We start from the raw sequence: 144,179 nt of genomic DNA, 5'->3' as shown, positions 1-144,179 counted from the left end.
CCCTCCCCTCGCTGTTTCTTCAAATCCGTTCCACAGTTTAGCCTCTAATTTCTCCACATCGAGATGCCCAATAAATCCATACCTCTTCTCTCAAATGGATCCATAAAACATATTTCTTCGATCCCTTCCTAACATATAACTTTCATCCCCCGTTTAATTCTCGGACCTCTTTAGAATATTTATTTCCCATGGTGGAAAAATAAGAAATCCCCAGTTTAGTAATAATTCAATCCAGAATTATTTTCCTGGGACATATTATCTGGTGCGACTCTTGAGCCATTGTTTATGATCTGTTTTGTAATTAAGCATTTAAATTATCCAACCCGTAACCCAGAGTTTTTTTTTTAAACCCCAGTTTCATGAAAGGGATGGGACAACCATTTTTTCTCACGCGACCTATTTTAGTCCCTTCCTTGAAACAATTATCACGTATTTCGATGGATCATTAGGTCTCACACGTCTTGACTTCTTTAATGTATCTATCTCACACAATGATAATTATCTCCCTTCCTGTTTATATTGTAAAACACTGTACCCCGTACAATCTCAATATTAACTAGTTTCTTTTGGTAATGGCCCTTTACCTTGAGTCATTTCAGACCCCCTTCCTCCCTTTTAATTATCTTATGAGATTTTGGTAACTATTCTCTGCCCTCCACAAGAATTACTATTCTCATACAAGTTCAAATAATTACACCACAATCCATGAATAAAAATTACTGACCTTCTCCTTGCAGTTCGGATTTAAATGCTTTTTCAAATCTCGTTAACGTCTTTATCGTTCATAAGATTCATCACCGGCCTGTTTATAACCTTAACGTCGAAGGCCAGGTCTATTCTATACGGATGCTATCATCCGCCCGTGCACGGTTTTCGGTGTCCTCAGAACGATAAAGACATATTTTGATATCCGGCTCAAAGGACCATTTGTCACGAGAATTTCTATCTCTAATTAATCAAACTTAATGCTCTGAATAATTCCCAGAGGGTGTAAATTCTCTGGTTTAATCATGAATTAAACAAAGGTCCGCAACCAGCAAGAATGATCTGTATTTTTAATCATGGAGAGCTCTGGTGCCAAAAAACATACATACAGCTTTTATATCCCTTGACACACAAAGGCACTTTGCTCCGCCCACCTTTAAACCGTTTCTTAGTCCCCTTCACCCTGGAATGCTTTCTCAACAGTTTCTAACTTCCCCCCTCTGTTAGTGGGTTGACACTACATTATAACTCTAACATCGTTCACACATTTATACTGTATTTGGGGTGAAATCCTTTAGTCATTATTCTTAAAATACAAATTAATCTATCAGTCACTCACCACCTTCCGGAAACCCCACCTCTTTAAGGAATACCTGGGATAGGATAAAGTAATCCTTCTAACCCCCCTTACCCCTCCCCAAAGAAAAAAAAAGAAAAAAAATTGTAAAGTGGTTGTCCCACTGGCTATCATAAGGTGAATGCAACAATTTGTAAGTCGCTCTGGATAAGAGCGTCTGCTAAATGACGAAAATGTAATGTAATATGTGTTGGTTCCATGTTTTATGAGCTGAAATAAAAGATCTCAGAAATGTCCCATATGCACAAAATATTCTCTCTAATTTTGTGCACATCCCTGTTAGTGAGCATTTCTCCTTTGCCAAGATAATCCATCCACCTGACAGGTGTGGCATATCAAGAAGCTGATTAAACAGCATGATCATTACACAGGTGCACCTTGTGCTGGGGACAATAAAAGGCCACTTTAAAATGTACAGGTTTGTCACACAACACAATGCCACAGATGTCTCAAGTTTTGAGGGAGCGTGCAATTGGCAGGCTGACTGGAGGAATATCCACCAGAGTTTTTGCTAGAGAATTGAATGTTAATTTCTCTACCATAAGCCGCATCCAACGTCATTATAGAGAATTTGGTAGTAGGTCCAACCTGCATCACAACCGCAGACCACGTGTAACCACGCCAGCCCAGGACTTTTGTTGGGGAAAATCTCATTCTGATTGGCTGGGTCTGGCTCCCCAGTAGGTGGGCCTGGCTCCCAAGTGGGTGAACCTACGCCCTTCCAGGCCCACCCTTGCCTGAGCCCCTGCCCAGTCATGTGAAATCCATAGATTAGGGCCTAATGAATTTATTTCAATTGACTAATTTCCTTATATGAACTGTAACTCAGTAAAATCTTTGGAATTGTTGCATGTTGCGTTTATATTTTTGTACCAGTACCAGTCAAAAGTTTTAGAACACCTACACATTCAAGGGTTTTTCTTTATTTTTACTATTTTCTACATTGTAGAATAAAAGTGAAGACATCAAAACTATGAAATAACACATATGGAATCATGTAGTAACCAAAAAAGTGTTAAACAAATCAAAATATTTTTTATATTTGAGATTCTTCAAATAGCCACCCTTTGCCTTGATGACAGCTTTGCACACGGTAAAAGACGGTAAAAGACTGGAATAATAATATATTTAATGCATTAACAGAAATTACCATAACCAAACAAATATTGTAGATTAGTAATTAAAGGTAAATGTAGGCTACTACTCGTGATGTATGTAATGGGGAATTGATAGACACTAACAATCAAATGCAAACAATTCACACAATTAATTTATGAAACAATGTATGTGCACATAAATAATATATATAGGCCTATATTTGCTACTGCTCAACAAAAACAAATATTGGTCAACCAACAGGCTATTGACCAAACAATCAACCTGTTGACTAATTGGGGTCAGCACTACTAAAAACATTGTATTTTTGGCTGTTTGAAGTTGGTGTGCAAAACCGAAAGTAGAAGAGCTAAAATGAAACTTAAGAACAGGAAGCATAGAAATATAGCACATAGAACATATCCACGCTTCTTAGACTTGCTTTCAATGAGAATGACAGATCTATAACTCATATTTCTATGTGAATTTCGTCGGGTCACCCAAAAAGTTACATATTGCAGCTTTATTAAAGTAATCTCTACTCAGGCAGTAGCAGTCAGCCAGTCAGTTACAGTGGGGGAAAAAAGTATTTAGTCAGCCACCAATTGTGCAAGTTCTCCCACTTAAAAAGATGAGAGAGGCCTGTAATTTTCATCATAGGTACACGTCAACTATGACAGACAAATTGAGGAAAAAAAATCCAGAAAATCCCATTGTAGGATTTTTTATGAATTTATTTGCAAATTATGGTGGAAAATAAGTATTTGGTCACCTACAAACAAGCAAGATTTCTGGCTCTCACAGACCTGTAACTTCTTCTTTCAGAGGCTCCTCTGTCCTCCACTCGTTACCTGTATTAATGGCACCTGTTTGAACTTGTTATCAGTATAAAATACACCTGTCCACAACCTCAAACAGTCACACTCCAAACTTCACAATGGCCAAGACCAAAGAGCTGTCAAAGGACACCAAAAACAAAATTGTAGACCTGCACCAGGCTGGGAAGACTGAATCTGCAATAGGTAAGCAGCTTGGTTTGAAGAAATCAACTGTGGGAGCAATTATTAGGAAATGGAAGACATACAAGACCACTGATAATCTCCCTCGATCTGGGGCTCCACGCAAGATCTCACCCCGTGGGGTCAAAATGATCACAAGAACGGTGAGCAAAAATCCCAGAACCACACGGGGGGACCTAGTGAATGACCTGCAGAGAGCTGGGACCAAAGTAACAAAGCCAACCATCAGTAACACACTACGCCGCCAGGGACTCAAATCCTGCAGTGCGAGACGTGTCCCCCTGCTTAAGCCAGTACATGTCCAGGCCCGTCTGAAGTGCATTTGGATGATCCAGAAGAGGATTGGGAGAATGTCATATGGTCAGATGAAACCAAAATATAACTTTTTGGTAAAAACTCAACTCGTCATGTTTGGAGGACAAAGAATGCTGAGTTGCATCCAAAGAACACCATACCTACTGTGAAGCATGGGGTTGGAAACATCATGCTTTGGGGCTGTTTTTCTGCAAAGGGACCAGGACGACTGATCCGTGTAAAGGAAAGAATGAATGGGGCCATGTATCGTGAGATTTTGAGTGAAACCCTCCTTCCATCAGCAAGGGCATTGAAGATGAAACGTGGCTGGGTCTTTCAGCATGACAATGATCCCAAACACACCGCCCGGGCAACGAAGGAGTGGCTTCGTAAGAAGCATTTCAAGGTCCTGGAGTGGCCTAGCCAGTCTCCAGATCTCAACCCCATAGAACATCTTTGGAGGGAGTTGAAAGTCTGTGTTGCCCAGCGACAGCCCCAAAACATCACTGCTCTAGAGGAGATCTGCATGGAGGAATGGGCCAAAATACCAGCAACAGTGTGTGAAAACCTTGTGAAGACTTACAGAGAACGTTTGACCTGTGTCATTGCCAACAAAGGGTATATAACAAAGTATTGAGAAACTTTTGTTATTGACCAAATACTTATTTTCCACCATCATATGCCAATAAATTCATTAAAAATCCTACAATGTGATTTTCTGGATTTTTTTTTCTCATTTTGTCTCATCTTTTTAAGTGGGAGAACTTGCACAATTGGTGGCTGACTAAATACTCTTTTTTCCCCACTGTATATAGAGTATGTGCTCCCCATTCTGTACTGTCTTTAGTCATCCTTAGCTAGCCTGCCTAAGTTTGCTGCAATGCACTGGCCACAAAATAATTTGACTAGTTCTTCAAAGTATACTGAACAAAAAATATATAAACGCAACATGCAACAATTACAGTTCATAGAAGGAAATCAGTCAATTTAAATAAATAAATGATGCCCAAATCTATGGATTTCACAACTTGGCAGGGGTGCAGCCATGGGTGGGCCTGGGAGGGCATAGGCCCACCCACTGGGGAGCCAGGCCCAGCCAATCAGAATGGGTTTCACCCCACAAAAAGGCTTTATTACAGACAGAAATACTCCTCAGCCTTATCTCTCGGATGGCCTTTTAGATGTAAGGCTCAGATTGTCCACAAGAGGTCACAATGTCCTTCTTCTTAGTTGTCTGTTTACTTTCACTCGTTCTGGAAGTGGTCTTCTGAGGACGGCTAATCAGCCGTGTCGATGATCCCCTGTGGGGTGATGAGAGCAGTGTAGTAGATGATGGTTTGAAGAGAGTAACAGGATGGTCCCACTTAAATTCACCTTCTTAGATACAGTACTTAGAACAGCTACTCAGCTGTAACATTGATTGTTAGTGGAGGCAACTTTGTCGTCTTCACCTCGTGTTGATTTTCAGGGTCGGGACCAATATGGAGAAAAGCTGCAGCTTGAGGTCCGTCTAGTCTGATCTGATAATTCTTATCTCAGTCTTTTATGCACTCTGGTAAAGAGGGGCATTTCCGTCATACTGACATGCTCTCTGAGCTCCCTTGGGCATGGCTAGTTAGATTTTGTTAGAAAGCTAAAATCACATTCCTATCTTCACGAAAACATTGTCTTCCTCCTTGATATTTTCTACACAAGGTAAAGGATGTAACCCTGATATACACAGTGTAAAAGCTCTTCAAGTCACAATGTTTTCGTTATAACGCCTTTATACAATTTTTAATGACATCACAAAATATACATTAATTTTTCCATATTCCATTTCTCATCATTCCCAACGTTTGGATGTTAAAATATATTGTTCCAATGTTCATTGTTGGATGTTGAAGTTTTTGGGCGGCAAAGTCTCTGAAACAAAGGACATTCCTTTCACCATACTAGAAGGTCAGAGATAGATTCTCCTATCTCTAATTTATGGCAGTATTAAGGTGTCAAGAACAGGTCAAATCATGACGTCCATGGTCTTCAGGTCGGAAAGTTGAAGCTCTAGATTGATGCCCGAGTTCCCAACTTGAAACTCCGAGTTAGATGACCCCCCCAGGACTGACAATAAAGGCTTACAGAAGTTAAATTACAGAAGTTGTAGTTAAGAGGCTCTGGCAGTTCTTACGTTTTATATAGATGCATGCTTTATTACTTCACTTTGACTTATTGACTATGCACATTTGAGAAAATAAATCACATTGACTATTTTGTTTGACTATAAATGCATGGTTTGTAACTTAACCATTGACATGGTGATTAGTGTTTGTTTGTTCCCCTTTTGTTATTAATGCTTTTTGCAGAAGTGTTTCCCTATACAAACTCCGCATGTAGGCTGTTAATGTATGTTCCTGACGCCCTACTGCAGAGAGATTAAGATATTCTCACATTATTGCACATAATTACATCTATTTAAGATGCTCATTACGCTGACTGTGTAAAGTTGATTTAGCCTCAATGGATCATGCTTGGATCCTTTAGTGATTTAATTTTATATAATTGGATTTTGGCCTGTAAAAAAATAAAATAATGTGAGGTAATGTTCTGTCCCCATGAACGTTTAAAGGTCTACTAATTTGCATGTTGTGGTGCAACAGAAAGAGAACTGAAGGAGTGAAATGGAAGGGGCATTTAAGCAGATTTGATTTAAATTGGACTGGATGTACTGTTCATAAAGACTAGCTACTGCAAGCGTCATCACTGTCAATGTCCATTGAGTTTGTATCAGAGCCACAGGTCTGCCCTCCCAGACGCATCTCAGCTGGCTCATTTAATCCAGTGTGGCATTTGAGCACACCAGCTCCCTATATTCTTGATGTTGTTTGCCTTTGGTGGAAAATGCATCTACGTTTTATTTTTGGTCGTCATGGGGTAGCAACATTCCGTTAAGATGGTTCAGTCTTGCGCTTGTTGTGGCTGCTTCCTGAAAATATGATTAAAAAGGTGCAATGCTGGTAATGTTGTCTTATTTGCATTTTACAGCAAAGCTTTAGCTGTGTGTATGGCTAAACCACAGGGTATCAACTCTCAAAGAAAGTGACTAGGAGTTATGCACTGTGCGTACACACATTTTAGTATGGTCTTTATGTTTCTGTCATAAGTGTCCAAGTGGATATTTTTTCTTGCTGTCAATCACCTTTTTAGTGGACTGAACAAAATGGAAACAGATACGGGGACGGGGGTGGGGAGGACTCCCTAGACTCCCTTGTCGCTTCCTATTCATAACGCATGACTGAAGTGCCGGGACGCTCTGCCCTTGTTGTGATGTGAAGGTATTGCTGCTGTTTTCACTGATGATGATGATGATGATGATGATGATGATGATGATGATGACGATGAGCTCAAGGTTGAAGCTCAAGGAGTCGGACAGACAGTTCTACTGGAAATATAGGGGACGAGTTCCTCTGGCAGTCTGATCCTAAAGACACTAGCCTAATAGCGATCGGTCAGAGCAACTAAATACGCATAATCAAATCACCAAAGGTGAATGGTCTGACATTGCGTTTGGCAAGTAGCAGTGCATTAGACAGGAAATAATGATTTAATTGTGCTATCTTCGTGAATAAATCATCAATAGACTGGAAATTACTGTTGTTTATCTACTGAAGATTAATGTATAGAGATCCCTTCCATAATCAGAGGTTGCATGGGTGCATTGCTGTGGTTTAGTACACCTCTCATAGTCCCTTTGAATTGAACTCTATTTGTTTGTGAGTGGAAAAACTGTAGGTTGTGAGTGGAAAACCTGTAGGCTATGCATAAAAGCCTCGAGTACAACCATACATTGCATAACTCCAAAACAAGATGGATTAACCAGGTTGTGGTTGATCGTGATCTCCTAAACCAAGATAGTCTAGTAAAACAGGACGCTTGTGATACATGACTGCTAAAAGGTATAGTACTAAAAAGGCTATAGTAAGACTTGAGAGCTATAGGATGCGGAGGGGGCAGGTGGATTTTTTTTATAGTATGGCATTTTAATCCCTTATTTAGATTATGGTCTTTCCACTAGCTTCCATTACGTGTTCGCCGTCTGCTTTGGTCAACCTCCTGATAAGTGGATGGCCATCAGCAGCATGTTTATAAGAAGTCACATGCCTTACCTTTGCCATGAGCTATTTGCGTTCAACAACATAATGTAATTTGTTTTTAAACATGCACAAAAGAAGAAGCAAAAGAGGTTTACTGATATCCCACAGATTTTTATTGGTATTCCTACAAGGATGGGAAACATTATCTAGGGTAGGTATAGGCTGTAAAAAGAAAACAAACCCAATTTTGACAATTCAACTTTTAAAGGGTTCACTTTCAACAAAAAGGTGATAAGAATAGTGAATAATAATATTCAAGAGACATGCTGGAAACTTTACGATTTCAAAATAAAAATAAAGATGTTTAAAAAATGTGCATTACTTTAAAAACAAGTAGTCCTACAATCCTATGAGGCAACCATGATCATATCATTGTCCGTAGACGGTCTCCGGTCTTCTACAAAAAGATTGATCATAGTTTCTGTTTTAATTAGAAGATTGCAGCCAAGGAAAAATATGCCAAAAATTACAGTGAGCGACAATACGCACAGCACGGCGATCTGCACCAAACGCATTATGAAGAGGTCATTTTCCTCTGCATGAGACGCACCGAATCCATTGTCGATGATAACTGATGCTGCTGCTGAAAAGTTGCAGCACCCACGCACAGTGTCAAATCCAGAGTGCTCTTCTTCGGACACTGTCCTATTCAGTATTTTCCGGGCGACATCCATGTTGTTGAAATCGTGTTTTTTTCTGCAAGAAGTTGCCTGCTTTCTTTTTTCTTCAATTAAATAGGATTTATCCAACTCTATGCAGTTATTCAATCGTCTTATGTAGGCTAGAAGCGAAGAATGGCAAATGTTTCATTATTCTCAGAAAATGTGATTCCTGGGTGAAATGATTCTCAAATTCCCAGTGAAATAGGCTACTCCCCGAACTATGATATTTCAATAACTAAATAAAGCATGACAAGAGGGTCAATATTCAAGTCAGAAGAAGGTTAATAAAAGCTTCAGGATTTATTGAATAAAAAGTTGAACGCAAAGACTTCCATTCTTTTTGGTGTAACGACACTCCGCTCTCTGAAGCTTCTTTGCCAAGCTATGTTTCTGACATGAGGCTTTTAAAGTAGGCTTGTGTGTGCGCGCGCGCTTCTCTCTTTCTTGGGATGCCTTTGCATCTCTTCTCATGTCCACCTGATGGCAGTGTTAATACATTTGTAGCTGAGTATTCAATTAGGCAGAAAATGCACTGTATAGAGAGTTATAGATTTATAGGCCACTTGACTTTGTATGCGCACAAAAAAAACCAAATACAATAACATTTTGAAGACCATCGTTTATGCATATGTTCCTATACATCTAGGCCTATTATTGATATTTTCCTCTTTCCACTGACTACTCATATAATTAATTTCCACAATTGAACGGATTATATGGATTAGAATTAGGAAAAACCTGTCGAGTCTGCTTCTCATAGGAACTTGGTGATACTGTGTTATCTCTCATGGGCACTTTTATTTCATATCTCCAAAATGTCCTTCTTCCAATTGATGGGAATTTGACGTTTCTCAAGCCCCAGGTAAGGAAGCGGTACCAGTTACGTTTACAGAGCCCCAAATCCTCAAGTGATGCGTTAATCCTAGAATTGGGATTTGCCCTGCCGACACAAACTGAGTCTCGTCCAAGTGACATTATATACTTTTTTAGATGTTCAGATGACAGGCTGCCTCCTTCCCTGTTGCCATCTGGGCTGAGATAATTTGAATCCCCCTAAAAACATGGCGTAGGCCTACACTCAGGGGAATCTAAACAAGGCATGACTGGCACTTACTTCAACTAGTTTAATTTATTTTTAATCCCTTTTACAGTTGGAACCATTGAATATGTGTGATTCTCGTAATGAAATACCCTTTCGTTGCATTGATTTAGCTGCTAAAATGATATTGTTATATGTAGGCCTAAATCCTAAAATATGTGGACAACATCAGAAACACTCAAATAGGTTCCTTCTGGCCTAAAAACTACTTGAGATAGTAATTGGTTTAGGCACATGGCTTGGGATTCCCTTGGCCTACACAAAGATATCTCTGTATTTCAATAGGGGTAGGAATTTTCAGCAAAGTGGGGTTTTATTCAGAGCTCAAGGTTTTTGGTTGTTGTGCTTTTTATGTCAAATTTGTCACAAGCGCCGAATACAACAGGTGCAGACCTTACAGTGAAATGCTTACTTACAAGCCCTTAACCAACAATGCAGTTTTAAGAAAAATAAGTGTTAAGTAAAAAATTTATAAGTAAAAATAAAAAATAAGAAAAATAGAAAAATAACAAATAATTAAAGAGCAGCAGTAAAATAACAGTAGCGAGGCTATATACATGGGGTACCGGTACAGAGTCAATGTGCGGGGGCACAGGTTAGTCGAGGTAATTGAGGTAATATGTACATGTAGGTATAGGTAAAGTGACTATGTATAGATAATAAACAGAGAGTAGCAGCAGGGGGGGCAAAGCAAATAGTCCGGGTAGCCATTTGATTAGCTGTTCAGGAATCTTATGGCTTGGGGGTAGAAGCTGTTAAGAAGCCTTTTGGACCTAGACTTGGCGCTCTGGTACCGCTTGCCGTGCAGTAGCAGAGAGAACAGTCTATGACTAGGGTGGCTGGAGTCTTTGGCAATTATTAGGGCCTTCCTCTGACACCACCTGGTATAGAGGTCCTGGATGGCAGGAAGCTTGGCCCCAGTGATGTACTGGGCGGTAAGCACTACCCTCTGTAGTGCCTTGCGGTCGGAGGCCGAGCAGTTGCCATAGCAGGCGGTGATGCAACCAGTCAGGATGCTCTCGATGGTGCAGCTGTATAACTTTTTGAGGATCTGAGGACCCATGCCAAATCTTTTCAGTCTCCTGAGGGGGAATAGGCTTTGTCGTGCCCTCTTCACGACTGTCTTGGTGTCCACAAGAGCGGATCTGTGATTCTCAACCAACCATTCTAGAACAATGGGGCCCATCCTCCTACTGGTCCTGCTTTTGTTTTTGACTCATAGCTGGCCTCGCTGCCAGGTTGAGTGTTAACTCCGCCCAAGTTCTCAGGGAGGACTGTTGGCCACCCCTAGTTTAGAATAACTATTGATCAGGTGCTCTAACTGATCACCCACCAGTGGTCTGACTGGGAGGTTCCTCGATCTATCTGCCAGCCCATACAGTGTCTCCAGAAGTATTCATACCCGTTGACTTACTCCACATTTTGTTGTGTTACAGCCTGAATTCAAAATGTATTAAATAAATAAAAATAATTCTCACCTATCTACACACAATACCCCATAATGACAATGTGAAAACATGTTTTTAGAAATGTTTGCAAATGTATTGAAAATGAAATACAGAAATAGCTAATTTACATAAGTATTCACACCCCTGAGCCAATACATGTTAGAATCACATTTGGCAGTGATTACAGCTGTGAGTCTTTCTGGGTAAGACTCTAAGAGCTTTGCACACCTGGATTGTACAATATTTGCCCATTATTCCTTTAAAAATTATTCAAGCTCTGTCAAGTTGGTTGTTGATCATTGCTAGACAGCCATTTTCAAGTCTTGCCATAGATTTTCAAGCTGATTTAAGTCAAAACTGTAACTAGGCCACTCAGGAACATTCAATATTGTCTTGGTAAGCAATTCCAGAGTATATTTGGCCATGTATTTTAGGTTATTGTCCTGCAGAAAGGTGCATTTGTCTCCCAATGTCGGTTGGAAAGCTAACTGAACCAGGTTTTCCTCTGCGACTTTGCCTGCACTTAGCTCTATTCCGTTTTATTTTTATCCTGAAAAACTCTATAGTCTTCGCCGATGACAGGCATACGCATAACATGATGCAGACATCACCATGCTGGAAAGTATGAAGAGTGATAGTCATTCATGTGCTGGGCTGGATTTGCCCCAAACATAACGCTTTTTATTCAGGACATAAAGTTAATTTCTTTGCCACATTTTTTGCAGTTTTACTTTAGTGCCTTATGCAAACAGGATGCATGTTTTGGAATATTTTTATTCTGTACATGCTTCTTTCTTTTCACTTTGTCATTTAGGTTAATATTGTGGAGTAACTACAATGTTGTTGATCCATCCTCAGTTTTCTCCTATCACAGCCATTAAACTCTGTAACTGTTTTAAAGTCACCATTGGCCTCATGGTGAAATCACTGAGCGGTTTCCTTCTCTCCGGCAACTGATTTAGGAAGGATACCTGTATCTTTGTAGTGACTGGGTGTATTGACACACCAGCCAAAGTGTAATTAATAACAACACCATGTTCAAAGGGATATTCAATGTCTGCTTTTTTTGTCATCTACCAATAGGTGCCCTTCCTTGCGAGTCATTGGAAAACCTCCCTTGTCTTTGTGGTTGAATCTGTGTTTGAAATTCACTGCTCGACTGAGGGACCTTACAGATAATTGTATGTGTGGGGTACAGAGATGAGGTAGTCATTCAAAAATCATGTTAAACACTATTAATACACACAAAGTGAGTCCATGCAACTTATTATGTGACTTGTTAAGCACATTTTAACTACTGAACTTATTTAGGCTTGCCATAACAAAGGGGTTGAATACTTATTAACTCAAGACATTTCAGCTTTTCATTTTTAATACATTTGTAAACATTTCTAAAAACATAATTTCACTTTGACATTATGGGGCATTGTGTGCAGGCCTGTGACACAAAATCTCAATTTAATCCATTTTAACTTCAGGCTGTAAAACAACAAAATGTGGAAAAAGTCAAGGGTTCTGAGTACTTTCCGTAAGCACTGTATCTACACTTCTGCTGAATCTGAACATGCAGTGTCTGTTAACAGCTTAGGTAGGCCTACTCCTTGTCCCAACATGAGAGACTGCAGTCTATGGTGCCACCAGTGGAGAAGAATGCAATGGGTGCATTTGATCAAATGCCAATGCCTCCAATCTCTCATCACATTACATTTACAGTCACCTCCAAAATTATTGGCAAAAAATACTGTATAATATCAAATTAAATTAAATTACATTTTATTGCGGGTGTAGCAAAATGATTGTGTTCCTAGCTCCAACAGTGCAGTAGTATCTAACAATTCACAACAATACACACAAATCTCAAAGTAAAATAATGGAATTCAGAAATATATAAATATTAGGACGAGCAATGTCGTAGTGGCATTGATTAGAATACAGTATATACATATGAAATTAGTAAAACAGTATGTAAACATTATTAAAGTGACCGGTGTTCCATTATTAAAGTGACCAGTGATTCCATGTCTATGTACATAGGGCAGCAGCCTCTAAGGTGCAGGGTTGAGTAACCGGGTGGTAGCCGGCTAGTGACTGTGACTATGTTCAGGGCAGGGTACTGGGTGGAGGCCGGCTATTGATGGCTATTTAACAGTCTGATGGCCTTGAGATAGAAGCTGTTTTTCAGTCTCTCAATCCCATCTTTGATGCACCTATACTGACCTCGCCTTCTGGTTGATAGCAGGGTGAACAGGCTGTGGCTCGGATGGTTGATGTCCTTGATTATCTTTTTGGACTTCCTGTGACATCGGGTGCTGTACGTGTCCCGGAGGGCAGGCACTGTCCCCCTGGTGATGCGTTGGGCAGACCGCACCACCCTCTGGAGAGCCCTGCGGTTGCGGGCAGTGCAGTTGCCGTACCAGGCGGTGATACAGCCCGACAGGATTCTCTCAATGGTGCATCTGTAAGTAAAAGTGTGTGAGGGTCTTAGGGGCCAAGCCAAATTTATTTAGCCTCCTGAGGTTGAAGAGGCGCTGTTGTGCCATCTTCACCACACTGTCTGTGTGGGTGGACGATTTCAGATTGTCAGTGATGTGTATGCCAAGGAACTTGAAGCTTTTGACCTTCTCCAATGCGGTCCTGTCGATGTGGATGGGGGCGTGCTCCCTCTGCTGTCTCCTGAAGTCCACGATCATCTCCTTCGTTTTGTTGACGTTGAGGGAGAGGTTATTTTCCTGGCACCATTCCGCCAGGGCCCTCATCTCCTCCCTGTAGGCTGTCTCATCATTGTTGGTAATCAGGCCTACTACTGTTGTGTCGTCTAAAAACTTGATGATTGAGATGGAGGCGTGCTTGGCCACGCAGTCATGGGTGAACAGGGAGCACGCACCTTTGTGGGGCCCCTGTGTTGAGGATCAGCGTAGTGAAAGTGTTGTTTCCTACCTTCACCACCTGGGGGTGGCCCGTCAGGAAGTCCAGGAACCAGTTTCACATGGCGGGGTTCAGAACCAGGGCCCCGAGCTTAATGATGTGCTTGGAGGGTACTATGGTGTTGAAAGCTGAGCTGTAGTCAATGAACAGCATTCTTACATAGGTATTCCTCTTGTCCAGATGGGATAGGGCAGTGTGCAGTGCGATGGAGATTGCGTCGTCTGTGGATCTATCAGGGCGGTATGCAAATTGAAGTGGGTCTAGGGTGTCAGGTAAGGTGGAGGTGATATGATCCTTAACTAGCCTCTCAAAGCACTTCATGATGACAGAAGTGAGTGCTACGGGGCGATAGTCATTTAGTTCAGTTACCTTTGCTTTCTTGGTTAAAGGAACAATGGTGGACATAAATAATGCAAATACTGAGCAATACTGTATACTCAAAAAAAATTGAAAAGTATATTATTTTATACTCAGAGAAAAAAGTCAGATAGGTGTCGACATTATTGGCACCTCTATTTTTTATACTTTGCGCACCCTCCCCTTGTGACGATAATGACACTTAGTATTTTTCTGTAATGTCTAATGAGATTGGAGAACACATTGGGAGCGATCTTAGACCATTGTTCCATACAGAATCTTTCCAGATCCTTGATATCCTTCGGTCTGCTGCGCTTATGGACTGCCCTATTCAATTCAAACCACAGGTTTTCAATGGGGTTCAAGTCCGTAGACTGAACATTGTCTTGCTGGAAGATCCACTTGTGGCCAAGTTTCAGCCTCCTGGCAGACGCAACCACCTTTTTGCCTAAAATGTCCTCGTACTTATTGAGTTCATGATGCTGTTGACCTAAAAAAGGCCCCAGTACCAGTGGAAGCAAAACAGCCCCATAACATCAAATATCCACCGTCATATTTTACATGCATATGCATCCTTCTTTCGAGGCCAAATTCACCACTGGTTATTTTTACTTGTTAAACAAAGTCAATTTTTTCTAAGAAATGGAATTAGTATAACATTATTTAATATTTCCATATAAAATAATATTTCCAGACTCTTGCATTTGCCTCTGACTGCTCTGGGCCTTAGCTTTATTTTATTTCACGTGGCTGCTTGTGTCCGGCATGTGATACCCCTGACCTCCTCATGCCTGGGCTGGCTGTCTGGGGGATGTGCCTGCCGCAAACAAGTTTCAGGCATGAGTCCAAGAAAAGTGGAACCCAAGCCAACATTCTCATGTTCTCACAGCCACCCCATTTCCAATACAGTGCATGGTTGGTAGACAGTCGGTGGCGGGGGTCTGGGCTGGAGAGGCCCTGTAATCTTATCCTTCTGAAGATTGTAAATCCATGACTTTTCAGTTCTCTTCATGTGCTTTTTAAGAAACGTGTTTTATCACACCTGTTTTATCCTTCCATTTTTTCCCTTCTTTATCAAAGGGTGGTGGTGTACTTGGGGAAGACTCTCATACGCACAACGGCATGCCATCACCCACATACAGTGAGGGAAAAAAGTATTTGATCCCCTGCTGATTTTGTACGTTTGCCCACTGACAAAGAAATGAGTTGCCAAACGTCAGGCTCAAAATCTTAATGACTTGGAGAAGATCTGCAAAGAGGAGTGGGACAAAATCCCTCCTGAGATGTGTGCAAACCTGGTGGCCAACTACAAGAAACATCTGACCTCTGTGATTGCCAACAAGGGTTTTGCCACCATGTACTAAGTCATGTTTTGCAGAGGGGTCAAATACTTATTTCCCTCATTAAAATGCAAATCAATTTATAACATTTTTGACATGCGTTTTTCTGGATTTTTTTGTTGTTATTCTGTCTCTCACTGTTCAAATAAAACTACCATTAAATTATAGACTGATAATTTCTTTGTCAGTGGGCAAACGTACAAAATCAGCAGGGGATCAAATACTTTTTTCCCTCACTGTAACTGCTGTAATCAGAGTGATAGTGACTCTATCCAGTTACTCTTGCTGGATGAGTCTTGGTATGTTTTATTATAAGGTTGCCATGACCTTTACAGGTTCATATTGGGTTTCCATACCAGACAGTGAATTTCATAATCTGCACATCAATCGAAAAACATTCCCTCCCTGCTCAGCACGCACTCCTTCCCAGCACTGTCCTTTGGGTATCTTGTCCTTCCCTAATAGTAAGAGGCATATTAAACCAGAATCTGGTCAGGTTTATGAGTTTTTCAATATCAAACAATGGGAAACTAAAACACCTGCACATATACAGTTTCACTACCACCTGTCTCTTAATTGAAGCCCCATGTAAAGGCTTAGATGGGACACACGCATGCAGTAGGAGTAGCTTAATGGGACAAGGTGAAATAATATGTGAAAGAATGTGACCCTTATATCTCTATAGTCATTTGAACAAGGCAGTAGTCATACACAGACAAAGTATACATTCTATAGTCTGGCACAGTGGACAAGTCATAATAGCCATAAAACCTAACGGTTTTAGAACTACTTCATATAAGGTCTGTGTTTTGTGTAGTCTTACCCTGGCGTGACGTTTTCATAACCGTTTAATTATCTCACGGACAAGGTGAGTTTTATCAATATATTCTCCTCAATTTACTCTCAAAAATTCGAAATGCTAATTAGCAACAGAGAAGGCCTCAGCAAGACTACAAATTCCTGCAGGAAGCTCCTGCACATCATCTCTAGCTGACACTGTCAGCTACCATTCACCAGTGCGATCAGAGACCTTCTGTGTTCAATCAATTAACTTCTTATGTCACCTTTCTCTGTCTTAGCAAGCCACTGACTACACTTTAGCTAGCTAGTTAGCAGAGCAGTAGATCTTAGCCTAGATAATTTTGTACAGTATGTCGACTTTGGTGTCTATTTCAGACCTTATGACATTTTGCAAGGATGAGCTTAAGAGCATTAAAAGGGGACAAGACCACTGTAAGTCTGGCCATGGGGAGAAGTGCAGCTATTGAGGGGCATCCTACCGGTTTGGTCAGGGCCAGCATGACGGATAAAGTTTTTCCTGTGTCTGTAAGTGTAGCTATTAAGTTAAGTTTAAGTATCTTAGCAATACAATGTGTTCTATACAGCTGTCAACATTCTACAAGGAAAGAGCCACTTAATCAATTATATAATCATTAACCAGATTACCCTGGATACCAGACTTCGATGAGTGATAACTCAGTTCTAGAATGTGAGAATGTGTGATGAGAATTAATCCAAAAATCTATTGACATTCAGAATTGACTTTGTTTAGACATCCAGCCTGTATTGTAGTTTCATGACCAGAGACAAATCTTCAAATGCACAGTATTTATTTATTTGGAGTGGTACATGCATTCACCCAGTCTTGATTTATAGGATCCTTCCCACTATATAATTGATATGTCAAGTGATAAAATCCCAAGTTATCAATTAAAAGTTTATGGAAAAACTGCACTTGTCCTTGTGAAAATGTGTTTATTAAATATTCTAGAGCTGTAATGTCATCAATCAGATCAAACTTTATTTATATAGCACATTTCTCACAATGAATGCATTTCAATGTGTTCAAAGTCATGCATTGAAACGCATGTGGTACTTAACATCCTTCCTCTTGGGAGGTCTCTATAGGTGACCAGGAGATTCTCTCTACTACATTCAAATTCCTCTGTGGAGTCTAGTCATAAGTCTAGCCATGCAGCCTATTTTGGCGGTTCACAATATCAGGCGTATGGATGTGGAATGCGAGTGGAGGAAGCCAGCTGTGTCCAACCAGGTGCAATCAGTGGAGGACCTGTACCTGGCTGAAGACTACAACCCTCTGTCCCGAGAGCCCACAGAGGAGGATCTTCAGTGGCTAAGGAACAGTCTCCGTGGCAGGTTCAGTGGAGCCATAACAACCACTACCCTCGCACCAACCCCAACTGGCACACCATCAGGTGAAGGAGGTTGACGGCCAGCAATTATGGAGCAGTGGTTAGGGCCAAGCGCGTTACTCAGTCGCTGCTAAAAAGGGTCCTCAGATCAGTCGTTGGATGGGGAGTTCTGTAAAGTGGGGCACAGATAACAAAGAGGAGGGCATCAAGGCATTCAAATGGCTACAGGCATGGATGTGAGGAGTCAGGGCTTTGTGGTCACCATAGCAGTGGTGGAGGTCAAGTGTCCCTATGGTGCAAGGGACCTTACCATTGAAGAGGCAGTCAAAAGGATTTCAATATCAAGGATGGAAGGAGGGTCTTTACAGCCTCCGTGAAGACCATCCTTAATGGCACCAGGTCCAAGGTCAGCTTCACATCACTGGAAGGGACACCTGCTTCTTCGTTGTGTGGACCACCAAAGCCTCAATCACCATCACCATCCAGCGTGACGAGCTCTTACAGACTCATATTGCTCCTCCTGTCAGTACCTGTTTTCAGGGAAGCCAATGGTCCAAACATTTTTCACTGTTCATACACACACACACACACACTAGGCTCCCAGAATATAATACGTTTTGCTCAAAGCAGCCAACTAAAGTAATGTAGTTAACGTAAGTTCAATCACAAAGGCAGGTCTGAGTGCATCTCTTCAGTTTCATTTAGTAGTACAACAAAATTCACATTGCATTTTATCATGGGCACAGTGGGAATTTACAGTACCTTCGGAAAGTATTCAGACCCCTTTACTTTTTCCACATTTTGTTAAGTTACAGCCTTATTCTAAAATGTATTTTAAAAAATGTGTTCCCCTCATCTACACACAATACCACATAATAACAAAGCAAAAACGGGTTTGTAGAAAATGTTGCTAATTTAATAAAAATTAAAAACGGAAATATTACATTTACATAAGTATTCAGACCCTTTACTCAGTACTTTGTTGAAGCACCTTTGGGAGCGATTACAGCCTCGTGTGTTCTTGGGTATGACTCTACAAGCTTGGCACACCTGTATTTGGGGAGTTTCTCCCATTCTTCTCTGCAGACCCTCTCAAGCTCTGTCAGGTTGGATGGGGAGTGTTGCTGCACAGCTATTTTCAGGTCTCTCCAGAGATGTTCGATCGGGTTCAAGTCCGGGCTCTGGCTGGGCCACTCAAGGACATTTAGAAACTTGTCCTGAAGCCACTCCTGCGTTGTCTTGGCTGTGTGCTTAGGGTCGTTTTCCTGTTGGAAGGTGAACCTTCACCCCAGTCTGTGGTCCTGAGCGCTCTGGAACAGGTTTTCATCAAGGATCTCTCTGTACTTTGTTCCGTTCATCTTTCCCTCGATCCTGACTAGTCTCTCAGTCCCTGCCACTGAAAAACATCCCCACAGCATGATGCTGCCACCACCATGCTTCACCGTCGGGATGGTTCCAGGTTTCCTCCAGACGTGACGCTTGGCATTCAGGCCAAAGAGTTCAATCTTGGTTTCATCAGACAAGTGAATCTTGTTTCTCATGGTCTGAAAGTCTTTAGGTGCCTTTTGGCAAACTCCAAGCGGGCTGTCATGTGCCTTGTACTGAGGAATGGCTTCCGTCTGGCCACTCTACCATAAAGGCCTAATTGGTGGAGTGCTGCAGAGATGGTTGTCCTTCTGGAAGGTTCTCCCATCTCCACAGAGAAACTCTGGAGCTATGTCAGAGTGACCATCGGGTTCTTGGTCACCTCCCTGACCAAGGCCCTTCTCCCCGATTGCTCGGTTTGGCCGAGTGGCCAGCTCTAGGAAAAGTTCCAAACTTCTTCCATTTAAGAATGATGGAGGCCACTGCAAAAATGTTTTGGTACCCTTCCCCAGATCTGTGCCTTGACACAATCCTGTCTCGGATTTATTCGACCTCATGGCTTGGTTATTGCTCTGACATGCACTGTCAACTGTGGGACCTTATATAGATAGGTGTGTGCCTTTCCAAATCATATACAATCAATTTAATTTACCACAGGTGGACTCCAATCAAGTTGTATAAACATCTCAAGGATGATAAATGGAAACAGGATGCACCTGAGCTCAATTTCGAGTCTCATAGCAAAGGGTCTGAATACTTATGTAAATAAGGTATTTCTGTTTTTTATTTTTAATACATTTGCAAAAATGTCTAAAAACCTGTTTACACTTTGTCATTATGGGGTATTATGTGTAGTTTGCTGAGGAAATTGTTTTATTTAATACATTTTAGAATAAGGCTGTAACGTAACATAATGTGGAAAAAGTCAAGGGGTCTGAATATTTTCCAAAGGAAATTTGTGATGTTTAAATTATGTCTTACCCCCAGAGTGAGAGAGTACATCACTTCCAGAAGATCTCCTTGCTGAGGGTGGCGTTGAACATGCACTGCTTCTAGTGGGGTGAGCCTGATGTTCCGCATGTCACGCTTCATGTCTAAAACATAAAGTCAAAATGTCGATGCATCTACAAATTCAATGTTTTACACAATATTGTATCATATTTGATGAGTAACTGACCTGTCAGTCTACAGGCTCGATCCGCTGTAGTCTCTACAACTGCACGCGTGCTTTCAGATCACACTGGCACAGGATGTCCATGCACCGGATGGTCTGAGGGATACAATCCTGTTGGACTGGAAAACAAAGATACATTTGGTCAGTGGTGGGTCTTTTTCAATGCCATATCAACATCTTTATCTGGAAGGAAAATGCATTATTATAACACAAACCCACCTCGGACAATGTGACAAGTGGTCCCTCATGCCCTGGTGGATGAGCGACCTTTTCTGGTAAATACAGGGCCATTTTTCTCTCACCGGAAAATGGCAGCTACAGACCAGAGTGTTGTCACTGGGTTTCCGGTCCGCCCATCTGAAAAACAATAACAAAAAAGTTACTTTTACTAGCTAAGTTGATTACTAATGTAGCTAACTAGCCCACCAGGCGATATTTAGATAGCTAGCTAACATTAGCTTACCGTTCGTGTAGTCAGACTTTTCTAAGTGGTGACATGCTAGCTAACCAACTATCCTTGCCATGGTGCCGGCCTACTAACGTTAGCTAGCAAGTCTGACTACACGAACGGTGAGTTAACATTAACTAGCTAACTAAATATCCCTTCCCTGGTGAACTAACGCTAGCTAGCATGTCACCACGTGAAAAAGTAGTTGGCTAGCTCACTAAAGACTTGTCAATAAAAAGATCACAACAGTCATTATGCTAGCTTTCTTTTTACTTGTAAGGAAGGTAACGTGCGTTGTACACGTAACTACAGTCGGTTGGTATCTAGCTAAACTGAACTAAAATATAAATGCAACATGTAAAGTGTTGGTTTCATGAGCTGAAATAAAAGATCGCTCCCAAGTGGGTGTGCATAACTGCCCCTGCCCAGTCATGTGAAATCCATAAATTAGGGCCTAATTTATTTATTTCAATTGACTGATTTCCTTCTATGAACTGTAACTCAGTAAAATCTTTAAAATTGTTGCATTTATATTTTTGCTCAGTATAATTTTCATAAGCACCTAGCTAACCACAGATCTTTGACCTAACCAAAATAGCTTGTTAGCAGCTAGCAAACAGGGCTTACCTTATCACACATGGGGTGGTTGTTGTCTTATCGGGTGGTTCCAGTGCCGCCTGTGGTTTAGCCAGTGTTGCCAACTCCTCAGTAAGGAAAGTAGCTATTGGCTGTCCTAAAAGTCGCTAAATGACGTCATCACCTAATTTGCATACTTGGCCATGTGCATGTAATTGTGAGGGACGCTGTAGGAGAGAGGAATAATGTTGTGGGAGAGACAAAAAGTGAGTAAAAAACACCCTACGTTTACATCCCACCCTGAATGTAAACCAGGGCGGGATCAGCCAGCAGCGGCTTCCCGCATGCGCGATTCATTTGCAGTCTGGACGCAGAGGGGTGAACGTCTCCTGCTCTGACTGCAGCTGGGAGGGACTACTGCGCGAGGACTGGGCCGCCTGTGAGTGCTTTGGGACGGGGGTGGGGCCCACGGCAGCACCCGCTGCTTGTTGAGAAGAGTATGAACGATACGTGCTTTCACGTCAGAGTCTCCAAAAGTCTCCAATAACAAGAAAATGTCGCTAGATTTGTCGCTAGTCGCTTTTTTGAAAATGTGTCGCTAGAGGGGTCTGAATACTCGCTAAATATAGCGACAAAGTCGCTAAATTGGCAACACTGTGGTTTACAGAGGTTGGAAAACTATAAATTGCATGTGTGCTTATCGGAGTAGTGGGTACAATCCGGTACATAGTACAGAACCAGCCTTGCATCTGATCGACCGAGGGACCTAAGCCGGTTAGCTAACTAGTTCGTTACAAAGGCCAGAGCCTGGGTAATTAAAACTATTTGAGTAATTACAAAATGCTAAGGTAGCTAGCTAGGTAATTAGAAAAATGCTAAACAAGAATACACACGACATCTATGATTTACACGAGAAACTAAAAAGGCTATGATATCTACTTGCTAGGTTGTTACTTGTTGATGAGACATGCATTTGCATTGAGAAATGTGCCTTGAGGGATGATGTCAAAGCTTGCGACAAGATGAGTAGTTCTGTATGATAGCCACATTAGCAGCTAATTAGCATTTTGTTTTTGGAGGGTAATTACAGGCGAATATATTGATAAAAGTTACCTTGTCAAGAGATATTTCCGGGGTTATCTAAACATCACGCCAGGGGAAGCCTCCACGAAACAAAGAGTTTATATGAAGTAGTTATAAAATCCCGATTTAAAAATCCCCGACCATTTCCGGGTTTTACCACCAGGTTTTATGGTATTATGAATCATACTGTGGTTCTCAACTGTGTATGACCAATACAGCTTTACTCACATTTTGTTTGAATATTACATTCAGGGTTGTAACAACTCCTAGCTGATATGTAATTGCTTTGCCATTATCACTTAATAATAATAAGAAGAATGGTTATTGGATTGAAAGAAACTAGCTAAGTGACTGGCAGGTAACCAAGCCAATTGAGCATTGTGGATGATCTGTATAAAACTTAATCTATTTTTCTCAACTCCCCTTGGATGCATATCACATCCCAAAAATGTGTTCAGAGGTTTCCTCAGAGATTGCATTTGCTACATGCTCTGGGTCTGACTGCAGCCAATGTCTCACACACATTTATGTGCATGCACTATGGTTGGTGCAAATCATGGTGACAAAATCAGGTCATGGCAGTTTATGTTCCCACAAGACCATTTGACACCCCAGTCATCCCCCATGGAGTTGTCGGTCTTCAGTCTAGCGTGACTGGCTTAGTAACTTAGATCTTAGCAGTTGCAGCATGTTGCTGCCCCCAGTGCTTATTGCCTGTTTTGGGCAATTCATAACTTATCAATAATAATAAAATGGAGGAGACAGATCTGGGTTGGCCATACATAGAATCCAGAAACCTATACACTCTTAGAAAAAAAGGTGCTATCTAGAACCAAAAAGGGTTCTTCAGCTGTCCCCATATTATAACCCTTTGAAGAACCCATTTTGGTTCCAGGTAGAACCCTTTTGGGTTCCATTTATAACCCTTTCCACAGAGGGTTCTACATGGAACACAAAATAGTTCTACTTGGAACCAAAAAGGGTTCTATCTGGAACCAAAAAGGGTTCTCCTATGGGGACAACCACAGAACCCTTTTGCAAGATCACTAGATGGACCCTGAAGTGGAATCCCCAAGGGAAACAGACCCCAATCTACTATCCAGGCGCCCAAGGGCTTAGATTTTTTAAAATAGATAATCCTGGCTATGGTGGCTGTGTCTTGTTGATTTCATCACCTGATATTTTGTTGGCACACTGTGCCTTGCAAAGCCCCATTGGATGCATAAGATGGATGGACTGATGGCCCATATACTGTATGTGCCAATATGAACACTTTGTACAACCAGCTTGATCACACCTTTAGCAAGTAACTGCCAGCAGACTCCTCTGGACCATCTCCAGTGCAATCTCTAGAAGTAGGCCTAGGCCTAATGCCTAGACAGCTTTTTCATCAATGCTTAAAGTGGACTAAAATAGGTGCTGGTACTTATTTCATCAGACCTAAATTCACACTACTGGACTTTCAGGCTGGGAAAAATTGAGCAAGAAAAAGAGAGAACAAAAATTATATTAGAGAGAACAATTCTGTTACAGAACTCTTTTTAAAAAGTGTATATGGAGCTGCGGCATTAAAGATGAACAATTCTGTCTATGTAAAAAAACGTAATGCCCAAAACTAAATTAGATTGTGTCACAATACATATGAAATGTTAAAGGCACAGACTGTAACATTTCCAGCAATTTCAAATAAGGAAATACTGTAATCCTCTTGATTTGGAAAAATATGAGTCATCATATGACTCACGTTATCATAACTAAGAACCTATTACTAAATGTTGTATGTTTTTGCAGGCAAAGGAAACTGAACAAATGATGTACAATAGCTTTAAATCATGTTTATCATACCTTGAGTACTATAGTCAAAGAATTTAAGTGCTATTTGCATCTGGAAATGTAATGGACTGCACTCTTAGCTCTTAGGTGGTATGCCCATCTTGCAGATTGTGGCTTTAAGTAACCCATGCTAATTTAAAGACATTCATAGTCATGTATTACACAGAAATAGTCACAATGGACACAATAAGCTATGTATAATATCTGTTCAATCATAGCTGCCATATTTCAGTGATATTTACACATCACTGACAAATATAACATAATCTTCATGATAATCAACACTATCCGCAATTGGTAGGTCAGGGAACCTTCTCAAATTTCCTTATGATTGTAACATGTTTCAGTCACAATGCTGCAGTCAATTAATTGTGGATATTCTATAACACCATTATAATACAAGCACAATCTTGAACCTGAATCTTAAAAAGACCATAGCTAAGGCATAATGTACAAACGTTGATGTTATAGTAAGATGATGCAGTCATTGGGCCTGTGTAAATGTAATGAAAGTGCCTTTATGTTGATCTGAATCTACTGTATAGACTCTCAATTATAGCACAGCATGGTGGTATTTAAGTTGTTAACAGTCTGCTTTTGGTCCATGGTCTGTTTGTTTGTTTTCTAAATTGACATCAAAATATAATTATATATGTATAAAAAAGCAATTCTGGAGCTATTCCCTCTCCATTCCACTACTGAAGCTGTGTGTAAATAAACCATGTCCACCTCATCTCCCACAGTTGACCACTGTCAACCATTTTGGTTGTTGATCATTGACGGCACACTCTAAATCTGAAATACTGCACTAAAACAAGGAAAACTGTTTAAATGATAACGAACTTTCAGCACCATACTACAGCCATTGCTAATAAATGAGAGAGGTCCATTTTTCCTCAAGTATGATAGTGCTTGAATAGCTTAACATTTTTTTAAGACTTACAGTATAATTCAGTACTTTCATGAGAAATCTTTGGGAGCATAGTTTCCTTAATTTGTCCTTAGTCAACACTGAGATCGCTTGATCGTTTGATGTCCCTTTATCGTCCCTTTAGCAGCACAAGTGCACAATCGGTATTGTCTTTTCTCGCTCTCATAAAGGCAAAATGTCCATGATCATTCTGTCAACTATGGGGGGTGGTGGGACCAAGTCCTCAAGCTTGAGATAGAAGATGCGTTGCAGACCTTGGGTGCAGAGAGTCCGTAGCTCGGGCAGTTTTCCCAGAAGGCGGGACAGGTAGTTGGGCCCAGTGGAGTCGGGGGCGCAGCTGGAGACGTGATCTCTGAGACAGGTGATGAGCTGGTTCTGGAACTCCTCCACCCGCTTTGGATCCTTCAGGCCATGGCGGTCTGTGGAGAATCAGGAGACAGAAAGGGCATGAGTGTGTGACCAGGTAAAGCAGAGTGAACACGAAAAAGAGATGTCATTTATCATTATTCTGTAACACGATAACATTATGTAGGCCTATGTGTCAAGATTCATGCATATCCAGCTTGTTCAGGCAGCTCAGGTCAGGGTGAGCATAAAGATTGACTGCAGGCTCTATGTTGCAACCTCATACTGTACTGGTTTATGGTGTGATATCTCTGTTAACACAGCCTGACAGGCTGGCATGTAAGCGTAGGTGGGTTGAGCTCTCACCAGTGATTATGACCAGAGTTGTGAGGCAGGAGAAGGACGACACGTCCAGGTTCATGCGGTGGAGGCTCTGGGAGAAGTCCATGATGGAGTCTATCCAGTCACCGAAGCCCCGTACACACTGCATACGGTGAAGCACCATGCCATTGCAGAAGATCAGCTTGTCCGTCTCAGGGTTGGACCTTGGAAAGAGAATATAAATAGGATAATCCATTACATTTAGATTTTAGTCATTTAGCAGACGCTCTTATCCAGAGCGCCTTACAGGAGCAATTAGGGTTAAGTGCCTTGCTCAAGGGCACAGTGACAGATTTTTCACCTAGTCGGCTCAGGGATTAGAACCAGCGACCTTTCGGGTACTGGCACAACACTCTTAACCACTACGCTACATTCCGCCCATGTTTGCTATAGCTAAAATATCTGCACAATGTTTGTTTGTGGGTGCAATCAATCCAGTCATATCCATAATGTATGTACTGTATAATCCTAGCAATACAGCGAGTAATGTCAAAACAACAAAGCCATGGCTCTGTATATGCAAGGTGGTCTTTTTGGAGCATTTATTATAATTTGATTTACAGTGATATCATTTGCTTCATCTTTTCACCTGTATGCTAGTCGCAAGATGAACAGTTCCACGAAGGCTGACTCCAGTAGCAGCTCCTGGTCCTCGGAGCAGAAGGCGGTGAACCCAGGGATGCTCTCAGCCCACTTTCTTATCACGTCCATGGACTCCGTGAGGAGGTCGTAGAACTGTTTGATGTCACAAGCGTCCTCTTTCTCTGACAGACTGGCCACAGTCTCCTGGTACTGAATTAGAAAGGAAGGAGAGGAGTTAGTTCTGTTAGTTCCATTAGGGGAATGCCCTGCATTCTCTTGGGTCTATTTATGATCTATCCTTAGAAAAAGTACCAACAGCGACCTAATAACCCCCAAAAACAATAACAGTCATAATAGATAGACCACAATGGAGAATTTACATTTGTCCTTACCTTGGAGTAGTCCAGTTTCCCAACACCAGGGTTTGATTCAATGTGTTCTCTCACAAGAGAGGCAATGATGTCGACTCGAGGCACAGCAGACGATAGGTCCTGGACTGCTTTTGGCTTGGAGGGCAGACGACCTCTTCGACCTTTTAAGCTATCTGTTCTCACAACTTTGAGAGAGAGAGAAATGTCTTAGCAACTAAGAACTGAGAGAGAATAGTGGTTATGGTGTGATGAGGTGATTTTGAAGGATTCAGGCGCAGGAGGGTACATCACAGAATAACAGGATCCCTGGTGATACAAAATACACGGCGCTCCACCGAGCTACTCTCTCCTCCACAATAAACAATCACACACAAAGACAAGGGGGCAGAGGAAACACTTATACAGGTACTGATGAGGGGATATTAACCAGGTGTGTGTGTAATAAACAAGACAAAACAAATGGAATGATGAGATGAGGAGCGGCAGTGGCTAGAAGGCCGGTGACGACGAACGCCGAAGCCTGCCCGAACAAGGAGAGGAGGCAGCTTTGATGGAAGTCGTGACATATGGTGAGAGATGTGGTAATAAAATCGATATGAAGGGCTCACCTTCTTTCACCATGCCTACTGCCAGGCACTTCTGGAAACGACAGAATTGACAGCGGTTCCGTCGCCGCTTGTCAACTGGACAATCCTTGTTGGCAAGGCACACGTATTTAGATTTTTTCTGTACCGTACGCTGCAAAGCACACAGAAAAAAAGCTTAGCTATGTAAGCTCATTCTCTATACCAGTCCAGCAATGGCGATGCATGTATAAAATGTGTTTTGCATTGCATGAAAAATGTATTACACACAGTGCTTGACTTGGACAGGAGCTCACCAGAGCTGAGTACCGGAGCTCCTGCACCTCTTATAGAGATTAGCTCAAAAGTATTGTGGAGCTCATGCACCTAAATATAAACAGTACCGGTACCCAAAATGAGTACCAGCACCTATTTCAGTCCAAGTCAAGCACTGATTAGACACCCAGTTATGGAAAGAAATTGACTGAAGAGAGAGGAAAAAGCTGCTCACCTTGAAAAAACCTTTGCAGCCCTCACAGGTGCGAACCCCATAGTGCTGGCAGGAGGCGTTGTCCCAACAAACAGCACAGCGACCCTCGTTTCCAGTAGGGCTGTGCGGTTTCGGCGACATTCTCCCTTCAATGAGGCCTGTGCCATCTAGGGTGCCTGGCTCCTGGGTTAGAGAGGAGAAGGACAGTGGGGAGGGGTGCTGCTGCTGGCCCAGAGAGAAGGGGTCTTGCTCAGTGAGCTGGGGCTGGGGCTGGCCCAGAGGAGACAGATCATCCACTGACCCGGGACAGAAGGTAAAGAAAGAGGATGGCTGTGTTAAAGCAGGCTTATCAGCCACCCAGCAGCCCGGGCTGGGAGAGTTGGGACCGAAGGCCGAGTCCCAAGCTGACGCAGGCTGGGTCTGGAAGCCTTGAGTAGAGGGAGACTGGGCTGACACAGGGCTGCCGAAAAAGTCAGAGCCACCAGAAGACAGGGCTTCGTCGAAGTAGCTCAGGGCCAAGGTGCCAGGGTAGCAGCCGTAAATCTGGAAGTCATCCAGCTTGAAGGGCGACTCAGGGCCCGAGGTGGTGCTAGCGGTGGTAGGAGCTGTGGCAATCTGACAGGAGTAGGCATCAAACGCACCAGCGTAAGTGCCCACCAGGGAGTTGATGCTAGGCAGGGAGGTGGCAGAGAGCTGGTCCCGATGGCTACTCATATCCATGGCTAACCTGGAGGTAAGGTCCAGGCTCAGAGACTCTGAGTTGTAGAGGCTGTTCTCATAAGGCTGAGCTCCATGTGGGGGGACATTATTCATTTCTGTGGATTCAAGGTGCAGACAACTATCTGTGAGAAAATTGACTATGACTGTAAGAGATCCTAAAATCTTCTAGAAGCTACAGTCATGAGTTTGGAGTGGACATCCTGTACCCCTGAGTTGCCAATCCCTGCATACGTTATGGAGGACTGTCAAATCTGTGTCATCTAAAGGCTTGAAATAAATTCATTTCAGGTTCCAGGGTAAGTTGGTCAAATAAATGTACTTCAGGTGCCAGATTTCCTCTCCCCTCCCCTGCAGGACAAGCCACATAACTTTTATAACTGTCGTCCTCCTCCTAGCGTGTTGTAGGTGCTCCCACCCATCTAGGACATTGAGGAATCCCACAGCATCATCAAGGACCCAACACATCCCAGCCACGAGCTGTTACTCCCTTACCGTCGGGCAGACGATATTGGAGCATGAAGTCTGATACCAACAGGCTCAGAGACAGTTTCTATCTAAAAGCCATCAGACTGCTGAACACTTGAACTGAACTGACCACCTGCTCTGATTCTCCTCACCTTAGCACACATGCACTCACTCATGCACACACCCACACAGACATACACACATCCACACACACACACATCACAACTGCTGCTACCAGACTCTTATTATGATTGCTAAATACTGCACAATTTAAACACTTGCCCTCCAATCCCCCCTTCCCAAAAAACATGTAAATATTGGACTATAATTTGTGCCTTCCTGTATTAAATTTATGCTAACTGTTTTCTATTCTACTGAGCTATTTACTTTATGTTCGTATTCTTATCTTTTATTACGTATTTCTTATTGTTGCATTGTCGAGAAGGAACCTGCAAGTAAGCATTTAGTTGGACGGTGTATACGACTAATACAACTTTAAACTTGAAAAAGGCAATCTGAGCCTCCCTGACCACCCATAGATTCTGAGAAAGCATAGAAAGCCGTCTATCCCTGGCCCTGGTTTCAGTTAAGTATTTTCCTGAACTACATCTCCATTACCAGGAAATCCTTGAAATTTAAAAACACACCAAACGACATGTCTGACACATCTGAAGGGGTTGGCTTTCAGAGCAGGGACTCAAATGAAGGAAGAGGAGTGTAGACCCCCAACTGAATGTAACAGACTGATTTGAATGTCTGTCAGTACAACTAAAGTCGGGAAGACTGTCTGTGTCCTTGTAGCCACACTAGTATGCTTTTATCTGACTAGTACATTGCTTTATAAATAGTGTAGCTGGCAGTGCATTAGATTAGGACACAGAAGGTGCACAACAGAGGAACTATGTGGGAACACCTGTAGTACCTCATACCGGTCTTAACAACTAAGCCACTACGTGCTGACAGGTGCATGCAGCATGCTTATAACTGAATAACAGTATAAACATACAGTATGATTGTATAATGATAATTTGTTGTTATTTTGACTTCTCTTGCAGCAATTGACTGTCAAATATATTTTCTGCCTAACTTTTATTTGCCCTTCCATCAACTGTGGATGGCATGCCTCTCCAATTCTAAGGTATTTTGCATTTAGATTTATGCATCTCAGGATAAAATGGTTCTAATGTCAATAATAAAGTAAATAGCAAGGATAATTCATTACCTAAATAAATGTACTTAAAGAATGCACTGTACTGTCATATTGAAAGCAATACCTGAAAGCTGAGAGCTTGCTTACCTGTTATATCCCACTAGTATTTTAAGCAATGTCCGTAATTACCTTGCCTCTGAAGTTGCTCTGCAGTTCCAATGTTATTGAGATCTTGGGAACACATTTATACAATCAATTTTATTGTACCATTACGTCAGAGGGACGCCCCGTTTAATGGTGCTTTCAAGACAACTGGGAACTCGGAAGAATACGAGGTGAAATCATGACGTCAGTTATCTTTAGGACGGAAACCCGGAGCTTTAGAAAGAGGCCGGAGTTCCCGAGTTGGAATTCCGAGTTGGATGACCGTTCAAAACGATTTTTCCCAGTCGGAGCTCGTTTCTTTCCGAGTTGCCAGTTGTCATGAACGCACTAAAGTCGGAGAGATTTCCGAGTTCCCAGTTGTTTTGAGCGCGGTATAAAGCAGGGGCGGGGATCTGAAGCCAATCAGCACGCATTCAGTCAGACGTCCTTTCAAGTGACGACCTTGCGGCTTTCCATGATGTAAACGTCCTCAGAGTCACATAATCCACATTTGGTACAAACACAGTGAAACAGGGGGAAAAAAGTCATAGAAAAACAGATAACTTTACGCAGAGCAAAACAAAACAGAAACTTTCGATGACACAAAACAACTTTGAGTCGCACTTTGGGCAATTATAACAAACATAATCAGGGCATGCTCTCTTAAACAAAATGAGGAAGTAGCAACAAACGAAAAACATTTAGTGCATTTTACCCCAATTTCAAAGATAAACGGTAAAAACAAGTGTTAAACAAATCAAAATATATTTAATATTTGAAATTCTTCAAATAGCCACCCTTTGCCGTGATGTAGTCCCGTGTAACTCAGTTGGTAGAGCATGGCGTTTGCAACGCCAGGGTTGTGGGTTCGTTTCCCACAGGGGACCAGTATGAATAAATAAGAATAATAATAATGTATGCACTCACTAACTGTAAGTCGCTCTGGATAAGAGTGTCTGCTAAATGACTAAAATGTAAATGACAGCTTTGCATTCTCTCAACCAGCTTCATGAGTTAGTCACCTGGAATGCATTTCAATTAACAGGTGCACCTTCTTAAAAGTTAATTTGGGGAATTTCTTTCCTTCTTAATGCATTTGAGCCAATCAGTTGTGTTGTGACAAGGTGGTAGGTGGTAGGTGGGGGGGTGTATACAGAAGATAGCCCTATTTGGTAAAAGACCAAGTCCATATTATGGCAAGAATAGCTCAAATAGGCAAAGAGAAATGACAGTCCATCATTACTTTAAGACATGAAGGTCAGTCAATACGGACATTTTTTTCAAGTTTCTTCAAGTGCAGTCGCAAAACCATCAAGAGCTATGATGAAACTGGCTCTCATGAGTTATCTCTGCTGCAGAGAATAAGTTCATTAGAGTTACCAGCCTCAGAAATTGCAGGCCAAATAAATCCTTCACAGAGTTCAAGTCACAGACACATCTCAACATCAACTGTTCAGAGGGGACTGTGTGAATCAGGCCTTCATGGTTGAATTGCTGCAAAGAAACCACTACTAAAGGACACCAATGAGAAGAAGAGACCTTCTTGGGCCAAGAAACACAAGCAATGGACATAAGACCGGTGGAAATTTGTCCTTTGGTCTGGAGTCCAAATTTGAGTTTTTTGGTTCCAACCACCGTGTCGTTGTGAGACGCAGTGTGGGTGAACGGATGATCTCCGCATGTGTAGTTCCCACCGTAAAGCATGGAGGAGGAGGTGTTATGGTGTGGGGGTGCTTTGCTGGTGACACTGTCTGTGATTTATTTAGAATTCAAGGCACACTTAACCAGCATGGCTACCACAGCATTCTGCAGCGATACGCCATCCCATCTGGTTTGGGCTTAGTGGGACTATCATTTGTTTTTCAACAGGACAATGACCCAACGCACGTCCAGGCTGTGTAAGGGCTATTTGACCAAAAAGGAGAGTAATGGAGTGCTTCATCAGATGATCTGGCCTCCACAATCCCCCGACCTCAACCCAATTGAGATGGTTTGGGATGAGTCGGATAGCAGAGTGAAGGAAAAGCAGTGCTAAGCATATGTGGGAACTCCTTTAAGACTGTTGGAAAAGCCTTCCAGGTGAAGCTGGTTGAGAGAATGCCAAGAGTGTGCAAAGCTGTCATCAAGGCAAAGGGTGTGCTATTTGAAGAATCTCAAATATAAAATATATTTTGATTTGTTTAACACCTTTTTGGTTACTACATGATTCCATATGTGTTATTTCATAGGTTAGATGTCTTCACTATTATTCTACAATGTAGAAAATAGTAAAAATAAAGAAAAACCCTTGAATGAGTAGGTGTGTCCAAACTTTGTCATGTCAGTATTTCCTTTCCCTTGACACGGTTTGCTTCTAAAGTTACTTTATTTTTGGCCATTACATGCTGATAAAGGTAAATTATATTGTGTATATATATATATTACTGTCATTCATAATTTCACGTGTACCATATAGTACATGTGCAGGAGAGGCAGTCGAAGAGGATGTGATAAACTAAAACCTGTAATGGAGAGGCTACTCAAAGCTTGATGTTGAATGTCCATTACATAGCAGAACTATGTACTGTACCTCCATGCAGGCAGACGTTATGTACATAGTGTCTCATTGTCAGTCTGGGGCCTAGTCTCAGACATTATGAACATACTGTAGTCTCGGTGATGAGCTCAAATCACACAATCCAGGCAGGCTGTTACTATCTCCAGCAAAACAGGCGCACTGGAAACAACAAGGCACACAGGGAAATATCCCGGCGATACAAAATACAAGGAGCTCCACCGAGCTTCTCTAACCTCCACAATAAACAATCACACACAAAGACAAAGGGGCAGAGGGAACACTTATACATGTACTGATGAGGGGATATGAACCAGGTGTGTGTAATAAACAAGACAAAACAAATGGAATGATGAGATGAAGAGCGGCAGTGGCTAGAAGGCCGGTGACGACGAACGGCGAAGCCTGCCTGAACAAGGAGAGGAGGCAGCTTCGGAGGAAGTCGTGACTGTACCCCCCCCCCCCCTCGATGACCAGAGGGGGTGTAGGAATCTCCCGCACCTCAGACTCCTGGAGCGGACCAGCCACCCACCGGCCTGAGGAGAGACACATGGAACGAGGGGTTAATACAGTATATGTAACCTCGTTTATCCTCCTCAGGACTTTGAACGGCCCCACAAACCGCGGGCTCAGCTTCTGCAGGGCAGGCGGAGGGGAAGATTCTGTGTCGAGACCCAGACCCGATCACCCGGTACCAAGACCAGGGCCTCAATGCGGTGGCGGTCAGCATTGGCCTTCAGGCGACGCACGAAGCGCTGGAGGTGGACGTGAGCCGCGTTCCACATCTCATCCGCGCGCTGAAACCAGTCATCCACCGCAGGAGCTTCGGTCTGGCTCTGATGCCACAGTGCCAGAACCGGCTAATAACCTAAAACACATTGAAATGGCGATAAGTTAGTGGAGGAGTGGCGGAGAGAGTTCTGGGCATATTCTGCCCATGGCAAGAACACCCCGGCCGGTCCTGGCAGTAGGACCTCAGGAACCTACCTTCATCCTGATTCACCCGTTCCACCTGCCCATTACTCTCGGGGTGAAACCCAGAGGTCAGGCTGACCGAGACCCCCAGACGTTCCATGAATGCCTTCCAGACCCTGGATGTAAACTGGGGACCCCGGTCAGCCACTATGTCCTCTGGCACCCTGTAGTGCCGGAAGACGTGAGTAAACAGGGCCTCCGCAGTCTGCAGGGCCGTGGGGAGACCGGGCAGAGGAAGGAGGCGGCAGGCTTTTGAAAAGTGGTCCACAACGACCAGGATGGTGGTGTTACCCTGAGAGAGTGGAAGATCAGTGAGAAGGTCAATACACAGGTGGGACCATGGCCATTGTGGAACTGGTAAGGGCTGTAACTTACCCGCTGGGAGGTGCCTATGTGCCTTACTCTGGGGACACACCGAGCAGGAGGAGACATACACCCTCACGTCCTTAGCCAAGGTAGGCCACCAGTACTTTCCGGTCAGGCAGCGCACTCTACGGCCGATACCTGGGTGACCAGAGGAGGGGGATGTGTGTTCCCAATAGATCAGACGGTCACGGACAAGAGACGGCACGTACTGCAGCCCAGCTGGGCACTGAGGTGGAGATGGCTCTGTGTGTAACGCCCGCTCTATGTCCGCGTCCATCGCCCACTCTACCGGCGCCACAATGCAGGAGGCCGGGAGTATGGGGGGGGTTGTCTATGGGCCTCTCCTCTGTGTCGTACAGCCGTGATAGTGCGTGTGCCTTCAGGTTCTTCGTACCCGGGATGTAAGACAGTGTAAAATCAAACCGGGTGAAGAATAGGGCCCACCTGGCCTGGCGAGGGTTCAGCCTCCTCGCTGCCCGGATGTACTCCAGGTTACGGTGGTCTGTCCAGACGAGGAAAGGGTGTTTCGCCCCCTCGAGCCAGTGCCTCCACACGGTCAGGGCTCGGACAACAGCCAACAGCTCCCGATCACCAACGTCGTAGTTCTGCTCTGCCGGGCTGAGCTTCTTGGAGAAGAAGGCACAGGGGCGGAGCTTGGGTGGCGTGCCCAAGCATTGAGATAGGACAGCGCCTATCCCTACCTCGGACGCATCCACCTCCACTACGAACGGTAGTGATGGATCGGGATGGGCCAGTACCGGGGCCGAGGTGAACAGAACCCTCAGGTTACTGAAGGCCCTGTCAGCCTCAGCAGACCAGTGGAGCTTGGATAGCCTACCCTTTAACAGAGCGGTGATGGGAGCTGCGACCTTGCCAAAGCCTTGGATAAACCTCAGAGAGTAGTTGGCTAAGCCAATAAAGCGCTGCACCTCCTTTACCATTGTTGGAGTCGGCCAATTACGCACGGCTGAAATGCGATCTCCCTCCATCTCCACTCCTGAGGTGGTAATGCGGTATCAGAGGAAGGAGACGGACTGTTGGAAAAACAGACACTTTTCTGCCTTGGCATAAAGGTCATGTTCCAACAGTCGGCCCAACACTTTGCGATCCAGGGACACATGCTTGGCGCGCATAGCGGAATACATCAGAATGTCATCGATGTAGACCACAACACCGCGACCAAGCATGCCCCGAAACACCTCGTTCACAAAGGACTGGAAGACGGATGGAGCATTCATCAAACCGTACGGCATCACCAGGTATTCGTAATGCCCCATGGTTGTGCTGAATGCTGTCTTCCACTCGTCCCCCTCTCGGACACGCACCAGGTTGTACGCACTCCAGAGATCTAATTTTGTGAAGAAGCGCGCCCCATGCATTGACTCGATCACAGATGGAATGAGGGGTAGAGGATAACTATAAAGTATTGTCCCCTTGTTCAGTGCTCGGTAATCAATGCAAGGGCGCAGACCTCTGTCTTTCTTCTTCACAAAAAAGAAACTTGAGGAGGTGGGCGATGTAGAGGGACGTATGAACCCCTGGCGCAGGGACTCAGAGACGTATGTCTCCATCGCCTCCGTTTCAGCCTGCAACAGGGGATACTCATGACTTCTGGGGGCACAGCGTCTACCCGGAGGTTTATCGCGCAATCCCCCGCCCGATGAGGTGGTAATTTGTTCGTTTGCATTTTGGAAAACGTGTGCGCCAAATCAAGGTATCCGGGGGGAATGCGCACGGTGGAGGTAGTGTCTGGACTTTCCACGTGGTTGTACCAACGGAAACAGCTAGACACCTACCATGACACTCTCGCGACCACCCCGTGAGAACCCTCTGCGGCCATGAAAAGGTGGGGTTGTGTAGTGCTAACCAGGGACGACCCAACACAACAGGGAAATCAGGAGACTCAATAATAAAAAAGGTGACTTGCTCTCTATGGGTCTCATGCGTAACCATAGTGACTGGTGCGGTAACTTCCCTAACGAACCCGGACCCTAATGGTCGACTGTCAAGTGCTCTGATGGGGAGTGGAATGGTGGGGAACCAATGTAATACCTAGACTATGTGCTAATGACCTGTCCATAAAGTTCCCAGCTGTGCCTGAATCGACCAGCGCCTTACACTGGGGAACTACAGTGTAATCAGGGAAGTGGATGTGTAGGGTACAATGCGCAGCAGAGGGCTCTGAACGGGTGTGGGTGTTCGATACCTGGGGTGATGCGAGTGTGCCCTGCCTGCCGCCTCCAGACCCAAAAGAACGCTGACGACAGCGTGCAGTAGAATGTCCTCTCGTGCCACAAGAGTGACACTGGCGCCGTCGTCCTCCGCTCTCCCGGATCGCCAGGACGTCCTGTAGAAGCCAACAGGTTGTCCAACCATATGGCCATGTCCACCAGTTGATTGAAGACAACGTAGTGTCCCGGCAGGCTAGCTCCCTTCGGTCGTCCTCTCACAGGTGGCACCGGAAGTGGTCGATGAGGGCCCGCTCGTTCCACCCGGACCCAGCCGCTAGAGTACAAAACTCCAGGGTAAAGTCCTGCGCGTTCCTCGTCCCCTGCCTCAGGTGGACCAGCCGCTCGCCCACCTCTCTACCTTCGGGCGGGTGATCGAAGACGGCCCGGAAGAGGCGAGCGAACTCCCCGTAGTTGTCCAACGCGGCTCCTCCTTCACTCCAGACCGCGTTGGCCCACTCTAGGGCTTTCCCCAAGAGACAGGAGACGAGGGCGGACACCTTCTCCCGCTCAGATGGAGCCAGGCTGATGGTCGAGAAGTATAGATCCAGTTGCAGGAGGAATCCCTGGCAGTGGGCAGCTGTCCCGTCAAAATCCCTTGGTCAGGATAAAGGAATCCCTCTGGGTGCTGGGGTGTTGGACGCCCTGGAGAACCCAATCCATCGCTTCTCCCAAGCTGGCTAGCATCGTAGAATGCTCCCGGACCCGCGCCAAGACTCCAGGCATGTGCTCCTCTCCTGCTGACTCCATGTCTTAGTGTGTGATTCTGTGATGAGTGATTTCGAAGGAGTCAGGCGCAGGAGGGTAAATCACAGAAGAACAGGATTTATTCCGAAACACAGAGTTATGCAGTAATGCGTCAAAACACTCCAGTGCGCAAAACAGGCACACTGGAAACAACAAGGCACACGGGGAAATATCCCGGCGATACAAAATACAAGGAGCTCCACCGAGCTTCTCTAACCTCCACAATAAACAATCACACACAAAGACAAGGGGGCAGAGGGAACACTTATACATGTACTGATGAGGGGATATGAACCAGGTGTGTGTAATAAACAAGACAAAACAAATGGAATGATGAGATGAGGAGCGGTAATGGCTAGAAGGCCGGTGACGACGAACGTTGAAGCCTGCCCGAACAAGGAGAGGAGGCAGCTTCGAAGGAAGTCGTGACAGCAAGATCCTGCACTGCACACTCATGTTGTGCTGGTTGCCTGTGAATAGCATCCATAACTCCATGACCCCTCTGGAGTACTCAAAACTATTCATCTGTAAATGAGCTGAGTGCAACGAAGGAAGTGGGACACAAACACACGGGTCAACGAGTTGCTTACTCAATCGGCATTGAGCCAGCAAAACAACACACAATTAGCCTGACAAGCTGAAGACCTGTTGTCTAGCCAAGGCGGCAAATTGCATTATTTACGGACTGACTAGCTGACTGGCTTAAGCAGGGGGACACGTCTGGCACTGCAGGATTTGAGTCCCTGGCGGCGTAGTGTGTTACTGATGGTAGGCTTTGTTACTTTGGTCCCAGCTCTCTGCAGGTCATTCACTAGGTCCCCCCGTGTGGTTCTGGGATTTTTGCTCACCGTTCTTGTGATCATTTTGACCCCACGGGGTGAGATCTTGCGTGGAGCCCCAGATCGAGGGAGATTATCAGTGGTCTTGTATGTCTTCCATTTCCTAATAATTGCTCCCACCGTTGATTTCTTCAAACCAAGCTGCTTACCTATTGCAGATTCAGTCTTCCCAGCCTGGTGCAGGTCTACACTTTTGTTTCTGGTGTCCTTTGACAGTTCTTTGGTCTTGGCCATAGTGGAGTTTGGAGTGTGACTGTTTGAGGTTGTGGACAGGTGTCTTTTATACTGATAACAAGTTCAAACAGGTGCCATTAATACAGGTAACAAGTGGAGGACAGAGGAGCCTCTTAAAGAAGAAGTTACAGGTCTGTGAGAGCCAGAAATCTTGCTTGTTTGTAGGTGACCAAATACTTATTTTCCACCATAATCTGCAAATAAATTCATAAAAAATCCTACAATGTGATTTTCTGGATTTTTTCCCCTCAATTTGTCTGTCATAGTTGACGTGTACCTATGATGAAAATTACAGGCCTCTCTCATCTTTTTAAGTGGAAGAACTTGCACAATTGGTGGCTGACTAAATAATTGTTTTCCCCACTGTATACAGTATTTGATTGCATGAGTAGGCTATCGTCTAATTCTATAACTTAAACACACACATACACATGTTATGTTATTATAGGGGTATGGATTTCTCAGTGGGTTTGAGTTATTTATTGTCATGGAGGATATAGAAATGAGAAAAACATAGAAAATCAGTGTAGCCTAAATAGGTGTGTATGTGTGTGTGTGAATGTGTTTGTGTCACGCCCTGGCTCTGGGGACTCTTAAATGTTGAGCCAGGGTGTGGATTTTCATTGTTTAGTTTTCTATGTTTTTTGTTCTAGATCGTGTTGATCTATGTTGGCCAGGGTGGTTCCCAATCAGAGACAGCTGTAGCTCGTTGTCTCTGATTGGGGACCATACTTAGGCAGCCTGTTTGGCACTAGTCGGTGTGGGATCTTGATCCGTAAAGGTTTGGTGTGTGTAACCTCAGGACTTCACGTATCGTTTCGTTTTGTTCGTGTTGTGTACTGAAATAAAGATGTACGCTTATCACGCTGCGCCTTGGTCCGTATCTTCCGGTAACAATCGTGACAGTTTGACTCCATGTCAGAGCTGTCAGAGAAAGCACAGTGGTCATCATCTGATAAACCATCTGAGTAGGCCTACCATTTTATCTGAGTACATCCCTATGGACCTACCTAATCAATCTTGGGCGTCGGAGACAGAAGCACATCGACGGTCTGGTCAAAAGTGCTTATTTCATGTATGCCTTTGTATTAACTTGCTCACTTCAATGGCCTTACGACATCTGTTAAATGAATATTAACACAGCAAAGATCACAACCAGGAAAAGGTACAGAAATATCTTGCTTCCAAGAATCCTTGTCGTAATTCATATGACATTAATAAACATGACCGCTTTTCGTGAGAGGACACGAGCTGTTAGAGTGCTTTCTAGAGCTCCTGCATTCCTTTAGCAGGCTTAAGTCACCACTGTCCTTATTAGATTCCACCATCTGTTACTCAAATGAAAAAAAGAATCACAAGTAAATACATGAGGCGTTTTAAATTTAGACTACTCAAATTATTTTACAACCCATGATCCTTCACAGCCGAGCACTAGCTGTCCCCCTGTTGAACTCAGCACCCTCGTTCCCGTCTGCAGCCCCCCTGCCCCCGCCATGGATACATGAACCCAGGTGATCCCTTGAGAGAAACATGGACATTCACCAAGATTTCATCACTGGTCCACCCATTAAATCAGGGGCAATAGCACTATGTACCAGGAGGAGACTTGCACATAAAATGACATCAGCAGTAGGCCTAGACATTGAACCATCAAACCTTTTGAGCACAAGCCAATTTTCACTCATTTGTAATGCAACGAATGTAATGCACCCAATGTAATAATATTTAAATTCACACTTCAATGGGTCGACTGGACCACATCTCTATAATGATACCCACGGTAAAGCACTCTGCATCTAGCTGTGGATAATCTTTAGGTTATCTTTATCTACAGATGAATCAATGACACAAAAGTCTAATTTAATGCATTTGATTTGACATGACCTTATGACCTGACCATTCTAATTTAGCTAGTTAGCTGAGTTGTGTGATTTGTATAAATTGGTTGGCTACTTTGGAATTGGCTGTTGAAATGACTAAATGAAAAGTGCAATAACATATAAACCTTGTTCGATCTTAATCTGTAGCCTATCATGTCCAGGCTCAGTAGATGCCAACTCAACCCCATTAGCAACAAATGGGCTGTTGAAGTCATCTGCCCCTCCAGTTCAGTGGAGATCAGTGGTATCACTTCAAGGCTCTCCCCTTATACTGAGGCTAGCACCAAATATTTTTATAACTAAACCAAGACAGACCATAGCCTGTCGTTTCCAATGGGAACAAATTAGGCATAGTGGGCAGAACATGCAAGGCGGTGGGCAGAGCCAAGCACGAGCTAGCGAGATCGTATTGGCGCGTTCTAGCATGCTTCTGCATGTTTCCGTTAGCGCCTCCTCTGTGAAGTGCGCGTGTGCAATAACTCAATTCGCCTTCGCACTCCTAAACAACGCGATTAAAAAAAACTTTTGCAAAGGGTAAGTCTACAAAACTTAGCCCACTCTGTTCATAACATATTCAAGTTTTGGGAACAGAAAACGGTATTGAGATCAAACGTTTCATCGATGAGAAAATTTGCAGAATGTCGGCCAAAATCCATCTCGTTCCATCTCCCAGTGTGCTTCCTCTCACTACCATATTTGGTAGTGAGTGGAAACGCCAAGCAGATACTTCACATTTATACATCCGGTGTAATATCTCTCATTGTTCTATCTGTGCTAGCGCCACAGCAGTACTGGTATATACTATACATGCTTCATCTGGTGGTGTAATATGGGACTGATTATGATAAAGGAGCGATATGGGTTGATATGTGCAGCCCTACAGAGTTACACTGACGCCTCGATCACACCGACAGTGTTTTGTATTTTGGTACACCAGAAGTACATTCATTTCCAATGGAACGCTGCGTTTGCCTTGCAGCATTGCGTTGAAGAGCGTTCAGTGTGGTGCATACGTTGGATTTATCGAACGTATGCATCAAACTATGTGTACACGGCTTGACAGAAATGGTAGCAGAAGGCGAATGTTGAACTTTTGTTGCACACATATCCATATGATGCTCCGTACTATTTTGCGCAAAAGCCTTGTCGGTGTGATCGAGGCGTGAGTGTACAAAACCTTCATCTACACTGGGGGGCGTTGCAGTTCTTGACATACTCAAACCGGTGCTTGTCTTGCCTATTCACCCTTTGAATAGCACACATACACAATCCATGTCTCAAGGCTTAAAAATCTTTCTTTAACCTGTCTCCTCCCCTACATCTACACTGATTGATGTGGATTTAACAGGTGACAACAATAAGGGATCATAGCTTTCACCTGGATTCACCTGATCAGTCTATGTCATGGAAAGAGCAGGTGTACCTAATGTTTTGTACACACAGTGTGGTTCTCAATTACCCATCTGGAGGTAAAATGATATTATTGTAAGCCTACAATACTATATTTATATACTGTTATATGTATGTAGGTTAGGAGATCCCAATTTTTTTTTAACCTCTTTTAGAAGAAATAGGGAATTATTTAAGAAAAGTGCAGGGGTGCCAATATACACTGCTCAAAAAATTAAGGGAACACTAAAATAACACATCCTAGATCTGAATGAATGAAATAATCTTATTAAATACTTTTTTCTTTACATAGTTGAATGTGCTGACAACAAAATCACACGAAAATTATCAATGGAAATCAAATGTATCAACCCATGGAGGTCTGGATTTGGAGTCACACTCAAAATTAAAGTGGAAAACCACACTACAGGCTGATCCAACTTTGATGTAATGTCCTTAAAACAAGTCAAAATGAGGCTCAGTAGTGTGTGTGGCCTCCACGTGCCTGTATGATCTCCCTACAATGCCTGGGCATGCTCCTGATGAGGTGGCGGATGGTCTCCTGAGGGATCTCCTCCCAGACCTGGACTAAAGCATCCGCCAACTCCTGGACAGTCTGTGGTGCAACATGGCGTTGGTGGATGGAGCGAGACATGATGTCCCAGATGTGCTCAATTGGATTCAGGTCTGGGGAACGGGCAGGCCAGTCCATAGCATCAATGCCTTCCTCTTGCATGAACTGCTGACACACTCCAGCCACATGAGGTCTAGCATTGTCTTGCATTAGGAGGAATCCAGGGCCAACCGCACCAGCATATGGTCTCACAAGGAGTCTGAGGATCTCATCTCAGTACCTAATGGCAGTCAGGCTACCTCTGGCGAGCACATGGAGGGCTGTGCGGCCCCCCAAAGAAATGCCACCCCACACCATGACTGACCCACCGTCAAACCGGTCATGCTGGAGGATGTTGCAGGCAGCAGAGCGTTCTCCACGGCGTCTCCAGACTCTGTCATGTCTGTCACGTGCTCAGTGTGAACCTGCTTTCATCTGTGAAGAGCACAGGGCGCCAGTGGCGAATTTGCTAATCGTGGTGTTCTCTGGCAAATGCCAAACGTCATGCACGGTGTTGGGCTGTAAGCACAACCCCCACCTGTGGACGTCGGGCCCTCATACCACCCTCATGGAGTCTGTTTCTGACCGTTTGAGCAGACACATGCACATTTGTGGCCTGCTGGAGGTCATTTTGCAGGGCTCTGGCAGTGCTCCTCCTGCTCCTCCTTGCACAAAGGCGGAGGTAGCGGTCCTGCTGCTGGGTTGTTGCCCTCCTACGGCCTCCTCCACGTCTCCTGATGTACTGGCCTGTCTCCTGGTAGCGCCTCAATGCTCTGGACACTACGCTGACAGACACAGCAAACCTTCTTGCCACAGCTCGCATTGATGTGCCATCCTGGATGAGCTGCACTACCTGAGCCACTTGTGTGGGTTGTAGACTCCGTCTCATGCTACCACTAGAGTGAAAGCACTGCCAGCATTCAAAAGTGACCAAAACATCAGCCAGGAAGCATAGGAACTGAGAAGTGGTCTGTGGTCACCACCTGCAGAACCAGTGCTTTATTGGGGGTGTCTTGCTAATTGCCTATAATTTCCACCTGTTGTCTATTCCATTTGCACAACAGCATGTGAAATTTATTGTCAATCAGTGTTGCTTCCTAAGTGGACAGTTTGATTTCACAGAAGTGTGATTGACTTGGAGTTACATTGTGTTGTTTAAGTGTTCCCTTTATTTTTTGAGCAGTGTATTTGGCCCCAACTGTAATATACACTGAACAAAAATATAAACACAGCATGTAAAGTGTTGATCCCATGTTTCATGAGCTGAAATAAAAGATCCCAGAAATGTTCCATATGCACAAAAAACGTATTTCTCTCAATGTTGTGTACACATTTGTTTACATCTCTGTTACTGAGAATTTCTCATTTGCCAAGATAATCCATATACCTGACAGATGTGGCATATCAAGAAGCTGATTAAACAGCATGATCATTACACAGGTGCACCTTGTACTGGGGACAATAAAAGGCCACTTTAAAACGGGCAGTTTTGTCACACAATACAATGCCACAGATGTCTCAAGTTTTGAGGGAGATTGCGATTGGCATGCTGACTGCAGGAACGTCCACCAGAGCTGTTGCCAGAAAATGTAATGTTCATTTCTCTACCATAAGCCGCCTCCAATGTCGTTTTAGAGAATTTGGCAGTATGTCCAACCGGCCTCATCAATGACGTCTGAAGCTTCGTTTCATAACTTGCTTTTTCAAACTTCCCTTACGAAAAAAGATTGCAGTCAGAGTGCAGTATATCTGCAGTATGCTGCAAATACTGCGTCCAAAATAACACCGTTTTTTTTACTGCAGTAAATTTGCAGTGTAACTGCAGTTAGAGTGCAGTGTAACTGCAGTTAGAGTGTCACTGATTTCGCCTTGGTTATGGGGCTTTCTTCGAATCCAAGCTACTTTCAAACACCGTCCTCTACTGGACACCATATTTACAAATATAGTTAGGATTTTGTACAAAAAGTTCCACCTGACTGGTAGCTTAGCAGCTAAAGTAGTTAAAGGCACACAATTTAGAAAATTGTTTTATGTGTAACCACACTTTCTGCACTGTTCAAATAATTTGTTTTATTTAGTATAGTATAAGCTTCTGTGTTAAGCGTCCTAAATAATGCCATATATTCTGTTTTTGAGAAATAGTCAACTTCAAGGCAAACCTGATGAAAGATGTGATCCTTGTATGCCAACTAATTATAGGCTACTAAAGCCAAAGATTTACCGCTGAGACACAGAGTTTTGATGAGGATAGTGGAGAGAAAAAACGTACATCTCAAGCTGCTATTTATTGCTGACCAGCAGATGTCACTAATGTGCATTGTGAACAGATAATGAAGCTCCGAGTAATTAACCGTTTTTTGGCACAATTTGGTGAATGCGCTGAAGCCTTCATAAAGCCTCGGTTTCCCATCAATAGTTACAAATATTTTGTGTCTAAAACTAACAGTGAAATCCGACTCATCATCTCTGGCTTCAAAACCTAAATCGAAACTCTCGTCTGTAAAACTGGCTGCTACTGCGAACCGTAGAACGAGAAAGTAGCCAGGAACTATTAGAAAGAGGAGCATTAAGGAGCCAATTGGAAAAGGGGGTGGGTTTTCCCTGGCAGTTCTTCCCTGCCTGGCACCATACTTCAGTGCCTGGCACAGGACGCGGGCCGCAGTCGGACCATATAGTACAAAACAGCAGTTGAGTTAGATTGTGCGCAGATTGTCCACAGGGGGGCACAGTGAGCTCACGGCTTTGCCTGATCCACCATTTTCAGGTTGACCATTCAAAACAGCATTTTTGAGGCATTCAGGAACTCAGCTGAACTCATCTACACCAGGCAAATGGTCAGACATGGCATGGCAAATATATAAGGAACAAATCGGTAGTTTTGTTGGTATAGCCTACACACCAGCAGTCCATGTGAGTTTATCATAGATGTAGGCTTAGAGTGTAGTTTATACAGGCTCAATCCTGTTGTTGGGTAGCCTATGCATAAGAATTGATCAAATTCTCTGCTAACAATGTCCTAAGATTATGTTAATTTCAACTGAATACTGTATCGGATTCATCATGGACATATCTCTACATCATATTGAATAATGTGATCTCTCATGTAGTCTCTCTTCTGGTTTAGCTTTTGTTGCACTTTTCTGTCATTGTATATTTAATAGATTGTATGAGAATGCCTCTATTGAGCTCTCCCTCCCACTCCGGACATTCTTCCCCATCCACTACCCACACACCCACCCTGGGTCACACAACTTGGCTTATGGAGAAATGAGACTCACTGAGGGTTCCAATAGTGGTTTCACTCTGAGGTCCAGATCTATTGACGTCGTTATTTTGATAGCTGGTTATTGGATAGAATACCAAATTCCACAATTCAGCAAAATAACTTAGGACAATTACATTTGTTCTCATGTTAGGATCTGCTTGAATTGTTCACAACCAAAAACCTTACAGTGTCATATTTGTTCCAATGAGGCCAACATAACTTATTCAACTCATCAATGGTAATGGTGAAAGAAAACTAAAAGCCCTATCCATAAATCCAACATATTTTCCCCATTCAGACGCATTGATCCCTGAATGCAGCATACTGCATAGGAAGAAATTACCCATCACAGAGTCAACTCTACGAGGGCAATAACCACAGGTAGCACAATCTATAAAAGTTTAATGTGTATTACACCTATATACTGTATCTCTCCAGCCACTGGCTGCGGCTGCCTGCCGTGTCTCCACAGGAAAAGAGAGAGGAAGTATTACGAGAGGCCCAAACACACATCAGGCCGAGCCAGGAAAGGAAAGGGGAGGCAATGGAACACCTCCAGCACCCCCTCAGCTCTCTGTCAGGCCCTAGCTGCATTGCGGTGTGTAGCGCCAGTGGGTCAGAGTCATGCTTTTGTTTTGATTTCTCTCCAAGGCTGGGGATAAAACCCATCACTCTGACTCACAAATGTTGGATATTGGCTATCTTTCTTTCACTAGCCCTTTTTTTCTTAGATTAATTTCCTCTTGTAGCCGTTCCAGATACAGCTCATAGATGAAATAGTGCTGTTATTGTCTCAACGTTTCCTGGACCTGCTCAAGGTCATTGTCCCATGAATATTTTAACGTGCCTGCCTCTGAGAGTGAATAATGATTTTACAGAGAGTGTTCTTAGTTAAATCTCTTCTCTGAGGCCATTATCGATTTGAGCAACAGTGACGCAGGTAAAATCCCCATAATAACACAAAGCTGCGTTTGTTCTTATTTATTCATGAATACAAATAAAAAATAAAGTGGAATTGAAGTGAGTTTGACCTGTGCCATCCCTACCCAGCCATGCAGGTTATAACGTTGCATGCGGACAAGCTTGCACAACCCTGTTGTGCATATGTTTTGTCTCTGTTCAAAACATATTGCATTCCAACATCATGTGAGCACAATACTGTTACCATAGCCGCGGGAAGTAGGGGTGCTGTAGCACCCCCTAAAAAATCATACAAAAATAAATGAAATAACAAACATTTAACAAATATTATTTTCACAAAAGTAGTAGACTGGGCCTTTACTAGTCCTGTATTAGCGGACCGATATAGCCGTCTTCCCATGGCTATGACTGTTACCATCTGTTTTGGTGTTATGTCCATAATCCATCCTGAAAACTATTGCCTCATACTCTGTAGAGGGAAAGATATGGAGACCAGAGGAAGGAAAAACACTGCCTTGGCTAGTTTCTACACTGAGTGTACAAAATATTATGAACACCTGCTCTTTCCATGACATAGACCAGTGTTTCCCAACCCTGGTCCTTGAGTACCCCCAACAATACACAGTTTCACACACCTCATTCAACTCATTGAGGGCTTGATGATTAGTTGACAAGTTGAATCAGGTGTGCTTGTCCAGGGTTACAATAAAAATGTGTACTGTTGGGGGAACTCGAGAACCAGGGTTGGGAAAAACTGACATAGACGGGAGGGGGGTGCAACTCAATATTAGGAAGGTGTTCTTAATGTTTTGTACACAGTGTATATACAAGGCTTTGTAGAAAGAATGACCCGAATACCATTTATTTCAATACCACTGCTTCAGTGATATGTGATATACCACATCCCTGGCATGAACACAGAGATACAATGTAATAGTTTTGTATTTAATTCTGTGGGAATGAATATGTCACGCTCATAGATCACCACCATCTGAAACTCAAAAGAAAAAAAACTGACAGCGTACAGAAACCGCACGCCAGCCACCCTAACTTCCCCTATTCCTCTTGACAACTTTTACAAACAATGCTCAAATGCAAATGCTGTCACCAATGTCATCAGTTTGCTTTGTTTTGAGTCTTCCACTTTCACTGTCGTCACAGATCCCCTTGGGATCGGTGATTTTCTTGAAATATCACATCACAGATGACTTAGTGAGTGATATCCTCCTTCTGGCATTATTGTTATGGCCTCTCCCTCTCTTTCTCTCTCTGGTGGAGGGTGTGTGGGACAGTGAGGGTAGCACTTGAGAGCTTATAGCCTGTTTGTGAAGAACAATGTCAAATCAAATCAAATCAAATCAAATTTTATTGGCCACATGCGCCGAATACAACAGGTGCAGACATTACAGTGAAATGCTTACTTACAGCCCTTAACCAACAGTGCATTTCTTTTTAACAAAAAAAGTAAAAATAAAACAACAACAAAAAAAGTGTTGAGAAAAAAAGAGCAGAAGTAAAATAAAATAACAGTAGGGTGGCTATATATACAGGGGGGGTACCGGTGCAGAGTCAATGTGCGGGGGCACCGGCTAGTTGAGGTAGTTGAAGTAATATGTACATGTGGGTAGAGTTAAAGTGACTATGCATAAATAATTAACAGAGTAGCAGCAGCGTAAAAGGATGGGGTGGGGGGGCAGTGCAGATAGTCTGGGTAGCCATGATTAGCTGTTCAGGAGTCTTATGGCTTGGGGGTAGAAGCTGTTGAGAAGTCTTTTGGACCTAGACATGGCACTCCGGTACCGCTTGCCGTGCGGTAGCAGAGAGAACAGTCTATGACTAGGGTGGCTGGAGTCTTTGACAATTTTGAGGGCCTTCCTCTGACACCGCCTGGTATAGAGGTCCTGGATGGCAGGAAGCTTGGCCCCAGTGATGTACTGGGCCGTACGCACTACCCTCTGTAGTGCCTTGCGGTCGGAGGCCAAGCAGTTGCCATACCAGGCGGTGATGCAACCAGTCAAGATGCTCTCGATGGTGCAGCTGTAGAATTTTTTGAGGATCTGAGGACCCATGCCAAATCTTTTCAGTCTCCTGAGGGGGAATAGGCTTTGTCGTGCCCTCTTCACGACTGTCTTGGTGTGTTTGGACCATGATAGTTCGTTGGTGATGTGGACACCAAGGAACTTGAAGCTCTCAACCTGTTCCACTACAGCCCCGTCGATGAGAATGGGGGCGTGCTCAGTCCTCTTTTTTTTCCTGTAGTCCACAATCATCTCCTTTGTCTTGGTCACGTTGAGGGAGAGGTTGTTGTCCTGGCACCACACGGCCAGGTCTCTGACCTCCTCCCTATAGGCTGTCTCATCGTTGTCGGTGATCAGGCCTACCACTGTTGTGTCGTCGGCAAACTTAATGATGGTGTTGGAGCCGTGCCTGGCCATGCAGTCATGGGTGAACAGGGAGTACAGGAGGGGACTGAGCACGCACCTCTGAGGGGCCCCCGTGTTGAGGATCAGTGTGGCAGATGTGTTGTTACCTACCCTTATGTAACAGCAATTGTTATACCAGTTCCCTCCATGAGAATCTCTCCATTAAATTTTTTTGAGGAGATTACTAAATTTACATGTAATGTGTGACACAAACAGCTGCAGTGTCCTAGCACTGAGTATATGCATGGAACACATTATTTAAGCATTGAATTGTTGATGGCTCCTTAGGCCAATTACTTGATTCAGAACTGGTTTACTGTCAATCTTAGACAAAGATTGGCATCATTATCAGAAAAGAATGGAACAATGTGTTATCTGTTTCACATTCAAACAATGTACGCACACAGCCATGCCTGGCCTGTGGACAAAGACCTGCGTATTGTGCTTTGGACCCTGTGTGCGCAATTCTTTGGAATTATAAACACAATAAACGTCTGGGAACACAGTACAGTATCTTTGAGTTCCATCCTCTCCCTGCTTTCCGGGAGCTGGCTCTTGGAAAACCCTGGTGAGTCAACATCCTCTCTCTTCATGAACAAACACTGGACTGACACATCCAGGGCTGTTCTAACACACAGCACAGTGCAGTGGTGGCTGTTTTCACAGTCTGTACATCCATTTCTGAGCCTCTGCTTGTTTGGTTGACTTACATGTGCTTGAAATTGTGGAATATTAGGCTTCTAACACTGAATGTATGTTCTGTACTGTACAGTACAGTATGAATGTGACAGTTTTTCTTCAACATCCCAGAACAGTCTGAACCCGACCACTTCCCCTCTCTCTAGAGACAGGAAACGGTTACTGTCGCCGCTTCCCTTCTTGTGCTTCTAACCCAGAAAAGACGTCCACTTTAAGAAGTGCTGAAGTACAGCCAGGCAGGCGTCCCTCAGACAGCCCCCCCCCCCCGCAATAACTGCAATAATAATATAATTATAATAATTATTACCAACAATATTTGTTATCTTGGATCTTTAACTACATGTACATTTAGGACATTTCCAAACTTGTAGAGTGAGTCCAGCTCTGACGAAGATCATTCGCCTTGAGTCACTTCCTGCTATTGTGTGTGAGGAGGGCATTCTCAGAGTGGGAGGGAGGGATATGAATTTGAAATGTGTCCTTTTTACATCACACACTCTGTCCTCACAACTGTTGGAAAATAAATATTTAATGAGAGATAGAGAAGAGAGAGATTAGAGAAAGAGCGAACATTGGCAGAATCCATAACGGTTTCTGTGAGCAAACATTGTAAACCCATTAGAAAGAGGAACCTGCATTCACAAACTGATAACTAGAGCTGAAACCCATCACTCACCAGCTGCACCACTACCACAACATCTAAAATAGATTACACTTGCTGTTGTAAGGAATCTTAGATGTACTGGTAAATCAAAGTAAAACATTTACTCTGACCCATTCATATGGGGTTAAAGCTTGCCACATAGAACAGATGCATTCTCTCCCTCCATAAAGAGTGGATTCAGAGGGGTGTGCTTGCAGCTGTTGTACTTTCTCTAGAAGTTAATCTGAGAGACCAGCAGAACACTACATCCTGGTAAACCGTTCAGCAGTAGTATAGGGAAATAAAGGCATATTCATATAGAGACACATTCACACGTCACTCACTTGTGCGGGAAAATGGGGTGTGTGTCTATATGTGCGTCTGTGTGATGCGTGTGAACTCTACTACTATTTTCGCAGAGTGCTTTAGCTCATCACTTTTATTAGAGGGACATTTTGTTGTCAAGCGTTTTCACCAGTGCTTCTTCTCTTTCTGTGGAATTTGCAGACAATTTACAAAAGTAGATTATGATAGACCTTTAGATTACCTGCTGTTATCACTGCACACAAAAAGTGTTAATATCCACCATTAGTGTTATTTTTCCAATGAAGGTCAATATTTTGGCACGTCCTTAGTACAACGAGAACGCCACCTCTCCACACAAAGTGCACTTTGTTTCAGGGAGCAGTCTAATAAACTGTGAGTGTTGATGCCAGCCTGTCAGTGTTGAAACTATGACCAGCAGGTTAAGGATAGGGTTGTCAACGCAACCAAATATCAACATTTGATACAGAACTGCTTTAACTCAGCAACATTTCAGGGTTTTCGAGCATGTACTGATCGTTTCAGGTCCTGCCACATCTTTGACTAGGACATTCCAAAACTACATGTTTTGCTTTTCAGCCATTCTGATGTAGGCTTGCTTGCGTGCTTTGGATCAATGTCTTGCTGCATGACCCAGCTGCGCTTCCACTTCAGCTCATGGCGGACGGATGGCCCTACATTCTCCTTCAGAATTCTCTGATACAGAGCAGAATTCATGGTTCCTTCATTGATTGTCAGTCTTGACCATTGGTATGAGGTTCTTACTGTGGAATGCAGCGTTTGGTTTTCGGCACACATAACGGGACCCATGTCATCCAAAAACTTGACTCAAGTTTGCCATAAAGCACCTGGAAGCACTTGAATGATCATCCAGACTCCTGGAATAATGTTCTATGGACAGATGAGTCGAAAGTGGAACTTCTTGGACGACATGGGTCCCATTATGTCTGTCGAAAACCAAACACTAAAATAATAGTATTAGGTTTTGGTTGATCTAAAAACATTCACTGACAAAAATATGCAAAAATAGAGAAAATCAGAAAGGGGGCAAATACTTTTCTATGGCACTGTATCTTCTGCTTGGATAGTTCCATCTGTGCCACTAACTTAGTCTGGCTTTAATTCCAGTTTGTCTGTAACGTATACGCCAGGAGTCAGGAAGCAGGTGTAGAAGGTGAGTTTAATAATGAACCGATACAGATGAACAAACATGAGACCCGTACTGAACGTAAGAGAAAACAATACTACCTAATGACTGATGTCAACTGAGGGCTAAATAAAGGGGGAGTAATCAAGGAGAAAATGATGACTAGGTGTGTGTAATGATGGGGAACAGGTGTGCGTAATATAGTTGCCAGGGCCAGTGGTTAGTAGACCGGCGACGTCAAGCACCGGAGGGAGGGAGCAGGAGTAGGCATGACCGTACCCCTCCACTCACGCACGGCTCCAGCCGCAGGACGACACCGGCCAAGGCCCCAAGGGCGAGGAGTGGGCCGGTCCGGACGGCGGAGATGGAAATCCCGGATGATGTTGGGGTCCAGGATGTGGGCCACCGGGACCCACAAACTGGGGGCTCAGCTTCCGGCAGGGCAGGCAGAGTGGGAGGTTCCTGGTGGAGAGCCAGACGCAATCACCAGGATGGAACACGGGAGCCTCACTGCAGTGGCGGTCCGCCTGATCCTTCTGACAGCGGAACCACTCGTCCACTGCAGGAGCCTCAGTCTGGCTCCGAGTCCACGGAGCCGGGGCCGGCTGATATTCCAGGATGCACTGGAAGGGAGTCAACCCGGTGGAGGAGTGTCGAAGTGAGTTCTGGGCATATTCCGCCCAGGGAAGGAACCGGGCCCACTCCCCCTGCCGGTCCTGGCTGTGACTCCTTAGGAACCTCCCCAGCTCCTGATTGGTCCTCTCCACCTGCCCGTCAGACTGAGGCCGGTACCCGGATGTGAGGCTGACCGTGGCCCCCAGCTTCTCCATAAAGGCTTTCCAGATCCATGAGGTGAACTGGGGACCACAGTCGGAAACGATTACTTCCGGAAGGCCATAGTATCAGAAGCGACCTGAAGAGAGGTACTTAGACCAGAGAGAGAGATAAAGCGGCAGGATTAAGAGAATCTGTCAACAACAACCATAATAGTGGTAAAACCATCAGATCAGTTACAAAGTATATGGACAGATGTGACCAAGGCCGCTGAGCCACAGGAAGGGGAAGTATTTTTCCTGCTGGAGCGTGCCGGGGAGATTTGGATGGGGTACAGATGGAGCATGAGTTGACATAGTGGGCGACGTCCTGCGCCAAGGTGGGCCAATAGTACTTCTTTGAGAGGGATTGGATGGTGCGGGTGATATCTGGGTGTCCAGCTGCGAGGGATATGTGTGCCTAGCTCATCTGCCAATCTCTACCCCCGTGGGGACGTAGATGCGTTCTGGAGGGCAGGTAGCAGGAGCGGGTTCCCTCTCCAGAGCCTGGGGGATGTCCCCATTTATGTCCCAAAACACGGGGCCAACGATATGGGAGGACCAATTGATGGGCTGGAAGGCACTTACAGGACTCTCAACCGGCGTGGAACCACAGGGTACGGGAAAGCAGGTCCTCCGGTATCCTGGTACCCAGGTGGTGATTTTCATCCTCGACCAGGAGATGGTGGGGTTGTGACGTTGGAGCCACGGGAGGCAGAGAATTACTTTGTGTATGGGTGCTGTGATGATGAGGAAGGGAAGGCTTTCCTGGTGCTTGGGTCCCACGGTGAGGGTGAGGGGTGCTGTGATGTGCCTGATTGTACCGGATCCCAATGGTCGCTTATCCAGGGCTTGGACCGGAAAAGGAGAGGAGAGCGGGTATGAGGTGATGTTCAGGGAGGAGGTGAGGGCATGGTCAATGAAATTCCCAGCGGCACCGGAGTCCACTAGAGCTGTAGAGACAACACATGAGGGAAACCAGAAAGGGTTTGGTGGAAAGAGATGATGGAATACTCACGCCAACCCCGGGAGACGGATAATCACAGGGCTGTCCCTCTGCCCTCGTGGACCCGTGGTTAGGACACACCGGACACCGTTGAAGCTGGTGCCCCTCCTAACCGAAATAGGGACAGAGTCCCAGCTGTCTCCAACGGTGTTGCTCTGCCGTGGGGAGGTGTGTGGACCCTACCTCCATGGGTTCAGGCTCTGTCTCAGGACGGCCAAAGGAGGAGGGCGAGAGGCAATGGAAGAAGGTTATCCAGACGGATGGCCATCGCAATAAGTGCGTCCAAGGAGAGGTTGTCGTCTCGACACGCCAGCTCCGTCTGGACCTCTTCACGCAGTCCTCTTCTAAATAGGGTGCGGAGCGCCGGCTGCCACGGCAGCTGCCACGGTCCGGAAAGTGAGGGCGCACTCCGCAGCGGTCTGGGCACCTTGCCAGAGTTGGCTCTTACCTCCCTCTATGCCTTCCAGTGGATGATCGAAGACTGCCCTGAACAGAGCCATGAACCTCTCAAAGGAACCCAGCTCCTTGGTTAAGATGGAGACGTGAATCCAACATATCAGTTATTAATTTGTAGACAAACTGGAATTAAAGCCAGACTAAGTCAGTGGCACAAATGGAACTATCCAAGCAAAACATACATCGCCTTCAAATGTTGATATTTGGCTGTGTTGACAACAAACACAATTCAATATCACTTTTGAAATACAATAAATAGCCTATTAACTTGTCGACAAGTTAACAAATGATATGTTGGATTCACGTCTCCAACTCAACCAAAAATAAAAGTTAAAGAATGGGATTAAGCCAGTGGCTCAGATGGAACTATCCAAGCAGTAGATTCATCTCCTTTAAATGTTGATATTTGTTTGCATTGCCAAGCAAACACAATTCAATATTATTTTTGTAATACATTAAGGCTATTTTACAAACGAATGTAACATTCAACCTTAAAATGAGTAACACATCCATGGCCACATTTTGAGGTTACTGTAACTATACATTTCTCATGTAATCATATAAAGTGTGCATAGGCAGTCGCAGGTCTGTGGAGATCTTCACAATTGCTGTAATAATCTGTGCAGAATCTCAAACGGCATTGATCAGTTGCACCATGTACTTTTAATTTAATCTAAACTGCAATCCAGGTCATTTGGTTATGCTATTATTAGATGAAGCACAGTGATAACACAATCTGTTGTATAAATAAACAAAATATCTGACATTGTATTCCCATTTGAATTTGCTGTGCTTTTAAATGGTTGAAAGCACAACTATAGTTGTGTTTCTCTAATGACTGCCTCACCTGGTTCACCAACTACTTCTCAGATAGAGTTCAATGTGTCAAATCGGAGGGCCTGTTGTCTGGACCTCTGGCCGTCTCTATGGGGGTGCCACAGGGTTCAATTCTCGGGCCGACTCTATTCTCTGTGTATATCAATGATGTTGCTCTTGCTGCTGGTGAAGCTCGGATCCACCTCTATGCGGACGACACCATTTTGTATACATCTGGCCCTTCATTGGACACTGTGTTAACAAACCTCCAAACAAGCTTCAACGCCATACAACACTCCTTCCGTAGCCTCCAACTGCTCTTAAACTAGTAAAACTAAATGTATGCTCTTCAACCGAATGCTGCTTGCACCCGCCCACCCGACTAGAATCACTACTCTCGGTGGGTCTGACCTAGAGTATGTGGACAACTACAAATACCTAGGTGTCTGGTTAGACTGTAAACTCTCCTTCCAGACTCACATTAAGCATCTCCAATCGAAAATTAGATCTAGAATCGGCTTCCTATTTCGCAACAAAGCCTCCTTCACTCATGCTGCCAAACATGCCCTCGTAAAACTGACTATCCTACCGATCCTTGACTTCGGCGATGTCATTAACAAAATAGCCTCCAACACTCTACTCAGCAAATTGGATGTAGTCTATCACAGTGCCATCCGTTTTGTCACCAAAGCCCCATATACTACCCACCATTGTGACCTGTACGCTCTTGTTGGCTGGCCCTCACTACATATTCGTCGCCAAACCCACTGGCTCCAGGTCATCTATAAATCACTGCTAGGCAAATCCCTGTCTTACCTTAGCTCACTGGTCACCATAGCAACACCCACCCGTAGTCTGCGCTCCAGCAGGTATATCTCACTGGTCATCCCCAAAGCCAACACCTCCTTTGGCCGCCATTCCTTCCAGTTCTCTGCTGCCAATGACTGGAACGAACTGCAGAAATCTCTGAAGCTGGAGACTCTTATCTCCCTCACTAACTTTAAGTGTCAGTTGTCAGAGCAGCTTACCGATCACTGCACCTGTACACAGCCCTTCTGAAATTAGCCCACTCAACTACCTCATCCCCATATTGTTATTTATTTTGCTAATTTGCACCCCAGTATCTCTATTTGCACATCATCTTTTGCACATCTATCATTCCAGTGTTAATACGAAATTGTAACTACTTTGCACTATGGCCTATTTATTACCTTACCTCCATAACTTACTACATTCGCACACACTGTATATATATTTTCTGTTTGTATTTTTGACTTTATGTTTTGTTTACCCCATATGTAACTCTGTGTTGTTGTTTTTATCGCACTGCTTTGCTTTATCTTGGCCAGGTCACAGTTGTAAATGAGAACTTGTTCTCAACTGGCTTACCTGGTTAAATAAAGGTGAAATAAAAGAAATAAATAAAATAGACATTTGGCTGACAACTAAACCAAAAATCAGACATTGTTTGTCCATTTGAATTTGGTTGTGCTTTTAGATGGTTGAAAGCATAGTGATAACACATTGGAAATTCAACTAACTTTTGGCTGTCTTTTAGACTTGGTGAATATACAGTAGGTTATCTCATTAATCTACATCTCAACCAAATATTACCCAATTATCCTCATTGAAATGACATGGTGTGCCCAGTGGGTTGAGGCTGGCCATTTGAGTTAAGTAGGGCAATCCACATTTCTACATTTTTGGTTCCTCCCCCGATTCCTATCTTTGCATACCCCACCTGTCTAGTCGTTAGGGAGAAGCACAAGTGTCCCATCTAGCCATGCACTCGTCGTCTTGCATCTGTTTTGTATTCCACCCACCCCTGACACACACACCAACCAAAAAACTATTTAAATCCAGTAAATCCACCAGTATGGAGAGAAATATTGTGAACAAAACTATTTTTCACAATCGTCACCTACATCCTGTATGCGTAGACAGCCTACACAACAGATCTTTTAACACTTCATCCAGAGACAACCAACACCGTAGAGCTCCAACATGCCAGACACCTACACTAACCACAGTGTCGTTACTGTGTCATAGACAAGCTCTCACTTCCTCTTCTGAGCATTCTATTTTTATCAGGGAAAGGTTCATGATGACGACCCCCAGCCACCATAATCCCACCTCTGTCTGCCTTGATGGGTCCCAAAAGCGGAAATATTCAGACATGTTTCAAGACTCAACAACAGTAACAATTGGCACATCACAACCCCAGCACACCATGGGCTTTGATGCTTGTAAACTTTGCTGTCTCTATTCAAGGCTTGTTCAGTATGGATCCAGTACAGACACTAAACAGCTTTACAGTAACAATACAAATTTGACTAGATAAGAATTTATACACCAGTTGACAAAATGAACGCTGTTGTTCCAAGACACCCTAGTACGATTATAGAACGGAAACTTGAATCGGCAGACGTTAGCACAACAGTGTGTCAGCTGTTTTGGAGATGTAGATATGGGTGATAAGATATCTCTGCTCCTGGTAAACAGGTTTAAAGCCTTCATATGAGAAAACAGAGGGTTACGTAAAATAAAAAGATGCTTGATCACTCTCTCTCACAGGCCTACTACTCTTTCAGCAAACTCATCCATGGAACAGATCGTTTTGTGGGTATATATATTTTTTGAATACCTATTATTGTGACACTGGGACAATGGTATTGCCACATATGACACCAATCCCTCAAACTGGTGGGGTCATAGCTCTGATGCCAGCCTGAAAGGTATTTTAACTCACAGCTCTGAAGCGGCAGATGTGGCCACTTCTCATGGTTCACGTCCTAACAGTACACCCTGAACAACCATCCCCTTGTACACACACAAGAAATACAGCACTCTGGCTTAAATAGCCCCGTGTAGCCCAGTTGGTAGAGCATGGCGCTTGCAACGCCAGGGTTGTGGGTTCGATTCCCACGGGGGGCCAGTATGAAAATGTATGCACTCACTAACTGTAAGTCGCTCTGGATAAGAGCGTCTGCTAAATGACTAAAATGTAAATAAACAGCAGTGTATTAACAGTGGGGTGCAGAGCAGCCCCCCAGTCTCACCTCCCACTGTGTTAATTGCCCAGCACCAACTGCATGCTCTTTGAATTGGCTGCTTTTTTCTAAATGCCCCATTCACACATTCATTCTGTTTGGGTCGTCACCATCCTGTCTAATTCCCTGCTGGCTATGCATTCAGACTGTAGTGAAAGAAAGGGCCCATTCGTTCTCTAACATTTTTAGGGCCACAAGCCACACATTTGCGTAATTATCCCTCTCACATCAGCTTTCTATTCATTTACCCCTTCCTCCTCCTCCGCTTAAAACAACAAAAGGGCCAGGGACTGAAGTGGTCCTGGCTCTGAATGTCTGAAACGTGTTTAAATGCCATCACAGTGTCCACAGCCCCTCTTCACGCAATTGTAAATGACTGAGCAGAGGACAAAGGGATTAGGACGCAAAAGGAGAGAGGGACCATCATGACCTCATGGGTCAGCTGTGACCCACAACCCCCCTCTTACCCCCTCGGCCGACCATCTGAGCACTCGGCAAACCATGGGAATGTAGTGAGCGTGGAACCAAGAGCGCTCAGCATTTGCCTGCAAGGAGGGCAGTCGGGTTTTGGAATGTTAGGCCATTCTTTTCCTCATACATTCCGCAGCGTTCTCCCGACAACTGACTGACTGACAGACCAAATACAAATGGTCTCCTTTCTGGATTATTCCTCTCCGACAATCACAGCTTTAGAATCGGAAGAATGATCAACCACCAAAACCTTCCTCCACCCATCCCTCATCCCCAACCTTGAGGCCATAACATTTTTTAAAGGGCCAAAAGTGTTATGAAAGCACATGAAGGGGATAGATACTACAAGTATCTCAGAATAAGATATCTTTGCACTATTAGTGTGTGACTGTTTACAGTCTAGAGTGATACATCTGGTGTTTTTGGTTATAAATTGTGTATTAATGTTAAGGTGCTGGGTCATCTACAACTACTTAGATCAGCTGTGGAATAGACAGTCAATGTACTCCAGGAAACAGTCTTCATACATACTGGATTAAAAAACAAGCCAGGCAAATGAAAATGTTTTTTGATTTATTTTTAGATATTTTTGGCAGTTTTTCTGGTACAAAAAGGCAGTAAAACAGTAACAAATGTGTCTCTTATAAAAAGTATCATGTTCTATGAGGCATTTGTTTTCAACTGTCATGATGACAAAACCAAAATAAACACAAAAAATCTTCCTTCTGTACATAGGTCTTACAAGTCAAAAATAAATAAATAACTTATGAAATATAAAACCAGTAACCAAGGTACAGTATGTCCTGAAAATAGAGTGTGCTTTAGAACTCAAAGAACCATTGGTCCTACTGGACCAAATGTAATGTGAACAAGTATAAAAGTATGACTGGATAGATTTGGCACTATTTTTTGAAATCTTTGGTAGTTCGTTTTTGAGAGTCAGAGGCAATGTTAAGTCTTTGGGTCAGAAAGAGTCTCTAGTTCTTTGGGTGTTTAGCCTGTTTAGTCCTCAGAGCTTGCTCTCCTCCTCCTCCATGGCTCTGTTCAGTCCAGGGATGAACTTGAGGAGGTGTCGGCGCAAACTCTTCTGTTTGGGTTTCCTCTGTAGCGAGCTGAACCCTCCCGATTGCTCTTTCTCCCCTGGTGCTGACGAAGAGTTGTTGTTGGAGCCCCTCATGTAGCTGCGTGTGCTGGCGCTGCGGGTCAGGTGGGTCTTTGCTGAGGTGAAGAGCTCGCTGGCGGGACGGATCATTCGCTGCTTACCCTTGGGTGGCTTCTCCTGTTCCTGTTTGTCTTTCTCTGTGCTGCTGGTGGTTTTGGTGAGGTCACCGTTGGCGTCGTTGAGGCGGTCACCCTGCCCCTGGTACAGACAGGTCTGGTAGAGCGGGTCCTCCTCCGTGGTGGCACTCAGGTGGCTGGCGCTGCTGCTGGTGCTGCCGGTGCAGCGAAGGGCACGCATGGCGGCCGGGCTCGGGGTGCCCAGACTACCGTACACCCCTGCAGACTCCAGGGACTCATAGATAGCAGCATCACTCATCACTATGCCTAGAGGACACAGGGAAAGAGTGTTATACATCTTAAATTGACTTCAAATTAATTTACCTGAGATCATATGCATCAACATAAATGAATGACTTACCATGAACCAGCCTCTGCTCTTGCATCATCAAAGATCTGTATTCATCCCATTTCTCATGTACGGTTTGCTGATAAAAGAAAATACAGCAATATTAGAAAGCAGTCAAAAAGGTAACATTTTTTGTGATTTCCACCTGTGAGCCTGATGGATGAGCTTGGGGACAGCAGCTGTCATCTTGAGAAAAGCCACTTGTCTTCAGACACAAAAAAGGTAATTTTTACCAGCCAAGTGTAACGTAAGCATGTAACTATGTGTCTACTCTCATTCACTGTGCTCACACAGCCTTCTGTAAGCATGCTGGAGAGCATTGCAGCCGCTAGTCATGAAACAGGTGGGAACAGAGGGGAAAAACAGGTGGGAAAGGGATTGGTCTAAATCTAGCATGCTGCATGGTGAGAGAGCTGGATTTTGTGTCTGCTGGCTATAGGCTTTTCACTACACTGTCAGACTGATCCCAGTCACACACTAGCCTGGTCCCAGATCTGTTTGTGCTGTATAGTCAATTCCTATGGTCATTGTCTCACACCCCACTGGATACCCAATTTCTGTTGAACTGTAGAAGCAAGCAGAACCACAGATTTGCTACACAGGGGAAGAGGGAGAGAGATTCACCTTCAGATACTGAAGCCTTGCCTCCAGTTCTGCTTTTCGAATGGAGTTGCTGTACACTGTTTCCAGCCTATGGTAAAGACAGAGTAATGTTAATTCAGACACAAGAAGGCCAGAGAGCCACACAAAAAGAGAGTAAGTATTCACAGCATTCTCTGGGCCCAATTAAGAACAGAGAGGAACTTCAGAAGTAGACATGTAAAGGCTCTTATATAGGAGACCCTAACATGCTAGAGTCTAGGCTCAACAGTTTACAAGTAGGGGGAAAAGCTTCAGAATGGTATCACGTTTCAAGACACCCACTCGACTGTAGCAACAGGTGCACATCTGAGGGGGTGTGTTGTTTTTACTGGGCTGATTGATACAAGCTCTCTGTTAATGGTTCAGCATCTGAGGGGGTTTCTTGTTTTTACTGGGCTGATTGATACAAGCTCTCTGTTAATGGTTCAGCATCTGAGGGGGTGTGTTGTTTTTACTGGGCTGATACAAGCTCTCTGTTAATGGTTCAGCATCTGAGGGGGTGTGTTGTTTTTACTGGGCTGATACAAGCTCTCTGTTAATGGTTCAGCAGGTCTATTTGTTTACTAGACGCGAGAATAATTTGATGAAGTCTATTGTAAGACAAGAGGCCTGCACTGGGCCTCTCATGTGGTTAACTTCACTGCTTATGCAGTTGCCTTCCGAGTTTATAAAATGGGGCCCGATTCTAATAGGCCTTTCATCTTTTACAAGCAGACAAAGAGAGCGAGAGTGTGGTTCCAATTTAACACAGCAAGTTAATTCTGCATATTAAAAACGGTAATGGCTTGCTTCTAGGCAACTTTGGTGTGTAAACATGAACAGAACGGTTTAGAGTACGTCCATGTCACATTGATTGTATGGTAATCATTTAAAATATATTACATTTCTCCAGAATATCTTTCAGGTGCCACTAGACAAGATTTACAGAGTGCGCCATTAATGAGTATTCCCATTCTCATTCAATAGATAGACTTCATTATCGATTCTGTGTGATTCTATACTTTGGACTGCAACATTGCTCAAGAAAGAAGGTTCAAGATGTATCAGTATGAAAACGACACTAGAAAGCATTGACAAACTCTTTATAAGAACCGATTTGACTAGGACCTATACAAAAAGTGGAACATTTAAGTTCTGTTACCATCCACAACCAGTCCCCAATCCCCTTGCCAGTTCCCTTTACCATTGAGATCTGATCTGCTTACCTAATGGAGTTCCCAGAGGCCCTGATTAGCTGAACAATCTCCTTGTGTTGAAATCCGTCCACAGTGGTCTCATGCACGCTAGTGATGGTGTCCCCTGTGCACAAAACAACATGCATGTTAACAAAACGGCAGCGGACGCAGTTAATTCCAGTTTTTCTTTATCATGGCTGTGGTTCTACTGAGACTAGTTTGATCCCACTAGCGTCTGTGGTTAGTGGAGCAATAAGAAGCACTTGGTTGGCTGGTGCTCCTGCAGCCCATGTGTGATACAGACGCTCTCGTCTAAACCCTGGCTGTGTGGTCATGGCAGGCGACTTGGCACACAAGCTGTTGTTACCCACTTTTCCTAATAAGACAGCCTGAAAAATATTGATCAAAGATTTTGGTGTTACTCCATCTGTTATTGTCAAAGTATGGCAAGCCTATTAGATTATGTTTTATTGATTTCAGATGATTCTGACTCGGCCTGGTTCGAGTTGCAAGCTGAAACCCAATGGCTGTTCCCCTCTGGAGGACCACACCACAGCCTTCTCTCCCCAGTGAGATAAAGTCCTAACGCTTCAGTTTAAAGAAAAACACTGGGAGGGAACAATAAACAAGGCATGTAGGGAATATAGGAAGTGAAACTGACACTTGCATGTCTGATGTGACGTGTAGTGTGAAGGGGAGGATGTAGCCCTGCCTCTAGCGCTCCTTCTCTCTGGTTTATGAGGTTTTGCGAAAATACATGTGAGAATATACAATTTCTTCATTCCCTTCTCCTATTGTTTGTGATCAAATGGATGATAACCTTTTTACAAGGATTGGCAATGGCTTCTGTCTGAGATATTTAGAGAAATTATGTTTCAGACTAGAGAGGAAATAGAGCATGTCTATTCAAGAATGCTATTTTTTCAATAAATACAAAAAACATAATTAAAATAGACATGGCCGAGTTATTGTATGTGTTTGACAGAGTTATTGTATCCGGCAAGGCGGCAATGGAGACAAGGGAGTTGACTCGTATGGTGTTCGGTAAATTAATCTCTCCCTATAGTGTTTGTTGACTGGAAAATAAGTAGGCACACTGTAATATTTGTACTTCCCTAACGCATTTGTGCTTGCGTTTACTTAGGGACTACTAGACTCCTGGCTGGCAAACAAGAAAGGGGCGGGTCTCTATCCCTTCTTCCCCTGAGGTATATTTTCAGTAAAGGCAGGTCATGCCGTTAAATACTGTAAAAAAAGATCCCTATTGAACAGGGGTTTTCAGTTTCACTTACCGACTTTGAGTCCAGCTTGTTGGGCGGGGCTGTCGTCGTGAACCTTGCACACAAATGTGCACATCTCGACAGAGTTCTCGTCCTGGTGGTGCAGCCCATATGTCTGGAAGAAGGGAGGGAGGATAATGAGTTAGAATTATACTTTTTGGTTGACAGCTTTTCATTCAAATAAATGTATTCTTAGGAACAATTAGATGCAAGGCATGGATATATAATTGCATCATGTTCAAAATCATTGGTAATTTCCCTTCACAAATGACCAAGAACCCAATGGTCACTCTGACAGAGCTCCAGAGTTCCTCTGTGGAGATGGGAGAACCTTCCAGAAGGACAACCATCTCTGCAGCACTCCACCAATCAGGCCTTTATGGTAGTGGCCAGACGGAAGCCACTCCTCAGTAAAGGGCACATGACAGCCCGCTTGGAGTTTGCCAAAAGGCACCTAAAGGACTCTCAGACCATGAGAAACAAGATTCTCTGGTCTGATGAAACCAAGATTGAACTCTTTGGCCTGAATGCCAAGCGTCACGTCTGGGGGAAACCTGGCACCATCCCTACGGTGAAGCATGGTGGTGGCAGCATCATGCTGTGGGGATGTTTTTCAGTGGCAGGGACTGGGAGACTAGTCAGGATAGAGGGAAAGATTAATGGAGCAAAGTACAGAGATCCTTGATGAAAACCTGCTCCAGAGCGCTCAGGACCTCAGACTGGGGTGAAGGTTCACCTTCCAACAGGACAACAACCCTAAGAATATAGCCAAGACAACTCAGGAGTGGCTTCGCGACAAGTCTCTGAGTGTCCTTGAGTGGCCCAGCCAGAGCCCGGTCTTGAACATCTCTGGAGACCTGAAAATAGCTGTGCAGTGACGCTCCCCATCCAACCTGACAGAGCTTGAGAGGATCTGCAGAGAAGAATGGGAGAAACTCCCCAAATACAGGTGTGCCAAGCTTGTAGCGTCATACCCAAGAAGACATGAGGCTGTAGTCGCTGCAAAATGTGCTTCAACAAAGTACTGAGTAAAGGGTCTGAATACTTATGTAAATCCATCTCTCCCATCTCTGGGCTTTGACCTCACTTCCTAAAGAACAGGGCGAGGCAGGAAAGGAGGGAACTCCATCCGAACCCTAAATATAACCATCTATCTGGAATAATTATAAACAAAACCGTGTTGTGAACATAGTACTGCTCCATGGTATTTATGATTTTCACGGCCCTTACATTGGGCGCCGTCTTCTCTTTAGAGGTGAGGCTGACAACAAATGGTGCATTGTGAGGAATCGCTGTGGGGACAGAAAGGGGGGAGCTCTGACAGATGAAGAGGGCCTGTGTGCAGAAGTCAGAGTGTTTACAGTGTCCTCGAGGGATAGGAATATAGTAAGTCTGACACGACACGCAGGAGTGTGAGAGAAGATTTTACAAAACCACACCGCTTTGAAAATAGACTCGAGAGAAAACAATTTTTAAAAACGCCTCCTTGTCTCCAGTCATGGGATGGGATACATCAGACCCTTATATTGAGAGTACATTTCTTAAAGTACACTATATATATACACACAAAAAAGTATGTGGACACCCATTCCAAATAGTGGATTTAGGCTATTTCAGCCACACCCGTTGCTGACTGGTGTATAAAATCGAGTACACAGCCATGCAATCTCCATAGACAAACATTGGCAGTAGAATGGCTTTACTGAAGAGCTCAGTGACTTTCAACATGGCACCGTCATAGGATGCGACCTTTCCAACAAGTCAGTTTGTCAAATTTCTGCCCTGCTAGAGCTGCCCCAGTCAACTGTAAGTGCTGTTATTGTGAATAGGAGCAACAACGACTCAGCCACGAAGTGGTAGGCCACACAAGCGCACAGAACGGGACAGCCGAGTGCTGAAGCGCGTAAAAATCGTCTGCCCTCGGCTGCAACATTCACTAGCAAGTTCCAAACTGCCTCTGGAAGCAACGTCAGCACAATAACTGTTAGTCGGAAGCTTCATGAAATGGGTTTCCATGGCCGAGCAGCCGCACACATGTCTAAGGTCACCACGCGCAATGCCAAGCATTGGCTGGAGTGGTGTAAAGCTTGCCGTCATTGGACTCTGGAGCAGTAGAAACGCGTTCTCTGGAGTGATGCTTCACGCTTCTGGCAGTCCGATGGACAAATCTGTGTTTGGCGGATTCCAGGAGAATGATACCTGCCCGAATGCATAGTGCCAACTGTAAAGTTTGGTGGAGGAGGAATAATGGACTGGGGCTGTTTTTCATGGTTTGGGCTAGGCCCCTTAGTTCCAGTGAAGGGAAATCTTAACGCTATAGCATACAATGACATTCTAGACGATTCTGTGCTTCCAACTTTGTGGCAACAGTTTGGGGAAGGCCCTTTCCTGTTTCAGCATGACAATGCCCCCGTGCACAAAGCGAGGTCCATACAGAAATAGGTTTGTCGAGATTGGTGTGGAAGAACTTGACTGGCCTGCACAGAGCCCTGACCTCAACCACATCCAACACCTTTGGGATGAATTGGAACGCCGACTGTGAGCCAGGCCTAATCGCCCAACATCAGTGCCCGACCTCACTAATGCTGAGTGGAAGCACTTCCTGTTGAATGCGGAACGAGGGAGAGCTCGGTTTGTTGTTTTGGAAAAGTTTGTTGTTTTAAAAGTGTATTGGAAAATTTCTTAGTAGCTAGCTAACTTTTTAGTTTGGATCCCGCGACGCAGTTGGCATCAGTTGCTGGGACTGCTACTCTCTGTCTGAGGAGCTATTTGGCGTAGCAGCTAGCCTATCAAGCTAGCGGGGTTTCTTGAACGCATCCCGTGACGCGGTTAGCCATTGTGGCAGGGACCGCAGATTGACCCGTGTTTGTGGCTGTCTATATCCCTGTGGTTTGTTGTTTTAAATCTTCCCTGTGACCTGCCCTGTCTGGAACTGCGAAGAGTAACAGCGTAACCTACGTTCCAAAAGCAACAAGAAAATAGCTTCAAGTGTTTTGTCCAAATACTGGTTTCAACTAATAAAAGAATGGACGACCTGACCAGAGAGGTTAAGGACCTGAAGAACAGCTTGCAGTTCTCCCAGGGTCAGCTCGATGAGTTGAAACAGGAGAACAGCAAGATGACAGCAATCTGTAAGTCATTGTAAGTCATTTCATCAGTTCTGTGTGAATCCATGATAACAATGACGGATAAATCAGATTATCTCGAGGGACAATCAAGGCGGAATAACATGGTTGTGGACGGAATTGCAGAATCTCGACATGAGACCTGGACGGAGTCTGAGGACAAAGTGAGGGAAATTATCTCTGAGAAATTGAAGATGGACCACAGGAAGATTGAGGTGGAGCGCACCCACAGGACTGGAAAACCCACCAATTACCCAGGAAAGGGCTGAAAATAACCCATATTAATATATGTAGCCTTAGAAATAAGGGTAATTCAATCAATAACTTGCTAACATCAGATAACATTAATATATTAGCCATTTCTGAAACTCACTTAGATAATTCATTTGATGATACAGCAGAGTAGCAATACAAGGATATAACATCTATAGAAGAGACAGAAATGCTTATGGGGGAGGTGTTGCTGTATACATACCATACCAGTCAAAAGTTTGGACACAACTACTCATTCCAGGGTCTTTCTTTATTTTTACAATTTTCTACATTGAAGACATCAAAACTATGAAATAACACATATGGAATCATGTAGTAACCAAACAAGTGTTATACAAATAAAAATATATTTTATATTTGAGTTTCTTCAAAGTAGCCACCCTTTGCCTTGATGACAGCTTCGCACACTCTTGAAATTCTCTCAACCAGCTTCATGAGGTAGTCTGCTGGAATGCATTTCAATTAACAGGTGTGCCTTGTTAAAAGTTAATTTGTGGAATTTCCTTCCTTCTTAATGCGTTTGAGCCAATCAGTTGTGTTGTGACAAGGTAGTGGGGGTATACAGAAGATAGCCCTATTTGGTAAAAGACCAAGTCCATATTATGGCAAGAACAGCTTAAATAAGCAAAGAGAAATGACAGTCCATCATTACTTTAAGACACGAAGGTCAGTCAATACGGAACATTTCAAGAACTTTGAAAGTTTCATCAAGTGCAGTCGCAAAAACCATCAAGCGCTATGATGAAACGGGCTCTCATGAGGACCGGCACAGGAAAGGAAGACCCAGAGTTACCGCTGCTGCAGAGGATAAATTCATTAGAGTTACTAGCCTCAGAAATTGCAGCCCAAATAAATGTTTCACAGACTGCAAGTAACAGACACATCTCAACATCAACTGTTCAGAGGGGACTATGTGAATCAGGCCGTAATTGTCGAATTGCTGCAAAGAAGCCACTACTAAAGGACACCAATAATAAGAAGAGACCTGCTTGGGCCAAGAAACACGAGCAATGGACATTAGACCGGTGGAAATCTGTCCTTTGGTCTGGAGTCCAAATTGGAGATTTTTGGTTCAAACCGCTGTGTCTTTGTGAGACGCGGTGCGGGTGAACGGATGATCCCACCATAAAGCATGGAGGAGGTGGTGTTATGGTGTGGGGGTACTTTGCTGGTGACACTGTCTGTGATTTATTTAGAATTCAAGGTTAATTCAATCAATAACTTGCCCTTACACTTGCATGGCTACCACAGCATTCTGCAGCGATACGCCATCCCATCTGGTTTGGGCTTAGTGGGACTATCATTTGTTTTTCAACAGGACAATGACCCAACACACTTCAAGGCTGTGTAAGGGCTATTTTACCAAGAAGGAGAGTGATGGAGTGCTGCATCAGATGACCTGGCCTCCACAATCACCTGACCTCTAACCAATTGAGATGGTTTGGGATGAGTTGGACCTCAGAGTGAAGGAAAAGCAGCCAACAAATGCTCAGCATATGTGGGAACTCCTTCAAGACTGTTGGAAAAGTATTCCAGGTGAAGCTGGTTGAGAAAATGCCAAGAGTGTGCAAAGCTGTCATCAAGGCAAAGGGTGGCTACTAAGAATCTACAATATATTTTGATTTTTGTAACACTTTTATGGATACTACATGATTCCATGTGTGTTATTTCATAGTTTTGATGTCTTCACTATTATTCTACAAGGTAGAAAATTGTAAATATAAAGAAAAACCCTTGAATGAATAGGTGTCCAAACTTTTGACTGGTACTGTGTATTCAGAGTCATATCCCTGTTATGCTTAGAGAAGATCTTATGTCAAATATTATTGAAGTGTTGTGGTTGCAGGTTCACTTGGCACATCTACATTTATTTTGGAGTGTTGCTATAGGCCACCACGTGCTAACAGTCAGTATCTAAATAATATGTGTGAAATGCTTGATAGTTTATGTGGTGTAAACAGAGAGGTCTACTTTATTGGGGACCTGAATATTGACTGGTTTTCATCAAACTGTCCGCTGAAGAGGAAGCTTCTCACTGTAACCAGTGCCTGTAATCTGGTTCAGGTTATTAACAAACACTACAGGAACAAGATCATCCACAAGTATCGATCACATTTTTACTAATACTGTAGAACTTTGTTCTAAAGTTGTATCCGTACCCATCGGATGCTATATCCAGGAAAGCCAAAGTTCCAAAAGCTGGCCCTAAAATAGTGTATAAGAGATCATACAAAAGATTTTACTGTGACTCTTATGTGGATTATGTAAAAAAATATTTGTTGGTCTGATGTGATTAATAAGGAGCATCCAGACGCTGCACTTCATTAATTTATGAAATTGCTTCTTCCAATTATTGATAAACATGCACCTGTTAAGAAACTGACTGTTAGAACTGTTAAGGCTCCATGGATAGATGAGGAATTGAAAAACTGTATGGTTGAAAGGGATGGGCCAAAAGGAGTGGCTAATAAGTCTGGCTGCACATCTGACTGACTTACTGAAAATTGAGAAATGATGTGACTAAACTCAAGAACAAAAAAATAAGAAAGTGTATTATGAAGCCAAGATCAATTATATAAAGAATGATGGAAAAAGAACTTGAGTACTTTAAATGAAATTATGGGCAGAAAGACAAATTCAACTCCATCTTTCATCGAATCAGATGGCTTATTCATCACAAAACCATTTGATGTTGCCAATTATTTTAATGATTACTTCATTGGCAAAGTGGCCAAACTTAGGCAGGAAATGCCAACAACGAACAGTGAGCCATACATAAAAAAACAAATAATGAAAGAAAAGCATTGCCAGTTTTAACTTTGTAAACTTAGTGTGGGAGAGGTGGATTTTTGTTTGTTATCGATCAATAATGACAAACCTCCTGGCATCGACAACTTAGATGGAAAGCTACTGAGGATGGTAGCTGACTCTATAGCCACTCCTATCTGTCATATCTTTAATCTGAGCCTAGAGGAAAGTATTTGTCCTCAGGCCTGGAGGGAAGCCAAAGTAATTCCGCTACCCAAGAGTGGTAAAGTGGCCTTTACTGGTTCTAACAGCAGATCTATAAGCTTGCTGCCAGCTCTTAGCAAACTGTTGGAAAGAATTGTGTTTGACCGAATACAATGACATTTCTCTGTAAACAAATTAACAACAGACTTTCAGCATGCTTATAGAGAAGGACACTCAACATGTACTGCACTGACACAAATTACTGATGATTGGTTGAAAGAAATTGATAATAAGAAGATTGTGAGAGCTGTACTGTTAGATTTCAGTGCAGCCTTTGATATTATTGACCATAACCTGTTGCTGAAAAAACGTATGTGTTATAGCTTTTCAACCTCTGCCATATCGTGAATTCAGAGCTACCTATCTAATAGAACTTAAAGGGTTTTCTTTAATGGAAGCTTCTCTAATGTCAAACATGTAAAGTGGTGTACCGCAGCGCAGCTCTCTAGGCCCTCTACTCTTTTCTATTTTTACCAATGACCTGCCACTGGCATTAAACAAAGCATGTGTGTCCATGTATGCTGATGATTCAACCATATACACATCAGCAACCACAGCTAATGAAGTCACTGAAACCCTTAACAAAGAGTTGCAGTCTGTTTTGGAAAGGGTGGCCAGTAATAAACTGGTCCTGAACACATCTAAAACTAAGAGCATTGTATTTGGTATAAATCATTCCCTAAGTTCTAGACCACAGTTGAATCTGTATAATGAATGGTATGGCTTTTGAACAAGTTGAGGAGACTAAATTACTTGGTGTTACCTTAGATTGTAAACTGTCATGGTCAAAACATATAGATTCAATGGTTGTAAAGATGGAGAGAGGTCTGTCCGTAATAAAGAGATGCTCTGCTTTTTTGACACCACACTCCAAAAAGCAAGTCCTGCAGGCTCTAGTTTGTCTTATCTTGATTGTCCAGTCGTGTTGTCGAGTGCTGCAAGGAAATAATAATAAAATAATAATATGCCATTTAGCAGACGCTTTTATCCAAAGCGACTTACAGTCATGCGTGCATACATTTTTTTTGTGTATGGGTGGTCCCGGGGATCGAACCCACTACCTTGGCGTTACAAGCGCCGTGCTCTACCAGCTGAGCTACAGAGGACCAGAAAGACCTAGTTAAGCTGCAGCTGGCCCAGAACAGAGCGGCACGTCTTGCTCTTCATTGTATTCAGAGGGCTGATATAAATACTATGCATGCCAGTCTCTCTTGGTTAAGAGTTGAGGAGAGACTGACTGCATCACTTCTTCTTTTTATAAGAATTATTAATGTGTTGAAAATTCTAAATTGTTTGCATAGTCAACTTACGCACAGCTCTGACACACACACTTACCCCACCAGACATGCCACCAGGGGTCTTTTCATAGTCCCCAAATCCAGAATGAATTCAAGAAAGCGTACAGTATTATACAGAGCCATTATTGCATGGAGCTCCCTTCCATCTCATATTGCTCAAATGAACAGCAAACCTGGTTTCAAACAACAGATAAAGCAACACCTCACGGCACAACGCCTCTCCCCTATTTGGCCTAGATAGTTTGTTTTTATATATTGATATGTAGGCTACGTGTACCTTTTGTAAAAAAACAAAAACATTATGTACTTCTGTCCTCGAGCTGTTGTCTATTAATGTTCTGTATTATGTCATTTTTCATGTTTTGTGTGGACCCCAGGAAGAGTAGCTGCTGCTTTTGCAACAGCGTCCTCCCGAGTGGCGCAGTGGTCTAAGGCATTGCATCGCAGTGCTAGCTGTGCCACTAGAGATCCTGGTTCGAATCCAGGCTCTGTCGTAGCCGGCCGCGACTGGGAGACCCATGGGGCGGCGCACAATTGGCCCAGCGTCGTCCAGGGTAGGGGAGGGAATGGCCGGCAGGGATGTAGCTCAGTTGGTAGAGCATGGCATTTGCAACGCCAGGGTTGTGGGTTTGATTCCAGTATTAAAAATGTATGCACTCACTAACTGTAAGTCGCTCTGGATAAGAGCGTCTGCTAAATGACTAAAATGTAAAAAATGTAATGGGGATCCTAATAATATACCAAGTCCCCGCAGCAATGTACCAACATCTAGTGGAAAGCCTTCCCAGAAGAGTGGAGGCTGTTATAGCAGCAAAGGGGGGACCAAGTCAATATTAATACACATGCTTTTGGAATGAGATGTAATCTGTAATCCACTTACCTGGATCTCAAAGCCAAAGGTCTCCTCCTCCTTCTTCTCCAGGACAACGACTTTCCTAAAATGAAAAAGGTGGATATGATTACTTGATATATAGTATTGAGCCATGACCCAATTGTGACGGGTGAGTGACATCACCACCTCCAGAAAATACCTTTATGGGTTATCTGCTGTAATGGGACATCTAAGATGAATAAAGTTCATATTCAGTTAAGTGATTAACACAATGTATTATAGTTTTCCTTTCTGTAATACACATGATTCTGTTTGTGCAAGGTTGATGGTCACTAGACTTGAATGTTATGGACTGCTGATAGTGTTGGCACTAGTCTAAAGGTGCCAGTTCCGAGGACACTGGTTATTATTGTATTCTGTGAGGCTGTCTGATTCACTGCCTTGTGTTATGTCTTTTGTTATGTGTTTACAGAACGTATGTAGTTAGGATACAAGGGCCTGCTCAGAGAAGGCTCGGGAGACATCTGCTCTGCTTCTGTGATGGAGGTGTCTCCCTGTTGCAACTTGTATTAAAACAGAGATTTTTGATTGACTTTATCAACGACGCTCTCCTTTTTGTTTCACGTGGAATTCCCTTTACATATGCTCTAGGATTCTTTTTTTATTTTTTTTAATACATGGATGATGAACATCATGATACCTAGCTGTGTAATACACTCATGGTTAAACTGAACTCTAAAATGGCTCATGTTTGAAGCAAAGAAAACTAATGAAATAGTGAAAAGGTTGTTTATTTTAGGAAGTGATGCTAAAGAACAAACATACACTATATACACACACACAACATTCCTCAGGAGGACTTGATGGACTAGATGATAAGTCTTAAGACTGCTGAAGAGTTAATCAAATGGCTACCCGGACTATTTGCATTGAAGGCCTTTTTTTTGTTTTACTGATTATCTTGCACTGGCTCTATGCACACTCACTGGACTCTACCCACACACTCACACACACTACACTGACACTCCAACACACACACACACACACACACAAATGCTGCTGCTACTCTGTTTATTATATATCCTGATTGCCTAGTCATTTTTACCCCTACCTACAAGTACATATTGCCTCAATTATCTGAACTACCTCGTACCACTGCACATTGACTCAGTACTGGTACTCCTTGTATATAGCCTCGTTATTGTTTTTATTGTGTTACTATTTCTATTTAGCAAATTGTTCGTACTTTTTAATTCTGCATTGTTGGGAAAGGGCTCGTAAGTATTAATTTCAATGTGACAAATAAAATGTGATATCTTACAGAATTAACTATTCAAAATTGCATTATAAACCATCCACAAAGTACACTACTAAGAAAGTAACTACAGTACAGCTACAGTAAAATGACAAATACATCTCTCTTGCATGTTCTTATCTAAATTGCATGACAAGATATTTCTGTTGACAAAACGTGACAAGCATTCTTTTGTTTCCAAAAGCCTCTTTGCGTCATCCCAAAAGTAAAAATGTCCAAAGGTCTAACTGGGCAGTGTGTACGGCAATGTCCACTTAACATCATAATATCATCCATAGATTAGATAAAAATGCATAATACATTAGAATGTCAAATAGTAATAACCACAAATACAAAAGGTTACTGTACTGCTGAATTTCTGTAACTCATTACATTCAATTTTCCCAAGCGTCAAACCCAGAGGCCTCTGAAATACTCAAATTACTCTGAAAGCAGCCTACTGTAATTTAGTTAACACGCATAATTTGGGTCTGTTGTGAATGAAAGGGTTTAGTAAGGCTGATTGGGTCTGTTCTGACAGTCTGTGTATGACGTACTTCTCTCAACCACAGTAAGAGTGAGAAAATGACAGATAGTTTCAGGACACATCTGCCTGATGGAGGGGGTGAGATGACTGTTGGGCTTACCTCTGTGGCTCTGGTGTTTGTGTGAGGGGCTTCCATTTCTGCAACCCACCACTCTGTGAAGAGAAAACATAATGGACATTAAATATAACAACCAAAAACAGGGTTTTTTGGGTTAGAACAGAAACCACACAAGGGGATTTCTCTCCTACGTACGTAGGCCAGGTTCAGTATACACCTCAATCTCTCGCTCATGTATCTTCTTGTCCATCAAGTCCTCCTGAGGCATGTCATGTGTGTACAGTGTGTGTTTTTAAGCTACTGAGCCAAAACACGGGTAAGAAACTATTACAGACAGAACCAGAAATGCGTGTCTGTCTGCTCCCTGTTTAACACCCTACGTCAGAGCAGACGTTTTGGTTCCTATATTTAGCTCTACGCTGAGTCCACTGTCTTGTGATGCCCAGACTGCTGATACACCAAACTGTGTGGGTTTTCTTCTTCTTCCGATACCGATCTAAAATATCTCCCTATTTGTACAGGTTATACTCATACTGTAGACAAACCAGATGTGTGTGTGGACTGGAGTCTTGGTCCTCTTGCAACAATCACTGCATTGAGGGAAAACCCAAGCCAAATTGGGACCCAACCTCCACTTTACTTAGTGTAAACTACAAGTACAGTGGGGAAGAAAAGTATTTAGTCAGCCACCAATTGTGCAAGTTCTCTCACTTAAAAAGATGAGAGAGGCCTGTAATTTTCATCATAGGTACACGTCAACTATGACAGACAAATTGAGAATATTTTTTCCAGAAAATCACATTGTAGGATTTTTAATGAATTTATTTGCAAATTATGGTGGAAAATAAGTATTTGGTCACCTACAAACAAGCAAGATTTCTGGCTCTCACAGACTTGTAACTTCTTCTTTAAGAGGCTCCTCTGTCCTCCACTCGTTACCTGTATTAATGGCACCTGTTTGAACTTGTTATCAGTATAAAAGACACCTGTCCACAACCTCAAACAATCAAACTCCAAACTCCACTATGGCCAAGACAAAAGAGCTGTCAAAGGACACCAGAAACAAAATTGTAGACCTGCACCAGGCTGGGAAGACTGAATCTGCAATAGGTAAGCAGCTTGGTTTGAAGAAATCAACTGTGGGAGCAATTATTAGGAAATGGAAGACATACAAGACCACTGATAATCTCCCTCGATCTGGGGCTCCACGCAAGATCTCCACGCAAAGCCTACCATCAGTAACACAATACGCCGCCAGGGACTAAAATCCTGCAGTGCCAGACGTGTCCCCCTGCTTAAGCCAGTACATGTCCAGGCCCGTCTGAAGTTTGCTAGAGTGCATTTGGATGATCCAGAAGAGGATTGGGAGAAAGTCATATGGTCGGATGAAACCAAAATAGAACTTTTTGGTAAAAACTCAACTCGTCGTGTTTGGAGGACAAAGAATGCTGAGTTGCATCCAAAGAACACCATACCTACTGTGAAGCATGGGGGTGGAAACATCATGCTTTGGGGCTGTTTTTTCTGCAAAGGGACCAGGACGACTGATCCGTGTAAAGGAAAGAATGAATGGGGCCATGTATCGTGAGATTTTGAGTGAAAACCTCCTTCCATCAGCAAGGGCATTGAAGATGAAACGTGGCTGGGTCTTTCAGCATGACAATGATCCCAAACACACCGCCCGGGCAACGAAGGAGTGGCTTCGTAAGAAGCATTTCAAGGTCCTGGAGTGGCCTAGCCAGTCTCCAGATCTCAACCCCATAGAAAATCTTTGGAGGGAGTTGAAAGTCTGTGTTGCCCAGCGACAGCCCCAAAACATCACTACTCTAGAGGAGATCTGCATGGAGGAATGGGCCAAAATACCAGCAACAGTGTGTGAAAACCTTGTGAAGACTTACAGAAAACGTTTGACCTGTGTCATTGCCAACAAAGGGTATATAACAAAGTATTGAGAAACTTTTGTTATTGACCAAATACTTATTTTCCACCATAATTTGCAAATAAATTCATTAAAAATCCTACAATGTGATTTTCTGGATTTTTTTTTCTCATTTTGTCTGTCACAGTTGACGTGTACCTATGATGAAAATTACAGGCCTCTCTCATCTTTTTAAGTGGGAGAACTTGCACAATTGGTGGCTGACTAAATACTTTTTTTCCCCACTGTATCTCTTATACTACATAACGTACTGTATTTCGCCTACACTACAAATAATTCACCTCTGTTCTACCTCAATGATCCTAAGTGTTGACCCAATGAAAGGGCACTTTTTTGTCACCGCCTCTTTGGGTATAAAAAATGTTGCTTTCTTTATTTTCCAACACTCCCAGAAATGTCCCGGGCCCCTCTCAATGACTTAACTTATTCCCAAATACCAAGAGAGAGACTCCTGGGGGTGGTAGGTGCAGAGCAGGAGCTGGGTGCCCTGCACAATGCCCTGTTGTTGCCCCAGGCTCCAGATGATGGTGAGAGATGTAGGAAGGAGGCCTGTGCATAACTCTGGCTGGCCTCCTAATACAGTACATCTACAGAACTGGGACAACCAATGCTGTTGTGTCAAACATACACACACACAAACTGCTTCAGCTTTCCCAAGAAATCCGTTTTGCCAGTCTACATCACAGTAAATTCCCAGATTATGATGCTGGGCCATGTTAATTCACTGGTAAAGCCACCACTGTTCCCTGTAAGGCCGTTCCACCTCAGTACATTCTATCTGCATGCTTAGAAATACTAATTTGATGCGAAGCTAATTTGATCACAAAGCGTAATCTGTTGTGCTTCAAAACTGCAAAGATATTATGAAATGGTTGGATTGCACTGAATCAAGAGGGAGTGTGGCACTCATGAAACATCATGTGTGGGTGGACCTTTGGTCAGGAAAGAGGAAAGCTTTAGTATGTGACAAGTGAACACCATTTGTGTTCTTGCTTGAGTGTGTGTCAACTTTTATACAAAGCTTATATCGAAATAGGAAACTGTCGCTTGGTGCGTAAAACAGCAACAGGCCATCCATATTGGGCTCAGACAATAAAGTGTCATAAAAATATTCACACTGCTATTTCTAAGAAAATGAATGCCTTCAGACTCATTATGAACACCAGACATACATTTATGTGCTCAATATCTGTGCGTGTGAGAAGCCATGAGAAGAGAAGAAACTTTACATCCAACTTCAAATATTTAGCGTATTATTGAGCGTATCCAAGCTGGCCTCTGTAGCTAAAAGTGACACTGCCATGTGCTTTCATTCAGGGGCATCATGCATCCCAAAAATCTGAGGGGGCACAATATAGGTCCTTCTACACCCCCCATAAAAAAAAGTTTGGTTGTCCCACTGGCTATCCTAAATTGAATGCACCAATTTGTAAGTGGCTCTGGATAAGAGTGTCTGCTAAATGACTTAAATGTAAATGTAGGTGAGGATGGCTGGGGGGGTGGAAGTTGGAGAATTTTGCATTTTTCAAACACATGAAACAGCTTTTTCCTGCAATTTAGAGCCATATTCATTATGCTTACTTTTAATTCTATGTCAAAAATATATGGTTTACTGACTGGTGGTTCTTTTTTAAAGAAACTAAATATGCTTCTCAACATCTCTGCTAAAATTTGGGTAAAGATTGAAAGGAATGTGAGTCATATTCAGTACATTTAGTAATTGCTTGCTTTTCTAAAGTCTACCAACCTTGCCAGCAGGCATGCCAGCTAAGATAGTTAGACAAGCTAGCTACTCTAATTTGATTGACAGCCTGACATGGCTTCTTAGTTCACTCTTAGAAAAAAGGGTTCCATAAGGGTTCTTCGGCTGTCCCCATAGGAGAACCCTTTTTAGTTCCCTCTGTCAAATGTAGAACCCTCTGTGAAAAGGGTTCTACATGGAACCCAAAAGAGTTATACCTGGAACCAAAACGGGGTTGTCCTATAGGGACAGCCGAATAACCTGTTTAGGTTCTAAATAGCACTTTTTTTTGTTTTTCCATAAGAGTGTGTACCTAGTTGAGATTGGGAAACTATCTGGGCTAGCTAAAGCCAACTTCATAAAATTGCTAGGTGCTTGGCTTGCAGTATTACAGAGAAACAACAACAACAACAACAACAACAAATTTAACAGGACAAATCTAAGTGGGCACGTGCCACCTATAGGCATGACGCTTCTGCTTTCATTGGTATGTTTAGTAAACTTCTTCTGCCGCGTTCACGTGCTGGTCGGAACTAGGACATTTCTGATTTACTAACTTGTTCTAGTTATTCACGTTCCACGTTCAACGCATTAGCAAGTCGGACATTTCCGAGTATCCTACTTCCGAATAGAACGTGAACGCGACATTAATTGAAGGAGCAAGTGCAAGTTACAATGTAAGAAAGTTACCATCACTGTAACACAGAATACATACCTTTCTGTAGTTCCTTGGCAACGTTCCACCAGAGTATGCCAAAGTCTTGTAATTATACACCTCCGAGGAATTAGTTGGTAAATCCATAGTTTTAAAACTGTCGGACTTTGAGGACGGAAAGTAAATATCGTCCTGGCTCGAAAGTCCACTAGCTGGATCACAGGAGTTTACTTTTTTAAGACTTCGGAGAGTCATATTCTTCATATTATGTGATGTGATTTTAAAAAAAAAAGCTAAGATAAACAGAAAATGTCTGAGTAAAATGTCCACAATATCGCTCCCGCTACTCTAGCACAGCCAACGATGCTTCTGTCCAGGCAGCATGCACATTGCCCAGAAGGCGGTCCCTGCTGTGATGCACATGACACAATTGGACGGTTGTGTTTTCATTTGTTTGGCGATCGGGACTTTGTGCACGTTGACAAAAACCAATGGGCCAAGAAATGAGCAATTTGTGCAGTGTGAAAAAGTCTCACGTGTCTGAGAAATCCATTGCCTATATACATTTTAGTCATTTATACATTATAATTTTTTTCATACTGGCCCCCCGTGGGAATCAAACCCACAACCCTGGCGTTGCAAACGCCATGCTCTACCAATTGACGACGCTGGGCCAATTGTGCGCCGCCCCATTGTCGCGGCCTGCTACGACAGAGCCTGGATTCGAACCAGGATTTCTAGTGGCACAGCTAATAGCACTGCGATGCAGTGCCTTAGACCACTGCGCCACTTGTGAGATATGGCCTACATTCTCTAAAATCTAAGCAATAAGGCCTACATTTTAAAAATAACAATAGTCTCGGTTTAAGATAGGCTACAGCTGTTTAAATTATACAATTATCAGATTAGTTGGGAACAAAGGGTTACCAGCATTAAAAGGCAATATTATTTCCCAAACCATACATTTTTCAACAAAACGTAATGCTACATTCACTAAAACTGGTTGTCATGTGCACTTTTAGGCGCTCTGGTCATTAGTTCTATTCGTATTGACTGCCATGTAAAGTAAAACTACCCAACCACTGGTTGATAGTTCCAGAACTTTGCAGGTTACTATGGCAAACAAAAGTGGTTGCTATGTAGGCTCTTCCCCCTTGCTAGCTATCCAACTTTACAGCTAACACAATCACTTCAGACTGAAGCTGGAAACTCCGCAAACTAGCTGCATTTCGTTTCGTTTGACCTGTTTTCATGATTCGACTGGCTGAGAAAATCTTCCCTTCTGTCTGGTCCCGACTCGTTCATTATTATGGGACACAGTGGAGATTGAATTTTAATATTGCTACAATATTGCAAATGTCGGAGATAATGTCTAGATGCTTTTTAGTGTAGATCAAGTTTATAAATCGCATGGCTGTGCAGATGAGACAGACAGTGGATCTGCAAAAGTAGTAGTAGTGCGTTGCTAGGTAACCACAAATGATGGCACTTTTTATGAATGTACTGGCCATGTGTATGCTGTCTAGTATATCATGGGCAGATAGACTCTAACAATGGGAATTCCAAACCACCCATTGTATAAATTGCTTTTAATAATCCATCTGTGAATGTAGCCTATCAACATAGGTATAAAGTCACAGGGCCCTGCCAATGAGGCCCACACAGAACCGACTGCTGAAACGGAGCAAGTGGCGCCCCCCTGTGATCATGCATATATTTTGGTCAAACCAAACAGAGTTGGTGAGACCAAAATACAATACCTTGACATTTCTTAGCCCTAACTAATAAAGAAACAAATCATAAAATGGTTACCTATTCATTCGATAATAACCACACCACATTACATAATGTCATGATGGTTTATTGAAATATATACAGCATCATTTGAAATATTTTTTACATTCTCAGGATTTAAGATATGGCTAACCTCCAATTAGAGATACTGAATACGAGAAACTAAGGCCTTGCATTGAGACAGATGTAAACAATTAGTTTTCAATCCAAACTGTCACTCAATATATTAAATCTAAAGGTTTATTTAAAAAGGACATTTTAGTTCTGCTTTTAAAACAATTAAAATGTGGTTTGGCCATAGAACATTGGAGCAAAAGGTTTCCTGCTTACATACAGAAGCACTAACGAGCGCATAACAATTTCATATAACATCTGCATTAATTACGACTTGTGGGTATATTACCACAAGCTTTATGCACTTCTAAATATTTCATAACTTAATCAATCCTAGGAAATTCTAGACTTTCTATATATACATACATTTACATTTTAGGTCATTTAGTAGACACTCTTATCCAGAGCGACTTACAGTCAGTGCATACATTTTCATACTGGCCCCCCGTGGGAAACTAACCCACAACCCTGGCGTTGCAAGCACCATGCTCTACCAACTGAGCTACAGGGGAAGCCCATAAACATACACAAATCCCCAAGCTGACAAGGTAAAAATATGTTGTTCTGCCCGAGCAAGGCAGTTAACCCACTGTTCTCCGTGCGCCGATAACGTGGATGTGGATTAAGGCAGCCCCCCGCACATCTCTGATTCAGAAGGGTTGGGTTAAATGCGTTAGACACATTTCAGTTGAATGCATTCAGCTGTACAACTGACTAGGTATCCCCCCTTTCCTTTCCAAATATGAATTGCAATTCATAACATAGACAACATGACCATGGGCCCTGTGTAGCTCAATTGCAACGCTTGCAACGCCAGGGTTGTGGGTTTGATTCCCACGGGGGGCCAGTATGAACAAATAAATAATGTATGAACTCACTAACTGTAAGTCGCTCTGGATAAGAGCGTCTGCTAAATGACTAAAATGTAATGACCAAAAGTATGTGGAAACCTGCTCGTCAAACATCTCATTCCAAAATTCTGGGCATTAATATGGAGTTGTTCCCCCTTTGCTGCTATAACAGCCTCCACTCTTCTGGGAAGGCTTTCCACTAGATGTTGGAACACTGCTGTGGGGACTTGCTTCCATTCAGCCACAAGAGCATTAGTGAGGTTGGGCATTGATTAGGCCTGGCTCGCAGTCGGTGTTCCAATTCATCCCAAAGGTGTTTGTTGGGGTTGAGGTCAGGCCTCTCTGTACATGCCAGTCAAGTTCTTCCACACTGATCTCGACAAACCATTTCTGTATGGACCTCGCTTTGTGCACAGAGGCATTGTCATGCTGAAACAGGAAAATACCTTTCCCAAACTGTTGCCACAAAGTTGGAAGCACAGAATAGTAAAGAATGTCATTGTATGCTGTAGCGTTAAGATTTCCCTTCACTGGAACTAAGGGGCCTAGTCCGAACCATGAAGAACAGCCACTGACCATTATTCCTCCTCCACCAAACTTTACAGTTGCCACTATGCAGTCGGGCAGGTAGCGTTCTCCTGGCATCTGCCAAACCCAAATTCATCCGTCGAACTGCCAGATGGTGAAGCGTGATTCATCACGCCAGAGAACACGTTTCCACTGCTCCAATGGCAGCGAGCTTTACACCATTCCAGCCGACGCTTGGCATTGCACATGGTTATCTTAGGCTTGTGTGAGGCTGCTCGGCCATGGAAACCCATTTCATGAAGCTCCTGACGAACAGTTATTGTTCTGACGTTGCTTCCAGAGGCAGCTTGGAACTCACCCTACACACAATGTGTTTACTGAAGTCTGATTTTGATAAGTTTTAGCTACATAACATCAATAAGTTGTGCCTTTTCAGGTTTAGAAGAAGTGACTGCTAAATGCTAACTCCCGTTGGTATAAGCTGGAAGTATAGCTAGCATACAGAAATTGGTGGTGGTAATCAAAGTTGTTTTCAACTATAATGCAGTTGATTGGTGACATGAACATGTATTGGGGTTGACATCCATACAAGCATTATACGCCGATTTCTACCTCAACATAGTGTGAAATACACATATAAACAATAACCTAAATGTAGGGTAATTTTGCTGGGGGGGGCAATGGGGAGAGTCGGGATCTTTCCCCCCACGTGTTTCCATGGCATTTCTCTTGTTTTGGTCAACTTCCATTGACCTCTTTACCACATCTATTGGCACTGACAGAGAGGTTTGGAACTCTTTCTTATCGGTCTATTCACTCATTTACCGCATGGTGATGTCACCATGGATGGCCAAAACTCCATCACACCAAAACAGGCTGAAATTGCAGGCAGTCTCTTCAAACAGCTCTTAAACTAAAAGGACATTATAATAATTTTCACAATATTATTCCAACCTCAGTGAGGAAATATATATAAAACACAGGAAAATTACATTTGACTGCACTGGGCCTTTAACAAAATGTATAATAATAAGCAAGTGCATACAGGCCAGCCATGTCACAGTTTGTAGCCAGGGAGCAGGCTACTACTTTGAGCTGAAGAAGCTGGACCGGCCCTGGGGAGCCATCAGCATACTGGCCTGGTTCTTGTGTGTGATGTGAATCTAAAGCGGGAATATGAGAAAAAGGTTGATTTACTCAAATGACCATGTTACTACCATGATACCAACATGTTACCATGTTATATTAACAACATATTATTAGCATCAAGTCCAATGGTCTCTAGCAACTGAACCTGCTTCAACTCTGCTTGGCAAACTGTGTTCCTAGCACTCACCGTACAGGGTGGCTGCATCCAGGGCTCTCCGTCTATCTGCATTGGTAAAGGTTTCTTAGTCCTGAGAGATGGACAGAGATAAGCGAGATAAGTAGTGGGGATGGAATGTTTTTTTTAAGGTGCATTTTATATCTCATCCAGTCTGTACACGTCTCAACATGTCACAAATACTCACCTGATTGTGATCTGGGAGGTTTTTGCTAGTCGTATAGCACTCTTGAGTCCTGTATATATCTGTCCCATCTCCATGGCCCCTTCAAGGCCAACCACCTCCAAACGCCGGTCACTGAGGTCTGTTATGGAAGACGGAAACACTGAACATGCAATTCACACAGAGAGGCAGTAGTTTTCAGTCTGAGACCAGCTGTTAAGATTCAAACCTACTTCACGACCCATCCAGGGTCAAGGGCCTCTTCCAATAAAAATTATGTTTCTCTTTTAACAGCTGTGACATGAGAACTGACCTCTTGAAATGGATACTCTATAACATCTCACATGATATCCTAACAATATCATTTACCAGAAACACCCTTTAACATTTTGAAATCTTGGTTAATGCCAAGGGATATCGCTGTACCTTGTCCACTGACTTTCAGGACTTCAGGGTCAACAATAACCATAGGCATTTCCTGAGGATTCCTCAAGCACTTGCATTCACTCTTCTTGGCTTCTCCCCACAGGTTGGATCCACCGTGCATGCTGGGAATGTTGAGGACAGCGATCCCCTCCATAGAAAGGCCACTCAGGTCCAATGGGGTGCTGCAGCACTGAGGGACGTACAACATCAGACAGACATAGCAACTTAATGAGATGCCATAATGAGATAAACATAAGGCATACCACAGAACTATCAGGTCACCTGTGTTAACCACAACCTCGATGTAATTCTGCATGCTAAAAATATGTGCTTGTTTGCAGACTGTTGAGGTATGTGTTAAGATACACGTTTTTTTTTAGAAAGCTACTATGTTTATATGTGCTGACGCAAAGCATCCTCACCTCAATTGTAAGACATTCATTCAGTTTCTTGCATGAAGCAGAGATGGTCTCCGAGGTGGCAAACTCAAAGTACCACAACTTGTTCTTCATTCTGAAATATTGGATTAACGTAGGGTCATTTACGCCATGCACAAGGTGACTACCCCTAAAAGGCTAGTCCCCACATGTACTATGTGTGGACTATATGACTCTGGCCTGGTTATTCAAATGTGCTTACCTGCTGTTGAATTTCTGGGGGTGTTTCTCTCTCATCGTATGAAAACGGTGGGCAATAGAGGCATCCTGTCAACACACAACAAGTTCTGAAAAGTTCATAACAAAGCATTCTGGTGTGTGTCGTAAGTATGTAGCCTGGTCACAAATCAGTTTTTGCTGTCTTCAATGTGAAAATAGCCATAGGAGTTGGCAAGATAGCACAAACAGACCTGGGACCAGGCTAGAATTTAAGTCCCCTTGTTCCTAACTCACCACTCCGATGGAGAAGTAGTTGTTGATGATCTCATAAGGCACAGGGTCTCCCGTCTCCTGGGGGTCCTCTAGGATCACCTCTACATTCCAGCGGTCCATCAGCACCGGGGTGCTGACCTCGATCTCCTTCAGGATCCGACACAGATCTGTCCCATCATAACCTACACAGACCACAGAGGTACACTATAAGGGATAATTATGTGCTACCAACGGTCCCACACACAAGTACAAAAACATAAAAGAAGAAACTAAGATGAACACCCAGAGACAGTGATTCATTCATCACATACAGTAGAACTATGGACAGCCGATACAGGAAATATGATCTGTGAACACACAACAGGTATAATGAAAGAAGGACAACCCTGTGCTCACCTCCTCCCCATCTAAGACAACGCGCAAGGTCATTTCCTGTGCCCAGGGGTAACACAGCCACAGGTGGCCGCACTTGAAGATTGGCTTTGTCTGATTGAACCAGAAGGGGAGCAAGAGAGATCAATATTACTCATGTCTACTACATGGGATGCCATTTCTGTAACATGTATGAGTGTTTGGTTAGGAAATTCATAGTTTGTACTCATACACTGAAGTTGATTTGTCTACTGGCATGTACACCACATGGTTTACCAACATTGTGTACTTGACCCCACCTATGGCATCAAGTATCCAGCCCACAGTGCCGTCCCCTCCGCAAACCAAGATCCTGTAATCCTTCAGATTTCTGAAGAAGCACAGCCTGAAACACAGATGTAATATTATGTTGTGGGTGCAGGACAGGACCTAAAAGTGACATTCACTGATGGTTATGGCATCTCAGACAGATATAAGCCATTCAAGTCAACAAAGAGCTGAATTTTATTTTTTATTTTTTGGGGTGATTTCTAAACAAAACTTATAAAAAACAAAAGATATTAAAATAAATCAGATAGAAAATGCTTAACAAAGTCATCAAAACATTGAGATATATGTGCAAGACACCAAGTTTATATCAGACACCAAGATCACAGAAGATGACTAAATTTGAGGTAGAAGATAACTAAATTAACAATGACAGTATTGTATCCAAAATCATCTATCATAGTACAATTTTGGGAAGATCAGTGATATCGGTAGTATTGCTCAATTTGGGACCTGGATATCTTTCTCAGATCCTTATTGATATTAGTGCCTAGACCATATGCCTACAGCAGCACATCACATTTTAAGACATCAAAACACTGCTGTTTAAACTTTAGTTTACATTGACTTTACTGTACAGAGAATGATCTCTGTTCTCCCAGTTTATTCCAGTTGTTGAAGTCAGCACCGAAGACAGATGTGCCTTGGTTTTCTGGAGACTGCAGTGGTTTCATTTCTGTTGAGAGTTAGGAGGTAGACCAGCATTTCTCATTTCTACAGCTGTTGCTATTCTCTCCAGGACACTCATAATATTCTGACTGTGTTCAACCTGACGCTGCATCATGTCATTAACGGTCAAGGCCATGTCACTGACTGTACTGAGCAGGCTGGAGCATCTGGCTAGCCCTTGGCACATTGACTGTAGTGTTGTCAGCTTCCCAGAAGGAGGGAGTGGATCATGATACTTTGTGTTTTCTTTGTGTGAGGTTGCATTCTGATAGGGGCCATTATTCTCCAAGTTGAGGGGAAACGTTGCACTAATGCTGGGGCCCAAAGGTGGTGTGACTGAAGCACCATCCAGAGGTAGTGTCAATAGGACTGGAGGTACAGGAGTAACCAAAGAACCTCCAAGAGATGGAGGCGCCCCCTCTGAAAGTGAAGATGAAGCATAAAGTTAACTAAATGCAAAATCCCATATCTAATGTAATTAAACTAAAGTCATGTTTTTAACACAACTCACCCTCCGATTTCACAACAGTGACTGATGTTTCTCTTACGAAGGTGCATTCCTCTTCCTCTGTTTTCACAGTGATTGACTGTTGCTGCTCAGCCTCAATCTGTGATGGTATCTGATCCTTCAAAATGTCTACAACTGCATGTCCTACAGCAGTACAGTGCAGTACAGCATTATTCAATACTCCTTTATTCTTTCTAGCTCTGAGCCTGTCGTCTCGCCACCTATGCTTCACGTCGCTTACTGTTCGCCTCGCGCCCCCCACTGCATTGATTTCCCATGTAATACTGTCCCAAATTCGCTGCCATTCACCACTCCGTTTATTTCCCATGCGTAAGATATTTTCGTGGCGCATGACCTCCTTGTTCAACACTTGTATCTCTCTTTCGCTGAAATTCTTTTTTCGTCTGTGTTTGTCTGCTTTCGTTTGAACACGCAGAGCTCCCTGGCCTCGCATAGTTTACAGCCTGTGACTGAGCCTAATTTGATCCAAATCCATCGAATTTGTTGAGGAATGTATTCATTCGCACAATTCTGAACGCGATAGCAAGTTGCTAGCTAGGTAAATCCTCTATAGTGCCCCAAAGTTTCAAAATAAAAGTATTCACCTAAAAACGTATTTAAAATTAAATTGTATAACATTTTATGCATTTATATAATATTATAATGGCTTACACAGCAATAAGGTGACTTTTATATAAACTGCGGTCATTTGAGCAGTTTACTATAATTTTCGTGGTTTGAAAACTTAAAGGACTTCTACTGTGAAAAGTTTGAAGACGCGTAGAACCAAGGGTGTGTTCAGAATGCAAAGCGTTCTACAACGTTTCAAATAATCCACTAGACTACCCTACTGTTAAAAAAATTAGCAGAGCTGTTCTATCATTTTGATACAAACTTTCGCTTTAGAACGTCTCAAAACCGTTGCATATTCAAACAATAAGATAATATAATTTCATTACCAGAAACATTAAAGTTGAGGCTCACACACAATCATACTCCCTAAAATGTAAACCTCTTAAATGTAATTTTTTGAGATTCAAAGTAGCTAAATATAGCAGAGTTGTCCAATTAGTGATGCAGCAGAACAGAGTCGTTTTCCATTTTATTCTAATAGTGGTCTATACCATATGCAGTTATCCATATGGGAAACCTTACCCTGGTCCAGGTCCACCATTGGAGAGGTTATACACCTGCCGTGGATTCAGCAAATACTGAAATTTACGCAGAACTCTGAAATAAAATAGGGCTTGTCATTGTAAAATATGAAGATTGACATGGTTAGTAAATAAACAATAAATGCCCATTTGTGTAGGAGTGCTCACAAGTAGCCTCACCTTTCTCCCTGCTTGCCTCCACTTTTAGGGTTCACAAACACTAGCAGAGGATGAGTGTCTGGGACCGGATTAATCTGTTCAGGGATAAATAGTTCATCAAAAGGTTACAGCAGTTTCACAAATGGAGACACGATGTTTACATTGTCAGTGTATTCAGATGGAATATGGCTGTGAGGAACTTCCTAGTGACAAACTCTAAACAAGGTAAAATAGTTAGACACTGTTGTTCATGTGCTCACACCAAGTACTATCCAGAGGTCCTGTAACAGGGAAAGGCCTAGACAGGGTACTAGCACGTACCTGAAGCACCTGTCCATCAGGAGTGGTGTTGGGGTCACTGTCGTCGGCTGAGCTCGAGGAGCAGCTCTTCATGCTGTTTGGCCTCTCCTTATGGGGGTAAACAGAGAATGGACAGGCAAGTGAGCAAAGACCAAGAGGGGTGATTCCTCACAAAACTAGAACAAAAAACAACATTTAATTCATAGAAGGGTCCTTTGGAGGAAGGATTATTGACATACACTGAGTGTACAAAACATAAGGAACAACTTCCTAATATTGAGTTGCACCCCCTTTTGCCTCCAGAACAGCCTGAATTCGTCAGGGCATGGACTCTGCAAGGTGTCAAAAGTGTTCCACAGGGATGCTGGACAATGCTTCCCACAGTTGTATCAAGTTGGCTGGATGTCCTTTGGGTGGTGGACCATTCTTGATACACACAAGAAATTGTTGAGCATGAAAAACCCAGCAGCGTTGCAGTTCTTGACACACTCAAACCAGTGCGGCTGGCACCTACTGCCATACCCCGTTCAAAGGCACTTAAATATTTTGTCTTGCCAATTCACCCTCAAGTGACATCAATAAGGGCTCATAGCTTTCACCTCGATTCACCTGGTCAGTCTATGTCATGGAAAGTACAGTGCTAATGTTCCTAATGTTTTGTACACTCAGTATATATTTGACATTTGTATCTTTAAACAATTGAGAAAGAATTAATTGAAGTTGGAATATTTCTGACATTCAGGACTTCTTTAAGACTCCATAATAAGTTTCATCTGTATGTGCTAGAAAGCTTGCTCTGTAATATATGAGTAGTATTTAAAAAAAAATGTATTTTTACCCCCCTTTTTCTCCCCAATTTCGTGATATCCAATTGCGATCCAATTACGATGTTGTCTCATCGCTGCAACTCCCCAACGGGCTCGGGAGAGGCGAAGGTCGAGTCTTGCGTACTCTGAAACATGACCCGCCAAACCGCGCTTCTTAACACCCGCCCGCTTAACCAGCCGCACCAATGTGTCAGAGGAAACACTGTTTAACTGACGAGCGAAGTCAGCCTGCAGACGCCCGGTTGAACAGTGTTTCCTCTAACACATTGGTGCGGCTGGTTAAGCCAAGTAAAGCCCCCCCAGCCAAACCCTCCCCTTATCCGGACAACGCTGGGCCAATTGTGTGCCGCCCTATGGGACTCCCGGTCACGGCCGGTTGTGATACGCCTGGGAACGAACCCGGGTCTGTAGTGACGCCTCAAGCACTGCGATGCAGTGCCTTAGACCGCTGCGCCACTCGGGAGGCCTATGAGTAGTATTTTGATTTCGATAACAATTTTCTTATATCTATTTATGAATATAGAAAATATATAATTTTTTATTTGGCAAGATGTTCAATATCTTGTTAAACATAATTATACTATATGTCTACGGAACATGAGGTTGGTGGCACCTTAATTGGGGAGGATGGGCTTGTGGTAATGGCTGGAGCATAATCAGTGGAAATACATCAAACACATGGTTTCCACATGTTTGATGCCATTCTATTGACTCCGTTCCAGCCATTATTATGAGCGGTCCTCCCCTCAGCAGCCTCCACTGGCCTACGGGCATATCACAGTTCCAGAGTTGGATCTCTGCTACTTTTAGAGTTATGATCCAATTTGTAAGCATTACCACCAGAGTGAATGTGAAAATTGATTCATAATGGTTGACCTCTGCTGGTGATTTGCAGAATGTGCAATGATACAAGTAAAAGGAGGCGTGTGATTGGTTACTATGCCAATTTCTCTGTTTAAAGGTGCACTATACAGAAATCGCTCCGCCATTTACAGGTTGCTAAAATTCTAATACAGTAGTTGCCTAATTTTAGTTTGTGACAAAACAAGCAAGTATAGTGTAGAGAATCATTGTACCATCTAAACCGCTGTGAAATATTTTACATAACAAAAAATATTGTATTTTCAGCTAGTGTACAAAACCGAAAGTTAAAGATGCAAAATGCAAACTTACGAACTGGAAGCATAGAAATTTGCAAACATAGAACAGATATACCACTTCTTAGACTTGCTTTCAATGAGAATGACAGATCTTTAACTCACATTTCTATGTGAATTTGGTCAGGTCGCCCAAAAAGTTATATATTGCCCCTTTAAAAAAGGCCATAACTTATAAAACTAGCAGAGATCCCACTTTGGAACTTTGATATGCCTGTAGAGTATTGTCATGTTCAATGATATATTGACCAAATGCCAAATCTAAAATGGCATCTTTTCAATATTAATGTTTATATATTTCAATATTCATTAATTAATGTAAGAAAATTGTTATTGAAATCAAAATACTACTCATATTACAGAGCAAGCGGTAAAGCTTCATATGACACCAATTTTTGTAGCACCTACAGATTCAATATTATGGAGTCTTAAAGGAGGCCTGGGTAAGGCCAAAATGTCACAAATGTTCCAATTTGAATTAATTATTTCTCAATTATACTTTCAAAAGGGGGAAATTAGCAGTTGCTACATACATTTTTGGACTTATAAATTAATTATATATCTTATAAATGCCTCATGAACTTAGTTCAACTGTCGTACCCCATCAGAATCCAAAATATAAGCTTGTTTTTCTCCAATGTTTGTAAACAAAGAAAATGTAAACAAATGCTTTAAAACTCTAATTTTGATATAATGGGTGGTCATTATATCCTACTATTACCATTGCATGCGAGTGAATGTTGTTTTTAAGAGAAGAAAAAAGTTATTTCGCACAGTAGAGGTTCCTTAACATTATCTTTATGTGAGCTTTATAAAGTAAATGCCATTTTACAGTGTTGGACAACTGTAATAGGGCAGTAGGTGATCCTGTACCTTTATAACAGGGTAGATGGCCCAGGGGGGGAGGATATGGTCTCTGAGAGTTCCACAGTTACAGTCAGAGGGCTCCTGGGAGAGACAGTCATCATGGCGCTGGAACAGAGTAGCAGCCAGTGATATAGCTAGCTCTTATCAAATTATTAATTTATAAAGCCAATAACATTTTATTTATAAAACCCTTTTTTACATCAACAGTAGACAAAGTGCTTATATATATATATATATATATAGTTCCAGTCAAAAGTTTGGACACACCTAGCTAGGACTTCGGGCTAGAAGGTTCGATACCTGCTTCCTGCCGGTTTTATTACAATATATATATATATATATATATATATATATATATATATATATATATATATATATATATATATATATACACATACACACACACACATTTCTAAGTGGCCCCAAACTTCTGAACGGTAGTACAGTGAGGAAAAAAAGTATTTGATCCCCTGCTGATTTTGTACGTTTTCCCACTGACAAAGAAATGATCAGTCTATAATTTTAATGGTAGGTTTATTTGAACAGTGAGAGACAGAATAACGCATGTCAAAAATGTTATAAATTAATTTGCATTTCAATGAGGGAAATAAGTATTTCACCCCTCTGCAAAACATGACTTAGTACTTGGTGGCAAAACCCTTGTTGGCAATCACATAGGTCAGACGTTTCTTGTAGTTGGCCACCAGGTTTGCACACATCTCAGGAGGGATTTTGTCCCACTCCTCTTTGCAGATCTTCTCCAAATCATTAAGGATTTCGAGGCCGACGTTTGGCAACTCGAACCTTCAGCTCCCTCCACAGATTTTCTATGGGATTAAGGTCTGGAGACTGGCTAGGCCACTCCAGGACCTTAATGTGCTTCTTCTTGAGCCACTCCTTTGTTGCCTTGGCCGTGTGTTTTGGGTCATTGTCATGCTGGAATACCCATCCACAACCCATTTTCAATGCCCTGGCTGAGGGAAGGAGGTTCTCACCCAAGATTTGACAGTACATGGCCCCATCCATCGTCCCTTTGATGCGGTGAAGTTGTCCTGTCCCCTTAGCAGAAAAACACCCCCAAAGCATAATGTTTCCACCTCCATGTTTGACGGTGGGGATGGTGTTCTTGGGGTCATAGGCAGCATTCCTCCTCCTCCAAACACGGCGAGTTGAGTTGATGCCAAAGAGCTACATTTGTCTCATCTGACCACAACACTTTCACCCAGTTCTCCTCTGAATCATTCAGATGTTCATTGGCAAACTTCAGACGGGCATGTATATGTGCTTTCTTGAGCAGGGGGACCTTGCGGGCGCTGCAGGATTTCAGTCCTTCACGGCGTAGTGTGTTACCAATTGTTTTCTTGGTGACTATGGTCCCAGCTGCCTTGAGACCATTGACAAGATCCTCCCGTGTAGTTCTGGGCTGATTCCTCACCGTTCTCATGATCATTGCAACTCCACGAGGTGAGATCTTGCATGGAGCCCCAGGCCGAGGGAGATTGACAGTTCTTTTGTGTTTCTTCCATTTGCGAATAATCGCACCAACTGTTGTCACCTTCTCACCAAGCTGCTTGGCGATGGTCTTGTAGCCCATTCCAGCCTTGTGTAGGTCTACAATCTTGTCCCTGAGATCCTTGGAGAGCTCTTTGGTCTTGGCCATGGTGGAGAGTTTGGAATCTGATTGATTGATTGCTTCTGTGGACAGGTGTCTTTTATACAGGTAACAAACGGAGATTAGGAGCACTCCCTTTAAGAGTGTGCTCCTAATCTCAGCTCGTTACCTGTATAAAAGACACCTGGGAGCCAGAAATCTTTCTGATTGAGGGGTCAAATACTTATTTCCCTCATTAAAATGCAAATCAATTTATAACATTTTTGACATGCGTTTTTCTGGATTTTTTTGTTGTTATTCTGTCTCTCACTGTTCAAATAAACCTACCATTACAATTATAGACTGATCATGTCTCTGTCAGTGGGCAAACGTACAAAATCAGCAGGGGATCAAATAAATTTTTCCCTCACTGTATGGAATGCTTGTAATTATACTTCAGTATACCATAGTAACATCTGACAAAAATATCTAAAAACACTGAAGCAGCAAACTTTGTGAAGACCAATACTTGTGTCATTCTCAAAACGTATGACCTCGACTGTACACACACACACACACACACACACACACACACACACACACACACACACACACACACACACACACATATACTACCGTTCAAAAGTTTGGGGTCACTTAGAAATGTCCTTGTTTTCGAAAGAAAAGCCATTTTTTTGTCCATTAAAATAACATAAAATTGATCAGAAATACAGTATAGACATTGTTAATGTTGTAAATGGCTATTGTAGCTGGAAACGGCTGATTTTTAATGGAATATCTACATAGGCATACATAGGCCCATTATCAGCAACCATCAGTCATGTGTTCCAATGGCACGTTGTGTTTGCTAATCCAAGTTGATCATTTAAAAAGGCTAATTGGTCATTAGAAAACCCTTTTGCAATTATGTTAGCACAGCTGAAAACTGTTGTGCTGGTTAAAGAAGCAATAAAACTGGCCTTCTTGAGACTAGTTGAGTATCTGGAGCATCAGCAATTGTGGGTTCGATTACAATGGCCAGAAACAAATAACTTTCTTCTGAAACTCGTCAGTCTATTCTTGTTCTGAGAAATGAAGGCTATTCCATGCGAGAAATTGCCAAGAAACTGAAGATCTTTTACAATGCTGTGTACTACTCCCTTCACAGAACAGCGCAAACTGGCTCTAACCAGAATAGAAAGAGGAGTGGGAGGCCCGGGTGCACAACTGAGCAAGAGGACAAATACATTAGTGTCTAGTTTGAGAAACAGATGCCTCACAGGTCCTCAACTGGCAGCTTCATTAAATGGTACCCGCAAAACACCAGTCTCAACGTCAACATTGAAGAGGTTACTCCGGGATGCTGACCTTCTAGGCAGAGTTGCAAAGAAAAAGCCATATCTCAGACTGGCCAATACAAATACAAGATTAAGATGGGCAGTCTGAGATATGGCTTTGTATATACATACATACATATATACACACATAGAGTGGGGGAAAAAAGTATTTAGTCAGCCACCAATTGTGCATGTTCTCCCACTTAAAAAGATGAGAGAGGCCTGTAATTTTCATCATAGGTACACGTCAACTATGACAGACAAATTGAGAAGAAAAAAATCCAGAAAATCACATTGGAGGATTTTTAATGAATTTATTTGCAAATTATGGTGGAAAATAAGTATTTGGTCACCTACGAACAAGCAAGATTTCTGGCTCTCACAGACCTGTAACTTCTTCTTTAAGAGGCTCCTCTGTCCTCCACTCTTTACCTGTATTAATGGCACCTGTTTGAACTTGTTATCAGTATAAAAGACACCTGTCCACAACCTCAAACAGTCACACTCCAAACTCCACTATGGCCAAGACCAAAGAGCTGTCAAAGGACACCAGAAACAAAATTGTAGACCTGCACCAGGCTGGGAAGACTGAATCTGCAATAGGTAAGCAGCTTGGTTTGAAGAAATCAACTGTGGGAGCAATTATTAGGAAATGGAAGACATACAAGACCACTGATAATCTCCCTCGATCTGGGGCTCCACGCAAGATCTCACCCCGTGGGGTCAAAATGATCACAAGAACGGTGAGCAAAAATCCCAGAACCACACGGGGGGACCTAGTGAATGACCTGCAGAGAGCTGGGACCAAAGTAACAAAGCTTACCATCAGTAACACACTACGCCGCCAGGGACTCAAAACCTGCAGTGCCAGACGTGTCCCCCTGCTTAAGCCAGTACATGTCCAGGCCCGTCTGAAGTTTGCTAGAGTGCATTTGGATGATCCAGAAGAGGATTGGGAGAATGTCATATGGTCAGATGAAACCAAAATAGAACTTTTTGGTAAAAACTCAACTCATCGTGTTTGGAGGACAAAGAATGCTGAGTTGCATCCAAAGAACACCATACCCACTGTGAAGCATGGGGGTGGAAACATCATGCTTTGGGGCTGTTTTTCTGCAAAGGGACCAGGACGACTGATCCGTGTAAAGGAAAGAATGAATGGGGCCATGTATCGTGAGATTTTGAGTGAAAACCTCCTTCCATCAGCAAGGGCATTGAAGATGAAACGTGGCTGGGTCTTTCAGCATGACAATGATTCCAAACACACCGCCCGGGCAACGAAGGAGTGGCTTCGTAAGAAGCATTTCAAGGTCCTGGAGTGGCTTAGCCAGTCTCCAGATCTCAACCCCATAGAAAATCTTTGGAGGGAGTTGAAAGTCCGTGTTGCCCAGCGACAGCCCCAAAACATCACTGCTCTAGAGGAGATCTGCATGGAGGAATGGACCAAAATACCAGCAACAGTGTGTGAAAACCTTGTGAAGACTTACAGAAAACGTTTGACCTGTGTCATTGCCAACAAAGGGTATATAACAAAGTATTGAGAAACTTTTGTTATTGACCAAATACTTATTTTCCACCATAATTTGCAAATAAATTCATAAAAAATCCTACAATGTGTTTTTCTGGAATTTTCTTTCTCATTTTGTCTGTCATAGTTGACGTGTACCTATGATGAAAATTACAGGCCTCTCTCATCTTTTTAAGTGGGAGAACTTGCACAATTGGTGGCTGACTAAATACTTTTTTCCCCCACTGTACATACACACACACACACATTCCTAGTCAAAAGTTTGGCCACACCTACCTTTTCTTTATTTTTACTAATTTCTATACAGTAAATTACTAACATCAAAACTATGAAATAACACATATGGAATCATGTAACCAAAAAAGTGGGACTATCATTTGTTTTCCACACAATCAATAACCCAAAACACACCTCCAGGCTGTGTAAGGGCTATTTGACCAAGAAGGAGAGTGATGGAATGCTGCATCAGATGACCTGGCCTCCACAATCACCCATCCTCAACCCAATTGAGATGGTTTGGGATGAGTTGGATCACAGAGTGAAGGAAAAGCAGCCAACAAGTGCTCAGCATATGTGGGAACTCCTTCAAGACTGTTGGAAAAGCATTCCTCATGAAGCTGGTTGAGAGAATGCCAAACGCTGTCATCAAGGCAAAGTAGGCTACTTTGAAGAATCTCAAATATAAAATATATTTTGATTTAACACTTTTTTGGTTACTAGATGATTCCAAATGTGCTATTTTATAGTTTTGATGTCTTCACTATTATTATACAATGTAGAAAATAGTTTTAAAAAATAAAGAAAAACCCTTCAATGAGTAGGTGTTCTAAAACTTTTGACCGATAGTGTACATATACTGCATCTCTGCACCACCAGCAGAGTGAGTTAGGCTTTTTCCATACTCCACAATGTAGAAAATAGTAAAAATAAAGAAAAACTCTTGAATGAGTAGGTGTGTCCAAACTTTTGCCTGGAACTGTGTGTATATATATATACACAGTGGGGAAAAAAAAGTATTTAGTCAGCCACCAATTGTGCAAAAAGATGAGAGAGGCCTGTAATTTTCATCATAGGTACACGTTGGCAATGACACAGGTCAAACGTTTTCTGTAAGTCTTCACAAGGTTTTCACACACTGTTGCTGGTATTTTGGCCCATTCCTCCATGCAGATCTCCTCTAGAGCAGTGATGTTTTGGGGCTGTCGCTGGGCAACACAGACTTTCAACTCCCTCCAAAGATTTTCTATGGGGTTGAGATCTGGAGACTGGCTAAGCCACTCCAGGACCTTGAAATGCTTCTTACGAAGCCACTCCTTCGTTGCCCGGGCGGTGTGTTTGGAATCATTGTCATGCTGAAAGACCCAGCCACGTTTCATCTTCAATGCCCTTGCTGATGGAAGGAGGTTTTCACTCAAAATCTCACGATACATGGCCCCATTCATTCTTTCCTTTACACGGATCAGTCGTCCTGGTCCCTTTGCAGAAAAACAGCCCCAAAGCATGATGTTTCCACCCCCATGCTTCACAGTGGGTATGGTGTTCTTTGGATGCAACTCAGCATTCTTTGTCCTCCAAACACGACGAGTTGAGTTTTTACCAAAAAGTTATATTTTGGTTTCATCCGACCATATGACTTTCTCCCAATCCTCTTCTGGATCATCCAAATGCACTCTAGCAAACTTCAGACGGGCCTGGACATGTACTGGCTTAAGCAGGGGGACACGTCTGGCACTGCAGGATTTTAGTCCCTGGCGGCGTATTGTGTTACTGATGGTAGGCTTTGTTACTTTGGTCCCAGCTCTCTGCAGGTCATTCACTAGGTCCCCCCGTGTGGTTCTGGGATTTTTGCTCACCGTTCTTGTGATCATTTTGACCCCACGGGTTGAGATCTTGCGTGGAGCCCCAGATCGAGGGAGATTATCAGTGTCACACTCCATGTCTTCCATTTCCTAATAATTGCTCCCACAGTTGATTTCTTCAAACCAAGCTGCTTACCTATTGCAGATTCAGTCTTCCCAGCCTGGTGCAGGTCTACAATTTTGTTTCTGGTGTCCTTTGACAGCTCTTTGGTCTTGGCCATAGTGGAGTTTGGAGTGTGACAGTTTGAGGTTGTGGACAGGTGTCTTTATACTGATAACAAGTTCAAACAGGTGCCATTAATACAGGTAACGAGTGGAGGACAGAGGAGCCTCTTAAAGAAGAAGTTACAGGTCTGTGAGAGCCAGAAATCTTGCTTGTTTGTAGGTGACCAAATACTTATTTTCCACCATAATTTGCAAATAAATTCATTAAAAATCCTACAATGTGATTTTCTGGATATTTGTTTCTCAATTTGTCTGTCATAGTTGACGTGTACCTATAATGAAAATTACAGGCCTCTCTCATCTTTTTAAGTGGGAGAACTTGCACAATTGGTGGCTGACTAAATACTTTTTTCCCCCACTGTATATAACAATTTCATTATTTCTACAGCTGTGAGTCTATTCTTTTTATTAAAAAAACAAAAATAACTTAACCCATCCACCACCCCAGTGCTTAATTATTAAAGTACGTAGTTCCAGACGTAGCTCTTGCAAGACCACTCCATGAACAGACTAATGTAAATCCTCTGCTTGGAAGAAAACATCTGGCCTTAGACCACTGAGTGGCGCAGTGGTCTAAGGCACTGCATCGCAGTGCTAACTGTGCCACTAGAGATCCTGGTTCGAATCCAGGCTCTGTCGCAGCCGGCCGCGACCGGGAGACTCATGGGCGGCGCACAATTGGCCCAGCGTCGTCCAGGGTAGGGGAGGGAATGGCCGGCAGGGATGTAGCTCAGTTGATAGAGCATGGCGTTTGCAACGCCAGGGTTGTGGGTTCGATTCCCATGGGGGGCCAGTATAAAAAATATATATATATATATATATATATGTAATCACTAACTGTAAGTCGCTCTGGATAAGAGCGTCTGCTAAATGACTAAAATGTAAATGTAATTCTAAGGGGCCTGACTCTCCCCACCACAGGGCTACTCAGGAGCCCTCCCTCCTCACCAGGGAGTGGCACCAGACACAGTGTTTTCCCGTCAGTCCGTGATAACTCTTTATCTTCTTCTGACACTTGTCACACTTCCCAGAGTCACAGTTCCCACTGACCCAGTCATGGGTTGGAACCTGAGGCAGGAGACACAGGCCCAGTAAGATGCAAGACAGACATACTGTACATACACAGGGACAAAGAGAATGGCTCAGACATTCAAATTACAACATCCACTAAGAATGAAGAGGAATTGAAAATATTAAGATAACATTTTACAATGGAATTTGCAGTTGTTTGGGGAAAAAAACACTCATACCCCTGTGTCTTTCTTAGACTTGACATAGGTCCTGGTACAGGGAGCTGGGTTTCTGTTGGCACAGCGTCCATGGACTGTGTATTTACAGCCTTGAAAACAAAGACAAGTGAAGAATGCATTATGTGTCTCCATTGTTGATTATTATTATTGTTATTCTCTCTTGTTTAATGATTTAATTAATCATGTTAAATCAAGACTAGAAACGAGGCTGACGATTAAGTAGGCAATAAATATTGCCACTTAATTGTTTTTCTATGAAAATTGTTTGGAAATATACTGCAACGCAGGGATGTCATAGATCATTATGACATATTTTAGCGTACATTTTAGCGTAATCCGGTTATGAGAGTGAGATTTCACTAATTTGCTTTTAATTGCATGATCAGGATTGACGTCTTTCTGCTTTGAGTGGATTGAGAAAGTTAAGTTGTATTGCCCTCTGGTGGTGAGACCAGACAGTGTCACTCACAGGTGCAGCAAAGCCCCTGTTTCCCCAGTCCTAGCAGCATGCTCTGACACACATTGCAGTAGACAGGCTTGTTGAAATGCTTCATCCTCCATAGGTGCTGCCCATCCTTCTGAGTCATCTGGGGGTGGAGGGGGAGAAAATACATCTTATGTTATCATCAATGAAATATATAAAGCATGTGCTTTTGAATCTTTATGTCAAAAACAAGTTTGTTGACCATTTCTGCACACTTCTAGAACAAACACTGAATCTCAGGTTAAAATGTCTGAATCTGATCTCATATTTGGAAAACACTATGTAAGCAATGCAAGCATTGATACACATCTCATTCTAATATTGTCTCATGGTTGGAAATTGTGGTGCCATTTGCTATTAGTGATTCTGTTAGCAGCAAAAATAATCGTCTCTGTGAGTTGACACTCCCAGAATGACAGTTGTGTTGGTTTTTACAGTTGACTTTTGAATCATATGGCCTTAGCGTGCCATGATGCCTGAGAAGAAACTATGCTTCATAGTAGACCTGAACATTAAATGAGGAATGGAATGTACATGTCTACCGTATTTCCATGGAATCTCCTTGGGTAAATATAAGCCCTTTTGATGCGTCTCTTAAGCAACACCAATCCTAACCCAGCTAGCACATTTCCCATTGGGCACAGATGTCAATTGAACGTCTATTCCATGTTGGTTCAACGTCATTGACGTGGAAACAACATTGATTCAACCAGTGTGTGCCCAGTGGGTTGGTTCCTTGGAAGTTGTGGGAACGTGTGTAGTGTGTTTTTGGTTTTCAGATTGGTTCCGGGAACTATATTTTCTGACCGGTAAGACTGTCCTGGGAACATTTGTTTTTAGGTTGCATGGAGGTTCTGAGAACCTTTTACTCAAGTTCCTTGGATGTTTTCCTGGGAGATTTTATTAACGCTCTTAGAACGGAAATTATAGGTTATTTGAAGCTAATTAAATAACATTCTGAGAACATTCTCTTATGGTTATTATTAAACGTTTTCTTAACATTAAGAACGAAATGTAAAGGTTATTCAGATGTTTTTAAAATAACTTCCTTAAAACCTTTAGTGAATGTTTCAATAAGGCATTTAATGACACTGCAAGTACAAATAGAAATTCATTTGCTTGGAACATTTTATTTTCTATTGTGACGCAGCATCAGTGAAATTTGAACCTATTATCTTCTATTCTCTGTCCATGGAATTAGTCTACTGCGCCACCAGGGTAGAGCTAGCATGCCAGGCCTTTTTACGCATACAAAGCTGTTCATTTTAGTTTATTCAAACAGACCCCATTTCAAAGGAAACAAGCACTCATTAAGATCAGGTGTGGCCAATTAGTGGGCACAGCCAACACACATAAACAAGATAGAGAGAGCCTCCCGAATGGCACAGTTGTCTAAGGCACTGCATCACAGTGCTTGAGGCGTCACTACAGACCCAGGTTCGATCCCAGGCTGTGTCACAGCCGGCCGTGAACAGGAGACCCATGAGGTGGCGCACAATTGGCCCAGCGTCGTTAGGGCAGGCCGGGATTTCCTTGTCCCACCGCGCTCTAGCGACTCCTTGTGGCAGGCCGGGCACCTGCATGCTGACTTCGGTCGCCAGCTGGACGGTGTTTCCTCTGACACATTGGTGCGGCTGGCTTCCTGGTTAAGCGAGCAGTGTGTCAAGAAGCAGTGCGGCTTGGCAAGGTTGTGTTTCGGAGGACGCATGGCTCTTCCGAGTCCGTAGGGGAGTTGCAGCGATGTGACAACACTAACTACCAATTGGGGAGAAAAATGTGATAGAGAGAATTTTATTGACGTTGAGAAATGAATGTATACATTGCCTTCAGAAAGTATTCATACCCCTTGACTTATTCCACATTTTGTTGTGTTACAGCCTGAATTAAAAATGGATTAAATAAAACAATTATCTTACCTGTCTACACACAATACCCTATGATGACAAAGTGAAACATGTTTTTAGAAATTTTAGCAAATTTATTGAAATGTATAAATATCTAATTTACATAAGTATTCGCAGCCCTTTGCTATGACACTGAAAATTGAGCTCATGTGCATCCAATTTCCTTTGATCATCCTTGAGACATTACTACAACTTGGAGTCCACCTGTGGCCAATTTAATTGTTTGGACATGATTTAGAAAGAAACACACCTGTCTGTATAAAGGTCCCACAGTTGACAGTGCACGTCAGAGCAGAAACTATACCATGAAGTCCAAGGAACTGTCAGTTTATCTCCGAAATAGAATTGTGATGAGGTCTATATCTGGGGAAGGGTATAAAACAATTTCTAGAGTGTTCAAAGTTTCCAAGAGCACAGTGGTCTCCATTGGAAATAGAAAAAATATGGAACTACCCAGACACTGCCTAGAGCTGACCAAATTGAGCAACCGGGCAAGAGGAACCTTGGTCAGGGAGGTGACCACTGACAGAACTACAGAGTTCCTTGGCTATATGGGAGAACCTCACAGAAGTCTCTACAGCACTTCACCAATCTGGGCTTTATGAAAGAGTGGCATGACGGAAGCCACTCCTGAGAAAAAGGAGGCGGTGAACAGCACTTGAAGATTGCTATTCACCGCCACTCCCCACTTAACAGAGCTTGAGAAAATCCCCAAATCCAGATTTGCAAAGTTGATACAGACATACCCAAGATGACTCAAAGCTGTACTCGCCACCAAGGGATGCTTCTACAAAGTCTTGACTCAGGCATGTGAATACTTATGTAAATGAGATATTTCTGTATTTAATTTTCAATAAATTATCAACAATTTCTAAACATGTATTCACTTTGTTATTATGGGGTATTGTGTTTAGATGGGTGTAATTTATTTTATTTTTTTAAATCCATTTTCAATTCAGGCTGTAACAAAATCTTTTAGAATAAGTTGAGGGGCATGAATACTTTCATAAGGTTCTGTATGTTTTTAAATAACATTCTTAGAACGTTTTCTGAACATTACTAAAGTTCTTGTGGTTTATATGGAAAGTTTTAATGTTCTGAGAATGGATTGAATGTTTTTAAATAACACAGTAACAAGGTCACAGATTTTATACAGTGGGGGAAAAAAGTATTTAGTCAGCCACCAATTGTGCAAGTTCTCCCACTTAAAAAGATGAGCGAGGCCTGTAATTTTCATCATAGGTACACGTCAACTATGACAGACAAATTGAGATTTTTTTTCTAGAAAATCACATTGTAGGATTTTTAATGAATTTATTTGCAAATTATGGTGGAAAATAAGTATTTGGTCACCTACAAACAAGCAAGATTTCTGGCTCTCACAGACCTGTAACTTCTTCTTTAAGAGGCTCCTCTGTCCTCCACTCGTTACCTGTATTAATGGCACCTGTTTGAACTTGTTATCAGTATAAAAGACACCTGTCCACAACCTCAAACAGTCACACTCCAAACTCCACTATGGCCAAGACCAAAGAGCTGTCAAAGGACACCAGAAACAAAATTGTAGACCTGCACCAGGCTGGGAAGACTGAATCTGCAATAGGTAAGCAGCTTGGTTTGAAGAAATCAACTGTGGGAGCAATTATTAGGAAATGGAAGACATGGAGTGTGACACTGATAATCTCCCTCGATCTGGGGCTCCACGCAAGATCTCAACCCGTGGGGTCAAAATGATCACAAGAACGGTGAGCAAAAATCCCAGAACCACACGGGGGGACCTAGTGAATGACCTGCAGAGAGCTGGGACCAAAGTAACAAAGCCTACCATCAGTAACACACTACGCCGCCAGGGACTCAAATCCTGCAGTGCCAGACGTGTCCCCCTGCTTAAGCCAGTACATGTCCAGGCCCGTCTGAAGTTTGCTAGAGTGCATTTGGATGATCCAGAAGAGGATTGGGAGAATGTCATATGGTCAGATGAAACCAAAATAGAACTTTTTGGTAAAAACTCAACTCGTCGTGTTTGGAGGACAAAGAATGCTGAGTTGCATCCAAAGAACACCATACCTAGTGTGAAGCATGGGGGTGGAAACATCATGCTTTGGGGCTGTTTTTCTGCAAAGGGACCAGGACGACTGATCCGTGTAAAGGAAAGAATGAATGGGGCCATGTATCGTGAGATTTTGAGTGAAAACCTCCTTCCATCAGCAAGGGCATTGAAGATGAAACGTGGCTGGGTCTTTCAGCATGACAATGATTCCAAACACACCGCCAAAACATCACTGCTCTAGAGGAGATCTGCATGGAGGAATGGGCCAAAATACCAGCAACAGTGTGTGAAAACCTTGTGAAGACTTACAGAAAACGTTTGACCTATGTCATTGCCAACAAAGGGTATATAACAAAGTATTGAGAAACTTTTGTTATAGACCAATCACTTATTTTCCACCATAATTTGTAAATAAATTCATTAAAAATCCTACAATGTGTTTTTCTGGATTTTTTTCCCTCATTTTGTCTGTCATAGTTGACGTGTACCTATGATGAAAATTACAGGCCTCTCTCATCTTTTTAAGTGGGAGAACTTGCACAATTGGTGGCTGACTAAATAAAAATGTTCCCCACTGTATGCTCTTATCCAGATTAGACAGAAATCGACAGTAACAAATGCTTTTACAAACGTTTTTTAAATGACTCATGGTGCCTCAGCTCAAAGCCAGACTTTCAGTCAGTGTATGAAGCATAGCCCCTAAACTCAGCAAAGTGAGAGTGCTCTGACTCTCATTGGTGGCCTGAAATAGCCTGAGGGGAAGTCCCTGGCATTGTTGTAGGGGCGCGAGAGAGACCAGTTTACAGTTCAGACGTTCACAGTCAGCTAGCCAGACAGTCCACTTTGCCAGGCAGTCAACTAACAGACCCAGAAGCAAACTGCATTATCAATAAGTAGGCCTACCCACTATACCGAGATATTTACTCAGATACTAGTATTTCCAGACACAGTCTATCAGCACTTGGGAGATCAGAGTGGCAGTGGCACCCAAATTAGTTTGATTCAAACATAAATCACTTCCTCTTTATACTGTAACAATCAATGTTTATTTCCTTCCTTTGCGTTGTAGTTACTACTAATTGATGCAGAGGATGATGCTAGATGGAGTTGTGGATGAAAGTAATAGCTAAAATGGAAAAAGCCTAACTCACTCTGCTGGTGGTGCAGAGATGCAGTATATGTACACTACCGGTCAAAAGTTTTAGAACACCTACTCATTGAAGGGTTTTTCTTTATTTTTTAAAACTATTTTCTACATTGTATAATAATAGTGAAGACGTCAAAACTATGAAATAGCACATTTGGAATCATGTAGTAACCAAAAAAGTGTTAAATCAAAATATATTTTATATTTCAGATTCTTCAAATAGCCACCCTTTGCCTTGATGACAGCTTTGCACACTCTTGGCATTCTCTCAACCAGCTTCATGAGGAATGCTTTCCACCAGTCTTGAAGGTGTTCCCACATATGCTGAGCACTTGTTGGCTACTTTTCCTTCCCTCTGCGGTCCAACTCATCCCAAACCATCTCAATTGGGTTGAGGTCGGGTGATTGTGGAGGCCAGACAGCACTCCCATCACTCTCCTTCTTGGTAAAATTGCCCTTACACAGCCTGGAGGTGTGTTTTGGGTCATTGATTGTGTGGAAAACAAAATGATAGTCCCACTAAGCGCAAACCAGATGGGATGGCGTATTGCTTCAGAATGCTGTGGTAGCCATGCTGGTTAAGTGTGACTTGAATTCTAAATAAATCACTGACAGTGTCACCAGCAAAGCACCCCCACACCTCCTCCTCCATGCTTCACGGTGGGAACCACACATGCAGAGATTATCCGTCCACCTTCTCTGCATCTCACAAAGACACGGCGGTTGGAACCAAAAATCTAAAATTTGGACTCCAGACCAAAGGACACATTTCCACCGGTCTAATGTCCATTGCTCACGTTTCTTGGCCCAAGCAGGTCTCTTCTTCATATTGGTGTCCTTTAGTAGTGGTTTCTATGCAGCAATTCGACCATGAAGGCCTGATTCACACAGTCTCCTCTGAACAGTTGATGTTGAGATGTGTCTGTTACTTGAACTCTGTGAAGCATTTATTTGGGCTGCAATCTGAGGTGCAGTTAACTCTAATGAACTTATCCTCTGCAGCAGAGGTAACTCTGGGTCTTCTTTTCCTGTGGCGGTCCTCATGAGAGCCAGTTTAATCATAGCACTTGATGGTTTTTGTGACTGCACTTGAATTAACTTTCAAAGCTCTTGACATTTTCCATATTGACTGACCTTCATGTCTTAAAGTAATGATAGACTGTCGTTTCTCTTTGCTTATTTGAGCTGTTCTTGCCATAATATGGACTTGGTATTTTACCAAATAGGGCTATCTTCTGTATACCACCCCTACCTTGTCACAACTGATTGGCTCAAACGCATTAAGAAGGAAAGAAATTCCACAAATTAACTTTTAACAAGGCACACCTGTTAATTGAAATGCATTCCAGTTGATTACCTCATGAAGCTGGTTGAGAGAATGCCAAGAGTGTGCAAAGCTGTCAAGGCAAAGGGTGGCTATTTGAAGAATCTCAAATATATAATATAATTTGATTTGTTTAACACTTTTTTGGTTACTACATGATTCCATATGTGTTATTTCATAGTTTTGATGTCTTCACTATTATTCTACAATGTAGAAAATAGTAAAAAGAAAAGAAAAACCCTTGAATGAGTAGGTGTGTCCAAACTTTTGACCGGTAGTGTATATGTGAAAGAGATGACATTAGCAGGCCTGCAGCACTGAGTCAGCAGAAGGGTGGCGCAGAAGGAGAGAGTGGGAGAGAGAGAGAGAGAGAGAGAGAGAGAGAGAGAGAGAGAGAGAGAGAGAGAGAGATGAAAGATAAACTCCAGAGACTGGTGGAGGCGGTGGCATATTGCTGAAGCTCTGGTAGAAAAACAGTACATTAGCAGTATAAACATGCATTAGGAAATAAGATCAAGAGGATGTATCATGTGTACTCCTCCCAGCCCAGGCGCCACAAAAAACCTGCTGACGCAATAAAGAGGAATGAGTGATGGATGGTCCGACTACTTTCAGTCCCAGTAACACAAGAGTCGTGTTCATTAAGGCACACCGTAGCAAAATGTTTTGCAATGGGGAAAAAATGCATTTCTTATTATTGGACAAGTTCAGGTAGTTCCTCCCTGTATCAGCTAGTTTTCTTCCATTTTGTCCCTAATGAACACGAACCAGCAGGGGAACATGGTTCACCCACCTTCAGACCCAGTAACACCAGCAGGGGGACATTGTTCATTCCTCCCTCCACCCACTCATCCAGAGAGACCGTGCCACTGCTGTCTGCGTCAATAGCCATCATCATGTCCTTCAGCACCTGAACAAACGAAAGTGCCTTATAACTAAGTATCTAAATGAGCATTCTTGAGTGGGTGTTTGTGCAGCAGATATTTGCACAAGACTTGAGGTATTTTCCCCTCTATTAAAATGATATTGTTACAAATCCCATATTTGACCACACTTACTGGTCTCAGCTCAGACACATCCCAGCCAAGGTAATCTGCAGCGTGCATCATCTGAGCAATGATCCGGTCCACCTCCTGGGTTCATACAGAAAGGAGAGCGTCAGTTATTGTTAGCAGAAGACCTGATATACCTTGTGGAATGAAAGGGTATAAGGTGATATCTCCTTCAACAACAGCCAGTCATTACATGTTATTATACTGAAATGGGTAATCTGGTACAAAACCCATTACCCATTTCTATGTAGTTCATAAAAAATATGACTAATTGCCTTACAGAGCTGTCAAGGACTCCATTGCCATCTCTGTCGTACAGTTTGAAAGCAACTGAAAGAGGGAGAAATGGGCATATAAAAATCTTGGACAAAGCCATCAAACAAAATATCTATAAAAAGAGACTGCAGTATGGAGCTGCTGCATGTTGCAGAAAACAAGATCAAGACTCACACTCCAGCTTGTCTCTGGGCTGGCCATCCTCCAACAGGGAGAAGTAACACGAAACGTCCTTCAAAAATACCTCTTCTATGAGAGAGGAGGTGAAGGACGAGGGTGAAGTTAACACATAGAGCACACATATTCATGTCTGTGGACTTTGATAAATTAATTAGAACAGAGAATAGTGAAACTGCTGAGTATAGTCAGACAATAATATGCGTCTACACGATGGTAAATAAACGTACTAGCATTGTCCTGCCCATCAGGTTCAGTTCCGCTCTGGAAGGATTGAAACAGGCGCTGGCAGAGATCCTTAGGGAAGTCCTCCACCTCCAGATAAGTCTTCAGGAAGAGACGGAAGCCCTCCTCATTGATACACTGCAGCAGAGGATGGGAGATCAATCAATCAATCAATGATTCAAATGATCAATCAATCAATCAAATGGGAGGATGACAGAGATCTCATTATTCTTATCAAAACATTCTGATTTAGGGCAGAGTGATTTGGGTGCTAATAATAATAATTCCTAGACATTACAATGATGAGAGGATTTGGTGTGTTATGTTTAACTGTTTTTTATTAGTCATTTAGCAGACGCTCTTATCCAGAGTGACTTACAGGAGCAATTGGGGTTAAGTGCCTTGGTCAACGGCACCAACATATTTTTTTTCACCTAGTCGGCTCGGGGATTCGAACCAGCAACCTTTTGATTTCTGGCCCAATGCACTTAACGGCTAGGCTACCTGTTCTTAACCACAAACTCCATCTGAGAAGTTTGTCTGTATCTCAGACTATAACAGGTTGGTAGATACCCAAGGAAATCACATTTCATCCATTTGTGCCGCCTGATATTCCTGGAATAATTTAGGGGGAGTAATTTGCTTAAGGGCTACAAATCAGAACTCCCGCTGGAATACTGAACCACAAACCCATTTCTGGTCGTAGTTGCTTTTCCCTAGGTGATACGCTACAGAACTGCCCCAGTAATACATGATGACACCGCAAGGCAGCCCAACCTCAATGCTAAGAAGACTTGGGTAGAGAAGGAGAGAAAGGAGATTCTGACTGATCAATGCTTTTAGTCAGATTTTCCACTTAATTACTCTACTTCGAGAGGTGCGGCTTCTTTGTCATCATCCTCATTGAGAAATATCAGTTCTGTTCTGTAACCCATTGTTACCCCTAGCTCAAGTCCATAAGTCCTAGTTGCTATGTGTTGTTTTTATCCATCTTATGAGAGAAGATTGGATTTACCCTAATTATTTGGCAAATCCAACTGCTGACATCGGCAATATTGGAAAACCTGTCCTGTTAAAATCACCTAATGGCTTACTCTGCATGATGCCAGCACAACATCAGTCAGAGAACTTGCAGAATTGGCATGATTTGAAGAGGTCATTTAAAATCAAATCAAATTATATTTGTCACATGCGCCGAATACAACAGGTGTAGACCTTACAGTGAAATGCTTACTTACAAGCCCTTAACCAACAATGCAGTTAAGAAAAATAAGTGTTAAGTAAAAAATAGATAATTAAAAAATAAAAATAAAAAATAATTAAAGAGCAGCAGTAAAATAACAGTAGGGAGGCTATATACAGGGGGTACCGGTACAGAGACAATGTGCGGGGGCACAGGTTAGTAGAGGTAATTGAGGTAACATGTACATGTAGGTGGAGTTAAAGTTACTATGCATAGATAATGAACAAAGAGTAGCAGCAGCGTAAAAGAGGGGGGGGCAAATAGTCTGGGTTATTCCATTAATAACTTCAGCTGTTTGCAAATTCATTAACCCCTGAAGACATTTATCTCCTATTTTATTAGATTTATATAGCAGTTCTCTGATTAATGTTTAAATTAGATTAGATTTACTAAAAAGAAAACCAATGGGTATCACATGAGCATAACAATCACTCTCACATGTCACGGCAAACTGTGTAGTAATGTACCCCAGACATTTTTCAAGAGGGACTGAGAGCGGACATGAGTTGTGGTGGGGTCGATATCAACCTGGCCATTGTTTCCTCTCACCTCTCCATGTCTGTGCTGGGCCAGACTGCCATCTGCATCAAATTCCCTCAGCACATCTTTAACCTTCAGCCTGCAGTCTGGGAGGAGAAGAGACACACTTGTCATATACACACACACAAACTCTTATTTTAGAGTACTACCAACATGAATGTTTAAGTAATGATTCTTACAGAGAATGAGTATAGAATCAGAAACTATAAATCAGAAACTATAAGTATTACTATAAGATAGTATGCATACACCTTGACGTATTCCACATTTTGTTGTGTTACAGCCTGAATTAAAAATGGATTAAATAGATTTCTCACCCATCTATATACAATACCCCATAATGACAAAGTGAAAACGTGTTTTTAGAAATGTTTGCAAATTTATTGAAAATGAAATACAGATATATCTCATTTACATAAGTATTCACACCCCTTTGCTATGACACTCCAAATTGAGCTCAGGTGCATCCAATTTATTTTGATCATCCTTGAGACGTCACTACAACTTGATTGGAGTCCAACTGTGGCCAATTCAATTGTTTGGAAATTTATAAATAAAAACACACCTGTCTATATAAGGTCCCACAGTTGATGGTGCATGTCAGAGCAGAAACTATACCATGAAGTCCAAGGAACCGTCCGTAGATCTCCGAGATAGAATTATGATGAGGTCGATATCTAGGGAAGGGTATAAAACAATTTCTAGAGTGTTGAAATTTTCCAAGAGCACAGTGGTCTCCATCATTGGGAAATGGAAAACATATGGAGCTACCCTAGAACTGGCCGTTCGACCAAACTGAGCAACCAGGCAAGAAGGACCTTGGTCAGGGAGGTGACCAAGACCCAATGACCACTCTGACAGAACTACAGAATTCCTTGGCTGAGATGGGAGAACCTGCCAGAAGTACAACAGTCTCTACAGCACTTCACCAACCTGGCCTTTATGGGAGAGTGGCCAGATGGAAGCCACTCCTGAGAAAAAGTCACATGACAGCACGCCTGGAGTTTGCAAAAAGGCACGTGAAAGACAGAGCATAAGGCAAAAGATTATGTGGTCTGTTGAGACAATAATGTAACACTTTGGCCTGAATGCAAAGCGCTATGTCTGAAAAAAACTAGGCACAGCTCATCACCTGTCTAACATCATCCCTACCATGAAGCATGGTGGTGGCAGCATCATGCTATGGGGATGCTTTTCAGCGGCAGGGACTGGGAGACTGGTAAGGATAGAGGGAACAATAAATGGAGCCAAACATAGGCAAATCCTTGATGAGAACCTGCTTCAGAGTGCAAACAACCTTAGACTGGGGGCAAAGATTTACATTCCAACGGGACAATGACACCAAGCATACAGCCAAAGCAATGCTGGAATGGCTTCAGAACAAGAATGTGAAAGTCCTTGAGTGGCTCAGCCAAAGCCCAGACTTGAATCCCATTTAAATCTGTGGAGAGACTTGAAGATTGCTGTTCACCACCGCTCCCCATCTAACTTAATAGAGCTTGAGAAAATTTGCAAGGAAGAATGGGAGAAAATCCCCAAATCCAGATGTGCAAAGCTGATACAGACATACCCAAGATGGCGCAAAGCTATAATTGCCAAAAAAGGTGCTTCTACAAAGTATTGACTCAGGGGTGTGAATATTTACTGTATATTAATTAGATATTTCATTTTCAATAAATATGCAGAAATTTCAAAAAACATGTTTTCACTTTGTCATTATTGGGTATTATTGTGTGTTGATGGGTGAGAAAAAAAATATTTAATCTATTTTGAATTCCGTCTGTCACAACAAAATGTGGAATAAGTCAAGGGGTATGAATACTTTCTGAAGGCACTGTAGGCGGAAAAAAAAAATATATTATATCATGTTCTACATAGCAACATGACAGCTGTATTACATGACAGGTGTATTATGGCATTGGAATTCAAATGGATAACGGACACTATGATAAGAAATCCAGTTTTCTACTCTTAAATGTTCCTTAACATCGATGTTCACAAAATGTCTGAATCCAGAGATCTACCAAGAAAAATTGTGGGCGCAATTCTGCCACATTTTGCAGATACATAGTAAGAGACAGCCACCACCACTTCCATATATGAAAGCGTGTGGGTGTAAAGGGGAAGGCGATGCAGAGCTGAGGAGGCTTCCTGCCTGCATGTACTCACAGTCAATGTACTGCTGTAGCTGGATGAAGTCGACTGGGTTCAGCTCCTTCACCTCTGGGTCTGTGGGGGCGGACATGCTGCCTGCGTCTGCACAAACCGCCTGTGCAGAAAAGGGTGAGAAGAGAGGAGGAGGAGGAAAATGAGTTACATCAGTCTTCTGTGAATGTGAAATGGAGGCGGCTCAGACATCAAACCAGAATTGTAAACTGAACATAACAGTGCTAGGTAGTAACTCACAAGGCAAGGCTTTGTTTAGAAAGAAATTCACAAGACGCTTCAGATCATAACACCATGCAAACAGGTTAGCAACGACCTGTTAAAACCCACTAAATGTACATCTTCAAATTGGCATGAACCACATACAGTGCATTCGGAAAGTTTTCAGACCCCTTTACTTTTTCCACATTTTGTTACATTACAGCCTTATTCTAAAATAGATTAAATTGTTTTTTTTTCTCATCAATCTACACACAGTACCCGATAATGACAAAGCAAAAACAGGCTTTTAGATTTAGCTAATTTATAAAAAATAAAGTATTCAGACCCTTTACTCAGTACTTTGTTGAAGCACCTTTGGCAGCGATTACAGCCTCAAGTCTTCTTGAGTATGATGCTACAAACTTGGCATACATGTATTTGGGGAGTTTCTCCCATTCTCCTCTTCAGATCCTCTCAAGCTCTGTCAGGTTGGATGGGGAGCGTCGCTGAACAGCTATTTTCAGGTCTCTCCAGAGATACTCGATTGGGTTCAAGTCCAGGCTCTGGCTGGGCCACTCAAGGACATTCAGAGACGTGTCCCAATGCCACTCCTGTGCTGTCTTGGCTGTGTGCTTAGGGTCATTGTCCTGTTGGAAGGTGAACCTTCGCCCCAGTCAGCGGTCATGAGCGCGCTGGAGCAGGTTTTCATCAAGGATCTCTCTGTACTTTGCTCCGTTCATCTTTGCCTCGATCCTGACTAGTCTCCCAGTCCCTGCCGCTGAAATACATCCCCACAGCATGATGCTGCCACCACCATGCTTCACTGTAGGGATGGTGCCAGGTTTCCTCCAGACGTGACGCTTGGCATTCAGGCCAAAGAGTTCAATCTTGGTTTCATCAGACCATAGAATCTTGTCTGGTCTGAAAGTCCTTAGATGCCTTTTGGCAAACTCCAAGCGGGCTGTCATGTGCCTTTTACTGAGGAGTGGCTTCCATCTGGCCTCTCTACCATAAAGGCCTGATTGGTGGAGTGCTGCAGAGATAGTTGTCCTTCTGGAAGGTTCTTCCATCTCCACAGAGGAACTCTAGAGCTCTGTCAGAGTGACCATCAGGTTCTTGGTCACCTCTCTGACCAAGGCCCTTCTCCCCCGATTGCTCAGTTTGGCCAGGCGGCGAGCTCTAGGAAGAGTCTTGGTGGTTCCAAACTTCTTCCATTTAAGAATGATGGAGGCCACTGTGTTCTTGGGGACATTCAATGCTGCAGACATTTTTTGGTACCCTTCCCCAGATCTGTGCCTCGAAACAATCCTGTCTCAGAGCTCAATGGACAATTCCTTCGACCTCATGGCTTGGTTTTTGCTCTGACATGCACTGCAAACTGTGGGACCATATATAGACAGGTGTGTGCCTTTCCAAATCATGTCCAATCAAATGAATTTACCACAGGTGGACTCCAATCAAGTTGTAGAAACATCTCAAGGATGATCAATGGAAACAGTATGCACCTGAGCTCAATTTCGAGTCTCATAGCAAAAGGTCTGAATACTAATAGTATTTCTGATTATTTTTTAAAATAAATTTGCAAAAATGTCTCAAAACCTGTTTTCGCTCGCTTTGTCATTATGGGGTATTGTGTGTAGATTCCTGTGGATTTTTTATTTATTTAATCCATTTTAGAATAAGGCTGTAACATAACAAAATGTGGAAAAAGTCAAGGGGTCTGAATACTTTCCGAAGGCACTGTAGTTCAACACCAGCATTGGCATGCAAATACCCTCAGTGTCCTTTAGTCATCTCCAGTCATGCTGTTAATAGGGTTCAGAGCAAATGTTTCACAAACGCCCCTCTTTCCACTCCCATGTTTCAAATTACATTGTTGATGTAACAACGAACAAAAGAATGCACAGTAGACCAGTCCTAAATTGACAAGCATAAGCAGCTTTAAGCAGCATTTCACACCTCTGTACTTTAGAACGCCCCCTGGCCCCAATACAAGCGCTGCATAAGCAGCATCATGCCACAGACACACCAGAGACATTATCTGTCTCAAGAGTTTTAGGCTCCCCAAAGCTTTTTGTGTTGTCTGACCCAGTTTTTTATTCATTCATCAATTTGCATGCTTTTCTCTGTAAAATCCAACACCTCTTCCTGAAATAGTCTGGCAAGTGTCAACCTTTTCATCTTTGTATCTCTCTATCCACAATTCCCCTCTTCTTATCAGCCAAAAAATAGCAGTTTTTGGATCAAATCATAAAATAATGTAATAAATCATCTCCATTTTAAAATGGGTTATTGTCCCAGTACCTAATACCACTACGGAAGTATAGGTCAGACAGTCAGTATTATATCTACAGCAGTCAAAAGTCAGTCAGTCATGTAGTAGTACTGAGAAAAGCAAAATAATAAACTCCTAAATGCCCACTTTCAATGTGACGTGGAACCACAATCTCTCTGCGCTAACAAAGGGTCACGCTGTCCCTTCTTAATTCCCCTCAAAAAGGTTAGCAGCGTTGCCTAGCAGTTTTGTTTAGGTACCCAATCAGTTGAGAGAATTGACAGGAAAGTGCCATTTGTTGATTTGATAGGCTTTTAAAAGAACGACAATAATTTATTTTATACTGCACATCATGCAATGTTTTAGATTCCAGTTAGGGCCTTACTATACAGTTCAAATAATCTATCAAATATAATCTGAATTGCTAATTTCTGCTCATTTGAAAGCAGAAAATCAAAACATCTCAAAGAGCATACTAAAGAAGTGCTTCTAAACAACACATGGGAAATCCAGTTTTAGGCTACTTCTAGATGAGTTCTCTTGCCTTGCCTGTGGCAACATGGCAGATGGCAGTTCTGCATGCCCTTCAAAGCAATACGCTGACATATGCATGTCTCTATTCCCTCATGTCGGACAGATGGTGTACCATCCTTGTCTGACATGATTTAGGTCAGGGCAACCTGGGTAAAATCTGATTCACTACTTCCTGATCAGATATTATATTTGCATTCAGGAGTTTTACATGCAGACTGGAAATCACTAACAGACAGAACAATATGTGCTATATATAAAAAGGCACTGGAAGTCAAAATTGGCCCCCCTCATGAGCCCTCCCATCCCCCATCCCAACCTTACCTCACCCCTACACACACCTACAGGTCAGGATTGTGCTGATTGTGATGAACATGGGAGTAGATTGGTAGAGCTGAAAGGGGGAGATACAGGCAACCATCTATCCAGGCACAACAGAAACCTCAGCAGGTTCTTATCTGCCCGTGGAGTCATTCCAACTCAAAAAGCACAAGAAAGTGGATTTAGACACCCACCATCTCAGATTGTGCTGAAATTGTTTCTGTAGTTGGAAACATAAGATTGGCAAGCCTGAAACCTTATTTTGCTTAAATATTATTTGAATTTGAAATTTAGCTAATTGCACCCAAATTGGCCAATTCAACTTAGAGGATTCATATAATATTCAATAAATATAGTACCCAACATCTGATTTGGACAAAACCTCTTCTCAACAATGATTAAGATGTGAGGAATCCAAATAAATTGTCAAAAGCCACCCATGGAACCCCCAAACTCCACACCAAGCCCACTCCAATAGCCGGTATACAGTATCAGTTCTCTATGTTGGTCAAGTAGTATGAAGCTGCGGCTTGGAGTATTGTTTAATCATCCTATGTTATGTATTCTCAGTGAATGTGGTTTAAAAAAATCTGTTCAGAAGAATTTGCCATTGAAGTAGCTTGCATTTTCCCCCATAAATGTGTATGAATGTACCCCGTTCTGCCCACTAGATGCCGCTGTTCCTGCTACTGCTACTCTACTATCAATTTTGCTGGTCTCATGTTTATTAAATGGATTCCATTTTTGCTCGTGATGAAAATAAATGGTGTCCTAACAAGTCAAGCCAGTCCTTCATGAAAGCAATTCAGTTTGTCCTTCTCTTAGCAACTAATACTTCTTCCTTGAATAGTCCAACAAATAGAAGCTCTGAGAGGTTTATCCCTATGGTGCAATTCTCATATGAAGACTGAAAAATGTTATGGAGAAATGGGCTAGTGACTGTTGTGCCAACTCTAACAATATAATACAATTATAAACCATTGCATGGCAGTCATGTTTTTAAATACAATTATTGGAAAACATCTTTATATGTTGTGTGATTAGTGACATTTACCATTATATCTAACCCAATACCATTACCATTGCAAAACACCATGTTTGTGAATTTTACCATTGAAGACCCTTAGCTAGAGAACATAACATTGAAACCATTAGCACTGCTGTAGCCTAATGGTTTGCTTGTTCACCAGGAATGGCCTAATCCAGATTTTTTTAAAGGGAATAAACCACACACACAGGGTCGTTTCCTGGACACAGATTAAGCATAACAGAAGAACCAACTGAATTGCTTTCATGGAGGATTGGCTTGAATTGTGAGCACACCATTTATTTTTATAACGAGCAAAAGCTATTTTTTTTTTTTAACTCAAAGTTTCAATAAAAATGTTGTGATCATTTAGTAAACACAAATGGTGTGGCAGTAGCAGGAAAAGCAGCATCTATTGGGCAAAACCTGGTACTTTCACAGTACTTTATGGGGAAAAATGCAAGCTTCTTCAATGGCTAATTTCTTTGAATAGAGGGGGAAAGAACATCACCAAATTCACTGAGAATACATTATAGTATCAATAAACAATACTCCAAGCCGCAGCTTCATACTACTTTTCAAACAGAGAATGGATACTGTATTCTGGACATTGGGGGTGGGCTTGGTGTGGAGTTTGGGGGTGTTCGTGGGTGGCTTTTGACAATTTAATCATAATTAATCATTGTTAAGAAGACGTTTGGTCCAAATCGGATGTTGGGTACTATATTTGTTGAATATCATATGAATCCTATAAATTGAAATGGCCAATTTATCTTTCAACAAAAGAATGTTGCAGGAATGCTTATCTGTTTTTAACTACAGAAACCATTTCAGAACAATCTGAGATGGTGGGTGTCATGGCTTGCTTAAATAAAATGGAATGACCCTGTGTTCTTTATACTCCCTTGTATACAAGCAGCCACCTGTCCCTTCCTGGGCTAGGCCATTATTTGGTACATTTTCCCATACAACATTATCGATTATTAATCTGTACTTGGAAAGATACAGTGGGGGAAAAAAGTATTTAGTCAGCCACCAATTGTGCAAGTTCTCCCACTTAAAAAGATGAGAGGCCTGTAATTTTTATCATAGGTACACGTCAACTATGACAGACAAAATGAGAAAAAAAAATCAAGACAATCACATTGTAGGATTTTTAATGAATTTATTTGCAAATTATGGTGGAAAATAAGTATTTGGTCAATAACAAAAGTTTCTCAATACTTTGTTATATACCCTTTGTTGGCAATGACACAGGTCAAACGTTTTCTGTAAGTCTTCACAAGGTTTTCACACACTGTTGCTGGTATTTTGGCCCATTCCTCCATGCAGATCTCCTCTAGAGCAGTGATGTTTTGGGGCTGTCGCTGGGCAACACAGACTTTCAACTCCCTCCAAAGATTTTCTATGGGGTTGAGATCTGGAGACTGGCTAAGCCACTCCAGGACCTTGAAATGCTTCTTACGAAGCCACTCCTTCGTTGCCCGGGCGGTGTGTTTGGGATCATTGTCATGCTGAAAGACCCAGCCACGTTTCATCTTCAATGCCCTTGCTGATGGAAGGAGGTTTTCACTCAAAATCTCACGATACATGGCCCCATTCATTCTTTCCTTTACACGGATCAGTCGTCCTGGTCCCTTTGCAGAAAAAACAGCCCCAAAGCATGATGTTTCCACCCCCATGCTTCACAGTAGGTATGGTGTTCTTTGGATGCAACTCAGCATTCTTTGTCCTCCAAACACGACGAGTTGAGTTTTTACCAAAAAGTTCTATTTTGGTTTCATCTGACCATATGACATTCTCCCAATCCTCTTCTGGATCATCCAAATGCACTCTAGCAAACTTCAGACGGGCCTGGACATGTACTGGCTTAAGCAGGGGGACACGTCTGGCACTGCAGGATTTGAGTCCCTGGCGGCGTAGTGTGTTACTGATGGTAGGCTTTGTTACTTTGGTCCCAGCTCTCTGCAGGTCATTCACTAGGTCCCCCCGTGTGGTTCTGGGATTTTTGCTCACCGTTCTTGTGATCATTTTGACCCCACGGGGTGAGATCTTGCGTGGAGCCCCAGATCGAGGGAGATTATCATCTTGTATGTCTTCCATTTCCTAATAATTGCTCCCACAGTTGATTTCTTCAAACCAAGCTGCTTACCTATTGCAGATTCAGTCTTCCCAGCCTGGTGCAGGTCTACAATTTTGTTTCTGGTGTCCTTTGACAGCTCTTTGGTCTTGGCCATAGTGGAGTTTGGAGTGTGACTGTTTGAGGTTGTGGACAGGTGTCTTTTATACTGATAACAAGTTCAAACAGGTGCCATTAATACAGGTAACGAGTGGAGGACAGAGGAGCCTCTTAAAGAAGAAGTTACAGGTCTGTGAGAGCCAGAAATCTTGCTTGTTTGTAGGTGACCAAATACTTATTTTCCACCATAATTTGCAAATAAATTCATTAAAAATCCTACAATGTGATTTTCTGGAGAAAACATTTCTCAATTTGTCTGTCATAGTTGACGTGTACCTATGATGAAAATTACAGGCCTCTCATCTTTTTAAGTGGGAGAACTTGCACAATTGGTGGCTGACTAAATACTTTTTTTCCCCACAGAACATTTAATTTTGTGACGCAAGCAGAGGAAGTCATAAGGGAGTTGAGGAGAGGATCAGTGTACATTTCATTTCCTCTGTGCAGGTATAGATCTATAAAACTACATATCATTTGTTTACCATATTGCAGTGCAGTAGATATTCTAATTATTCTTCTTAACTACAGCATATATAACCTACAGTTTACATACAGACAGTTCATCCTTACAAGGTTAGTTTCAAGGTATAGCTGTGGGGATGACCTTTTTCCATGCGGGCTAATATCTGTGCATGCTGTCGAGACGCCCACGCCTTGCGTCAAGGAAATCTGCTGTTTTGTAACAGTTAGGCTAGAGCGCAACAACCAATCTTCAATTTTTTTTAAAATTTTGCAGGTGAAAAACAGTAATTTGCTTTGCACAGTGACAGCATGCCTCATACTGTCACAGCTAGTTGTTTTTCAATGGAAACCAAAATATTTTCGGCACTGACCTAGATGATCTATAGAGATTCCATCAGGTGTGTTAACAGAGGGAAGGAAGGGCATGCTTGGTTGCTATGGAAAGTGTTTCCCCTACTACAGCTGCGGTCCGTCAGCGCATTTCCATGGGTGACTGACAGGAGTGGAGCAGGGAGGGAGGGAGGGCGGGGGGAGCCCTCAGCCCAGCTAGCCAGCCGAGTGTTCCCCTGCGCCCCCACCTCTCCTCCCACGCTACTCAGCTCTACCCCTCGAAACTAAAAAAGGTCACACAGACTAGATTGCATTCCACATGCAGATGCTAGTACTGTGACTCATTCTGTGAACGGGGAATACTCCCTCTCTAAAAATGGACCCTTACTCAGGAGGTCACTTCTCAGATTTAATCTCAAATAAAACAAAGCCTATGACATGAGTTTTGCAACAACAAAAAAAAAAAATATTAAGTTGAGTGTTGACCACAGAGCTGGAGTGAAAATTCTTGATAATTAAGTTTGCATCACTGGAACTTCAACCTTTACTTGGTTAGTCTTCCTATTGCCCTGACAGTATCTTTCTTGTATATTATCTGAATTGAGTGCAATTTCTAATGTCAGATCAGATAACTAATTAAGTTATTACATTTTTAGACATTGAATTATATTTGAGACGTAAACAACAAATGTCAGATGACAGGCAGGGTTTGTCTGAGTGGAAAAACAGCTCCAATGCATGAATCACACATTTCTGGAAAATGTGTGTGAGACACAGCTTGTTGCCATTTATTTATTTTTTCACCAAACAATGAGTGTATGGCCCATCACTCTTTTGACATCAATAATACACGTATGCAACAGGCTGTGGGTGGAGGCAATCCTGCGGCACACCGTGGTGCTTTGAATACAGACAAAACACAAACCCCGCCTGGACTTGTGAGGGTGCACCCTTACCTTCTGTAACTACGCCACTTTCACTCTGAGTGTTGGCACGTGTTTGGAGGACATTTCTTCCTCTGTTACTGTAGGCCTGCCATTATAAAACCATTGAAATGTACTATGTGTGCATAGGGAGCAAATTATATGTTTTTTTATTGTTTACTAATCACGCTGTCAATTGGAAAAACAAAACACAAACAGGGATAACTCATATTTAACAATCTACATTTAATAAATCTGATTATCACTCCATTTAATATTATAGTTAAACAATGTGCAATCAAGTATTTTTAATTTAGCTGACTAAGATCAAGAAATGCACATGAGAAGTGAATATCAACGCAAGTATTTAATTAAGATCGTAGGATGAACGAGTTCCATAATACAAGGCGAAACCATGAGTTACAAGGCATTACTGGCAAAAACATCATTATAGGCATGTAGATCTTAAAAGGTATAAGACAAAGCATGAACTTAACAGACCTGCTCAGGCCAAGCAGCCTATAAGAGGAGCATTTTCATACAACCTTTGCTGTAGGGCAGGGGTGTCAAACTCATTCCATGGAGGGCCTAGAGTCTGCTGATTTTTGTTTTTGTCCTTTAAATTAAGACCTAGACAACCAGGTGAGGGGAATTCCTTACTAATCAGTGACTTTAATTTATCAATCAAGCACAAGGGAGGAGCGAAAACCTGCAGACACTCTGCCCCCCATGGAATGAGTTTGACACGTTCCGTAGGGTGATAGCAGGGCAAGAGACAACAAAAGACCTTCATTCCATTTATACTAGATCTGACTTGTTTATATTCTAAATCAATTGTTGGCCAAACATAGACCAAACCAAAAGTAATACACCTAATATATCCAATCAGATAGAACCAGCCAACATCCTCTAGAAAGGGGATCACACCTAGGTGTGATGACCTAAGGGGGTGGGCTGTGTACAACAGAGATGTTCACTCTGAACACAGTAGTACAAATTACCACAGAGATTTACTAAACATCATTACATCCATTTAGATGGCACCAAAGTTATTTTTTAGATATCAACTTTCAGATAGATTCATGTTTGGTATTTAACACATTTCAATTGTCAGTCCTCTGGATACTGTAGACCACGTGTCAAACTAATTCCACGGAGGGCCGAGTGTCTGCGGGTTTTCGCTTCTCCCTTGTACTTGACTGATTTATTAAGGTCACTAATTTGTAAAGAACTCCCCTCACCTGGTTGTCTAGGTCTTAATTGAAACCAAACTGGTCCTTGAGAAGTGTCCTTGTGTTCATGGGCCATTTGCCATGCAGCCACAGGTGACAGAGACCATAAGTTGGGGGCAGGGCCTACACACACACTCTCTCTCTCTCTCTCTAGCTCTATTGAACCCCATTAGATTCATTTAATTTCTCTGCAACAACAGACAGAGAAGATCCTTTCCCAGTGTAACCCACTTCCTGGTGCATCTGTACTCTGTAGAGATTGTTTGTTTGCTTATTAACCAATAGGTTGACCTGACCAGGAATGCCTCTCTTGATGTTTCCCTGTGATTATTTACATGTGCAGCATGATCTAATAGGTATGACTTGAATAAGAGACTAGGCAGTATTTCCAGAATGTTCTTTGGTCTTCCTCTCCTTCAATGTTGAGGGAAACCAGGAAATGGTACAGTTTTAACACGAACTGATGACCTCACTTGACTTGAATGAAAATGCTGAAATTACACTGAAATACAAAGTATAGCAAAGTCTGTGCAAAGCCTTTCTTCTTAAATCAACCTCATTGTTATTTTAGCTAAATTCCATTTCATAAATGTACATTTGAGTCAAAAACCTCTATTATTTTTGATAATGAAATTGAACACGTTCTTCTTCTCACAACAAAAAAGCAATCAAAACTTTAATATTTGTAATTTTTACAAGGTTTTTATATAATGTATTGTCTTTATTCCCCTGACTTGTTTGTAATGCTTGTATACTCTGTTTTTCTATGTTATATATTTTGAATTGCTTTACAATAAAATAATTAACTATTAAAACATTTTAATTTAAAAAATGACTAAATTGAAAGTTGACTGTTTGTGGTTTCATTACCCATAAATATTTAATGCAGCTAAGAAAATATATCAGAAGGTACAAGCACCAGTAGTCATAATTCTAAATGAAGCAAGTGTGATTATGTTGTGTGCTGAGCAATGTGTTGGTTTGTCAGCTGTTTTAGGTGACAACTAGGCTTAACAACTAGAAAGTAAATTCAAGAGACAAATTGTATTTTTCCACCAATTATCCTGCATTGAGAAATATTTACAAGGATATCAACATGTTCTATCAACACAAGGCTCCCTGCATCAGGAGTCACATAGAGGGATAACATTATCTGCAGACAGGTATAAAAAGAAACAGGTCTGGTCTACAATATTGAGCCATAATATAGAGGTGACAGTTTAACACCTCTATATTATAGTAGTGTAAACCTACTTATATATCCAACTTATTTTTTTAGTAGGTTAGCCAATACCACATTTCCTATGTAACCTCTAGGCTAGGGGAGCATGTCTAAAGGTTAGGTTATAGGTTAAGGGGAGAAACGTACCACTGGGACCATGAAGCTGCAGATGTAGCCTAGTATCAGACTAGGCTACCACTCAAAAAGTAGCCTAGGTTTTGCCCACCGAGGGAACCAGCTGAGATCAGTTGGGCGAGGGATAGTGTAATCTCTCTCTTGAAATATGTATCTTACCCAAACTTGGCAGCGGCGCAACGAATCATTCACAGGCAATCTGTATGCAAAGTTGTAAACGGCCATAGACGATTGATTGAACTTCAGCCAGGGTGACTGAATGAGGGATGTTTTGAGCGTTAATTACCTATATTTCGCGATGATGCGCGTTGTCCGTCCGTCGTTCTTCGAGCGGGTTAAAGTGCTGTTCGCCCATAGGCTATTTCCTCAGCGAGGAGGCACAATTCAAAGTTTTAGACGCAGCAAGACGCCCGAGACTGTCTGTGGTGGACGCTGCAATAAAGTAGTCTAGTTGTCAGCTTTATTTACCCAGATAGAATAGGAAAGATTGGCTGACTCCCACGCCCGACTCAGCAATGTCCCCCTCCCGAGCAATAACGCATAGCCTGAAAGCACAGCCTATAACTGTCATCTGCGCGCACTTTGACCGACGCGGTGATGATGAACATTGGGCTTGCCCTGTTTACTCCAGTGTAGTGAATGGGTGTGCCTTCTTCTTTTATCATTTATGTGGGCTCCGCTATGGAGCAGCAATGGACAAATCCAGTTGCAGTCGATGACTTCCCTTTTGCCTATATTTTATTTTCAAAGCACTGTGAGCCTATAGCGCACTACATCTTCAGCCAAGCGGTCTGGACCAGTTTGGCACAGGTGGATGAGCTCTCTAACAACAGCAACAGCAAGATCGTTAGTAGGCTTACCGAGCTCCCAACTGCCTTGTTACAGTAGCCTATAATGCAAAATTATTCCAGTGTGACAGATATCAGTACCTTAACAGGGTGTTGTTGAGGCAATGATGGATTGACAGTAGCCTAACTATTGATTTTGCCTAACTATTGTCCTTTTGAGGGCTTGAACTTATTAGGTTAAATCACTGAACAAACAGATGTGCATTGTAAAGTCTGGTCCAAAAATTCAATTGTATTGGCATATAGGTAAAAGGTGTCTCAATCCATTAGATCAGTGGTTCCCAAACTGAGGGGTCGGCAGGGGGCGCGCGGGGGTCCAACTTACATTCAACTTACTCTTGAAAGTTGTAATAGTAGAAATTGGGTAGTGTGTAATCAGTTTTCCTCTTGTCCTGTCAGTCATTATATAACTTAGAGCACTATTTATAACTTGTCAGAAATGTCCAGATCAACAAGCCCATGTCAGCTAACGTTTTTTAGCTAGGTTTTGTAGCCCATAGATTTTGTTGTAATGCTTGAGCCACTTAAATATCACATGAACACACATGGCATTCCAACCATTCACAACAAAGGGAAGGATTTAAAATGAACGTCCTCAATAGAGAGTATGGGCTGCTGGCAAGAGCTCAGCAGACACTGCTGCTGTAGACATACTGTAGACAATGATGACCGTACTGACCATGTGGGTGATTGTGTGGGTAGACAGACCGAGAGCTGCCAGATAGGCTGCTGCGTAGACCCCTAATAATCAGAAACCATGCTGTATGGAGGCCCTGCGTGTAAATAGGAATGACTTGATACCATAAGAAAAAAGCCATACAACAGTACCATGATGAGTATCACAATTGCAATTGTATTTATTTATTGTCTGTACACCCCACAGCACAAAATATTAAATGACACAAAACATAAAAAATGACAGAATGACAGGAAAAAAAGACAGGATACAAAACAAAGACACAAGCATACAAAGATTCACAATCCAAATGGATCTTCATTTAATTAACATTTTGGTACATTATGGTGACATGAAGTTAGATTTCCAAATGTTTGTCAGTGGTGTAAAGTAACTAAGTAAAAATACTTTGAAGTACTACTTAAGTAGTTTTTGGGGGTATATGTACTTAACTATTTATATTTTTGATAACTTTTACTCCACTACATTTCTAAAGAAAATATGTACTTTATACTCCCATACATTTTCCCTGACACCCAAAAGTACTCACTTCATTTCGAATGCTCAGGCAGGACAGAAATATGGTGTTATTAACGCACCTATCAATATAACGCGTTATCATTTCTACTGCTTCTGATCTGGCAGACTCACCAAACGCAAATACTGCGTTTGTAAATTATGTCTGAGTGTTGGAGTGTGCACCTGGCTGTCTGTAAAAACATTTTAAAAAAGGAAATTGGGCCGTCTGGTTTGCTCAATACAAGGAATTTGATGTATATCATTTACATTTACTCAAGTATGAAAATTGAGTCGTTTTTCCATCACTGTAATTAAGTACATTTTAAACCAGATAATTTTAGTAGTATTTTGATGGGTGAGTTTCACTTTTACTTGAGTTATTTTCTATTAAAGGTACTGTATCTTTACTTTTACTAAAGTATGACAATTAAGTACTTTTTCCACCATTGATGGTTGTTTTCGACTGCATGTCTTTAGATCAAGTCCCTTTCGTTTGTTAGTTAGTGTCATTCAAAGCCTTTAGATAATAGTTTTGTAAAAAAAATATATAATCTATTAACATAAACACAAACAAGCTTCAATCATTATTGAAATAAAACAGATTAGGCTACACAATGTTACATCCCAAACGTTTAATGTCAGTTGGACCCAATTTCATGTTAACTATGTACAACAGAAGCAAAAGGACAATTATGAGCTTAATTGTATTTACATAACACAAAAACATCTTCAAGCATAGTCTTCAAAATCAATAAATAAAATACATGGCACAAAGAAATAAGCTAAACATCATCATGACATACAACCCATCATGACATACTCACTAAAACATAATGCTGGAGCAAGCAAAACATGTCCAGAGGCAGCCCAATTCTGATCTTTTTTCACTAATTAGTCTTTTGACCAATCAGATCAGCTCTGAAAATGATCTGATGTGAAAAGATCTGATTGGCCAAAAGACCAATTAGTGGAGAAAATTTTTGAATTGAGCTTCCTGTGTGAACGCAGATGGATGCCAACGGACAAAAATCACATTGTCTAATTACTGTATAAGAAGAATAGCTAGAGAATGTGTATATATTTTCAATATAATATTTGTATTTAAATTCTTTTTTATACTCATTTATTTACACAATAGAAGGCGTAGGATGGGGGAATCTAGCGAAGCTTAGAAGAAGATCAGACATAGCTTTTAATAGCACATTATGTGACTCTTGTAAACATTCCATCTTAGAATATCCTGGGTATTATCAGTTATGTTCTCTTTTTCCAGGTGTATTTTTGGAAATGTCCTTTTAAGGCAAATATATTAAGCTCATATGTAAATAATACTCCTCTTCTGGTCATTTTAGGAGCCATTCAAACATTTACATATCCATTGTCATTGTGAAATAGAAGAAAAATAAGAAATGTCCGCAACTCTGGTATGCTCCCAACGTTTCGATCCGAGTTAGATCTTCGTGGATCGAAACATTGTCTTTTTTGAGCGTCTGATTAAATCACCATGGAATCATACTATTTCTTTTTTTATTTGATACTTTCTTCTGTCCTGCACCTGATAAGTTGGATGTGTGTATTTTTATATATTTTTTTCCATCGGGAAATAGACCCATAATTTGTTTTTAGAGAGGAGTGTTATTTTTTTTTAGAGAGGAATAAATCCCTGATAGAAATGTCTGCACTCCTCTCTGCCAAACTACACTAGACATCCTCCTAATGTTGGCTAGTTTCTTGTAAAATCTCCTTATAACATCTCCTCCACCCCATGGGTTCTTATAAGATCTCCTCCCCTCCATGGGTTCTTATAAGATCTCCTCCCCTCCATGGGTTCTTATAAGATTTCCTCCACCCCATGGGCAAAGATCATGACCAGGCCAGGCTCTAGGATCATGTCCTCTCCCATGTGTTGATTCTCACAGGCCATCAACACCACTGCCTGTTTCCCAGGGATCCGCTTGGCAACGTAGTTCTCGTAGTAGCGCCGGTTCATCTGTCGTGTCTCCAGCGTGGCCAGGCCCTGCGGCCAGTTGCGCTCGTGGGCATTCTCAATCAGGTCGTTAACAATGGATAGAGGACAGCCGCTGTCGATGAGTGACCGCTTGATGACCGCCTGGAGAACTGCGTCTGGCGTGGAGATCATCCCGCCCCAGCGTGTCACCCGCGCAGGTAGGAGAGAATTGACCCATCTGTTGGGCAGGAGATGAACAGGCGAGATGGGGAATAGGGATTTTTTTTAGCTCTAAAGCACTTTGTGACAATACTGCTGATGTAAAAAGGGCTTTATTAAATTTGATTAAGTTTAGGGTGATTTAAGTGATTGTACACACTCATACTTTAAACAAATAATATCCAAAACACAGTAAATAGATGAGGCTTGCTGAAATAAAATGCTGAAACTATGTCAAAATATCGTAAAGGACACGGCCAGGGAGACAGGAGAGTAAACTCACTCGAGGATCTCGTTGTATTCAATGCTTTCCTCCAGGTTCTGCATGTTGGGGTTGGCACTGCGTATTGCTCTCATGTAGGCTTTTAGCAGCTGGATGTCCCGTTTCTAACAGAGAAAGACACATCAGATCCCTGACCTTTGAGGAACAGAGCACTAATGGATTTTTATGAATTATGCATTTGCATATGTTTGTATGCAGTTTGTGTGAGTGTGTCTGCTTACTTGTTCCCCCAGCTGGTGCTTGTGCTCTGCAGCATTCTTCTCCAGTTCAGAGATCTTGGTGTGCTGCTGCTGTACCACGCCACGTAAGTGCTTGATGCAGTTGTGGTTGCACATCTCATCTTTAGGCATCTCCAACCTGTAGAGCAATTGTGACATTATGAAATTAAAGCCACTAGATCACTCTAGAGACCACTACAAGACTAGATACTGTCACATTCTGCAGTGGTGGTGCGACATGCCCAGGAACTCAAAAGTCATAGCCATGTTTTTCATTCTGGCCGGTCTGGTCTACTCTGCTGTGTAATGTGCTCTAAGGTCACTCACCCACAGCCCTCCTCACAGTTGATGGGCCTTTTGGGGTTGTGCTCACAGTCCTTCAGGTGAGACTGCAGTTGATCTAGCCGCAGTGTGGCTGTGCAGCCGAAGCCAGCGTTGTCACAAGCGATCTGGAGTTTGGAGAGCATGTTGCGCATGATGCGGGGCACGGGCCGGAGGTGAGCCAGTGTCACCACGCTGCGGTCCACAGGACAGATCTGCTGCTGGTTGAACCACTGGGAGATGCAGGCATTGCAGAAGGCATGCTCACAGTGCGGGGCCTACATGTGAGAGAAAATAATGAGGAGATAGAGAAGGGTAAAGCGGTAGGGGGAAATAAGAATTAAATCAGTAGGTCTTTATCCCAGCAATAGGTGGCTGGCTGAGAGGAAAGTTTGATTTTTTTTGTAATAAAAATAATAATTAAATTGATAAAAGGGATTAATTAACAATTCCTTGCAATAGGTCTGGCTGAGAAGGGAAGAGGGAAATGTAGCGCACTAACCTGCACTGGCTCCTCCAACACCATGCTGCAAATGGGACACAGCAAGTCTTCATCCACCTCCCCTTGGAACCTGGTGACGTCATACCCCATGGCACATCACTGAGACACACAAGTTTCTGCAGAATACAAGCAGGGTAGGTGAGTCACTGCCTGGAGAAAATCCATTTCACAATGCAAACCTGGCCAGAGGACTGTTTATGGCATATCTGCAAAAGCAATGCAGCAAAATTAACATACCCTTTCCTGTGCAATGAACATAACTTCAAGGTCAAGCCTTGTTACCATATTTTTTGCATCGTAAACAACCACAGCTGTATCATCATGCTAGTGGCTCAAACCAGTAGCTTGAGAACTAGTGAGAAAACAGAAAAGCAGTGCCATTACCTCACTCACAAATGGCCCTCATTTCTCCCATTCAGCAGGACTGTCAAAGGTCACATGGAGTGGCTTTGATGAGACATTGTATTGGGAGACAGACACAATCAGACACATAAGCCTAACTTTCTAGGTATTTACTTAGAAATGGTATCATGGTAATTACAACAGTACTTAAACCAAAGACAGTACAGTATGGTTAGAAACTCTGCGATTACTATCCTTGGGACTGCAGCCAGAGTGGGAAATTAACCTTTTGGTCCACCAGCCACTGTGGAACTCAGATTTTTTTACCAGCCAAAATATTATTTTCACCATAATTACACCAAAAATCACTACAAAAAAATGTATGAGCATGCGTTCTATTGTTTCTATAACAATACATGTATTACTAATAAAAAGTAATGGGATATATTGCTTAATTTCATTTCATTTTTGTGACCTGTGTCTTTTAACCAATGTACATTAAAATAAATAATTTAGTACAATGTAAATGTACTTTTAATCCATCTGTCTGCATATTTCAAGACATGGCATATGAGGGTGCAGTGAGCTATGGGTTGGACGATACTTTTCTTGTCAATCACATTGAAAAAACATGTACTTAAAGAATGGAAATCAACCAGTCGTCCACTTTAACACAATGGAAAGGTCAAATGCTTTATTATCTTAATGTTGAAAGTGTGTGGGCAATAGAGAGAAACAAAATGGTGCCGTTTGAGGCCATGTGGCAGAGAATGATGCAGGCGCTGGATATAGGGGTGTGAGCACGAGGATCTGGCCAGGAGTTATGTTGTGGATGTTTGTGTGCGTCTGTCTGTTGTCATTTGTAAGTGGATGTTTTGTAAAAAAATTAAATCTAATAAAATGGTACAAAAAAAGATACAACAGTAAAAATAGTTCTACAAATGAACAAAGTGCCTGCACTGCCACAAACAGCTGAGTGATACAACTTATGTATTATTATAGTTCAGGGCTCTATGCTGACATTTTTTTACAAGGAGTACCTGATGTGCTCCTATGTAAACATATACAGTGCATTCGGAATGTATTCAGACCCCTTGACTTTTTTCATATTTTGTTACGTTACAGCCTTTTTCTAAAATGGATTAAATTGTTTTTCCCCATTCATGAATCTACACACAATACCCCATAATGACAAAGCAAAAACAGGTTTTTAGAAATTTTAGCAAAAAATAACAATACTGAAATATTACATTTACATAAGTATTCAGACCCTTTACTCAGTACTTTGATGAAACACCTTTGGCAGCGATTACAGCCTCAAGTCTTCTTGGGTATGACGCTACAAGCTTGGCACACCTGTATTTGGGGACTTACTCCCATTCTTCTCTGCAGATCCTCTCAAGATCTGTCAGGTTGGATGGGGGGCGTCACCACACAGCTATTTTCCGGTCTCTCCAGAGATGTTCAATCGGGTTAAAGTCCGGGTTCTGGCTGGGCCACTCAAGGACATTCAGAGACTTGTCCCGAAGCCACTCCTGCCTTGTCTTGGCTGTGTGCTTATGGTTGTTGTCCTGTTGGAAGGTGAACCTTCACCCCAGTCGGAGGTCCTGAGCGCTCTGGAGCAGGTTTTCACCAAGGATCTCTCTGTGCTCCATTCATCTTTCCCTCTATCCTGACTAGTCTCCCAGTCCCTGCCGTTGAAAAACATCCCCACAGCATGATGCTGCCACCACCATGCTTCAATTAAGGGATGGTGCCAGGTTTCCTCCAGACGTGACGCTTGGCATTCATGCCAAAGAGTTCAATCTTGGTTTCATCAGACCAGAGAATCTTGAATCTGAGAGTCTTTAGGTGCCTTTTTGGCAAACTCCAAGCGGGCTGTCATGTGCCTTTTACTGAGGAATGGCTTCCGTCTGGCCACTCTACCATAAAAGCCTGATTGGTGGAGTGCTGCAGCGATGATTGTCCTTCTGGAAGGTTCTCCTATCTCCACAGAGGAACTCTGGAGCTCTGTCAGAGTGACCATTGGGTTCTTGGTCACCTCCCTGACCAAGGCCCTTCTACCCCGATTACTCAGTTTGTCCAGGCGGGCAGATCTAGGAAGAGTCTTGGTGGTTTCAATCTTCCATTTCTGAATGATGGAGGCCACTGTGTTCTTGGGGACCTTCAATGCTGCAGAAATGTTTTGGTACCCTTCCCCAGATCTGCGCCTTGACACAATCTCGTCTCGGAGCTCTACGGACAATTCCTTCGACCTCACGGCTTGGTTTTTGCTCTGACATGCAGTGTCAACTGTGGGACCTTATATAGACAGGTGTGTGCCTTGCCAAATAATGTCCAATCAACTGAATTTACCACAGGTGGACTCCAATCAAGTTGTAGAAACATCTCAAGGATGATCAATGGAAACAGGATGCAGCGGAGCTCAATTTCGAGTCTCATAGCAAAAGGTCTGAATACTTATGTAAATAAGGTATTTCTGTTTTTTATTTGTAATAATTATGCAAACATTTCTAAAAACCTGTTATCGCTTTGTCATTATGGGGTATTGTGTGTAGATTTATGACAAAAAAATAATATTTGATAAATTTTTGAATAAGGCTGTAACGTAACAAAATTGGGAAAAAGTCAAGGGGTCTGAATACTTTCCGAATGCACTGTAGAAGCACGCAAATAAATCTAGGAGAACGATTAAAGTATTTGAGTGTTTTAATGATAAGACAAGACTAAACGGGAGTTATCCATGCTCAATCATTAGGTGAGACGAAACATTTTAGCTGCCCCTTTGAGGGACGGGCCGTTACCGTGGTAACTTGAGCACTCGCTTGTCTGTGACGAAAAAAATCTCCAACTGCGACGTCTTCCTAGCAGCAGACAGTTGCAGCAAACTCAAACTAATACTGAAAAACAACCTAACATGTGAACAAAACGATGTAACTGGCCAAGAAACACGAGGACAAAGTCACACTTTAGTAGTCTTTCTTGTCAAATCGACTAACTTCTACATGTGGGTTTTGGATTTAAAAAACTTCCCAAATGCACTGTGTGACCACCCGCCAACGTGGCTGGTGAAATAGACATTATTACCCCGCCAATGACAAAATGTACCCGCATTTGGCGGGTGTTCATTTCCAACCCTGGTTGCAGCTGCTGCTTTGGCATACTGAGGATGAAGATACAGGGCATTACATCGTTTGATCTGGCTACGGCCTGTTTTCTGGGTGGTGACTAAGAGCATGCTGATTAACACAATAGTGTAATCACAGGTAGCTACAATAGATGATAGACTGTAGCCTAAACAATCAAATGGAGAACATCTCTGCTTTAAACCCTTGCTGCCTAATCTGTATGCCAACTGTCTAGCCTCCCATATTTGAGTGGAGGCTCTTGTTGTCCCACTCCCAGCTGACTTCTGACCTATTTTCAGTATGGCAAGCAGCAACACTACACAGCAGACTGGGGAGGGATGGTTAAATAAGATATCATTTTCTTATATCTAGCTGAAATTATACGACATTTTACAGACTGTGGCTTTAATGAAATTCGATAACTAGCCAGCTCAAACTAGTTGGTTAGCAATCTAACGGTTAGACCTGCAATGCAGCATCTTATAAATGTGAGTTATACTAACGTTCGTTAGCTAGCTAGTTAACAAGCTGCCATCAAAGAGAGTCAACGTTAGTTTAGAAAATAAGTAAAGCCAACTATCTAGATAGTTTGATTAGCTAGCTACCAAGCTAACGCTGGCTAGCTAGCTAGCCAACTGTTGGCTATATCAGCATGTTCTTGTTGACTTGCTAACGTTCTTACTGTAATCCCTTTTCAAATAAAATAAAATATGTTATCCGAATAAACACTTACGTCCTCGAAGAGCAAGCAAAACGATTGCGACAATTTCCGTAATTTCAGAACGATTGCGACAATTTCCGTAATTTCAGACCTCTGCTGATTAGCTAGCTAGCCTCCAGCCACATCAGCTAGCCTAAGTAGGTGGTTGCTGGTTTAGCAAGCAAGCCACTCATACGCCTCCTCAACCGGAGAGGGGGGTGTCAGAGATGATTGAAATCAAATTATATTTTAAAAATGTAAGATAAAAATAATTGTCTTTACATTTTTATGTTGATATAATTGAAAATAAAAACAAGGCAACAGTAAACATGTCGTCCCCCACCAATGATGCAGCGCCCCCCCTTGAGCCAATTGAGATATCGCGTGTGACTAACACATTTCAGTTAACTACTATATAGCTCCGGAATTGGGCCAATCATTGCTATTTTGTAAATGCAGGATCGCTATTGCAAGACGCATCACTCACCCAAGTTTCTTCCAAATCGGGCCAGTACTGTCTGAAATATCGCGTGTGACTAACACACAAACGAATGGGGACGGAGACAGATCCACAGTCCCCCAATTTCATTTTGAGGGGCAATAATCACTAAATCTGGTTTGTAATTCAACATGTGTCATTGGATGTGGGCCCTCAAGCTTGGTGCCCTTCGGGGCCTCCTGCTTCCTGTGGAAGTGGCTGACTCCTAGGGTGCTTTGGGAGACTACCCACTTGGGGGCATTGTCCTCTGTACTGATCACTGTCCTCTGCGTTCTCTTTTTTTTTTTGTGAGGGTGACTATGCCTCTTGTCAGGCCTGGGTCTAGACCACCATCATATTTTGGATCCCAGGGGCCATAGATGAACCAGCAAAGCTGGCTCTGGGGTTCAAGAGAGAATTCTCCTCTGGACTTTTCTGACTGTCATAGTCAGACTCATAATCTATTATCCCATTAGGCCTACTCATCCTTGTCTTTCATTAAGACATTTTACGTGAGATTTTACTATTTACCTGTAATGTATTCTTCAACATTTAAGTGATAACAACTTGCATACAGTAGTCCTATCACCAGAAAGGTTGAGATAATTAGGCTATTCTTTTTGTGGAAATTCAATCAATTCAACACTTGTCAAATCAAATCACATTTTATTTGTTACATGCGTCGTAAACAACAGGTGTAGACTAACAGTGAAATGCTTACTTACAGGCCCTTCCCAACAATGCAGAGAGAAAGAAAATAGAGACATAATTGAAAAGTAAAACACTAAATAGTAAAAGTAATGATAGATACACAATCAGTATCGATGTGCAGGGGTATGAGGTAATTGAGGTAAATATGTACATATAACTAGGAATAAAGTGACAGATAGTAAACAGTAGCAGCAGCGTATGTGACTTTTTAACTAACTATTTAGCAGTCGTATGGTTGGAGGTAGAAGCTGTTCAGGGTCCTGTTGGTTCCAGACTTGGTGCATCGGTACCTCTTGCCCTGCGGTAGCAGAGAGAACAGTCTGTAACTTGGGTGGCTGGACTCTTTGACAATTTGTAGGGCCTTCATCTGACACCGCCTGGTATAGATGTCCTGGATGGCAGGGAGCTCGGCCCCAGTGATGTACTGGGCCGTCTGCACTACCCTCTGTAGTGCCTTGCGGTCAGATGCAGTTGCCATAGCAAGCGGTGATGCAGCCAGTCAATATGCTCTCAATGTTGCAACTGTATAACTTTTTGAGGATCTGAGGGCCCATGCCAAATCCTTTCAGCCTCCTGAGGGGGTAGAGGCATTGTCTAGCCCTCTTCACAACTTTGCTGGTATGTTTGGGCCATGATAGATCCTTAGTGATATGAACACCGAGGAACTTAAAGCTCTCAACCCGGTCCACTACAACCCGGCCCTCCGTTTCCTGTAGTCCACGATCAGCTCCTTTGTCTTGCTGACGGTGAGGAAGAGGTTGTTGTCGTGGCACCACAATGCCAGGTCCCTGACCTCCTCCCTATAGGCTGTCTCATTGTCGTCGGTGATCAGACCTACCACCATCTGGCCCTCTGGGCCATGTCCATTCTCTCAAAGCACTTCATGATGACCGCCCCGCCACACTCACCCTGGTCATCATGAAGTGCTTTGAGATGCTGGTCATGGCCCACATAAAGGCCAGCATACCAGGCACACTGGACCCACTCAAATTTGCCTACCACTCCAACAGATCCACGGAAGATGCCATTTCCATTGCTATTCACACGGCCGTAACACATCTGCACAAGAGGAACACCTATGTAAGAATGGTGTTCATTGACTACAGTTCAGCATTCAACACTATTGTTCCCTCCAAGCTCGACACCAAGCTCAGAGCCCTGGGTCTGGACACCTCCCTCTGCAACTGGATCCTGGACTTCCTGACGGACAGACCACAGGCTGTGAGGATTGCCAACAACACCTCCTCCACACTGACTGTTAACACAGGACACCCCCAGGGGTGTGGCCTCAGCCTTCTGCTGTACTCCCTGTTCACCCACGACTGCATGGCTTTGCACGACACCAACTCCATCATCAAGTTTGCAGACGACCCCACGGTTGTTGGCCTGATAAACATAAATGACAAGTCAGCCTATAGGGAGGAGGTAAGTGAACTGGCATTGTGGTGCCAGGACACCAACCTCTCCCTCAACGTCAGCAAAACAAAAGAGTTGATTGTTGACTTCAGGAAGCAGACGAGGGAACATGCCCTGATCCACATCAACTGGACTGCAGTAAAGAGAGTAAGCAGTTTTAAGTTCCTCTGCGTCCACATTACATTTTAGTCATTTAGCAGACGCTCTTATCCAGAGCGACTTACAGTTAGTGAGTGCATACATTTTTTTTCTCAATTTTTCCTCATACTGGCCCCCCGTGGGAATCGAACCCACAACCCTGGCGTTGCAAGCGCCATGCTCTACCAACTGAGCTACAGGAGGCCCACATCACCGAGAACTTGGCCAACAACATCACCACTCTTGTCAAGAGGGCGCAACAGCCAGAGGTGTGGACTCGAGTCATGTGACTTGGACTCGAGTCAGACTCGAGTCATGAATTTGATGACTTCAGACTCGACTCGACAAAATGTACAAAGACTTGCAACTCGACTTGGACTTTCACATCAATGACTCGTGACTTGACTTGGACTTGCGCCTTATGACTCGAGAAGACTTGCTACGAGGACTTGTAATGACTTGCAAAGGCTTGCTAAGAGGACTTGAAATGACTCGAAACTAAAATGTAGGACTTTGGACTCGACTTGAGACTTGATGGCTTTGACTTTTGACTCGACTTGGGACTTGCCTCATCTTTGACTCGACTTGACTCGGGACTCGAGGGCAAAGACTTGAGACTTACTTGTGACTTGCATAACAATGACTTTGTCCCACCTCTGGCAACAGCGTCTCTACTTCCTAAGGCGGCTGAAGAAATTCGGCATGCCACCCCGGGTCCTCTCCAAATACTACCGCTGCATCATCGAGAGCATCCTAACCGGTAGCATCACGGCCTGGTATGAGAATTGCTCTGTCCATGACTGCAAGGCCCTCCAGCGGGAAGTGAAGACGGCCCAGTACATCACTGGGACTGTGCTCCCACCCATCCAGGACATCTACTCGAAACGGTGCCTGAAGACAGCATCATCAAGGACCCCACAAACCCCAGCAACAAGTTGTTCACTCCCTTACCGTCAGGCAGATGTTACCGGAACATGAGGTCTGATACCAACAGTTTCTATCTACAAGCCATCAGACTGCTGAACACTTGAACTGGACTGACCACCTGCTCTGATTCTCCACACCTAAGCACACATGCACTCACTCATGCACACACCCACACAGACATCCACACACACATAAGTTCATGCTACACACACATCACAACTGCTGCTACAAGGCTCTTATTATGATTGCTAAATACTGCACAATTTAAACTCTTGACCCCCAATCCCCCTTCCCCCCTTCCCCCAAACACATGCAAATATTGGACTATAAATTGTGCCTTCCTGTATTATACTTATGCTAAAATGTTTATTATATTATTCTGAGCCATTTACTTTATGTTCGTATTTGTATCTTTTCTTATTTTGTATTGTTTTTGCATTGTCGAGAAGGAACCTACAAGTAAGCATTTCATTGGACGGTACCATGTGTATCCCGTACATACGACTAATAAAACTTGAAACGTATAGGTTTTGTTCTATGAGATAATCTTCTCAAAATGTATACGATCTCCTAAACCTGTGTTAACCTCAGACGTTATTTTTCGGCGTTTATCCCAAAACTCAATTCTTTCCCCCCATAGGAATGGCTGAACAACCAAGAGGAAACTCGTTTCCGTATTTTAGGACTACAAGCTTGTAGTCCTAAAAAACGGAAATTAGTTAGTATTTTCAACCTCTGGTCCATTGGTCTTAATTTTAAGGGTATGGTTAGGCATATGGTTAGCAGTGTGGTTAAGGTCTGAGGTTAACATGCACAGGCTTAGGAGATGTTATACGTTTTGTTCTGAGATAATATCAGTCAGTTAACATTACCTTTATGAATTATGAAGCTTTTATGTGCTTGTTTTGATTACATAAATACTTCAAAATGTACAGCTGATGAAGATTAACTCATAGAACAAAACGTATATGATCTCCTAAACCTGTGTTTACCACAGACCTTTGGCGTTTATACAAAACCCCCATTCATTTCCCCATATGCTTTGGCCAACGAGACATGGCAGTGTTAGCCACTGTCAGTGGCTACAAAAAGACGCCATTCTCTTTATTGCAACTATGTTCTAGCCAGGACATGGATATATTGAGGTTAGGAACATTTCTTACGTGCCGTGAGCTTGGGCATTGGTGAAGGTAGGTCAATTGGCGTTATCAATGCTTTGCGGCCTCCCTTATCTATTTCATGACTCGGCTGTAAATGAACGACTTGTTATAATATTAACTCAGAAAAACAAAAGACTTCCCCCAGGCTCTTCAATCCTCTAAGCAGCAGGGCAAAATAATATGTATTTCGAGACTGGGGAAAACAACAACGAACAACCCACGTGAGTAGCCTATAGGCCTACATTTTTAAAAGAATTTGTAGGTTCGGGGACTGTAAAATGTTTGGCATTCAGCAACTGAACAGTTTCAATTTTGCGGACTAAATGATGAACAAACTGGCAACATTCATTTAGGACTTATTAAGGCTTTACACGGTACGTGACTTTAATAAACTTGCCTCTTCATATTCCTTTTTGCAGTTAATTTATAGGATGTCACCGCTACTGACGCTCGCGCTAGGACTATTTGTATGTCTGCCTCTGCTGGAGTTTGGGGCAGGGGCGCGACTGTCTCTCAGTGGCACAGTGAGAACACCATGGAATATGACAGACAGGATATCAAATGGAAGCCGACAAGAGGGATCGACATCTGAACATTTAGATGAGGCTTTTGAAGAGCAGGTGAGAACATTGTGGAAGACAGCCTATGCCAGTTTGTATTGTCTCCAGGTCTCTGAAATATCTGAATTTGGCCTCAATAGATCAGTGTTACAACAACTTCACTTTACAGCAATATTATGAAGATTATGTAATTTAGCGTTGATAAGTTCACAAGTTAACCTTTGAGACACTGCTGTCAACAACACTAAATCTATTTTGTGCATTGGTAAAAATATAAAGTAGCCTAGCTATTCTAATAGTTTAATAATTTCAGTATTATTACCACTGATGATAATCGCACTTGCCAATCATTTCAGCTGTCCATTTACTCTTGTCAATACCTGTCTTTTTTTCCAGGTCTTCTACTTGCAGCGTCTGTTCCATCATTATGGAGAAAACGGGACCCTGTCCTATAAGGGCCTGCAGAAGTTATTGGGCAGCCTGGGACTAGGGCAGGTCAGTGTGTTGGAGATCAGCCACCGAGGGTCGAGGCACAACCATAACACTCTGACACCACCTCCCCCTCCAAATACACAATCTCATGACCATGACGATCAGGAAACAGACACCCCCAGTCCAAGGAGGCCTATTCAACCATCCCCCTCTGCAAACGCAGCCAGGTCAGAGACAGATATTACAACTGATTTGGTCCCATGATTGTTAGATATACAGCCGCTTTTGAAGTACTGAAGTTTCATCATCAGGTTATGAATAGTTAGTTACGCCATGTCACCTGAATAAACTGTGCTGCCTCTTCTTAACCCCCTCTGAAAGAACCCCACACCCTGGGATATCGGGGTCTGCTGGATCTAGGTCTAAAGAGGGCAACACATTATCCTCTGATCACGTGATTAAGGAAGAGGTCCTTCCGTGGTCATCCCCTATTGCACACACTATTCCTGTCCAAGGAATGTTTGACTCCCTTGTGTCAAATCACCCCACTCAGAGGCATCTTCATGGGAACGTGAGTAGTTAATAAAAGACAATTGATCTGGTTAATGTTTTGTGCCAAACGCACAAAGTTTACAATTCAATTCTGCTTACTGTTCTTGGCAAAATGTTATCCTCTCAGGTTTTTATTTGACATTGTTATTTAAAGGGAGTTAATGAGAAAATCCACTATTAAAACATTCCCCTTATATAAACAGTTTCTGTGGACATTGAATACTTTTAACCCTTTCCTTTTCAGTGTCTGAACGTTACTCAGCTCTTGTGGAATTTCGGTCTGGGAAAGGCATCCCACATCACTCCTGCCCACTTCACCCTCTTGTGCCCAGCTCTGCTGTACCAGATTGAAAGTGGTGTTTGTCTACGCCACCCAGAGACTGATGGGGCAGAGTCAGAAAGGAGTGTGACTTTCCTCAAAGGTGCATTTATGAAACTACATACCAGCAATGAGAGGGAATGATTTATCGATATAGGATGTTTCAAAAGGCAATGTAGCTCTTTACAACTTGGAGCACAGGGGCGTAACTTAACAGTTAGGATACACTAAGACTTAACAGAACCCTGGAAACTACAATACCCTATTGTTTAAGCAGAATGAATACATCATCAAAATTAATATAATATATATTTTTTTTTCCGCAGCTTTGGGATGGAGCTCCTTAGCTCTGGCTGTGATCAGCCTGCCGTCTCTGCTGTCTTTGAGCCTGGTTCCCCTTCTGCCCCCTGCCCGCCTACGCTCCTTCCTCTGCCCAATGACAGCCTTGGCTGTGGGGACGCTGTGTGGCGATGCCATGCTGCATCTCCTGCCTCATGTAAACACCCTTCCAAACTGTCAAACACTACATGCATACCAGTGCTACTGTCTCTGTTTAGTCATGGAGGGTTAAGTTGTAAAATCTAGTAGTAAATGTAAGTCTAAAATTAAACACGTTGTATCTGTGTCCTGCAGGCCAAGACTGGGCCACTCTCAAGCCACTCTGAAGAACAGGACTCCATACTGAAGGGCCTTTGTGTGCTGGGAGGGTGCTACCTCCTCTTCATCTTTGAGAGCCTTCTAGGACTGAGGACCCATTATAAGGTTAGCTGGATTTAGAGAATAAATGGGAGAGTCTGAAGTTGTCACTGTTTTATGATACACTGTGCATAGCAGTCATTGGGAGATTCTCAATTGCATACTTCTTCGGTCCTCCTCTCTCCTCACCTCCTTCTCAAAACCCATTGGATGAGAAAGCCAGAGGTCCCGCCCCTCTGACCTTCTCCAATGGGTTTTGAAGAGGTTGAGGATGCGAGGTGTATGCAATTGAGATTCTCCCTAAGTCATATTATCTGATGGAAAAGAGGTTATAGTTTAGTCTTGTATTCCTGATGTAAATGTTTCACTCACATGGACTGTTTAAATTGTTTTTGTCATCAGAAGGCTAAGAGGAAGAGGATGCAGCAGAACACCAGTCTAAATCCTGACCCAGAGAGGGAGCTTACTGCTCTGCAGAGTGAGTTGGTGGAATGTAATACTTATGTAACTTTATAAGCACATTTATGTCTGTATTGGCAAAGTTGAACCGTTGCATTGTAAAACATCTTTCTCATCTCTCCCCTGTTCTTCAGGCCCCACCATTCCTGAGCAGACACATCCCTCTGAGCAGCACAGTCATGGTCATTCACACGGCCCGCCTGGCCAGGAGCAGGTTGGGATAGGAAGCTTGGTGTGGATGGTGGTTATGGGAGATGGGGTCCACAACCTTACTGACGGACTGGCCATTGGTGCAGCATTCTCTCAGAGTCTGGCTGGAGGTCTCAGCACCACTGTAGCTGTGTTCTGCCATGAGCTTCCTCACGAGCTAGGTAGGTATACACGAACATCTCACCTTTCTGTGATGTGCATGTAAAAACAGATGGGTGCAACACATAAAAGCATTGCACATCGACATGCCCTTCAAAAGTTTAAGCCTGGTACTAGAACGTTTCAGGTAGACTTAATAATAATATGCCATTTAGCAGACTTCTGCTCTGTAATGAGTATGAGACTATCAAATGGATGCATTGTGTTGTCTATCTGTGCAGGTGACCTGGCAGTGCTGCTGGGAGCAGGGTGGCCTGTTCGCAGACTGGTTCTCTTCAGTGCTGTGTCAGCCCTACTGGGCTTCATGGGCTTGCTAACTGGCTCTGTCCTGGGCCACCAGTCAGCCCACATCTCCCCCTGGATCCTCACCCTCACCGCTGGGGTCTTCCTCTATGTGGCCCTCGCTGACATGGTGAGTCACTAGTCTACAGTGGAAGGAGTTCCACACTTGTACCCTTTTCACATTATCGGGCCAACCTGAACCGCACTGTGCTGGCTCGGATATTTCCTTTTCACATCTTCCTTTCCAGCATGGTTCCAGCAACTATAGTGGTTGCGTAACCAGGCCAGCACAGCATAGTAGTGTGAAAAGGCATTTTACAGACAAGTCTATTAATTTGTTCAGTTTAATAATGCTGCATTTGTCATATTTTCTCCTCTTGCTCAATAGTTGCCCGAGATGCTTCATGGTGATCCTGGCCCGATGGGACCCTGGACTCGCTTCCTGCTACAGAACCTAGGCTTGTTGGCAGGGGGTGCGATCATGCTGTGTATCGCTCTGTTTGAGGACCATATCGCCTTCAACCTGGGTGACGTCTGATTCAATGGGAAGGATATGAGTGGATCAGATTCTAAATCACCTGAGGTTCTGATGGTGATTGTAAACCACTGGATTGGATACTCTTTCAACTGAAGTGCAAATGGCCAATACCAAATGACTTCTTATCAGAGTAGACTTCGGTCCAGGAGGTAATTTACATTACTTTACTACTAAAGGCTGAAAAACATGATTTAAGATGACCTCAATAAGTACCAGCTTCGCTTTCAGAGCACTCTGGACGTGTTTACGCCGACAGCCCAATTCTGATCTTTTGCCCAATTATTGGGAAAAGATCTGATCTGATTGGCCAAAAGACCAATTAGTGGAAAAAGATCAGAATTGGTCTGTGTAAACATCCTCTGAGGCATGATATTTTACATTTAGCAAATGCTCTTAGCCAGAGTGACTTACATTTCTTGTTTGTCCCCCGTGGGAATTGAACCCACAATCCTGGCGTTGAAAGCACCATGCTCTACTAACTGAGCCACACAGGATGATGGTTAATGTAAACCACACGTGGAAGTCAGCCTTGCAGGACTAGATGAGATGATACTCTGCTGAACCTTACATTTTTTTAATGTACTATGCTACTTGTTTTTTACTGTTTCTATATGAACATTGATTTCCATTTCTGTAATAAATCAATGGGAGTCAATCCTATTATTTCAGAATGATTTGCAGTGGTTGAACCACACAGGCAGGAATAGAAGAATGTAAAGCATATGAAGTTTCAATATCCAATGAAATGTCTTGTTAAAATCTTGAATACTGTATAACCATGTCAGCAATTCACCAATAAATGTGGCCTTTTTATATCTGACCATGACTCCAGAGCACTTCTAACTGGTTATACATCTAGGTATCAAATCATAAACACGTTGCATCGAATATTTAGCAATAGCACTTTATTTCAACATACAACCAACCCTAAGCCACAATACTGAATGACAAGACCAACTGGCTGCAGCAAACATTGTATGAAAGAGATTTAGGTTAAATGTTTAAATCCTTTAAAATTATTTTAGTGTCAGAAAGACGGATGCAGATTCTTCCAAAATTGTGAATGATCTTTAACATAACATTTTGTAACAAATTACCATTTACATTGTCCACACAATAGAATAACAAGGCAAAGTGCTTTCAGGATCAATTGCATTGTCAAATAAAGAAATGGCTTGAGGTTTTGGAGGGATAGTGGGTAGAGAGGTGGATGGGAATGAGGGGCAGGGCGAGGGTCTGTCTGGTTAGAAATATGACCTCTCACCTTGTCCCCTATTCCCATGGAATTAAAGCAGCTACACAGAGATTATGGTGGTTTGGAGTGGATTAGTGTTCTTGAAGGCATATGGCGTGAGGGGAACAAAACTCACCCTCGTACAGAATATAATAATGTGCATATAACCTGACTCCCCCATGACAACCTGTTAAAAATATATATTATGATAGTACCAAAATCAGCTGTACGTACGTATGCAATAACTAACCCAACAAACATTCACATTCCAGGAAGCTGTAAACTTTAAGATGTAGAGTACAACATGAAAACATTTGTACATCTGCAGAGGAATCGAGAAAGGAGATGGGTGTTGTTCAAGACAAAAAAATAAAAAGCCAAATGTACTCATTTATGTAATTCATCCCCAAAATAAGGGGTTTTGCTATGCAAGGAGCACATCAGTCAAAATGAATGTCTACACCATCTTAGAGTGGGTAGAAGACAATCGTTAACAGCATCATACCACAGTCTGGCTTCACATCCCAGTGGTATTTTGTTGTATACATGTTTTTCATAAATACTTTCATGTTGAACACACAATTATACATACAATCAAGCACACTTCATGTTGAATTATAATTGTTCATGGTAAAATTCTAAAGTTCTCATAGGCTACTGTGTATTTGTATGTCAAAACAGGTGGAGATTAACTCAACGCTACAACTTATAGGAGGTAGGAAAAATGCTACTACTGAAAACCGCAAGAAATGCAAACAAGTTTATTTACATGGATAATACCATTATATGTACCAACCTTATAGAATTTGTAGTAAGTGAGAGGCATGTTTATATTCCTTGACTGTCCATGTTTGAATTCATTAATTTTGAAATGGAGCTACGTCATTGGTCCTAGTGTCATTGTCATCACAGGTCTAGAGCACATGCTGGTGATGGCATTTTCTACTCACAGTAGAATAGTATTTGAAGATTTGTAAATGAGGTAATCAAGAGTTAAATAGGAAATCGTTCCTTCCGCTGGAAAAAATACAGCAACATGTAGGCCTGTCAGGTGTCAAAGATACTACCATTCACCAGCAAAGCAGTTTAGAATGTGTTACCCAACAGCAAAGCTTGCAAAAAACAAATCTAATTTTAAAAAGGTGCATTGAGAAACCATTTGATTGTAACTAATCATGTGCCCTGATTCTGACTCCTCCCACTCTCCTGGTATGGGGTCCACTCAAAAAGGCATTTACAACAGATAAGCCACTGAGTAAAACAGGCAACTAACCCCTAATCTGTCTTTATCAGTTCACATTCAGTTAGGATGCTGCAGAAGAAAGAACTAAACAGCAGAGGTGCCAACAAATGTCACAGGATATACCCAATGAATACATCCTTTTCCCATGTATTGCTCAGGGAGCACACAAGCCATAGTGTACCTCCAACTGATAATGTCGTAATCATTGAGCTCTAGGTGAGTCACCATTATGGAGATGGTGACCACACATCTGAAGGCAATTCCCAATAGCAGTCTACACTCCAGTGAGCTAACAATTGCCATTGTATGGCTCAGGATATGATATTGACCCTGTGCTTATTCTAAGAGTAAGTCTAAATTGCTTTTACAGCAAATGACTGCTGTAATGGCAAACATGGTTTTCAAATATTTCCTTCCTCTACTGGTTAAAAATGGTCATTTCAAGGGTAACGTTATTCTACAACCAATATCGTATGGGCTTCCAACATAGTACATGTCAAAAGGGTGTGTCAAAGGGCCTCCAACATGTCAAAGGGGTGTGTACAGCAGGTATACACGTCCTACCCTAGGCACTGAGCTGTTCATACGATACTGCTACACTATTTATTAGCTACCTTTTCATTTCCATTGTCTGCTTACTTGCTTCAACTAACAAAAACACACGTAGAACACTATAAAAGCATTTATCTTTTAAATATTGTTGCTTGTTATGTTTAAGAATTCCTACAGAAGTCTTACATCGTTTTCTTAATATGATTGGGTCACCATTTTAAAACACGCCCCCCCCAAACAACATTATACATGTACAGTGAAGATCAGAACAGCTTTAAAAAGTTGAGACAATTTCCTGAACTGTACAAGTTTCACACACCAAGCAAGTAGTAAGATTGTGAAAGATGCACACCCCTGTTTAGTGAGGGGAGGGGGGGTTGAATGGGAGGTCTCCCTTAATGTTTCTTCTGAAAACAAGATAAGGCATTTCATAATTCCTTTAAACCACTTAAATTTACGGCCAAAAAAACCATAATTTGATACGGAGGATGATGCATACATACACACACACCTACACATGCAAGCAAAACATTTCAGATTCAAGGAGATTCACTCCATAAAATGCCATCCAAATGCTAGAACAAAAACATACACTGTTAATCTATCAGTCAAATCATCTTGTGCATGGTCTCCCTTATGAGCAAGCAGCTTTGATACTTAAATATCAAAATCACAGTCCTAAGAATGCAATTCCACATTCTAGACTCTAACAAGTGCCACTTCTCTGGACGCAAAGCAGCAAGGAGAGGTTCCAATCCCACTGCCAGCTACAGAAAGTCTTTTGTTTTTGGCCTTGAAAACGGAGGACATGTTCTTTTACTTGAGGAAGCAAATGATAAATAAGAGGTTTATTGCACTCGTCTTCTTTCTCCATTTCAGAGGT

General features: G+C 42.6%; 6 protein-coding genes across 13 annotated transcripts; 1 reads left to right on the top strand and 5 right to left on the bottom strand.

Moving 5' to 3' along the window:
- Positions 1–8,037: 8,037 nt before the first annotated feature.
- rprm3 (reprimo, TP53 dependent G2 arrest mediator homolog 3) lies at positions 8,038–8,897 on the bottom strand. Its single transcript, XM_041857956.1, has one exon. It carries the CDS (start codon positions 8,552–8,554, stop codon positions 8,228–8,230), a length of 327 nt encoding a protein of 108 aa, XP_041713890.1. The 5' UTR covers positions 8,555–8,897; the 3' UTR covers positions 8,038–8,227.
- A 15,423-nt stretch (positions 8,898–24,320) lies between these two features.
- LOC121545716 (probable nuclear hormone receptor HR38) lies at positions 24,321–30,824 on the bottom strand. 2 transcript variants are annotated; one of them, XM_041856477.2, is made up of 7 exons: positions 30,531–30,824; positions 28,028–28,821; positions 27,562–27,691; positions 26,975–27,138; positions 26,590–26,792; positions 25,986–26,164; positions 24,321–25,693 (listed from the first exon to the last, which is right to left on the bottom strand). In XM_041856477.2, the coding sequence occupies exons 1-7, from the start codon at positions 30,583–30,585 to the stop codon at positions 25,437–25,439; spliced, it is 1,782 nt and encodes a 593-aa protein (XP_041712411.1). In that variant the 5' UTR covers positions 30,586–30,824; the 3' UTR covers positions 24,321–25,436. The 2 variants fall into 2 exon arrangements, with proteins under 2 accessions (XP_041712411.1, XP_041712412.1); XM_041856478.2 differs by having other exon boundaries at positions 30,489–30,606.
- A 28,075-nt stretch (positions 30,825–58,899) lies between these two features.
- On the bottom strand, positions 58,900–78,282 carry LOC121545717 (general receptor for phosphoinositides 1-associated scaffold protein). Of its 3 annotated transcripts, none has more exons than XM_041856479.2 (8): positions 77,902–78,282; positions 73,549–73,601; positions 71,656–71,710; positions 63,080–63,182; positions 61,818–61,911; positions 60,595–60,661; positions 59,983–60,049; positions 58,900–59,888 (listed from the first exon to the last, which is right to left on the bottom strand). In XM_041856479.2, exons 1-8 carry the CDS (start codon positions 78,103–78,105, stop codon positions 59,353–59,355), a joined length of 1,179 nt encoding a protein of 392 aa, XP_041712413.1. In that variant the 5' UTR covers positions 78,106–78,282; the 3' UTR covers positions 58,900–59,352. The 3 variants fall into 3 exon arrangements, with proteins under 3 accessions (XP_041712413.1, XP_041712415.1, XP_041712416.1); XM_041856481.1 differs by lacking the exon at positions 77,902–78,282 and adding an exon at positions 73,724–73,799; XM_041856482.1 differs by lacking the exon at positions 77,902–78,282 and adding an exon at positions 73,702–73,755.
- Positions 78,283–81,402: 3,120 nt separating this feature from the next.
- On the bottom strand, positions 81,403–122,119 carry LOC121545718 (diacylglycerol kinase alpha-like). Its single transcript, XM_041856483.2, has 24 exons — positions 121,813–122,119; positions 110,632–110,731; positions 108,472–108,548; positions 106,685–106,817; positions 106,452–106,526; positions 106,282–106,331; positions 106,008–106,082; positions 105,743–105,859; positions 98,510–98,627; positions 98,041–98,129; positions 97,739–97,858; positions 90,257–90,355; positions 87,421–87,507; positions 87,121–87,194; positions 86,942–87,016; positions 84,582–84,667; positions 84,307–84,396; positions 83,932–84,092; positions 83,681–83,745; positions 83,464–83,554; positions 83,042–83,231; positions 82,640–82,757; positions 82,465–82,525; positions 81,403–82,291 (listed from the first exon to the last, which is right to left on the bottom strand). Exons 2-24 carry the CDS (start codon positions 110,705–110,707, stop codon positions 82,214–82,216), a joined length of 2,205 nt encoding a protein of 734 aa, XP_041712417.1. The 5' UTR covers positions 110,708–110,731; positions 121,813–122,119; the 3' UTR covers positions 81,403–82,213.
- A 2,062-nt stretch (positions 122,120–124,181) lies between these two features.
- On the bottom strand, positions 124,182–137,059 carry LOC121545720 (E3 ubiquitin-protein ligase NRDP1). Of its 5 annotated transcripts, none has more exons than XM_041856485.2 (7): positions 131,264–131,616; positions 127,445–127,507; positions 127,061–127,176; positions 126,565–126,836; positions 126,241–126,376; positions 126,020–126,123; positions 124,182–125,755 (listed from the first exon to the last, which is right to left on the bottom strand). In XM_041856485.2, exons 3-7 carry the CDS (start codon positions 127,148–127,150, stop codon positions 125,401–125,403), a joined length of 957 nt encoding a protein of 318 aa, XP_041712419.1. In that variant the 5' UTR covers positions 127,151–127,176; positions 127,445–127,507; positions 131,264–131,616; the 3' UTR covers positions 124,182–125,400. The 5 variants fall into 5 exon arrangements, with proteins under 5 accessions (XP_041712419.1, XP_041712420.1, XP_041712422.1 ...); XM_041856486.2 differs by having other exon boundaries at positions 127,445–127,484; XM_041856488.2 differs by lacking the exons at positions 127,445–127,507; positions 131,264–131,616 and adding an exon at positions 137,001–137,059.
- Positions 135,814–141,087, top strand: LOC121545719 (zinc transporter ZIP5-like). Its single transcript, XM_045209477.1, has 11 exons — positions 135,814–136,281; positions 136,480–136,680; positions 137,017–137,279; positions 137,434–137,623; positions 137,849–138,026; positions 138,250–138,419; positions 138,557–138,685; positions 139,022–139,097; positions 139,213–139,449; positions 139,669–139,859; positions 140,118–141,087. Exons 2-11 carry the CDS (start codon positions 136,492–136,494, stop codon positions 140,265–140,267), a joined length of 1,773 nt encoding a protein of 590 aa, XP_045065412.1. The 5' UTR covers positions 135,814–136,281; positions 136,480–136,491; the 3' UTR covers positions 140,268–141,087.
- The last annotated feature ends 3,092 nt before the right edge of the window (positions 141,088–144,179 follow it).

The sequence above is a fragment of the Coregonus clupeaformis genome, chromosome 30 (genome assembly GCF_020615455.1).
Source record: "Coregonus clupeaformis isolate EN_2021a chromosome 30, ASM2061545v1, whole genome shotgun sequence".
Lineage (NCBI taxonomy): Eukaryota > Metazoa > Chordata > Actinopteri > Salmoniformes > Salmonidae > Coregonus > Coregonus clupeaformis.
This window is presented reverse-complemented; position numbering and strand designations above follow the sequence as displayed.

What these genes read in the sequence shown, in the direction of transcription:
- rprm3 (XM_041857956.1), bottom strand. Translation starts at nt 8,554, where the DNA reads ATGGATGTCGCCCGGAAAATACTGAATAGGACAGTGTCCGAAGAAGAG.
- LOC121545716 (XM_041856477.2), bottom strand. Translation starts at nt 30,585, where the DNA reads ATGTGTTCCCAAGATCTCAATAACATTGGAACTGCAGAGCAACTTCAG. An exon ending in GCTGCAAAGGTTTTTTCAAG is followed by an intron (nt 27,692 to 28,027) that starts GTGAGCAGCTTT and finishes TGTGCTTTGCAG; the next exon opens with CGTACGGTACAGAAAAAATC. An exon ending in GGAAACTGGACTACTCCAAG is followed by an intron (nt 26,793 to 26,974) that starts GTAAGGACAAAT and finishes TTTCTAATTCAG; the next exon opens with TACCAGGAGACTGTGGCCAG.
- LOC121545717 (XM_041856479.2), bottom strand. Translation starts at nt 78,105, where the DNA reads ATGAAGAATATGACTCTCCGAAGTCTTAAAAAAGTAAACTCCTGTGAT. An exon ending in ACAAGCTGGACTCAAAGTCG is followed by an intron (nt 61,912 to 63,079) that starts GTAAGTGAAACT and finishes TTTTGTGCACAG; the next exon opens with GGGACACCATCACTAGCGTG. An exon ending in AGAGCAGAGGCTGGTTCATG is followed by an intron (nt 59,889 to 59,982) that starts GTAAGTCATTCA and finishes TGTGTCCTCTAG; the next exon opens with GCATAGTGATGAGTGATGCT.
- LOC121545718 (XM_041856483.2), bottom strand. Translation starts at nt 110,707, where the DNA reads ATGTCCGCCCCCACAGACCCAGAGGTGAAGGAGCTGAACCCAGTCGAC. An exon ending in TGGTGTTACTGGGTCTGAAG is followed by an intron (nt 98,628 to 105,742) that starts GTGGGTGAACCA and finishes CTCCACCCCCAG; the next exon opens with ATGACTCAGAAGGATGGGCA. An exon ending in GGATGCAGCCACCCTGTACG is followed by an intron (nt 82,292 to 82,464) that starts GTGAGTGCTAGG and finishes TTCCCGCTTTAG; the next exon opens with ATTCACATCACACACAAGAA.
- LOC121545720 (XM_041856488.2), bottom strand. Translation starts at nt 127,150, where the DNA reads ATGGGGTATGACGTCACCAGGTTCCAAGGGGAGGTGGATGAAGACTTG. An exon ending in TGTTGGAGGAGCCAGTGCAG is followed by an intron (nt 126,837 to 127,060) that starts GTTAGTGCGCTA and finishes TCTCACATGTAG; the next exon opens with GCCCCGCACTGTGAGCATGC. An exon ending in AACTGTGAGGAGGGCTGTGG is followed by an intron (nt 126,377 to 126,564) that starts GTGAGTGACCTT and finishes ATTGCTCTACAG; the next exon opens with GTTGGAGATGCCTAAAGATG.
- LOC121545719 (XM_045209477.1), top strand. Translation starts at nt 136,492, where the DNA reads ATGTCACCGCTACTGACGCTCGCGCTAGGACTATTTGTATGTCTGCCT. An exon ending in AGAGGCATCTTCATGGGAAC is followed by an intron (nt 137,624 to 137,848) that starts GTGAGTAGTTAA and finishes TTTCCTTTTCAG; the next exon opens with TGTCTGAACGTTACTCAGCT. An exon ending in GACTGAGGACCCATTATAAG is followed by an intron (nt 138,686 to 139,021) that starts GTTAGCTGGATT and finishes TTTTGTCATCAG; the next exon opens with AAGGCTAAGAGGAAGAGGAT.